Genomic DNA, 113,435 nt, shown 5'->3' with positions numbered 1-113,435 from the left:
TCTACACCATATTTACTGCACATTTTTGAGGACCGTTTAACCCAATTTGTTACTTTTCCTAGTCAAGTAATCAGACTACAATTTCTTTCAAAAAGTGTTACTTTGTAGAATGTACAGTGTCTACTTCCATACGTAGCTAATATCAAGATTTTTTTTTATTTGATCAAAAAATAAATATCAAGTGGATGTCGTCTAGAAATACTGCCTTTTAAATTTGTTTTATTTAAAATCTAGCATGTTTAGGTGAAATGATATTGACTTTTTAAAATAATATTTATTTTAAGTCAAAAAGGTTGTCTTTATTTCGTTTGAAAAAAAACTTTATTCTTAAATGTCACTGTTCCAAATACACTTCCAAATAAGTTGCAAAAACGGTCATTTTTATGCTAAGCAGGGTTGTCGGTATGTGCTAAATGTAAGTTGTACTAATCGACCTTACTTTTAAAACCAAGTCAGTGAAAGTGGAAGTGAACCTAAAAAAAATTCTTTACAAAAAGATGTTCTATGCAGGCCCACTAGTTGAAACACGGCATTCTGATTAATATTGCGTTTGAGTTAAGCAGCACCCGTTTTTAGCCACCTTGGGGGGCGGCCATTTTGTCACTTGCTGTCGACTGAAAATGACATTACAGTTGCTCAGGGTTCAGATAACGACCAATCATGGCTCAGCTTCAGAAAACACGTCAGCCGTGACTGGTTATTACCTCAGCCCTGAACAACTGTGATGTCATTTTCAGTCGACAGAAGTGACAAAATGGCCGCCCCCCAAGGTGGCTAAAAACGGGTGGATTTTGCTGCTTAACCCATATACCATTTACACAATCTCAATCAGAATGCAATGTTTAGACGAGTGAAGGCGGATAGAACATATTGCAAAGAATTTTTGGAGCATTCCAGCGTTCCGCATGCGGTACAGTTGCTATGTATAGAACAAGCAGGGGTATATACGTCACTACCTGGAAACTTGCCCGGGCATGTGATGCACCGTTAAAAAAATGCCCAACATTTTAAGATACAATTATATCTGCAGATTCTGTGAGCACTTAAGTCAGACACTCGCAAACACACAAAAAAATACAGAACTCACTATTTCAGCCCCATAAATTCCCTAAACAATGTCATAATCCATCAAAAATGGTTGTATTACATCAACAAGCGTCCAGTAAAAGTATTTCAGTAAAATAGTCCACACCAAGCCTTGCATCCATAACGCCACATTATTTGTTGCTGCAAATGTTAAAAAAAAATCCATCAGATATTTTCGTTTTTTTAATGTTTTTTATTTTTGTAGATTGAGTTAGCTTGAATGGATTAGCCATGCGAGCGTTTTAGGTAAAAAGACAGGAAGGATAGTTGAGTAACTAAGTTATTTTTTCAAGGTAATTGTGGAAGCAATGTTTGATGCAACTTATAACAAGTCCATCTGCGCCTAAAGTTCATCCATCCATCCATTATCCATACCGCTTATCCTCACAAGGGCCGCAGGGAGTGCTGGGGCTTATCCCCGCAGTCTTCGGACAGACACCCCGAATTGGGTGCCAGCCAATCGCAGGGCACACCTAAAATACGATATGTATACTAAAATACCTAAATAAATAAAATACAATATGCCACTCACCCTCTTGCACCTTCTACCAAATCCAGACTGTGCTCGCAGTTATTCCCATTGGCCTAGTGCACCCCAACCTCCCCGACTTGCACTTGTGTCAGGGGTCGCAAAGACACATGGTGACATCCAATAATTGGAAAAGCTGCACAGCAGGTCAGGCTCACTGTCCATGAGCTGTGGCTTACCTGCGGTCTGTTGCCATTAGGTACCATACTGTCTGTCATATGCACTGCACCATTAAAAAGTATTTGGACAGATTTTGCCTTTATGTACAACACAATGGATTTGAAAAGAATGAATAATCATGATCTGACTAGTGCAGAATTTCAGTTTTCATCCAAGAGGTTTCACCAGGCTATGGCATTTCTGATTTCATGACTGGTCATTTTATACGGAGTACCTCAGACAATTGACATCATTTTTGTAATAATTGGATAGAAATCTTTCATAGTCATGAAGGTTGCGACCCCACGGACCGTCGTGAAATTGCAATTTACTTTTACGTTACTGCAGCCGGCCGTCCAATAGCGGAAAGTCTCCGCTTCAATCACATCTTTATTGTTTTATTTTAAATCCACGTGGTGCTGTATGAAAGCAAAAGAAGGAAAAAAACGCCCTTTTTTTCTGGAAGATGTAGGGTATGGCTAGTAGCATTAGGGTATATGCTACCATCTAGATACATGTGCATGTGCATGACCTCTTGTTCAGGAAAAAATGTTTGGTTAAAATTAACTTAGAAGTAACTAAAATAGAACAAGGCAAATAAAATGTGAAAAAAACGCTGTTTATTCATGTAAGTCATTTGCATGACGAGCTCATTGGATCAACCTTTTTTTTCTTAAATTTCCAACATTGTTTTTGTTACCTTTTTCACAGACAGTCATTTTGACAGTTAAACTTAAACCAGAGTTTTGCAAAAATGCAAAACCAATTTCCATTCCATGAAATAGGTATTCAGATTTGTTGCGTGGGTTTGCATGATTTTTTTTTCTTTTTTTTTTTTTTTCTGTTGGAGTTGTAATGTGGTTTTCGGCCCTGTCATGGAATGCCGGACAAACTCTAAACACGCACACAGGCATGGGAGGGGGAATTCCACATGTGCTTTGTCCACATTTAAAAAAGGAATTCCTCGCAGTGTTTTGATGGGTATGGGATCCTTCTTTTGCGGTCCATTCAGTCCCTGTACAATGTGACGAGCCTCCTTGTCCCGACGGAACCTTGTACGTCTCTTGTCCATCCTTTTTGTCGAGGATGTTGAAGAGTCGGACATATCCACAATTGGAATTCTGATAACAGGTATTTTGCTGTTTGGACTTGGCAGTTTCCTGATTTATCGCCAAGTTCGGAAGACGCTGACGATTGGCAAAGATCTGACCGGGGGGGGGGCGTGTCGTGTTGCCAACACTCAAACAGGCAACGAGTGAACTCAGTCGCAGACTGGATGTAACGACTGATCTCCATCGCAAAATGGATGACAACTTGGAGAAGTCGAGAGCCTGCCTTGAAGAGATGACCACAAATTTGTCGAATTGATACCCATCAAGCGGTCCAGGGAGAGACTTTAAGGTTGACTGATACTCAAGCTAGCGTGAGCTAAAAGTTATTTCATAGAGCTTCAGGAAGGCCGTTGTCTCCTGGATGTTATGCAGACCAGAGGCTCGAGCCCCCATGTCTCCCTTACCCCTCCCTCCACTGCGAATCTTGCTGCTGGACCCAGATTCTCCAAGGACGTCTGCACGGCAACGAGATGTTGTGTTCCGGGTGCTCACACGCAACCCTCTTATGGGAACCCAACGCAATACACACTATCAAAGCCTCGCCTCTGTTGCAGCGTTGGCGTGCCGGGGAGGATGCGGTGCGCCTATTCAAGGCCGCTCGGAGCATCTGGGCTGTAATGTCCCCTGCCCGATACACCCCGAGCCTCCTTCCAAATATGCAAGTGTTTGAGTCAGGGGCAGAGCCATGGGTCTGTGCACACCCGGGCCCACCCTGATTGACAGACTGCCCACCCAATGAAATTCATGAAAAAACAGATATGCTTTTACATTTTTTGTGAGTTATGAAATTATTTTTGAATTTGTGTTTTTTATTTGATTGAATATTAAGAATGGCACAATTGTGGTTGTCTAAGGAAGATCTGAACTTCATATTATTCACTTGATCATTTTATTTTATTTGAATGTACAATGTGTCCGGATAGGAGGATTGTGCTCAGTGAGAGAAATATTCGGGCCCACCGTGGTTTTTCCAGGCCCACCACGTTCTGGCTCCGCCCCTGGTTTGAGTTCTTGTTTGTGCCTTCTATTCATGTGGCTGTTTGCTGAGTTTTTTTTCCAAACCCATACTGTGCCCCTCCCTTATAGGAGCATTGCCCCCCCCCCCCCATCCTTATGTTTTCATGTTTCATGTAAGAAAATCATCGCGCCATCTGGCAACCTGTCAGCCTTTCCGTTCTGTCTTCCTCTGCTGGTCAATTTTTTTTCTTTTTTTTTTTTATGTCTCTTGGACCGTTTGTGAAGTGAATTTCTTTGCTCTGAACTCGTGACGTGCAATGTCGGTGCCGTAAATGTCATTCCATTCCATTCCATTCCATGAATATCGGTGGGAGTGACCAAGACTCATTTCACCTTTTACCGGCACCAATTTTGAATCTTGGCGAGAAGACTGAATGCTTGTCGAGGAAAAGACGGAGATTGTGGCTTTCGTGAATCAGCAGAGATGATCTCATTCCAGTCAGATAACCATTCCATACATCTGCGTTTGTTCTGATGTCTTCGTCGAAGGTAAGCTTGAACACTTAGAAAGATTAGAAATTGCATGCAACATACTGTACATTTTCAATGTTTACGTTTTAGTAACACAGATTTGTAAAGCGTCTTCTGTTTTATTTCTCCTCATCTTTGCACACAGTTAGGCGGTGAGAGGTATTTGAATTGTGTAGGGATTGCACTTTGTCAACATGTTCTTTTTTCCACTGCATTGAAATTTCTCCATGCGGCGTCAGCTTTTTAGCCCTCCTCTTAGAACATCTAATGAGATTGGAACATTTGTAACATAGCTAATATGAACTGATTACAGGAAAAAAATCTTCTAGTCTTTCTGTTTTTTGTTGTTGTTTTTTTTTTTAATCTCATTCTCCAGATCGCCACCACCAACATGGCGGACAAACATGATGGGGAAACTATCCATAGTGGACTATACAGTTGAATAGGGAGTGATTTTGAACACAGTCATTGTGGCATTGCTAAAACGGCAAATTTTATGGTGGCCGAAGAGGATTTGTGCAATCCTCTTACAGTACTGTATATAGTTTTGCTCATTGTACGGTTTTATGTACGGTCCGCTTCAGTGTTGAAACGATGTCGGTGAAAGCATGCATTTCTTGTGCTTGATTAACATATAGAAAAAGTCCATTTAAAAATATACTAATCTCATACCAAAACAGGTCAATACAATATATAACTGATGCTAGTGGTTTTATTTTTCCACAGTCCACAGAAGGATTTTTTTATCATTAAATTTCAAATAAGCCTTTGTGTCTCTTCTTCCTTCTCCTTTTGAGCTGACTCACCCTTAATAAAAAGAGTAACCTTGAACGGAATGAGCTCAAGACTAGCATCACAACTGGTACAGAATGATACATGTTAGATGTGTATGCCAAGAAATACGCAGGTCATTATTAAAGTACTGTACCGTTAAAAAAAAAAAAGTATTCTATTTCATCCGTATTCATTCGCTTTCCAGCTTTCTCTTTTGCTAGAGCCAGGAGTTGTGTGACTTCAGTCACGTCATCAGAGGAACATGCTGGTCCTCTCCCGCTAGGCCCAACAGCTGAGTGCTCCGAACCACTCGGGATGGCTCCTTTCTATACGTTAGTTTCCAGACCGTTCATGTCAATGGAACAGTGGTCCTTGTCTCTGTGGCCTCTCTTGTGGTGAGCGGAGTGCGCGTGTTTCTTCTTCTCGATCGGTCGAATGCCCTCCTCGAGCTGGATCAGGCGGGCCACGTCCGGGGAAAGGTGGTCGTTCTTGTTGCCCCGTGGATGCGGTTGGTAGCAGCCGTTCTTCTGGTTCTGGTATGTCATCATCTGCTGGATGCTGATCATGGGCTTCGTCTCGCAGATCAAAGGTACCTGGTACGGAAGACGAGTGACTTTGAATGAAACGTGATGTAAGGCCAGAGTTGCATTTTTTTTTTTTTTTCCTTGCAAAATCATTTCACCTCATTTTTATATTGGCGATAGTGTCATTTTTCAATACGTTATGATATGTCGCCGTCAATAACGTTCCGCCTCCAAAATGCCTTGGCCACAACACTCAGTTTTAACTGAGGTCGTATGAAATGGAACGGCCAAATGTGAAATACTGTGATACAAACAATACTAATATTAGCAGATATCTTCGCGTTTCAAGTTTCAGCCTCTCACCTGTTCGCCTTCTTTAATAAAATCTTTTCGGCAGATGTGAGCCATGATACCTGTAGCCAGAGCGTCGCCCATCACATTGACCATGGTCCTGAATCGATCCCTGCATGACAAAAATCAAATGTCATTTACGTCTACGTACGGTTACTGCTTGGAGCGCTTTTAGGCATAAATAAATTGGCATTTTATTTGCTTGTTTACAAATAATTGGCTCTGGAGTCCCTGCCTAGCCATCAAGTACCCATGTCGTTATTTAGTCCAGAGCTAGTAGACCAAAATCCAAAGGCAGTGTGTCAAAAACTCAGCACACCCACCGATGATACGATCATGACTTTAATGATGACACTATGATGTTGTCGGTGGCTTGTGGCGGGATTTTTGACCCACTCTTCTTTACCACGTGGCTTCACGTCATTTGTTTACAGCCGTTGGGCTATGCACACAGCTTTTAAGGGCATCACGTTGAGGTTTGGACTTTTTGGATTTGTCTTTTTGAGTCATTCTCCTGTAGCTTTGCTGGAATAAGAATAAGCTCACAACTGGCTCATTTATTTTGCTACACCGTACATCTGTTGTTTTAATGAGCAGTTTGTGCTGGTTTTCTATGTCTGTGTTTTGCTAATTGTCACGCCACCATATTTCGTTGTTTTTTTTGTACTGTGATAAGCATTCACGGTACGTAGCTTTTGGGTTGATTTTAGATTCCTCTGAAGACATTTCTCCACATTACATCAATATTGTTTTGACTCCAAATGGTTTTGAAATTGCCCTGTTAGCACTACAAATTGTTCAGCAACGACAACGATTATGGACGCATGATGTCAGTGCGTAAAAATTCTCTTCAATACTCTACACACTGATGCTACATCACCAACCTGATATACTGTATTCAGTCAGGGAGGAGCTGTCCTCCATGTGAACGTACCGATGCTTTAAGGATGCAAATCACATCACTTAGGTGGCTGCAGAATGGATGATCTGTGACGTTTTATAGATGGAAAAGCACTTTTCCGCTTCCAACTAATTTGCAGTTGTTAGCGTGTTGCGCAGATCAAACTCCATTTTAGGTAACGCCGTGCGTCTGTGAGTCAGTTTTGTTGTAGTCGTGTAATTATTGCCGCATCGCTGTTCTAACCTGCTGGCATTCATGTTTATGATAGCGTGAGGTGCGTTGGGGCGCATTTTATAAATAAAAAAGAATGTGTTTCTTTATTTCTGTGTAGTATTATAAACCAGATTATTAGGGGAATTAACATTTGTCTTGGAATGCTTTAGTTAAATTGTAAATTGATTGATTCTGTTATTGTCATGTCCTAATGAGTTAGGCACTGTAATATTTCAATCTAAGATTTTCCATGTTTGAGTAAAGTTAGCATTTTTGAAGAATATTTGATTTGCATCACAATTGCAAGACATGATATGTATGTAAAGACATAAAAGTGAAAGGTGTGGTTTCCCTTTGATATGATTGCTGTTGTTCTGATTAAAATGGCAAAACAAAAAAAAATGTTAAACATAAAAGAAGACTCAAAGCTGTAAAGTTACTTTGTCACTCTTGAGCTACGTGCTACTCTCCAGTACTTACAAAGCCCAGTCAACAGCAATGATGAGACTGATATCATCAGTAGGCAGACCCACAGAGGTCAGCACGATCACCATGGTAACCAGTCCAGCTTGTGGGATTCCAGCTGCACCAATACTGGCTGCTGTGGCAGTAATGCTGGAAAAAAAAGGGTGCACTTTTGTTTTGCGTTAGCATTAACAAGTGTCCTTTAAATGTGGCTTCCGAGGTCCTCAAAGGTACATAAAGGTCCAAAAAGGTCCTAGAAGGCATTTAGTCCGGCCATGGTGAGGCTTCCATGGCACGGTGAGTCTTTCGTTTCAAATATCGCCCAGAGGGGGTGTGGGGTGTGTGGATGGGGGTTGTTGAAGTTGGTAGTCGGAAACGCTAACGGAAGCCCGTTTAATGTACATATACATTTATTTATATCGTTGCTGTCCTGTGAAAAATACATTTTCAATTTTGTCATTTTAAAAAATGTTCACATTAATGGAATGCCTGTAACGTGGAAACCCCATTAACGAAAACATTTTTTTTTTATAAAAGATGAAAAATAGACATACCGGTAACAGTTTTTCATGGGACAGAGACATTATGTACATATATACATATATATATATATATATATATATATGTATATGTATATGTATATGGAAAAGCACTTTGCAGGACTACTTATGCAAACATGAAGAATGTTGCAAACATGAACATGCAAATGTTGTGGGCAGTTGGGTGTTTCATTTAAGCAAAAAGGACCGCTGTGCACGGCAGGCCACAATTCTTTGCGTGAACCATGGTGCTGCATGAAGCTCTGTGGTCAGCAGCCAAACAGCACGGGAGCAGGGGGGACAAATTATTATAATTCTGGCGTGACAAGAGAGATGAGTCATACAGGTCATATGGGTTTTACTGCCAAGGGATTACGAGGGGATGGGCGCAGCCTGAAGCTATGGGCAGAAGTCTGCCTAATGTTATTACATGAGGACATGCCATTAAATCAGAGGGACATGCCCCCCCCCCCCCTCCCCCTCCAGGGCTCGTGTGGACTTTACCTGTTGCAAAGGTATAGAGCAACAGTGTGCTGGGAGACAGAATGCTGTACTACTTGTTGTGTAACCTTCTGTATCGCTGTGGCTTCCAGACTCATTTGGCAGAAATCAGATCAGACTAAGAAGCTCTCTGAGGCATAATCTGTGTGACATTTACATATATATGTAGTAAATGTGTATCTAGTAAATCCCATAATATTTTGAATCGTTTAGAAAACTCAATATGTGATCTGATTAATTCAAATGCTGCGTAGGAAAACACCACACGTACGCAATACATTTTTGCTCAATTAGTAAAGGAGGTAAATGACGGATCTTGTCCATTAGTCCAATTTTGAGTCCTTTTAAATGTTGATCCCATTGATCCCAAAAGTGATCCCAGAAAGTCAAACTGGCACACATATGACCAATTGTATCACATGTGTATGTACAGTGGTTCTCTGCATACTCACTGGATTGCACCGGCCAAATTTGCCCATTTGTGGATATTTTTCAATATTAAAAAAAATAACACCTTTTTTTTTATTTGGGGCAGGGAGCCAACGGCCCTTTTCAGTGGAAAACAGTTATTAGTTTTTCTCTCAAGAATTTGGGTTTTTAGGTGATCCCTCTCTCTCTTTCTCTCTCTCTCTATCTCTCTCATCACAAGCTGTGCTGGAATCCTATCAAATATTTGTGTGCCAATGTATCAAGAAATAATGGAATACTGCATAAAACTATTCATGTTTTTGATCAGAAGTCCCAAAAAAATGTTCTACTATGCACTTATCAATTCATGTCTGTCATTTTGAGTTGAGATATGGGGGAACACATTTAAAATCACATTATAAAATATTTGTACTCTACTTTACAAAAACGGGAGATAAGGATGATTCATCATGCTAAGTACTTTCGCCATACAAATCTATCATTTAAAATTCTGGGACCAAGTTCAATTTAAGATGTGTCATCATCCAACATCCAAATGATGTGTATGATCAGAGAGAGAATATAACTTTCAAGAGGGAGTTGTGATTTTAAACAGCCGTCTATCAGTTGAACCCCGAAAAGTATGAGCAACTCTGTTTGTGGTGTGAAATTGTGTAATACACTAGATGAGACTATAAAAATGTGCATTAGCTTAAAACAATTCAAAAAGAATTACAAACAAGCAGCTAATTTTATAATTCTATACATAACACTATATTCTATGTGTTGTTATTTTTGTGATTTTACTTAGTATGTTTATAATGAGAGTTGTAGAAAAGTTACCGGTAAATGCTTTAATCTATAATATATGGATTTGTGGATCGTGTATGTTTTTTTTCTCTATGATGTCATTATTATTCGTTTGCTTGTTTGAGACAAATAATAATCAAATCAAAAGTAAACCTTTGCAAAAATATTTTGCTTACCTAATGGTGATGATTTGCCCAAAGTCCAGTTCATAGTTATTCACTTGGGCTATAAAAATGGCCGCCACGGCCTCGTAGAGGGCGGTGCCATCCATGTTGATGGTGGCCCCCACAGGCAGCACGAAACGGATGATGCGTCTGTCAATGTGGTTGTTTTCGAGGAGGCACTTGAAGGTGATAGGCAGAGTGGCAGAGCTGGCAAAAAAAAAAAAGCAGAACAAATGTCACCTGTAATATAAAAATACAAACTTGTCATGCACTTGTTTTATTTTTTGGGATGGTACATTTGCTGAGTGGTTAGCGCTTCTGCCTCACAAATCAAATCATCTGTAGTTTGCATGTTCCCTAATTGAATTTTCAATAGCTGTGAACGTAAGCGCTCGTCTACGAAATACCAACACCGAGTCTAACCTGCCTCCAGAATTGTGTTCTGCCGTACTGTGAGCATACGCTTAGTTAATAGTTCTCTGAGGGTAAAATTATCTCCACCCCGCAATGTGAGATTTATTTTAAGCTTTGCTTACTGCCTCTGTGTAAGAAGCAAATACACACATGTACATCAAAAACAGCCACACATTTCACCATGCCATGCAATCAAATAGCTTTATAAATGTGTCTGGGCGTGCATACCTGGACGAAGTGGCCAAGGAAATAAGTAGGGCCTGTAGAATTCCTCTAATGTAAACAATGGGGCTCTTCTTGGTGATAAAGAAATACATGGCAGGCAAGATGAAAAGACCATGTAGCACCAAGCCCATTACTACTGTGATGGCATAAAATCCCAGTTTCTTCCCCATGGCTGACGGATCGTCCATCTCCAAGATTTTCCCGGCAACCAGGAAAACAATACCGAAGGGGAAATACCTAAAAAGGAAGGGACCAAAAAAAAAAACAAAAAAACATTGAAATATTCAGACTTTCTTAAGGCTTACATTGTGTTAGGGTATATTAAGTTTAGGTGCAGTATGCAAAGAGCAAGCAAACACACATGCATGCACAATGAAAACATCATGATGTAAGGCATGCATGGGTAACTGGATGCCTCTTGATTATTATCATTATTATTATTATTATTATTATTATTATTATTATTATTATTATTTATTTATTTATTTATTTATTTCTACAAACCCACAAAAAAAATTCAAAAAACACTTTCAGTATGTGTTCTATGTGTTCTATGAAAAACGGGGGGTAATAGGGAAAGCAATCTTGGATACACTTGGGAAATTCCCAAATATTAAAACATATTGAGAAAAAAAATCTGTGAATATGCCATTCCGCATGTGCTGAACTGTGAGCATGCAGTGGTGATCGACAATCATTTTAAATTGTGATATCACCAATCACCACTAGATGACGGACAGGTCTTAGTTGCACTTAAACTGGGTCTTATACTACAACATGAGGAGGCTTAAAAAAATTGTGGATTTGGAATTATATGCAGGACAAACAGCACTTCAATAATATTAAAATCTTGAATGTTTTTTTTTTTTTTAATGAGTTCTTGCACTTAATGTTGGTTTCTGTTCAGCAGTTCTGTGCCGTCCTTGAATTGTCATTTTTATGCCACTGAGCCCTTTGCACCGGAAAAAAAAAATTGCAATATGTTACTGTATTATTTTGTTGTTGCTTCAAACCCTTTGTTGTTGGATTAAGAAAGTATATCTTTTATACAGGCATTGAAAAATGTATGATCAAAAATGAAAAATATTAAGACCATGTATTTTTGTATTTTTCCACGTATTTTGTTTGTCCATATTTAAAAGGACATTTTTGTCATAAATCTGTTTAGGAAGTATGTTACGGGTCAAATGTGGCCTGATTTCGAGCATGTTTTAAGCGTTAAGGAAAACAATAAGAAGGTAGTTCTTACCAGATGACAATGGCAACAATCTTGAGAACCGCTTCATTCAAACTCTGACAAAAGTTGACCAAAGCACTCCCATTGGGCCCCATTCTCCCCAACATGATCCCTGGATAATTCACATACAGTCCAGCTCATGCGTGATTCATAACTCTTCCACGTGTGTGTCATGTATAACATGTATGTGCCAATAGCGTGCCAACAACTCACCCATGGTGGCGGAGAAAATGACAATGCCCAGCACGTTCATGCCCTCGCTCGTACCCGCCGACGTCTTCATGATGACGTCGGGCGGCGGCGTGAGATCCAGGGAAAAGTTCTGAACGTCGGTTCCATTGTCATCCTGAATGCCGTAGATGTAGACCCTGCGAGTGGTGGTCTCATCCAGCAGCTGAGCCACTGTTGGTTTAGGGATATATTCGGGGTCTCTTTGGGTTCGGTACTTGAAAAGCAAAATGGAGAAGAGGCACTTCAAACTTAATAGAGACAATATCATGATGAGATCAGTCAGAGCAGTCTATTTTCTGGTCACAATGTTTTCTGGTAAAAAGATTTTGCTGATTGTATGCATCACTTCATGCTACTTGGGTAGCATGCAGGGGCTATTTTCAATGTCGGTTGAACTTTGACGTAGGTAAGTGTTCAGTTTTGATTCCTCAATTTGAACACTGGAGACAATGCCAGTGCCTGTATGTTTTTATTTTTTTATGGGTACTCAGGTTTTCTCCCACATTCCCCCCAAAAAACTTGCACTCACCCCGCGACCCTCGTGAGGATAAGTGGTTTGGATAAAGGATCATAGGATGACTGGATAAACTTAGTTTTGATGCTGAAACAGATTTACATCCATTTCAATGGAGAAACATGACCTCCATTTTTCAAAACTTCATCATCGTCATATTTTTCATCGTCATAATCAGGGTCACGGAATGAATGAAATTCATTTCCATTTTGCTCTAAAGTGTTTTGGTGTAGAATGACATGCTGCATGCGCTTCAGCATTCAATTGTAGAAAGACTCCAACGTACCTGTTGAAATGTAGCTTGAACCAAATTTGCTGGAAACATGTTGCTGCAGAAGAGAGGTTGAAAATGTATTCAAACCCTTGAATCAAAGGACATACAGAACAACCCCGACCGTGCAATGTACTGTGAAATCTGAACTTTGTTAACATGTTATACCTTTGCTGCATGTTTTACCCTATACCAGGGGTCACCAACTCCGGTCCTCGAGGGCACCTGTCCTGCAGGTCTTCCATCTCTAGCCGCTGTAACTCACCTGTTAAAATGATCAGCTCATCAGCAAGCTCTTGAGAAGCCTGATAGCGATCCTGATCATTTTAACAGGTGTGTTACAGCAGGGAGAAATGGAAAACCTGTAGGACAGGTGCCCTCGAGGACCGGAGTTGGTGACCCCTGCCCTATACCTTTGCTGCTGTAACGCTGAAAATTTTCCCCACTGTGGGATCAATAAAGGCCTTCTTATCTTATCTTAATGGCATTTTCTCTAACAAGCGTCATTCCATATCTGCTTATTGAAATGATTATCATCACTTCAAGCATTCTTTTTTTTTTTTTTTTTTTTCAACACAACACTGTGAGTTAAAAGCAGCCTGAAGCACTCATCTCCTCATCTCCCAAGAACATCTTTTCACTTGAAACATGCCGTGCTCACTCTACCAAGGGCAGATACAGCAACACGCCAAGAATGGAAGCACATCCTCGTGGGTGGATAGATTGAAGTGGCGGGAGTGAGGGACACATTAATACAAAGAATCAAATGTATTGCAGAAGGGTATAAAAACAAGACAGCATTAATGACTAATCAACAAGACTGCGGCATGTGCCGAGGGAGAATTTGTTCAACAGTTTATTTTGTGTCCAAGATGATGCAAATGGAGCTAAGGTACTGTTTTCATCGCCTAGCTTAAGGATACCCATATTTATGAACACTTTGCTCATTATGCATACTTATCACACACACTGACATGCACGCTGGGCCATTTGTGAATGTACCAATATAGCACGGCGGCCTGATAGATGAAGCTTTAAAGAAGCTTTGCCAGATAAATCCAAAGTCCAGCTGTGCTCTTCTACAACACACACAAACTGAGAGCCTGCGAACGTCACACCACTTGTCATAATCAGATCAAAGTTGAATTGTGTAGACTTGACTTCATTCATTCATTCAAAGGCAATTTATTCCCGCCGTAACTTGATTTTGGCAATGGAAATAGGCCAAAATATTTCAAGGATTTGACTGCCAAGATCAAAAGGAAACCAAACGGCTTCTTCTTGACATGCTTTGTTTTGAACATTCATACAATTACTATTCAAAAACAACAAAGGTTACAGCGCATTGGTGGTGTTGCGCCCGTTGACCTACTGTCACACTGACACAGTGGCTCTCAGGGCCGCAACAAAGTTCTCCTCAAACACACCCTGCTGGCTTTGAGCAGCTCTTATTAGCTTAACGCGTCAACCCGCTGGCACACATTACTCAAGGATTTCCCCTCCTTGCTCAAGTACTCCCGTCCGTCACTTAACTCCACATGAGACTGCACGCAGTTTAGCAAAAACATTTTCATTGATAATTTGTAATCTGTAATGATTCGCTTTTAAGGGAAATTCTCAACGGATTCTGACAAAACACGTCTGTCATTGAAAGGAGACATGGAAAAGGCCAGCAATACCTTATCTGCTGATCAAACACTATCACAAGCAATGACCTAATTCTACAATTTCATTTTTTTTTTTAGTTGACATTGAATTAATTTATTCCCAGTAGTCTATTCTCCTCATTCCATAGTGTTTATCTTCACTGCACTGCTTCCAGTGCTGTATGAGGATGGTAGATTTTTTTTTTTGCCCAATCAGATTTCAACCTCTTTGTGTTGCTATGCCAATCTAATCTGCCTAGGCCGCACGATGGCTCTTGGTGATGTCATCATATTCCCTGCCTCTGGTTGGTTCGACTAGCCAAACACGTCTGGAGCAAAATGCGCCCAAGTTATATAATCCCTGTTGAGTAAAATGTGTCTTATTTACATTTTAAATGTTTTTTTTCCTCCATGTTATTAGATAATATTGATTCTGAACTGCTCAAAATGATGTACGCTTAACCTGGTTGTTAGCATTAGCTAATACAAATGTTACTGTAAAACAATGGTTAACCAATTGTTAATCTGGATGCAGTACAAGTACTGTTTGTTTGAGAAGACAGAAGACAATGTTCATTCCTACAATAATGCTGATTAAGCTAAGTAAGCGGTTACTGAACACGGAACGGCTTTGTGTCTCGCTCTCACCGAATAAGATCCAGCAGCGCATCGGCAGAGCTGGTCATGGGCTTCTTACTCTCCTCGGAGTCCTCCTTCTGAGCAGCTCCTCCAGGGTGGATGATGTACACCATGATGATGCCCACCACCACAGCAACAAAGGTGGTCCAGAGGTAGTAAGAGATGGTCATGATGCCCAGTCGACTGGAGCATTTGGCATCCAGGGCAGCCAGGCCTGACATCAAACTAATAATTTTTTTCCAAGAAGAACAGTAGACAGAAGAAAGGAATAGAAAAGCATTTAGTAGGAATTTCGATCTATCTATCTATCTATCTATCTATCTATCTATCTATCTATCTATCTATCTATCTATCTATCTATCTATCTATCTATCTATCTATCTATCTATCTATCTATCTATCTATCTATCAATATGTTAGGGCTCGGCCGATTAAAACATCGACCAAAATAATCATCCAAATGGCCGATGTTTGCCGATTGTTTGTATATTTGATGTTTATTTACAGCGGTCGTACGCAACACTGGTCTCATTATTTTTTTTTTACACATAAATGCATATTAGAACATTTAATCCTATAGATAAAGCGCTATACTGTATTAAAAAGCAGTCCATTTAGCATTAAACCTGAAATTTGTTGCAAAGGTCATTCTATGGACCTGTCATTCAAAACAAAGCAGATCTTAATTATTTTTTTTACAAGTAATGCTTAAGTGAGCACTTTAATTTGTGCAAGGATTTGAACTGGATATGTCACTATTTGACACACAACATAATGTCACAGTTTGTTTAAAAAAAATTATAAAATCAAATAAAGTAAAAAGACATCATAAATCATGTCGACCTGTTGACCACTGCATGTTCGCAACATAAATCAAACATCCATCCATCCATCCATTCTCCAAACCGCTTATCCTCACAAGAATCGTGGTGCTGGAGCCTATCCCAGCTGTCTTCGGGCAGTAGGAGAGGGACACAAAAGTGTTAAATATGACACACATTCAACTAGTGGTAACGTAAACACACATACAATAAGGATTCATGTTCTTGTCACTTAATCAATTAAATGCATGACGCCCCGCAATGCATTCTGGAAACCGAAAAGGAGACCAATTAAAAAAACAAAAACAAAACATATTTACGGTTGACTGTCGCCATTCGCAAGGAGTAGGGACCATTTCAGTTATACGCGGACTTTCACAGGGTTTTAGTTTTAGGGTAAACTCCAACTGTGGTGTCAGTAAACATCTTCAAGCTCGTATGAAGAACGTACAGTACGTCACTCGATTGCTGCAAACAACATGCGGCATTCAAGCGGCTTTCACAGCGCAAGAACTTGTAAAACATTAAGACACACGGCGCTTATGAGCTACTGTAAATGTCATGATTACAATTTCAATATTTCAATGCAAGATATTATTGCGCGTGTGTGAGTAACTTCAAGTTAAGGCTACACAAAGAGCTCGACCTCAGCTGCAAAGTGAGATCACAAGGCAAAAGTCAAACTGAGCTTGACTGACAGCTTTGACGCCCCCCCCCCCCCCCCCCCGCCCCCCAAAAAAGTGCACACAAAGGGTTTCAATTGCGTTGTTGCGTTCCAGATGTTTGTTTGATTGGATTGTCATGCACTACACTCGCCAAAGCCAAAACAAATGATGAAAACAATCCGCAGCTACAATTTTATGGGATTGAGATACAAAAATTGAGGTTTCTATAAGTTAAAGAACAAAACCAAAACAGCAATTGGAAAAAAAACATTTTTGTAAACAAAATAAAAACCAAAACCAAAATGCTTTAAAAAAAAAAAGAAAAGTGACTTAACCTACATCTTCTATAAAACTAAAACCAACCATAATTACTGCGAAAATGTGATCGTTTTCGTCTTTGTCAATTAATATCATCATGAGCTTTGGGGGTTCATTTTAAATGCATTTTTATTTTGGTACTGCTGTACATTCGTATACAGCTGGAGTCGTTTGAGAATTGTAGTTGACTTTTTTTTATTACACAATATGTCATGAGTTTAAAAAAAATTTTGCACTTGACAAACACTCTATATATTAAAACAACTAAACAAATTCTAAAACTACAATACATACACACACATACACAGTCTTCTTCTTTTCCTTTCGGCTTTTCCCTTCAGGGGTCGCCACACCTACTTACACCACTACCTTCATGTCCTCCCTCATTACACACACATATTGCAAACACACTTACACACACGTATACATACATATATATGTGTGTACGTATGTACATACAGTATGTATATATGTACTTATACATATGCATACGTGTATGTCTATATACAGCATGTGGGAGATGTATATACATATATATATATATATATATATATATATATATATATATATATATATATATATATATATATATATATATATATATATATATATATACATATATACATATATAAATATATATATATATATATATATATATATATATATATATATATATATATATATATATATATATATATACTGTATATATATACACACATATATATATAAGGGGCTGGGGCTGGGTGGGGCGGTGCTATTGAAGTTTTCAGTTGGAATCGCTGACGGGAATCAGAGGCGGACCGGCCTATAGGCGGGTACTACTTATTCCCCCATAAAAGGCGAATGACGGATGACGGGATGATGGAATGGTAACCACGCTGCAGACGGATGATGAATAACGGACGCTCAATTTTTAGTAAAATGTCCACATATACATATATATATATATATATATATATATATATATATATATATATATATATATATATAATATATATATATATATATATATATATATATATATATATATATATATATATATATATATATATATATATATATATATATATGTATATATATATATATAAATATATATATATATATATATATATATATATATATATATATATATATATATATATATATACAGACAGTGTATATGTACACACACACACACATACACACAAACCCACCCACGAAGTATATACTTGAAATGATACACACTTTTTAACACTCAGATCAAAAAACAAAATCCACCTATGAATTTCTATGTGAGGTTGGGAACTTTTTTTTACATTCAGATGAATTGGTGTTAGCGGGCCATTATTGTCAATCTTTGGCTGGCAAAAAATGAATCTCACTGCAACCTTCAAGTGGCAAATGACTCATCAACATGGAGCCCCATGTTGAGACGTACTATACAAAATGAATAAAAATGCAAAATTGCCTTAACTTTCAGCCCAATTATACGGCTGCAACAGCAAACGTGTTATGTAACTTTTGACACATGAATGGATTGAATCGTTTGTGTAGTGCCGACCAACGCAACTGCCGTAAGAGGAGAGCCCATTGATTCTGCATTACGCCTCCATGGGATAATCTGGTTTCCTCTTTGGCTGGCGCGCAGATGGTTGGGAGGAGAGAAAAAAAAATGGGGACAGACAGGCAATAGGGCTGGGGCAGATATTTCACCCCTCGATAAGCCGTGTCAACCAGCTGATCTGTGCATCACCAACCACATACCTTCTGCAGTATTCAGTTACAAAGAGACTACACTGAAAAAAATGCTGTTCATCATTTGCTCAATTTTATTTTGTCAAATGATTGCACAAAATAAAATCATCTGAATCCAGAATTTTTTTAAGCAGACTATACATCCACTTTAACAATGTATCTGGATCCAGATGATTTTATTTTGTGCAACTACTTGACAAAATAAAATTGACTAAATGAGACCGGCCCTTTTTTTCAGTGTACATTATATGTGCGGATGAACATGTACAGTACACTGAAAAAATGTGTTGAATTTACTCAATTTTATGTGGTCAAGTGGATGCATAAAATAAAATCATCTGTATCCAGATGCATTTAGATGTGTAGTCTACTTAACAAATGTATCTGGATCCACACTGAAAAAAATGGAATGTTGAATTTACTCCATTTTATTTCATCAGGTGGTTGCACAAAATCAAATCATCTGGATCCAGATAATTTTTTAAGGAGTTGTACAGCCTACTTAAGAAATCTGGATTCAGATGATTATATTTATATAATTATATAATTCAGATGATTATATTTATACATTTATATAATCCAGATAGATTTCTTAAGTAGACTGTACAACTCCTTAAAAAATGATTAGGGTCCAGATGATTTTATTTTGCGCAACCACCTGATGAAATAAAATGGAGTAAATTCAACATTCCATTTTTTCAGTGCAGTTGATTTTATTCCTTGCAACCAATTGACCAGATAAAATTGCGTAAATTCAACAAATGTTTTTTTTAGTGTCAGGACAAAAAAAAAAAAAAAACAAGAGCCACATGAAACCAAACATGTTCTATTACTCTTCCTTTGTAACATAAATAAAAGGAAGACAACAAAAGCACTGACAGAGCGAGACAGACCGTGGGAGGGAGGATAGATTAACTTCTCATCCAGACTTTACTGGTGCATATATTGTAAGTAGCTTATTGCACAAAGCGCTCTGCATGTTACCGGTGTGTTTGCATGATTTGTTTTTGGAGTTTTCATGCGTTCACTTCATGCAGTCAACTAAGCGCTTTGGACCTAAAATAATCACTGCAGAGAATCTGTTAGTCTATGTACAGAAAGTACATTAGATGACATCCAAAGGGATTCCTTCATAAACATGACCCTCCCCCCCCCACCCCCTTCACAAAGTTATAATGGAAAAACTAATTCCAATTTCAAGTGAGCACAGAAAGCGTCACATTTCACGTGACCTTTATATTGCAGTTTCCTTACATTCAATGTCAAAACAGGACCTTGTGCTATATGAAATGGTCACGGTCATGTTGAAAACAAGAAATGTCCTGTGAAGATTGCGTTTGTCAGAGTGTCAAAATAGGAAAATAGTGGTTTAACTATATCTTTGAGCACTATATCTTTGAGCTTACATAAAATAAAAAATAAAAAATACACACAAGATAGAATTTCAGAGCACAATGTGTGCATACCGAAGGTGTAAATTATATGAGGGGAATGAAAACTACAACAATACACGTACTGAAAAATGACAATTATTATCAGAGATGGGAACTGCACCTTACCCTATTTTGCGAGTCCGTCCGGCGTCCGCGTCCCTCGCTTCTTATTCATAAAAATAATCATCCTCCAACCCTGTCAATCCTCATCCTATTAAAGCATATCCGTCCTTACATTTCATAAGTCCGTTCCACCACAAAAAAAAAAAAAAAGTTCGTGCATGACACCGCGGGAGAGATGCTAACGGCAGAGGTTTTATAATTCATAAACATTAGTTAAAGTTCATTAGCTGGCTAATTTCCTATTCAGATCCACTTACCGGCTGGGAGTATCGTGAGTGGATTGAACTGTTTACAACTTTACAAGTGTCAACCAAGATAGCAATTAGCTACCAACACAACCCCCCCAACCACCACACATAAAAGAAGGCCGACCCACGGACGACCCACGGCCTTCGATGTATTCAAACTTCCCTAATTCAGTGCCGTTAGCACTTCAAAAGATTCTGACAGTTGAGGAGTAAATGGTTCAAGTACAGCACCAAATTTACTTTGGTGCACCTTTTGTTCAGGTAAAACTGCCAGGTGGAATTGCAAAGGGCTACAAGAATCCAATATAACACGTCAGTCGATACTTGACTTGGTTAGGGACGATTACAGGGATGGATGAAAACCCACTTCTGTCCTAGCTTAGTCTGTCGTTTTTAGAAAACTTCTTGTCCTCTGTCCTCTGTCCCCAAAATGGGCGTCCGTCTATGGAGATGGAATGCCCATCGCTGATTATTATTGTTCCAAGAATAGAGTGCCGGGAAATGTGAGTAGCTGCAATCCAGTGTTTAGCATTTGAAACCTATTTCATTTGTGTGTATTGTGTTGCTCTTACCTGGAAACGACAAGCGGCAAGATGAGCATTTTTAACATCCGCATTAGAAGTTCTCCAGGAAACTGAAAGTACTTTACCTCCTGTAAGAAAACCAAACAATTACGTGAACATACTGTATTTACACAGCACTTTAACGTCTCACATTCTTTGTACATTTGTTTTTTTATCATCTTTACATCACTTCTTTGGTTTGACTAAACATAAAAAGTAACCCAAATTGGGTGAAATCGCTAACGCGGTGTTGGGTCCAAAAGGAACCCAGCCAATATAGGGTTATTTATATCCAGTGCATTAGGTTGAGGATTGGACCCAGCATGTTGGGTCAAGATTTTGATCCAACAAGGGGTAAAAACTACCCATACTGATGGGTTAAAGCTACCAAGTAATGGGTTACCAGGTTATCAGTACAGCTGTGGTTAAAAATAAGCAGATTTTCTCCACAGCAAGTCATTGACATATGACCAGGATTTGTATCCCAATTCCTGTGTCCAAGATCAATAGTATAGCCCAATGACCATCCAGCGGCCACCAATGTTTTCTAAGAATGGTAAATTCAATTTACTTCAACTTCAGCAGACAACACCAAAATGGCAACCACCTTCAGCTCTTCAGAATACCCAAATCCAATCTTGAACCATATCTGCTGGTTCAACATAATTAACCCAACCTTGAGTAACCCAATCGCAAAATCCATGGCTACCCAGCAAGTGGGTTATGAAAACAACCCGGCATTTTGTTGAAGGTGTAAAGACTAATTGTCTTAAGTGAAAACAATCCAAGAAACCGAAAAATGAAAAAGGGATTCTGTCAATGTGTGTCTATGAAAAATGCAGCATTTCTCTTTCACAATTTTTTTTGTACATTCATACACTCATGGACTATAAACCTACAGACAAGGATTAGCAGAGCCGAGCGGTCAAAGCAAACATGGTGCTTCCACATTTAGCTGCATGCAAATGGAATAAGCTCCCAAGAAAATTGAAGTTAGTCCCAATTGTAAATGCTTTTAAATGCAAGTTAAAAACCTCCATACCCATGATTAACGTCTTTTATATAATCCGTTTTTGTCCAAAATCATGCGCAGTTGGTTCATTTCGTAATTTTAGTAAAGTACATTTTATTTCTGTACTTTGCTTTTCTTCCGTTTTTTGAATTTTGAATCGTCATATTTTGCTATTAAATAGCGGCACAGTGGGCGACTGGTTAGCACGTCCGCCTCACAGTTCGGAGGTCGTCGGTTCGATTCCGGCCCCGGCCTCCCTGTGTGAAGTTTGCATGTTCTCCCCGTGCCTGCGTGGGTTTTCTCCGGGTTCTCCGGTTTCCTCCCACATTCCAAAAACATGCATGGTAAGTTGATTGGACACTCTAAAGTGCCGCTAAGTGTGATTGTGAGCGTGTATGTTTGTCTCTGTGTGCCCTGCGATTGGCTGGCAACCAGTTCGGGGTGTCCCCCGCCTACTGCTCGAAGACAGCTGGGATAGGCTCCAGCACTCTCCGCGACCCTTGTGAGGATAAGCGGTATAGATAATGGATGGTTGGATGCTATTAAATATTGCCTTTAAATGTTTTGTGAAGCACATTTAGTTACCGTGTGTTCAAAATACGTATCAATAAATCTAAGACAAACATTCATTTTCTATACCGCTTGTAATTATTAGGGCCAAGGTGAGACACAGGGGTACACCCCGGACTGGTCACCAGTCATTTGCAGTGACTTGGATGAGTTATGAAAATATGATGGAGATAACCAATAGTCATACAGAGTCATATTTAATCCAATAGAAATCAGATTATGGATGCAAAGTGAAAGAAGGGCTACAATGTTTTATTTTTGTAAGTGATCAATTAATGTAATGATCAGAAGCTAAGTGTGAGAACTAGAATGCAGTTAGTAAGAAGAAATGGAGGGATCTGTGATCTTTGCAACAAAGGCTGAGCAGTAAAAGCTTTTGAGCTTTCAGGGCCAAAGGCTATATGTGTATGTGTGTGTGTTTGATTGTTTGTAGGAGGAAGATTTGTACTTTTTTTCCTTCCACTGTGACACAAACAGCGTGGAGTGTATTCGCTCGTGTGTGAGCATAGCATATTTGCTGGTAGGTGTAATCTTGTCATCGCCAGCGTGTTGCCATTGATACGGTAAGCAACAAACTGACCAAATTGGCGACAAGGTGAAATGAAGAATTTGTGATGTCATTTTCAGTCGACAGAAGTGACAAAATTGCCGCCCCAAAAGATAGATAACAGCGGGTGGATTTTGTTGCTTACTTAAAGTCAACCCAAACATATTTTTTTCAAGAATGTGTTCCCAGCAGGCCCACTAGTTGAAACACGGCATTCTGATTTATTTTGTGTTTGTGGAATACAAGTTAAGCAGTAAAATGCCCTCGTTTTTAGCCATCTCTGGGGGAAGGGCATTTTATCTTCTGTCGACTGAAAATGACATCACAACTGCTCACAATGACCAATCACGGCTGACCTGTTCTCTGAATCTGAGCCGTGATTGGTCGTTGTGAGAAGTTGTAATGTCATTTTCAGTCGACAGAAGACAAAATGGCCGCCCCCTGAGATGGCTAAAAACGAGTGCATTAACACTTACTCCACAAACGCAATATTTATCAGAATACCCTGTTTCAACTAGTGGGCTTGCATAGAACATATTCTTGAAAAAAATATGTTTGCGTTGACTTTAAGGCCTCTTCTCAGCTAGCATTAGCGGTTACCTTTTTAGATGGGCGTACATAGCTCTTGTGCTTTGATACGTTATATCGGAGGATATCCTTGCATGTTTTGCAAGTGACCACACTACTGCTCTCGTTTTTAGTCAAATATTATTGACACACACTTGAATCTGCTGCTAGTTTTGGTGCGCTAACCCACCACCCGTTGATCTCAACAAGGCGTCTGTGTGGTTGCCAAAACACGTCGCCGACCCTACAAATAAATGAATCGATGCTGAAGTGTTTTGAGTGAGTTAGGTTTCACCTGAATCCATAGAGGTATATTGTTAGCCCAAAATTTTGCTTACATTCCAAATTATAATGTTTTACTTTAGAGGTTCCACCCTATATATCCAGTCGGTGTTATCCAAAGCTCACATGGCTGTAGTTCTCAACGTTCATACCTTGGTCCTTTATTTGTCTCTGCCAACTGAGGAGTATTAGGGTCAAGGCATTTTGACATTGGACTCCACTGTAAAATCAAATTGTGTGCGAGTAAGGTCTCAATAGGCGCGCGTCTCATTGCGTGCGTCAGTTGTTACACTGACATGGTTAGCAGAGGACCTTATGGGTAAGTGTCATGATCTACAGGGCCATCTGTGCAATGCTGGACTACAAGAGACCTGTCTACGATATACCACAGCTAGAGTATTACTGTTACGGAAGAAGGGAAAACCGTTGACGTTAAGCATTGTTGAGTTGTTATTATTGATCGACAAGCTGATCTGTTTTACATCAAAGTGTTGGATGAAAAAGAAAAACACACTATTGAAAGTAAGTAGGCATTTTCTCCAATCGGCAATGTTCACGCAAAGGCCTTTTAATTCAAAAAACGTACTTTGAGTGCCTCAGTTTCCAGTTTTTTTGAAGTAACAAAAATGATTTAACATGTTCATCTCACATTCAGCTACACTAATGATGGGCTCTGAGCTTTTTCTCTCAACAGTGTCATTTTCAGATATCACATAATATAAATATTTTGCTCCATCCCTACAGTTTACCATCAGATTCAATTAGGCCGAAGTAAATATAACATGGAGAAGTGAACTAAGGTTTACAGAGATAAAACAAAATGGAGTATGTTGGCATGCAGCATATTGAACATATCCTATTATAAATTAAATAGGACTGTTGTTTCATTAATCTATTTATTATCTGTAATAGTCCGGCATGGCAGTATGCTTGACATTCTGAGTTCCAATCACATCCTCACAATTCTAAGAAGAAAACCACTGCAGCCTTGCAGAACTGCAAATGCGACTGGTGTTTCAATCCACAGCCCGGTCTGATTTATGTGAATTATATAAGTGAACATGATGGTCTGTTGTTGACCTGATGTCACTGTGAGTGATTGACTACTAATCTCTCCACCGGGAATCCCGATTCATCGATGTGTCCGGGCAATCTGAGAGGCTGATGGGAACAAGCAAAGGAAGCTTTGGCCATCAATCAGGAAAGAATCGGGAGCAATCTAACCCTCGGAAGAAATGTACCTTCCCGCTGCACAAAACAGAAAACAAAACCAAAAAAAATCTGTATGTTTTTGTAGACAAAATAATTGAGACTTTCACAAATATCATTAGGCCGCATTGGGGCTGAACGAGTCATTTTTCCATGAGTAGACGCCAACAACAGTACAGCTGTGCGATCGTGAAGTGTCTTTTCTGGTGGTGATATGTGAGAAGTGGCACAGGTGTTTTGGGGGGGTCACAAACAGGGGGCATTTCAACTGACTGACCTGTTCGGAGAGCTGCTTGCCTCTCAGGAAGAAGCCAAGCAGGCAGCCAATGACCACAGCCAGCACGGAAAGGATGAGGAGACCATTCTGCTTGCAGACGTTCTTGACCCGCCCCCACACTTCCTCCAGCGCCACTGCCATCCTCACCCCTTCCTCCTAAAGCCTCCTGACTGTAACTTTGTAAAGCCCCCCCACAGAGGAGAAAATATCCACCAAAGTAGATCCCCCCAACTGTCGATTATTCATCCATGTAGAGCCTGCAGCGCGCAGTCGACGGCCACCTGTGCAACGTACTTAGACCTACATGCACCACGGTCGGTCGAGGCAGATTAAGGACAGGCCTATGTAGAAGGGAGCGGGATAAGACAAAAGTCAGAAAAGAATAATCACAAGGGATTTGGGTAGTTGAGCATGGGGCGGTCAAGAAAAATCAACCCTCCACAAAATAAGCAGCAATTCCACCGTCCCGTAAGCGAGCTGTTTCCTGGGATATTCCTCATGCGACTGACTGACAGCATCATACAGGCAACCTCTTGGTCTCTCCGTCAATCACCTCTCCCTCGCCGTCTCACGGCCTCGCCCCCGCCCTTACACTCTTGCCGGTGGCCGACAGAGGGCCCTGCAACAGCTGGTGCTATTGTTAATACTACGATCCTATTAGGCTGTGCTGCACGACTCCCATCTAAGGCCGGATTACAGGGCTCTCTGAACAATTGGACAGCGGATTGGTGAAGACGGCAAAAATGAAATGCATAAAAAAGTTCACTGTGACATAAGTGGTTCGGTGAGCATAATAATACCTGAATGGCTGACTCTTTTCAAGTCAAATATTGCTCTAATATATGGACACAAGAGCTGCGTGGGTGTGCGTGGGTGCGTGTATGTTGAGTATATGTATATATGAGGATATAGGCCATTCTAGGAAGCTAGAAAGGATGAACGATTTAGGTAAATATACCATTAGTTTTATTACTTTTTGTTAAATTCTTAAAGTGGAGATTAACCCAAACATATTTTTTTCAAGGATATGTTCCCAGCAGGCCCACTAGCTGAAACACGGCATTCTGATTAATATTGCGTTTGTGGAATATGAGTTAAGCAGCAAAATCCACCCGTTTTTAGCCATCTCAGAGGGCGGCCATTTTGTCACTTCTGTCGACTGAAAATGACATCACAACTGCTCAGGGCTGTGGTCATGACCAATCAGGGCTCAATTTCAGAAAACAGGTCAGCTGTGATTGGGCGTTATCTGAGCCCTGAGCAGTTGTGATGTCATTTTCAGTCGACAGAAGTGACTAAATGACCGCCCCCAGGGATGGCTAAAAACGGGTGGATTAACTCTTATTCCACAAACGCGATATTTATCAGAATGCCGTGTTTCAGCTAGTGGGCCTGCTGGGAACATATATCCTTGAAAAAAATATGTTTGGGTTAACTTCCCTTTCATACGTACAACACCATTATATAAATTAAATCTTTCAGCTCATTAAAAGGTCATGTATATGTAATTCTGCATAAAGTTCATTGATTTATTTGAATCATTATTATATTCTCATAATTGTCTATTAAGTGACATATTGTTAGATTTGTTTTGCATTTATTCTCATGTACATGATCTCGCATTATTTCAGAGCGCCTCCTTTCTTTTTTGCTGTGTACTTGTGTACTTGGGTTTTTCGATGCAGACGTGAAGGACACCGTGCAGCTGGTTTGACCTTTAGGTCACTTCATTTTGCGTCGATTGTTCAAGAAACGAGACAAGGAGGACATTGAAGTTTACCTTGCAAGTTCGGAACCCTTCAATTCCCTCTTTTGTGGCAGCAGCCAATGAGTTTTTGTCATTTTGGATAGTGTTTTCACAATGTGAAGTTGTTAGCTACTTGTGTAGCCATGTGTTTTCTGTTGTTATTATATAGTGTCAATTGTATTATTATTATTACACAACCCTTTTACAGATGGTGAATAAATATTTGCAACTAAATAAAGGTATATTTTATTTCAATACTAATTAAGTTTTAGATTTTGGAATTTATAACTCCAATTACAGTAGCAATGTTGCAAATCAATGTTGATGTTTGAGTGTTTGCTCAAGAATACATGCAAGCTGAAGCTGTTTTATCTGTTATGATAATGATCAAGAGATAAAAAAACCCATTCAGAAATATGGTCTTTTCTGATGACAAGAGTAATAACGTTGGCCTGGTTCGAGTGATGCACTTCATTATGTTCTGAGCACATTGAAATGAACAAAAAAGAAAACTTACCGTAGGTCTACCAAATGGCCAGAGCAATCAGCTTGATAATTTCTGCTAGGTCATGCCATTCACATTTTTTTTTTTTTTGAAGACTAAAAAGGTTTTGTGAAACAGGGCTGTTTGGATGTTGACAGACACAACTTCATAGCAAAATTGGTACCATTAAAAATGTCTGTTATCAATTAAAAATGCCATTACTGATGTTATCATGATGTTATTGCGCAATTTACAAGACACACAGTTTCTGATCCAAACAGTCTTTCGAAATAGCTTCTCATCTTAATTTATATTGCCTGGTTTGTATTTGGGCCAAATTTAAAATGACATTGACGTGTATATTGGGAAAAGGCTTAGCCACTTGTTGGCGCAACACACGGACATTAGGTACAAAATAATGAAATGAGGATAAATGAGATCCACTGAAAGATAATTAGTAAGGAAAAAATGAGATGGAAGAACAGCTGTGTGATCTTGGCCTGCTCTGTTGATGGCAAATTGGGGAAATGGGTTGTGTTTGTGAAAACAAGGACAAGCAGAAATCAAGAAGACGTACACTACACTTCAAAAGTATTGGAACAGTGAGACCAGTGTATTATTGCTGTCAAAATATTTGGGTTTGTCTGAATGATTACAGTGATTATTAGATACGCATCGTGTATTTAAAGGGGAAGTAAACCCAACAATTTCTTTTCAAGAATATGTTCCCAGCAGGCCCACTAGTTGAAAAACGGCATTCTGATTAATATTGTGTTTGTGGAATATGAGTTAAGCAGGAAATTGTACCCATTTTTAGCCATCGCAGGGGGCGGCCATTTTGTCACTTCTGTCGACTGAAAATGACATCACAAATGCTCGGGCCTCAGGTAACGACCAATCACGGCTCAGCTTCAGAAAACAGGTCAGATTATATAGTCAGATTATATATTTTCAGTCGATAGAAGTGACAAAATGGCCACCCCCGGAGATGGATAAAAACGGATGGATTTTGCTCCTTAACTCATGTTTCATATTAATCATATTGCCTTGTTTCAACTATTGGACCTGCATAGAACACATTCTTGAAAAAATACGTTTGGGTTGACTTCCGCTTTAAAACAATGCCAGAATTTTGCCTTCCGCTAACGTAATGCTAATGCTACACAGGCTAGTTAATAGCATCGGTCGTCACAGTGTTACAGCTGTTCAAGCAATGGATATTTGACCACGAACGGTGCATCAACACAAGCAGAGAGACAACATAATACTAACATGCATATACAGTAATCGTCAATGACACATGACAGAAGGAAAACAGAAGGGAGAAAAAAAAACTGAATCCATGGAAGAGAAACGACAGTGATTACAACAAACACATTTACAAAGCAAACATCCCATTAAATTTCCATCCATAACAGCGTAACAGGCTTTCACATGATGGATGATATTACTCTAATTGTAATCGCAGATGTCACATCTGCATGTCCTGCTGGGTAATCTCTGCCTGGGATCGGAAATATGATGTCGTCTGCGGGCCGTGCGCATGAGGCCGCAATGCCTGCACGGCGCACTCAAGTCTGTGAAGGCGGTTGCCGAAGCAAAGACAGCCATTAACATTTATTCTGCTATTCTGATCAACTGTAGTGTCTGATAAACTGCAATATTGGAATTGCAGTCAAAAAAAAAAATGCAGGCGGAAACAAAAATATTGATCATTAAATTCGTGCATGCTGGCAATGGCCTTGCTCTAATTATTGAGTGCTCACAAGTGACACTTTCATCTGTCAGTGTTGAGGTGGATGCATGCTGCCATTGACCGTGTGGATTATGTTCTAATAAATTACAGTAATATGGGTGTGTCTGTATGTCTTGACCTGCATCTGAGGGGAACTTGTGTGAGTAATGTTTATGAACAAGCAGTGGTTCGTCACAACCCCCAACCGCGATCAAATAATCTCCTTTCTTCTGCCAATTTTTTCCCTGTTTCTGGATTGGACTCAGAGATAATCTGGGATTAGAGCGAGCTGTTCGGTGTTCTCCTCATTCATTTTGATGGCCAGACATGTTCAACACCCAAAGTTCATTCACTGTGAACCAAACAATATTCAATTGCATGCTATGGAACACTTTCAGATGAACAGAACTGTTTAAAAGTGTAAAACCTGGATTTGAACATAGTAAATGTAGAGGCAGGGCTATAGTTAAATCCACTTACATCCACTTACTTACAGTCCAAATCAAGTCTGACTCCAAAAAAAAAACTAAGTCAGGTCTGAGTCCACAAGGTCTGAGCCCAAATCTAGATGAGATCAAGAGTAAATCTTAAAGAAGTCAACCCAAACATATTTTTTCAAGAATAATTTAGATGCAGGCCCACAAATTGAAACAAGGCAATATGATTAATATGAAACATGAGTTAAACAGCAAAATCCACCCGTTTTTTAGCCATCTCAGGGGGCGGCCATTTTGTCATTTCTGCCGACTGAAAGTGACATCACACACCCTCGGGGGGGTGAATTTAGTGTAGTGGCCACCGTCGTAGTGTCTCGTAACCTGTCTGTAAGCGTCTTGGGGGCGTTTACGTATGTTGAATCGGCGTCGCCAGTCGTGACATTTGGTCACTCTGATTGGCTGTTAGCTAGCAAATCAGCGCTCGGAGCACCAACGGGATGTGACAAATGCGGAAAAACAGTGAGCGCGCCTCCGCTGCCTTAATCTTCTCGCAAGTACAAGAGCGAGGGTTGACAGCGCAAGTATCTCACAATACCGTGTCAAGAACGTGAGGGTTTACTTCGCGTGGGAGTTCATCGTGAGCGAAGAATATAGCCGAATGCATTGTTTACGTTTTTATAATCCGCCCCCGGCCAACAGCTTTCCGCTTGGATTTTTCTAACCATGAGAAATGGTGACCACCGCCGCCGATGGTATGGAAGGGTATTACATCTTATGCATGCGCAGAAGGTACTTTAATGGTCAGCGTCGCTGTCTTGTCGCTGCGGTGTGTTTTTCCAGCGTGACGTGCCGACAGCCGGCCGGACGCCATGGGGGGGTAAGCGTCTGTCACTGTTGGCCAGCGTCTTTTTGGTCTATCTAGGCCTTTAAGCAGAAAAAAAAACCCTACTACTATGCACCCTACCCCCGACCCCACCCCCCATACACATGAGGGAGAGAGAGAGAGAGAGAGAGAGAGAGAGAGAGAGGGAGAGAGAGAAAGCTTGGCTCCCATCCCTCCGTCATTCATCATGAACGGCGAGCAATTCATCATCTAATTCCCAGTCCACCTGTGGAGCGCGTAAGTGGCGCTTCATTTGGCGACTCAGGATGAGCGCCGAGTGCAGCAGTTACCTCAGCACGGAAGACGTATTGGTGGCCGCTTTCTCCTGCCCCAAAGCGGGAAATATGGCTGCACGTTTCTGTTGTGGATTTAATGACTTGAAGTACTGCTGTGACGATCCCAACAGCTTTTATCCACACGACTATGCTTACATGTGGTGGCTGAGGTAATTTGAAAAGTCTTTGTCTTTTTTGCACTTGCAAGTTTCCACTGATTTGAACTGACTTAATCTGTCTTTATGCCATTAGATTTCTCCTCCTGTAGATTTGTTATATTATAGATAACTAACACCTAGATCTTTTTTGTTACCCTCTTCAAATTCATAAAGTCATATACAGTATAAAGTCATATACTTGCAATGCGATGTAGAAAAATAACTCTTAATAGTAACATGATTCCGAATTTTCATGCTGTCCATTCCAATAAAAACACATTTCAATTACATAAGTAATTATCGGACAGTGGACCAGTGCACAGTGTACTTGCATTTTTCTTTCTATAACACATCCTTTCCTCTCCTCTCAGTATTTGGGCTCTTGTTGGCCTGTCTTTTGCAGCGGTGGTCCTTCTCGCTTTCCTCATAACAGTATGTGTCCTTTGCTACCTCTTTATCACCACCAAACCAAGTCGCCGTGACAACAACATACCCTTGCGAGCACCAGGTATGTGTCCAGTATTCTCATTCAATATTATGAAAGGCGCCTTTTTTTTTTTTTTTTTTATTTTGCTGCTGCACATTTCTTTGAACCTTTCAGCAGGTGACCCCCAGGAGGGATCCAGCCTGACCGGAGCGCCGTGCGCCGCTGGTCCGCAGGGGTTCCGAAAACACTTCGTGAGCAGGAAGTTACATTCCGATAACCAGCCCCAAGATCCTGAGCGTCTGTTCCAGAGGTGTTTCACAGCGGCTGTTACAGGCGTAAGAGTGGAAAGTCCCTCATAAAACCTTTTTGGGTGGGACGGTCTGACAAAAGGAAGGAGGACGATTTTGTTTCATATTGAGTATTACAGACAGTTCATTAGGTACCCCTTCACAGTCTTACGGGATCCAATTCAAGTGCTGCCAGGCCACCGCTGCAGAACTAAGTACACTTGCTCATACTTACATTCTTCAAATATTGTCTGCGCCTTTCCGTGGCTGCTCAAGCAACTCCAAATTCAGTTTCTCTCGGGGAAGTCAAGTCACAGGTTATCTCAAGTCAAGTCAGATCCTGCGATTAGTCAAATCACATGCAGTGTCTGGTCTTCATAAAGAGAGAAGATGGAAAGGGAAAATAACACTGGTCAAACAATTTTTGCATTTTTTATTTTTTTTTTTAAATGAGAGATGCAAGAAAATTTTTCAACGTGATTTTTTTTGCACTGATTCCAAACCTGCCTTCTGTGTTTCCTCCTGCACATCAAGTTTTCATAATAATAATAATCATCATCATCATTATACTGGGGTGTAGGCAGACCTTTTTCAGCGGGGTGGGCAAGGTGACACAACACCTCAATGGGGGGTGGCCAGCGTGTGTCCGTCATTCTTTGTGACAGTTACAATGACTTCTCGGCCATGTTTGCTCGCAATGGTGCGAAAGATATGATTTTGGTTGACGTTGACTGTAAGAATTTAACATTCTGTTACTTCTTCACTTAAAACAGATGATTGTAGAGTTTTCATTCTGATCAATTGTTTATGATTCATGAAATATACAATGAATATTAAAAAATAACCCGTGGCAGAGTATGAAGGGAATATTGCGGCCATGTGAAAATTGCAGGAAAATCGCAGATATCCAAATTTTCCACAAGGTGGGGGGGGGGTGTTCACAAAGGGACAAGAGGTGGCCATTGCCAACCCTGGCCACCCTGTCGCTCCGCTCGTGATTATAGAATATAATAGAACAGAATTTGTAAAATGTATGGATTAAGGGTTAGCCTCTGCACCAGGTGGAATTTGTTTTCTGAAACGTCATAAACAACACACGGTAAAAGCTTTTATTGGTTAAACTAAAAAACAAAAAATGAAAACATCTCAAAAACCTGATGCGCTGCAAAAAATGTTTGAAATAAGCATCAAAAATATGTTTATGTCATTCTAATTAATTGTATTATGGGTTAATTTTTGCGTAACATCTCGAGCCTTTTAACGCCCAAGTCCGAGACAGATCGCGAAAGTTTTCGTTTTTGTCACGTCACAAGTCATCGAATTAGTGACGCGAGTCAACTCAAATCAAATGGCAGTTTTGCCCACGTTTTTTTGTGTCTGCTTCATGTAAAGCAATTTTCGGATTGACTGGCAGAGACCAACAAACGATTCAAAATATGCACTGAATATTGTTGTTGTAATTAGTAGAAGCCCGATGCTCGTCTGTTTCTCTTCTCTTCAACAAGCTGGCCCCATCTTGGATTCACGGGCGATAACGACGCCAGCGGCTTTCTTATGTCCAGTCTACTCCGTAATTGTGTTTTGGTCGTCCTTAAGTTGTAGCCAGTCAATATTGTCTCTGTTGGAAAAACGCAAATGTCTTTTCTGGTGGATGTATTGTACATGCTGTGCCAGCACCATTGGCAATTTGCGGATGTCCGAAGGAATACAATGTTTCCAGTTATCTTTGTAAAGGATATTTATTTATTTAAATTCTGTTTGTGAATTGGATCCTATTAGATTGTAGTGATGTCATGAAAAACAGCGGCGCTGATCGAGCAGCGGCGAACAGACACACAAGGAAACGAATGCCTCGCCTTGCTCTTGCACTCCTCTCTCTGCCGAGCGTCATTACTAAGGAATTCTGCACAAGAATTTCACCAAGCCAAAGACTCTTTGCTACTCACCGTTTCAAATGACGCATGTGTATGAGACGATGCTTTTGTAATTTGTTTGTTCCGGACGTATTTGGACAGTCGTTGCTATATTTCCATCCATGCACCGCCATAATGTATTTGAAATGAAGCAACTACGGCGATACACGTCCTCCATGCCACACATCACAATGTTTGACACGTGATGGGTAATGGGTAATGTCCATTCCTCCCATCACTCTTGTGCGCGTTGCCCCTGTTCTCATCTGATTGTAGAACAGTTTGCACCTTTGTATTTACATTCACGAAGGCGTTGCTTGATTGCAACTTTTGATCATACGCCTTGTATTGTTTCTCATTTCACAAGCATCCACTTGAGTTGTCAAGAAAAAGCAGTTGAAAAACATGAAGGCCAAGAAATCAATTTTCCAGTGGTCAATATTTCTTTAGAGCAAAAAAAAAAAAACTTACGTGAAAGGGTCCTCTATTATGGATTGGGATTTGTATCAGAAATTTGTATCTCCTTGAGAAGTTGCTCCCTGTAGAAGTAATAGGCTACTACTTCTGTTATTCAAAATGTGACTTTCATGTACATAATACATAATTTTTTTCATCCATGCAATTGTGTTGTTGTTCATATTTTGGTTCATAGAAAATAAAAACACGTTTTGTGGGTGACTGACATTCCAGACAAATAACTGTTTCAGGTGGGCATTTATTGTTTTATTATTGTTTAGCCATGATTACAAATAGGAAATCTACAATGGCTTTTTAGGATAAGCTATGAAGTTCTAAAAAAAAAAGCTACAGAGCTAATAAGGAAGTCCTGCGTTTCACTGGGGTCACAGAGATGGGAAATTCAGGTCCAGAAAGTAAAAACTATACCACAATTTGCCTTGCGCCACAGGTGCAACTCAACCGGCAGGTAAACGAGCTCAGTTGATTAGAAGCACCTGTGGCTAAAGGCAAACTGTGGCAAGTTTTTTACTTTCTGGACCTGGATTTCCCATCTCCGGTTCAGGCTAACATAAGAACAAAGCAGCACCCGTGTCAGATGATTTTTTACTTTCTTCTTGACATTTATTGTTCTTGAAAGAATGTACAGTGGAACCTCCGGCCCCAAAACATCCCTCAAAACTAAAAAACAAACAAACAAACAAACAAACAAACAAACAGACAGACAAACAGGCAAGTGAATCAGAAGTTTTAAAACCATGATGCATGTATCAGGTAAACTAATATATATTTTTGAAACATATAATCCAGTCAAAAAAAACGTTATACTATATAAATTGTGTCTGAATTCATATTTCTCAAAAATAATAATGATTTTTTTGGGTGAGACAAACCTTACGAAAAATCTTCTTTTCTGCCAACATTTTTTTAGTCTTCCCACAATATGCACAATAATCCCCACCTCCAATAGAAGGTTCCCAATTTGTTCAAACTCATGTTTATTTTGGGTGTATTGCCCCTTGTCGACTACTACATGGCGGCACACAATTTAATTTGACACTAAATTTGAAAATGAAGACATGAAGCATTTCAGATCAACCTTATTTTTGCTATTAAATGTGATGTAATCCTGCTTTTTACGCCAACAGAAAGTGACGGTTGATTTTATTATGTCCATCGCTGGCCATGATTGTTGTTACACATTATGAGATGATAAGTTAAGTTTGTCAGGTACAAAAACATGCCTGGGGAGTGTTTAAATAGTGGTGCTTTAGAACATAACCCCTAAATCAACCTAAAAAAGTAGGGGAAAAAATACGTATTATACACAAGATTTTACGGTAATTCTTTCTTGGTCCGTGAACCACTCCTTTACCAAGTTTGAAGAAAATTGAATTGCCTTTTGGAAAAATACTGCACATCCATAGGTGCTGAGTGACATAGATATACACAAATACAGACAGTCATATTTACTTGGGTGCTTCTGCAACTGTGAAAAGTGATTTAAAAAAAAAAAAAGAGCGATAACCCCGCCACGGTACTTATCTATAGTATCTCATCCTATTGTGAACTGCAGATCGTCATCACTGTCCTCGATTCCGTACTCCACCTCTCCCTCGTCTCCTTCTCTCTCTGCCCGTTCTTTCTCGCTGGTTTGGATGTAGTTATCTTCAATGAAGCCGTCGTCATCATCCTCCAGTGCGCCGACGGTCCCTCTCACCGCTCCGACTCGACCTGACACGCTGCTCGGAAAGGGCACGTCCTCTTGGCCGAACTGGCTGACTCCATCGGACTCCAGCAGCAAGGAGTGTCTATAGCTGGCCAGGAAGCGATGCAAGACACGGAACTTGACCGCCATCACAATGACAAGCGAGACAGCAATGGCCGTGCCCAGTCCGGCGGCCAGGTACCAATGCGGCGACTTTGGCGTGTCGTCTTCATTGGCGAGTCCTGAGAAGGCGGTAGGAGAAAAATGCGTGGTATGAAACAATAAACGCATGATGGATTGCACAAGTGTTGTAAACGGGATTCTTGTAAATGTGATGCTTGAGCTCAAAGTTCTGAAACACGTCTTGTAAAATGTGTGTTGACTTACCTCGAGTGTCGGTGGCGTTACTGTTGGCGAGGTCGCCGCCCTCCGTCAGAAGGCGTCTTTGAGAGAGACCCTCAGGTTTATACGCAGTTGCACAATATGCATTTCTGATCAACGTTTCCCAACAGGAGAGGAACACAATGACGCCGCAGAGCCGCCGGAACATCTCTCCAGCCTGTGAGGAAACCTAATCAGACGAAACAACATTTTTGAGTGAGGATAACACAAGTGCCTTTCCTCTTTCATGTCGGCTCTTTCCATGATTAGGAAATGCTATCCAGTGAAACTTCAAAACAGCTCTGACAGCCATGAATTGGCAAGATGAATTTCAGACACAGATGCTGCTACACCGGAGGAAGGGGGGGGGGGGGGGGGGGGGGCGCTATATCCCCATCAGAAATTTGTGTAACCCCAGTTCAGCCCCGCCAGCATTTTATTTAATGTCATAAATTATACTTAGTAATTAGTTTCTCAGCCATCCATGTGTCCACTCATGCCCCTCTTTAGCCTCAGGAGAGACAAAATCCTGGAGCTGTCCCTGATTTCAGATTTTCAATGTCAATATCACATTTTAACGGGGTAAGTTATCATGTGGCTACGTGATACGTTTGGCTTCCGCATTCTTCTGCTTTGTTGGTGTTTAACGGCAGTTGGCTTTGCATTACCGTCATTCCTCCTGTGCCCTTTATTACATTTTCGACCTACACTTTTGTAATGATCACACTTTGGACACAAGCCCAGTCCAATCTAAATATATATAATATATATATTATATCCAGAAAGGGATTGGAAATTGCCGGCCCACAACCACACTATGAGTAGCCCACTTGATTAATTTTCAACATTTTTTTTTTTTTAAACAATTCCAAATAATTCCTCAGAAAACACTGATAAACATTCAACATATGTTTTCCACAAAAAAATGCAGTAAATGACGGGAAATTTGCTTGAAAAATTCCAAACTATGAAAAAGTAAAGGAAAAAAAATCCACAAATATGCGTATCCATGTGTGCTAAACTGCAAATACGCAGGGGTCAACTGTAGTTTCAAATTGTAATATCACCATTTACCACTAGATGGTAGACAGGTCTTAGTTGTGCTTACAGTGAGTCTTATACTGCCCTATAGCTACTGCAACGTTTTTGCGGATTAGGAATGAGAAAGGGGAAGCATAACACTTCAACAATATTAACCTTTTGATGGAGTTGAAAAAAGTACAGAATAATTTCTGTCAATTGGCAATGGTTTATTGTTCAAAAGTTTGTGCCGTTCTTGAATGGTCATTTTTATGCAACAGAGCACTTTGCACTGAGAAAAAAAAAAAATGACAGTATGTGGTTATTTTGTCGTGTGATTCAAACCCTTTGTTGTTGCGTTAGTATAGTGGATCTTTTATACATGCATTGAAAAATGAAATAATTTAGAGCACGTATTTTGCACCACCATGTATGTTGTAAATATTTTTGTCACGTTCTGAGAACGTGGACCTATGTAAGCAACCAGTTGCAATGATGAAAAATTCTGGCGCCCTCCAGCCTTAAAGTTGCCTGTCCTTGTATTATTGTGTCTCATTCCACTTTGTTTATCCCACACTCTGCTCTTCACAGTTTCTCCTTTAATTCCTGAGCAAAAAAAAAAATGCAGCAATTTTTTTCGGTTCAGGCCATTGCTGGCCGAGCCCTATGAGTATCTTCTTTTTAAATCAATTTTAATCACTTGTCCTTATTTATTTATTTATTTTATTTACAGTATAATAGAAGAGTTGCGTAGCTAGTAACTTTGATTCATAAGACACAAAAAGTACTCCAACAGCGACTTGAAATTGAAAGAATTGCTTTTGTTTTTTTGTTTCTGAATGCAAACCTTTTAGAAAACTACCGTAAACAGGAATCGGGAAGAAAGAAGCTGGAGGTTATTTCCTTAATATAAATGAAAGTCCTTTACTTTTTTTTTTGCCAAATTGATCTAATTTCAATGTGAAAAATATCTTTTTTTGGTGGTGACATCTCATTTTTACATTAAAACATACATAACACATGTTAAAACATGAACTTAATAGGTTAAAGTTAAAGTAAAGGTTAAATGTAACAAAGGTAAAAGGTGTCTGAAGGTAAATGATAAACATCTCGCTGACCCAAATCAGCCACGTTACAAATACTAACTTGTTGTCGTAACTGACACACACACACACACACACACCCCCACACACACACACACACACACACACGCCCACGCACACACAAACACGCAAACACACTAACAAACAATGACTTACCGAGTGGAGACTTTTTGGGTGTATATTCAAAGTTCCTAGTTTCAGTTTTTAAAAGTGTTGTTTCCCTTCCTCTCCTCTTTTCACCTTCTGGAAGAACGACTCTGGGCAAAGGTTGCCTTAACGTCAACCTTTCTGAGCCGTGCCCATAAGGCAGAAGTGTTAATGAATAACGTTATTTGCTTTTGCTATTTGTTAACACCCCTTTGCTTTTTCACTGTTTCAAGCAAAACCAACATAGAATCAACGGGCTCTATTCTTGCAGATAGGCACAGGTGTGAAAACAAGCACATCTTAATTTTTGGGCCTGGGCAAGTCTAATTTACCCCGTTGTGCGTTTTCTTTACAAGATCCCAGCACACCTGACAATTTGGTGACTGAAAGTAGACTAGACTATAGACTAGGTGAAAGCAGGTCTAAGTTGTGGCGCGAGTGGTATAACGTGATTTTGGTGGATTTGATTATGGTGCAGGCAAACTGATTTAGTGTGGTGGATGTCAGCGTATTTCATTTATAAATATAACAACACTGTGAATTTAACCCTCTGAATTATTGTTCAATTCAGTGAATGCATCACTACTATTATTGTTATTATTATTATTGTTATTGTTAATATGCTTTTTATTTTTATGTGTATGTGTGTTGTGGGGGGGTGATGTTGTCACACAGATGCACGGTTGAGTTTGGAAGGAGGTCTCCAAGTGCACCCTTTACAGTGGACAACTTCACATCACCCGCAAGTGGAGATCTTATAGTTCCGGGTGCGGATCTCCAGCAAGGACTCTGTTATGCTAACGCCATGTCGACCGCGTGGCTCACCTACACTGAATTTAAAGGTACTGAGATGAGCCGCTTCAATTGGCCAGGAATCAAGTCAGCTGTGTTCACTCCCACAACGGCGCAAAGGGCCGTAACTGTCTACTAACTGTAAACGTCTACAAAAATACCAAAAGAAATAAAACTCCACCCATGTGCACAGTTAGACTGCACCTTTACGCTTGACTTGCGGTGGGCACAAAAATGTCATAATAATCCAGTGTTGACTGAATTGATCTGTTCCTTCAGTCCAGAAAGTGGAGGTGTTATTACACATTAGCCATGTGATGGTGCATGACCTTCACATTGATTGGCTGAAATTGTCTCTTGGTGACCTTTTCGCTCTCAGTACATCTCCTCTTAATAGTGTTATTGAAAGAAAGCAAAGCAGAGTGGCATCCGCCCATCCATTATCTTATCCTCACGAGGGTCACGGGCGTGCTGGAGCCTATCCCAGCTGACTTCGGGCAGTAGGCGGGGTTCATCCAGAACTGATTGCCAGCCAATCGCAGGGCACGCATAGACAAATAACCATTTGAGCTCACAGTCACCCCTAGGGCCAATATAGAGAGTAGCAGAGTGACATGATTCCTATAAATATAATGTCTCCGTTTTTTCAGTGCACTTTACTCTGCACCTCCCAGTTTCTATCAGGTGATCATGTGTGTTCAATAAACGGCAAAAGTGTATCTGGAATTCTGACACATGAATCGCTTTGGAGATCATTAGATGGTATGCATCTTTGAAGGATATCATCCCTGACACACAAGTATTAAGAGAAGAATAACTGTATAAAAGCCTAAATAATAACATAGTAAAAATACTTACCTGTGGAAGGCACCTGATAGCGGCTTAATGGAGAGGGAATAGGAAGGCTTTTGCAGCTCGATACTATCACTTTGTGGTGCTTAATAGGTAATGCTGGATTTAATAAGCGCATCTGTCGGCAGGCATGTAAAGATTCAATAATAACACTTACATTCAGAGCTGGGCATTTGACAAAAAATTCCCAGTCCATTTATCGCCTTCCGTCTGCAGCGTGGTCGGTCCGACTATCATTTTAAATGGGCTTCCGTTAGCGTTTCCGTCGACACATTTTTGTGGTGCGTGTTAGAGTTTTTCTGGTGAGTGTGAGATGCTTTTTGGTGAATAGGAGAGATCTTTGAGTGGGAGTGGATTTTCTTGTGTCTGTGTGAGAGGTGTTAGTTTGGGCCTATACGGCACCTCAAATCAAGAATTATTGTCCATTATGCCTTCAGTTTCATTTATTGGCTTGTTGCATGTCCTCAGATTTCCGCTTTGCCATCACAGGTTCCCTACAGTGGTGGTGTCAGAAAATCACACAAAAAAGCCAATATTGAGAAGAAGAAAAAAAAAACCCTCAATTTTAATTTGGGTGCAATTCCACTGTTGACCACTAGATGACGGCACATTTAGTTGGAAAAGGTGTACATTTAAAATGAAGACAAATGAAACCAGGAAGTACTTTCAGCTTGGTTTTTACTGAAGATAATTAAATGTCGAGCCTCCTCAATCCTGCTTTTCATGCCTACAAAAAGTAATGGCTCAATGATTATGAATGTATATTGCGAGATTTGTTAGTTTGGAAAAACGGCATTTGCTTACTGTAAGCACACACACAGTACAATATTTTAGTGTTAAATTGCTCTTGCTCGCTCTCAGTATTATTATGTTTAAATGTGTTTATATTATTTTTAAAGTGTATTAAAAAAAACAAGTCCCGTAAATGTTAGGGAGTATTTGAATAGGGTATTTTTACCTTATATTGGGGGGGGTTGTTACTGTGCTGCCTTTGTTTTTCATGGGGAATTTTTTTTTCAAAGTCAGAACCAGCTGAAGGCCAAACAACAGGCTTTCAATACATAGTACATAGTACACAGTACATAGTTGCCTTGACCATCTCAGATCAGGCTGGTTCTGCTGGAGGCAGCCTCTCGCCTTGCCTGGTTCATCTGTCCTCCTGAGACACAGAGGACACGGACAGACCCGCCTCCCAGCCTCCTCGCACCAAGAGCTCTTCTCCTCCTGGTGTGCTCCCTTCTTCTCTTCAGGTAAACCAGCACACTGTATCCAACTACTGCCAGAGTCATGCCAAGTCCGGCGGCGATCAGCACCAGGCCGGACGCCGACATGTCGCTGCTGTCATCGCCTCCGCTGCTGATTGTGCTCACACATAATAAAACTGTCCCACACAGCATCACTGCCAGACCCACCAGCAGGATCAGCGCCGGGTCAGCTCGTCCGCCGCTCTTCAGCTGCTCGATTCGGCGTCGGCTGTGCACGCAGTTCATGTCCTGGATGGCGGAACTGAGAAGCTGCTTGAGCAGAACCGCCAGGGAGAGGAGGCACAGGGTGGTGCCCACCCCGAGACGCCATTCGCCGGACATGCCGGAGTTGCCGCTGGAGAGGAAGCCGACGCCACCCAGGCCCAAAATTAATATGAGAGCAACCGAAGCGCAGTAACACGCGAGTGACTGACGTGGCTCTCGGGACCACCACAGCTCAATCTGGTCTTCCAGGGACCGCTGTTGGAGTAGGTCCAGGTAAAGGCTTGGAGGCTGATGAAAAGCGCGATGAGGCTGGTAGAAGACCTGCATTTCGGGCATGGTGCTGGTGCCTGACACACCTCCAGAGCAAAGTGTTCACGTAGTTGAAGGAATCGAAAGCAGTTGAACAACTCTGCACGCCATCCGGCAACACTGTCGAGAGGTTTGTCTGGTCCCGATCGTAAATGATCTCCCTGCGATCGTACGGCTCATTCAACATCAAGGAATCGTTTCGCTTCAGATGACTTCTCCAACTGGTTGGCAGATGAAACTCAAAATAGGTGTTTGATGAATTTTGAGTTCTTGCGGCACTTAATCCAAAGCAGGTCGAGAAACGGTCTGACAGACCCCAATAGGTTGCAAAACTGCACAAATGTGGTTGAAGGAATCAAAAATACAACGACAAATGTGATCCATAACATCACCATCTCACAGAGAGGGTTACCTCGATTTAGTGAGGCACTCACAAAGATGATCCGTCCATCCATCTGCAATCCATTCCACAATATTTGGTCAGAGGCTTGTTTGGTCTTATCTGGAAAAGAGCAATCATTTGAGTTGCTGTGACAACATCTTCAGTAAAGTGTTCCAGCTGGCCGGCCAATGAAATCAAAATAGCTGCTGGATGAATTTTCAGTTCTCTCAGCAACCATACCAAAGCAAGTAGAGAAACGGTTACAGTGACACAGTGGCAAGAGTCTCCGCCCTCACAGTTAGAGGCTGATGCGCGACCCTCTCGTCACGTTCTCCATCCCAGTGCCAGGCAGACAACGTCCAAGGAAAAAGACAGGTCACAGATATAGCGTTAGATCATAGTTTGAAGATTTGCAGCACAATGACTCCACACAAGAGCAGGACGCTGACTGATGAGCACAATGACTGTGTTGCCCAAGGTGGCTCGTGGCGTGTGTGTGTGTGTGTGTGTGTGTGAGGGTTGAGTGATGTCAGCGGGTCACAATAATGCCGTTTCTGTGATCTGTGAAGGATGGCGTCACACTCACACAGCTGGACTGCATGGATTGGATCTAGTGAATGCTACTTCTCATCAGGATAGTGCTCGCATAATCTTATTCTCAACTCATGTCAAGTAAACGGTATGAACAAAAGGACATGAGGAGTTGGTCTCCTCTTTGCAGGTATAACAGGTTGCACTCTGCTGGACCGACTTTGGAGTGTGTTTGTATTTACTTCATGTTTCGTATACTAAATGGAATTGTTGATTTTATTTTGGTAGAAAATCTGTATCAGCTTCAAAAATCTTTCATTTGAACAGCTATTACAAGCACTTTTTTTTACGGAGGCCCTTCTGATTTCAAATTCAATTTGTTGTTAAAAATATACTTTACATAAAAACTATCAAATTCTGGGTCAAATGTTTATATGTAGAGAACGATTGTACAATGAAAAAATGTGCTGAATTTACTCCATTTAATTTCGTCAAGTAGGTGCACGAAATAAAATCATCTGAATCAGATATATTTTTAAAGTTAACTATATCTACTTAAAAATGTATCTGGATAGTGGATACAGATGAATTTATTATGTGCAACCACTTGACAAAATAAAATTTTCCAGAAAAAAAACGGTCTTCACCCACAAAGTTTGTAAGCAATCGTCCAAAATGTTTTGGTCAGACCGAGAATTCAGGTACAACCTGTGATTGAATAATTATTCAAAAATTTTGGTTTGTCACAGTCCCATTTTCCATAGAGTGACGCTGACGTAGAAACCAATCAATCAGACCTAGAACCTAAAAAAAAGGGGTTACCTATTTAGACAATGGTGAAATTAATCTTGATAGTTTCGCTCTGATGGCTCACTGGTGCGGCCAATTACTGTATCTTTCTCAAGAATAGTTTGAAGGATCTAAACCTATATGAATAGCTTTATATTAGCCGACAGGTCAACCAAAAACCAATATGGCACTTACAAATTTACGGACATCGCATCATCAGTTGAAAGCGTGCCCCGATCTGATCATGGGACCAGCTGGAGAGGATCAGCCCTACAGACAGGGCCAGCCAGGGAGGAGACTATCCCACATTATGTTTAAATTTTGAAGACAGTATTAATGTGAGGGCTCCATGTTAGACCGTGTCCCTTTTCTGCCCTCGCCCGTCTTGGGTGAGCGCATTCGCGAGGATGGAAAAGCTGCCCAGATCTGATCATTGTATGATTGCTGAACTTCAGAGATGGAAAAGAAAACAGACGAGCAAATTCAATCGACTTGTGTGAGATTTTATTTACATTGGAAACCTTCTTGAAAGGTAAAATGAACACGCTTTAAGTAGTTGTTTTGGAAATTGCTAATTGGCTTATGCCCTAGAGACCTGCAAAACATTCGAACGGGTAGTTAATAAGGATCAAGGGGCAAAGGACTTAACGTGGCAACCTTCCAAATGTTAGTCAACCACCCTTGCGCCGAAATAAGCCACTCAATTCACAGTTGTAGCCCATTTTAAAATGCATCAGTTCAAGCTGTCTCATCTTCTTACAGTATCTATCACTATCATCACACAGTATTATTTTATTATAATAATCATATAGTAATTATATTTTCATTCGGATAATGACATTAATCATAGCAAATCACCCCTGGGGTGAAACGTGATCATGCCCTGGAGGGCTACAAAAATAGGTGACTCTGAGGAACATATTTCGTTTTACAGATCAAACATCTCAATTTTAAATCAATGAATACACAATGCGGCAAAAGAGAAAAAAAAATCCTGTCAGTCTGGTACAAGTAGCAATTACTGATAGGTGGGCATGACCGAACATAGCTGCTAACAGTCAGCCAGCAACTGCTGAAGGTAAATTAAAAATGGCCTGGTGATCGTAGAGTTCATTGTAGAAAGGCCAGGCCATTAGGAGTTGATGGAAGCTTAATGTCATATGTGCTGTGTGAAGGCCCATTATGTTCTGCCTTGTACCCAACACACTTTAAACTCCACCTGAACTGAGCGTATGTTCAACAACAACAACAACAACACCAAAAACAACAACCATTTTTCAACACTCACTGGCCACTAGAGAAGGAGCGAGCATTATGAGTCAATTTTTGCTGCAATACAGCGACTGTACAGTTTATTTCTATATACCGGGTAGGCTTATGCGGACCAAAGCTTGAAGTAATGGTTCCAGTAAAGAATTGCAGCAAAACGTACAGGAAGTAGAAAATCTGCCACATTCTCAAGTTTGTCAAATGAATACAGCTTCGAGGTTAGCGTAAAATTGCGTCAAGGATGTCAGATTTGGTGGTGCGCATTGTTGAAGACGCCTTATAAAAGAAATGTTTTTCCACAGCTTTATTATCATCACATGATACACCGTAGGTAAAATGTAACACTGCCTCCTAAAGTGGTATTTTACAGGTGCCCGTTGGCACAAAATGTACAATCCATTTTTACGGCATATCACGTGTGCTCAGTGCTTTGCTCCATTACATCAGTACACGATACATTTGTGAATAATATAATACAATAGTGTACAGTACAGTGCCATTAGATACGTTTGTCTTTATGTCACAAATACTCAAGAGCGTAATGTATTTTATCTGAGACACATCCTATTTGGATATCAACGAAATTTGATAGACGGTACTCGAATTACACATTTTTTGGTTGAAGGTTAGGCTATAATAGCTTGTGAAAGTAAAATGTGGCAGAGTGTAATTTGCAATTGCAGCCAGCAGAGAGAAGCAGAGTAACACGCAGAAGCCCCGTTTGGTACTTCTGCACATTACTACCGGTACATACGGATGTAGCAGGGTCCAACTAACGGAAAGAGGTGACGAATGCACAGTTCAATTAAGGCAGTGACAAACAAATCCTTCATTTAATTTCATTCTAATCGAGCATTCTTTCGCATAGTGTACAGTATTGAAGGATTTTGGTGTCAAACTCTATGAAAAAAAAAAAAAAAAAAAAAAAAAAAAACACAAGGTGTCATAATGATGCATGTGGTTAACTTTGAGCAGGGATTTGCACCTCCTTGAATAAATATCACTTGGGCCCTACCGCTTCAATGCCCCAAATTGTTAAAAAAAAAAAAAAAAAAAAAAAAATTCCTAGAGTCCGTGAACGACAGTGGAACTAGTACTTGAAAATTCAACATTGAATTGGTCGTCATCACCCCCTGGATATTTCGCCAAGGACTTTTCAATCAGTTTTCACATTTTACATTTAAAATGAGAAAATGGAAGGTGCCAACTTTCTCTTTTGGCCCAATCTCATATTTTTGACTTCAACTTGATTTTTGTAAAAGACTTTATAAAGACTACCTGATACTAGATGGCTGCTGTTCCTGCAGCAATGCAATATATGTTGTTTGACACTTCTCCACTCAGGGGTGTAGCCAGAAAAAAAACTTTAGTGGGGTGGCCAGGGTAACACAACATCTCACTGAGAGGTAGCCATCGGCATGTGCACATTCAGTACGTGCACACGCGCACACATACATTGACCTGCTCCCAATCCCCTCTGGAACTGAGAAGTCATTGTTTACCATATCAAATTAAAAACACACATTTCCAGAACTTTGCTCAACACATCCATAATACAAGATGGAACAAGTACAGGTATAAGTAAAGCAACATTTTGCCGAGCTGAATTTATTTGATGAAGCCATTTGATTTTCTGTTACTGTGCTTTTGTTTACTATCTCATAGTCTACTTCGATCTCATGCACTGACTTGATTATCTAAAAAGCCCAATGGCGTAAAATGTTGGGAAGCTCTGCTAGCCCAAGCAGCGAAGGAGCAGTGCAGTCATGCTCGGCTTGTCCATGCACACCTGCTGAGCTGGCCGAATTCAATTTCAAAGCATAGCAGACCAGAGTGAGCAGATAAGAGAGGATCAGAAGGTCAAGCAATTTTGTATCCCTGTGGTGCTTTTGTGCTTGGGTTTGGGGAGAATTTGTAAAAGCACGATGAAAGTTCCTCGAGGACCGCTGGGGGATATGATGGATTTGCACAAAGAAAGAAAAAGAAAGAAAAAGCCCTGCTTTACTTGTGTGACTATTCAGCTCATGAATCCTGTGCGATACTTCACCCTGTTCAACAACTCTTTTATTAATACATACCCTCAGCAATAATGTGATGTTTCTCATTTGCATGCAAATGATGTGAAGGTGAAGCACAGGGAATATGGTTCCTAGCAGTAGGGGAAACTGGAAAAGGACCCTTGTTCCTCTTCCATTAACTAAACTGCAGCCTTGTTGCTCTTTCTTTGTACAATGAGGTAATAACGCGTGCAGATAAAAGTGCGCGCCAGCGTATTTACAAGGTCCAGTGGCTTCCCGCTTGAGCCAACATGTCTTTCAAATGTAGGCCACAGCATAATCACTTATTTTAATGGAGAAAAGCTCAACGGCAACTAATCCCCATGTCAACCGCAACATGTATAGCCACATGTGTGTGTTTGCACAAACAACTGCATTTACAGCCAATAAAGTTCGGGCATTGAAGAGAGGATCACAAGTGGTCGGGGGGCTGTTGTCAAGGTTGCGTAGCGTTCAACCAATTGGAATTAGGGGGCTGGAACAGACATCATCACATCACATCATGTTGGTTATAGTGACACATTAAATTCAAGTAGACATCATGTCTCTATTTCATGAACAAAATGTTCAAGTTGTGTCATGAAGGATGGTTTATATTCACCTCCAAATATTACAAGTTGCTGGTACAAGCCCTTGTTAAAATGTTTTGCTGCAGTTTTCTGATCTCACCATCCTCTGTCCTCTTAAGGAACTATAGGAACTACTTTGCGTTAACATCGCTCAAGTTAGTTGAGCCAGTTTCAAAATATTTCTTACAATTTGAAAACAGCTGACACAGCAATAATCCTTGAGGATAAAGAGATGAGATTTCTGCTTTCAGACAGACCGAGACCGACCATGTCTGACCGCTGAAGTGGAATAACGGTGAAATTGATTTTAAATGCTTGAAAGACCTTAATCAGATGTGTGTGGCGAAAAAGGTTTTAAAGAGTTTTTAACCTGATTTAATTACATCAAATTTTATCTTTCTAAAATTTTTAATGTAAAAACTTTTTTTTTTTTTTTACTTTTAATGCTGCAGGAATTAAATCTACCTTTACCTCTACCTCTACCGCTTTTTGTAAATTACACAACTATCTGTACTTGAGTACATTACACAATGTGAATACATTTGCTGCCTCTCCAACCATAGATTTTTTTTTTTTGGGGTGAATTTATTTAATTTTATTTCGTCAAGTGGTTGCGAAATAAAATCAGCTGGATCCAGATACATTTAAGTAGATCTACTTTAGTCTACTTAAAAAGAATATCTGGATCAATATGATTTTATTTCATGCAACCCCTTGACGAAATAAAATGTAAAATTTAAAATTCTATTCTATTCTATTCTATTTTGTATTTTGTATTAGTGACCCCCCCCGTGGTGTCGTCATGCAGTGCGCAGCCAATGAGTTTGTGGGTGACGATGTGAGGGGGCGTCATGGAGGGAGGGGTCGGCGTGGATGCTGGAAGTGGTGATTGTGGTGGCGTTGATTTTTTTTTTTTTTTTTACAACGGCGGAGACATCCTCGCTACGAGCATAGCATTTTTTTTTTCTTAACGGGCTTTGTCTAGCGGACGTGAATGAGCCGCATCGCCTCCTCTGGAAATGTGGACGGACGTGAGGATATTGTTACTTTTTTACATGGCAGTGCCGAGGCTTCTCACGTCAGAAGGTCAGTGTGTGGGACATTAAAGAAGAAGATGTGAAACGGTGGCTTGTGTGGGTGCTGAATGAACCTGCACACGAGGATGCTAGTGCGCGTCATGTGTCTGCTGGCTCCCATGCCAAAGGAATCTTTGTTCTGGCTCATTCATTATGTTGTAATCCTAATTTGTTTACGCACTACTCTGAACTCCTGCACGTAGAAAAATCAATTTTATGACAAAATGCACTCCAGCGCTCGCCTCAGCTAATTGACCTTAATGCGTGCTGCATATTAATTAGGCATTCATTTGCAAACGACAGTTGGATCAGCAGACATATTCGTTTGTTATTCATCCATCTGGATGCTGATTCCCCTCTTGTTGTGCCCCCCGACCCCCCAGTGACGGAGGAGTGTGAGGATGGACAGTTTCAGTGTGACAACAAAAGGTGTATACCCACTCTGTGGAGGTGTGATGATGACGACGATTGCTCGGACAACAGTGACGAAGAAAATTGTCGTAAGTAGCCATATCAGATCGTGTTACAGTCTTGTTGAAATGGAGCAAAATGTGAAATGAACGATAACATGAAACACTGCATGGAAACACAACAACTTGAACTAGGCTCTCCTGTCAGAACATTAGGTACACATGCACACAATTCAAGAACTGTTTTTTAAAAAATCTGCTTTCTCGGAGTTAACTCGTAGTTATCGGTAATCTATAGATGACCATAGGCAGCTAGAATTCAATGTGAACTATAAAGTCAATGCTTTATACGATTTGGGTAAACATGTTGTTGTACACAAAAATCAAAGATGTACACACAAAAAAGAAGGATGCCATTGTATCTTGAGTTGTACACTTGACTTCCACATCATAAGACCTATATTTTTTTAGCTGTGGAACATGTGCAAACTGTTACATTGGAAAACATTAATTAGCCTCAGGTGGTACATTAGTTTAAATTGTACACTATTAGAGGAACATAATTAGACTGCTAATGCCCCCCTATTTCATTCAGTGCAAAAGGCGTGTCAGAAAAGTTGGACTGGTGTCACAACAGATATATTTCAAAAGTTTTTCCCCTTCGACGTGCTAGACACGATCAATCTGCACATCTACATTGAGATCCTGTGGTGTTTGCTTTCGTTCAGTGCGTGAGTAGAGGTGAGAGTTGTGGTACGACAACTTGTGGCTGCTTAACCATGACAATGCGGAAGCTCGAAATAACCTGAGCATCTGACAGTTCCTGGCCGAGGAGAATATTGCCGTGCTGGGGCAACCTACTCCCCAGACATGGCTTTGTCTGTTTTTTTTCATTTTTCTTTTCTTTACCAAGCGCAAAGATGTCATCAAGGTGACCCTTTTTGAAGACGTGACGAGTTGCTGAGTGTTCCTGAAGAATCCTTTTAGAGGTGCATGAAGGCATGGCAGAAAAGGTTGGAAAGTGTGCTAGACTCCAGAGGGATTATTTCGAACGGGATAGTTTGTCATTTGAATTTGATGATTTTCTTTTGTGATGCCAGTCCTGGAACTTTTCTGACATACTTTGTCTGTCTTTGAAAGGTGATTTCACTTTTGCACAAAGAAGCTTAAATAACAGAGTGAAATGGTCGACTGATTGTGTGGTATACACGATACAGCCATTTGCCAATCATCTCCATGAACAAAACGGAATTTCAGATTCCTTTCTGACGTCAAGCCCGTGGCCTATATTTCTGAAGAACCAATGAAGTAGTGCCAAAGCTGAATCCAAGCTGCGCCTTGCATGTTTTCCATACAGCTCTGTTCTTTTGTGTCTGGGTTAATTATGGCTCAGGAGGAAATCTTGCACCTCCTCACATGCAAACATGCGCACTATTTCTACCCATGTTCCTTTTTGCCTTAGAGCTCCACACACAAACCCCGCTGCCTGGCCTGATCTGGATGCCCATGTTGGTCTCTTTTACGTGGCATTTTCGCCATAACAAGTACTCGCAGAGTTAACGCGCTTTGCTTGCTTGCACCAAATAAACAGCATGTTATTTGACATCGGTTTTCCTGTTGATGTGTAGCGTAACATCCAACACAGGGACAGAGAAAACTCCATTGAGCTGCCTCTCTAGGCCAACTGTGTGCCCACAAACATCTTTTTCATTCAGTTACTAGCTCCGTGAGTGGTTTCTGCTTGGGAAATTCCATATCCAGACAGCTTATACAGAATGTAATGCGTGACATCTGGCATGGCACCTCCATCATAGATACTACTTGTCAAACTTAAGAGGACAACACTGACCCAACACCCGACACTGACTCAAAAGCAGCAAAGACAAGAATGTTTGTTTGAATCCATTTTAAGCACAGATTCAGAAATCCAATTTGAATTCTTTGAACATTTTTAGGTGATCTCAGGTTTTGTTAACAGTACCTATGTCATCACCATTAATGCTCCTCGTCACATTGATGAGATCTCTACATTTGATCAAGCCCTCAAGTCTAATGAAAAAATATTCCAAGCCAGGGATGGGCAACTTAAATGTTGGACGGGGCCTATGATTTTTCTGAAGCAGATGTAGGACAAAAATGCTATTTTACATATGGACAAATCATGTGCATACGTACAAAATATAGTACGTGCTTTTCATATATTTCATTTTTGAAAATACATTTTTCAATGCAGGTTTAAAATATCCACTATCCTAACCTAAAAATGAAGGGTTTGAAGCAAACAATAAGATAACCATATATACTATATTATAATTTTTTTTCAGGGCAAGGGGCTCCCTTGCATAAAAATGAACATTCAAGAACAGCGCAAAACGGTAAAACAACATTAAGTTTTTTTTTTTCCACAAAAATCCACTCACTCAAAACTGTAATATGATTGAGGTACTCTTGTTGTCTTGCATGTCATTCCAAATGCACAAAAATATTAGGCCTACTGACGTTGTGGCATTGAGCAGTATAAGACCCAGTGTAAGCGCAACTAAGACATGTCTGCCATCTAGTGGTGATTGGTGATATTACTTAATACTACAGTCGACTCTTGCATATTCACAGTTCGGCACCCGCAAATTTGCTGATGTTTTTTCCCCCAATGTTTTTAATATTTTTGATTTTTCCATTTTTTTCTTGGATTTTCTCCCCATTTACCCACCGTTTTTCATGGAAAATTGTATTGAATGTTAATCAGTGTTTTTTGAAGTATTGTTTGGGTTTGTTAAAGAAAAAATGAAAATGAATCAAGGGGCCACTCAGAGTGCGGTCGGTCGCTGGCCACCAGTTGCCCATCCATGTTCTAGGCTCTGTTAAAATCTTCCTTTGAAGAACTCTGACTAAAAGCCGTTTGACTCCTGCCAACAACATTTCGATTTTTTTTTTAAAATGTGACTGACACCTCCTCATAATACAATAGCACTAAGAAACAAACTAGTTCTAAGTTTGTGGGAACAGAGGTCCTTGTTGTCTTACGGCCAATCTTTTCAAACTGAAAAACAATCCTGTTTTTACCAAAGTGTTATGTAAACAACTTGTAGGCTTTCCTTTCTGCACATCCTCATCATGGCTCCACATGAGGACCCAGATAAGACAACTGGTCCTGGGTGGACTCACAGCTGTCTGCCGCAGCGTCCTCATGATGCCCCTGGCGGAGGCTGTTTGCTTATCTGACAGGTTTGACAACTCGGTAAATGTGTCGATATTACGCGATGGCATTCTCAGGTGGTTGCTGTCGTGTGTCCATTCTGGTTGTATGTGGAGGTAAGCGCAGTGAGGTGTGAATCTGTGCAACATATTCTGTGCAGGGCAAAGGTTTGTGCTTAGGGAGTTTGGCTTGTAAACAGAGAGGAAATGCAAAGTTGGTTTGGCTATGGAGTGATTTTGACTTTAGGTTTATGAAAAGCAAAGCTTATTGTTACAGTTTGGTCCAGATTTGGACATTGACCACCACAATGCATTTGAAATGTGAGTGAATATGTATGAATGTATGAATGTCTTCACTAGGGCTTAAAGCAGCACTGGGCAATAATTAAATCTGAATAATTTTAATAATAATAATAACTCTTTTGATGAAACATTGACTTACAAGTAGTTGAATGGGACTTTTGTCATGCCCTGAAGAGCAACTTTGAGGAGGATGGGAGCAACCCTGGCACACAAAAAAAAAATACAAATGTCCTGAATTGCTTTACGGGATACTCTCTTCCTCCTTTCGCTATAAGGATGGAAGTCGATTTGAACGTCTACGCGCTATTACTGGTGTCATGGCAGAAGCCCCGAAACAAACCAAAAAAGAAATGTATTGTTTAAACAAAATTGGATTACCTCATCGCTATTCATCTTTCACACAGGCACTGGAAATAGAAATGTAATTCAATCCAATTTGCAGGCCAGCGAGAGCTTAGGATTTCACGACACTACGCGCTGGCGCGCATGGGAAATGTGGTTGACGTTTGTCAAAACGCTACCGCTTTTGTCCACATGGCGCCGCAATAACGAACAAAAACTGACATACAACAAAGTGTCACTTAAACGAATCCTCGAGTGATTTGGGTACCTGGATTCGACAAAATGCTTGGGGCATTTTTATCAACTCGAGAACCCGCTTATTTACGTGTACACTGCCACGAAGAAGTCATGCTTACCGTAATAACAATTGTTTTTGCTATGCATGACTGTAACACGCCGCCAACGCGGTAAGAAGGCCAACTTAATAAACCTAAACCTTCCTACTGATTTGAACAACACAACGACATCCTGAAATAACGTTTAATCACTAGTTAATGGCGCAAAAACAACAACTCTATTATGCAGACACTGTATTGTATGGTGCCTGTTGTCATCGTTTAGCGGCGCCTCAAGCGCTAGGAGCGCTAACAGCTCTGAAGTGCTTCACTTGTATAGGCTGGCGAGAGCTGTCTGATTACTTTTCAAAGGCAGTGGACCTAAATGACTCCGCAGACTTTGATTCTGACACCCACTTTTTAACAAATTAGGCTTACTCAAGTGTGTTGCATTTGCTGGCAAATTTGCTTCTGTGCTTCTGACATCACTTCGTCTCATAGACCAAAAACTATGGGGAGACATTTGTCTAAAATCTCACTAATGTCCTAGAAAGGGAAATAGTGTGCCGCTATGCACAGTTTAAATGTAAGTATAAAATGTTTAATGTCTAAAAATGAAAACCAGTTGGTTGTTCATTATTAAGTGGATTTTTTTTTTGTCTTCAGTACTTATAACTGAGAATTAAATTTTTCAAATTTTTGTTTTTATCCGAATACCCGATTATTCAATAGCATTTTCACGAGGACATCCGAGTACCAAAATATTCGATCGCTTCAGCCCTAGCCTTCACAAAAATAACTCTTTTAATGCTCTTCCCAATATCCTGTCCTTATGCATCAAGTGCATCCGCCAGCATGTTTTCATTTCCCCATGCCCCACTAAACCACCCCCAGCTGCACTCATAGCTCTCCATTCACCGCACCATCCCCCATCATTCCCACTGAAATTCCCCACTGACCTTCCAGTCTCTGCATGCACCCATACATTCATAATCACACTCACAATTGTGCAAGTACACCATTAAGGACCAGTTGCATGCATAGAAAAACCGAACTGGTGTAACAATGGCCGTCAGTGCACTGCCAAATTACGCTCAACGTTACAAAGCAGAATCGACGTAATCCCAAATGTACATTTGTCAGTATAATTCGCTAAAGGATTCGACGTCAAAGATGAGTCGTCTTTTGACTTTGTTTGGCGTCGATGGCAACGTAGGCGTCAAAACAAAATTCTGCCTCAAGTTTATGAAGTCCTATTTGCACCATTTCTTACACGGCGCTTGAGTTTAATTCCCGGCCTGATGTATTTCAGCGGGTGCCTCTTTTTGCGCATCTACTCTGTGCTTTTCCTCTCATCCTTAGATGTGATAACCATCTGCTTCATTGGTCGTCATGAATTTAACATCTGCAACTGCAGGGGGGCAGAGTCAGCAATAATCTCCCAATCGCCTTCTTTCTTTCGTGTTTTGCACATCCGCATTTGAGCCAAAGCCATGTTTGAAACGGCAATCTTTCCTCCTCCTGCCTGTGTTTGTCTTCATTCCGATGTATATAGCCGTACGATAATGTTTTCAACGTCGGCCTCAATGTCAGGAAATTTGGCGTTCAAATCTTTGTTGTAATATTCCCGGTGTGGACTTTACATGTTCTTGCCTGTGCTTGTGTGGGTTTCCTCCCATGTCATGTGCATGGTTGGTTGTTTATGTCCAAGGTTAGAATAATTTGGGAATTTTCATTGTGTTTAGTTGTTCTTTTGTTTTGAGTTTTGTTTTTTAATTTTGTTCGTTTTAATGAGTTTTCAGAGCGGGTTTGTTGGTTTTTCTTAGTTTTAGTTTTTTCAAAAATGCTTCAGTTTTTATTACTATCAGTTTAAGTAATTTTTTTTCTTTAGTGTATTTTTTGTGTGCGGTATTAAAAAAAAGAACATAATGGTATTTATTGTGGAGTAAAAACTCACAAAAATATTATTTTAAAACATTTTAAAAACAACCATCCACAAATCAAACACAGGCACTGTATAACAGTCTACAGACTTTTACAAGGTGCCTTTTCATTCCCTCAACCACTTTACTGTATCTACCGATTGACTAATTGGATTTTTTCTTTAAATTACTTTGCAGTACTACAAACTCAGTGGATTTAATTTAGAAATCGGACAATATCCTTATTTTAAAATCCTTCAGGTGCCTCACTGTGTACACTTTGGGAAATTATCATCATTAATTATTATTATTATTGATTACGATTTTTTTTTCACATTCTTATCTAAAGGTTTGCCTGGAAAAGTTTTCCAACCCCCTAATATGCACAAACTAAATCAAATAAGCACAATACACATTTTTGTCACTATGGAAAAGAGATTACAAATCTGTTTTGACTTAAATATACCCTTATTTATTGAACAACGAAAGTCGATGTGTTTATGTAGACTAGCAAGCATGGCGCCGATATTTTCACCAACACGAAGAGTCTAACATTTAGCAAACTTACAGCAGCAATACTCTGACACTTATCTCGGCGTGGCTGCCTGGCGGTATGCTACTTGTGTTCGGTGCAGCTAAACGCGGACATCCTTCCGAGGACGCTGTTGCTTCTGTAAAGAGCATTTACTGGCATCACTCCATTTCCTCTGTCGTTAGTCCAACGTCAACAAGTGAAGTGGAGACAGTTGTGTTTGTTTGTTTACTTGGTGAGCCCCCGCAGGCCCACTTGCGCTGGATGAAATGGGGGGATGGGGGGGCGCCTCCGTGCGGCATGCCCAAAGTGATCATTAGGAAGTCTGCAACTGCGATGGAGCTATTAACTGAGATTAGCGCGTGTCGTTTTAGCAAAGATGCCGAGTGAGGGAGAGAAGGAGAAGGGTGGAATTAATGGGTGGGTGTCAAACATCACTCAGCCTCAACCTTTTGCCTTCACTCCCCTCTTTAATGCATTTATCCTCATTAATGCCCCCAAAAGGGGGCATTCTTGCTTCATTACTTCTCCCAAATTGCGTGTTTTCCAAGGGACACTGTCCGCATGCTTTGTATTGAGTTTTCCGCCTAATATGCATTAAAAAAAAAAGAATTTCATTTCACAGTAAATATTTTTTTTTTTAATTTGTGGAATAAAAATGTACTGTATTAACAGTATTGTAGAGCATTATATTTAGTGATGCGAGCCCATCACAGTCCATCAGCTATAGTTTGGCTTTACTTTCTAATGCGATGCCGGAATCAATGCTCATTTTAATGTACATATATAAAAAAAAAAAAAAGATGAACTTGTACTGTGACTATGTACCTGTCACAGTGGGAGTTCTGTTTTATTCACTAATCCTGTCTTTACACAGCAAGCACACCCACTCGGCAACTTTGACTGCACCGTGTTATAAATACAACTGGCAGCAATAATAAACTGCGCAGGTCCCATCAGCCACAGGAGGAGATACAATAGAAGTCGGCGTGAGAGTTAAACCAAATGTGAACCAAACACATCCGTCAGCTGATATGAATCATCCTTCCATACATTTTCTTTACAGCTTGTCCTCATTTGGGTCACGGGTGAATTGGAGTCTGTCCCAGCTCAATCCCGGCGAGGGGCGGGGTCCAACCTCGTTTGGTTGCCAGCCAATCGCGTGGCACATAGACAAACGAGCGTTGGCACTAGGGCTGTCGCTATTGAATATTTATTGAATCGATTATTCTATCGATGAACCGAATAATCGGATAGTTTGTTACAAAAGCATTTCCCCATTTACTGTTTATTAACCAATGGTTGTTGTTTATTTACGGGCACATAAAGCCAGTCCAATGAAGATGTCACATTAAAAAAGGGAAGCTTAAAGCTTTAAACCCACGCATACGTCGAATCCGAAGGGCATTCCTTCATCCTGACAGTGCGCCTTGATGCCAAAGTCAGGGCTCAGAAGTTTAGTAGATTTTTTTTCCCTCCCGCCGCAGATTTGGTCGAAAATGTGCTGATATCAAGTTATGGTAAACGTTAGGGGGCAAATGAGTTTCTCCTGACCTCTCACGCTTTGAGGAGGTACATTATGATCAAAGTTCAGTTTCTAAGCTCAGCCTGGAGAAGAATATGCTGGAACTGGTTCGCTGCTGCCCAAACCCATGCACACGCATGGTCAGGCTTAAACGGGCTGCAGACTAAAAACACATTCATTGAACCACTTGATGTCTTTGGACAAGCGGAACTGAATGAGCGCATTTTGATTGGTCTACAGAAAATGCCGAAGCCCCTTTGCAAATTATTCCCGCAGAAGAAGCAGAAAAAAAGAAAAGAAAGCGCTTCTAAAGATGTTGGGGGTCAGGATGGGAGCGGGGGGGAGGGGTACTGCAGCGTTACTGATTTCAGAGAGTTTTCTGGCTGTTTAATTTTTGTGATGCTGAGTAGACAGACATTTAATAATTACAACAAAAAAAAAAACAGCGATGTCCAAAAGGTCAACTTTATTGATGGGTCCTAATCCGCCACGAGCTGCTAGGTGTTATTGCGTACGTAGAGAGCAGAACAGCGAAGAAGATAGCTCATGATCTGCAGAGATTTTGTCAGAACAATCACAATGGTGCAAAGGTCACAGTCTGAGTGTGAAAACTTGACTAAGGAAATCAGAAATTAAACAGCTGCCATAGATGACAACACGCTTGATTAAGTTCACTTTTTTTTTTTTTTTTTTAAATATGAATGCTAACAGCAAACTCAAACCCAAAAATAAAACAATGAAATGATGTGATTGCTGCTGATTTAGAATTATGCGGCTCGACTGTAGTGTGCAAAATGTATCGCATCCAGCAAAATTCAAGATCGAAGTGCGAAATTTTGAACACACCAGTTAGAACAGCAGCAGCCCCAGAAAATCAGTCACGGATTTGGATCAAGTTGTGTGTCAACTAAACATCCCCTATTGTAAAGAATTCCTTTATATCTTGACATTAATGTGCCAGCCTGCTAGTGCGATTCAAAGGAAGGCAGCCAGGCCCCGTTGCCACAAATTCAAGTAGTGAAAAAGATTTATACGTACCTTCAAAAGAACCTCCAACATCCTAAACCACAGAAATGATACCGTCAGGGGAGGCTCATGCCGTCGCTCACTTTGTGAAGTATATCTTGTTTGTGTTGCAGCCATATTCACAAAAGCAGGCGAATGTGGCTGAAATATTGCTCGGCCCAACGAGGTCGAAAGTGGCTTAAAAAAAAACAAACAAACGAATCATTACTTTACTTTATCTCCCTTGGGATGAAACGAGGCCAACCGAAACGTTACATCAAATGTACCGTGCTTTAGGTGGAGCCAACTGAGACGAGCATGCATGGAAGAAATGGCAGAAAAGTTTCTTTTTTGTCATTTTCAGCATTTTGGAGCTGCAGTTTATTAAAAAATAACTCTTGTGCTTTTGGGCTAGCATTCTGTAGTTCATACCCTAATTTTGGGTGAATGCTTCAAAAGCATTTTTTTCTCTGTATTTGTGTATAATACGGTCCCCTGTTTTGCTGTTATTCTTTACTATTTAAAGGTGAAATCAACCCAAACATTTTTTTTCAAGAATATGTTCCCAGCAGGCCCACTAGTTGAAAAACGGCATTCTGATTAATATTTCATCTGAGGAATATGAGTTAAGCAGTAAAATCCACCCCTTTTTAGCCTTCTCAGAGGGCAGCCATTTTGTCATTTCTGTCGACTGAAATCACCCTGCACGACCAATCACAGCTCGCCTGTTTTCTAAAGATGAGCCGTGATTGGTCGTTACCTGAGCCCCGGGTAGTTGTGATGTCATTTTCAGTTGACAGAAGTGACAAAATGGCCGCCCCCAGATATGGCTGAAAACGAATTAATTAACTCTTATTCCACAAACGCAATATTTATTAGAATGCCTTGTTTCAACTAGTGGGCTTGCACAGCACGTATTCTTGAAAAAAAAAATGTTTGGGTTGATTTCCACTTTAAGTATTGTTTGTTATGGTGGGTAGTTGCTTCTGTCATTGGTCCATTTTCAGAACACTCAACATGAAGTACATTAGGCTTCTCATTGCCCATTTGTGCCACTTGATCACTTTTTTCCTCATCCTTTCTGACTCCAGTATGTGTGTCGTGTTTGTAAATGAAAGAGAAAAAAATAAAAGACAAAATTTACAGTTTAAAGTGTGGAGAAGTAGAATGAGTCTTGTCGCAAGCTCGCAGGAGTGCGCGTGTGAGGCGTGTTTGGGTTTTGTTCAAAGACAGAGTAAGTCTTGATTATGCCGCCTTGTTGCCATAAGCAGATTTACTCGAGCAAGTTATTTGACCTCGGGCAGTATTACAGTTATGCAAATTTTTATCTGCAGAGGAAAATGTATAATCCTTATTTTAGCGCCTGGTCACGGCAATTTGAAGGCCTCAGTCTTGAGGCCAGTGAGGGTCCTTCGGTAAATTCATTCTGTAGCTGATATTGAGCTCCATATTATTGGAGGGAGGTCTTTGCAAGACCGATATGAAGGCAGGTAGAAAAGAAAGGAAAAATAGAGATGTGTCTCATTGTCAGCTCTGGCTAAAAGGCTAATCTCCTAATTCCCATTGGAGTTCATACCCTCGGAAAATAGGTTCTATTATCCAGTATGGCACAGATTTCTTTACACAAGGGTAACCGTGCTGTGGGCCGCCTCGCCGTGTTTTCAGCCTTTGAAAACCAGGGCTCATGTGAAGTGAGAAACAATGCTCTAAGTGCTCTCATTGACTGAAATGTTTATGTCTGGCGTTACCGGAAAAATACTACTCTGCTTTAGTTCTCTTTTCAACTTTGCTAAAATAATAATCCCACAACAGTTGACATGTTTATACAGTAACAAATGTGACTGCTTCTGCCTTGTTTTTTTTTTTTTCTCCCTCATGTCATTTAATGTTCTCCTACATTTGTATAGAAAGAAAACGAGGACACCAACATCTCTTGTGATTGTTTTAATACTGTTGTACTTATATTTCATATACTGGAAATGGGATAACAATTCCATTCTCTCTATCTGTGCATTGTAAATATTTCACCTTTTAGGCTTTGTAGTGTTGTCTTTAAACCAGAATTTCTTTTGCAACTCCACATCAGTTGAACGGTTTCAAGCCCTACGTTCATTCTCGGCCCCCAGCCTCAAGAGCCTAAATATTTGAACGAAAAGCTTACAGTTTTACAAAGACAACCTTAATTCAACCATTGAAGCGACAGAAAATAATATTGCACTTGTTTGATTTCCCTCTCTGCATATATTAGAAGTGACATAGTAATACATGTAGATGCCGATGAATCGTCTTTGTTGACAGGCTTACTGGTTTGAAATTCCAACAGAACCCATCTACAAATATACACCAACAACCAGATAACGGAGCTAATCCACTGATATAGGAGATGGAAATTCTCTTCACCCTCTCATAAGCCTGTTTACAAGTGAAACGTGTTTGAACCTGTTATTTATAAACGGCTACATAGCGTTAGTTGAAGGCTTAAACCAGTGTGTAATCAATACATATGTGGTCAGCCTAATGTGTCTGAGATGTGTGTGTGTGTGTGTGTGTGTGTGGGTGTGTGTGGGTGTGTGTGTGTGTGTGTGGTGGGGGGGGGGACAAGACCCGCCGGACAAAACGACATGCAGAGTAACAGAAAGCAGGGGGTGCAGCCTCGGCAGAATGCGTCAGGGAGGTCCTCCAGAATCTTGGTTACGCTTGATGTTTGAGGCCGAGAGAAAGGAGCATCTGGCTACTGTTCTCATTTGGTGCCGTTTCGACTAAGGCGTATAAGAGAGACTCCAATGGGAGGTGCATCAGCGAAGATGTCAGTTGTCTTACTACCAAACAGCGTGCCCTCAAACTGCGTATTTTCTAGATCAGGGTGGGCTTTATTAGTGAAATAAGGATGGCGACAGCACCCACCAACCACCTCGTGTGATTTCATTTGGATCACACGTCAGTCTGACGGTTTCACGCTCCAAACCTGTGTTTTATCCTGAATGCTTTTATTTTCTTTGGTTAAAAAGCCTTTGATAGTGTTTGAGGAAGTGGCGCTTTATCTTAATGAGCTCTCCTCGTTGAGAAGCACCCCCATCTGCCAAGCAGGATTAGTTTCATCAGGAAGTTTACAGTGTTGCTGCTCATTTCCGATAAAAGTGGGATTTGGGGGAGCTTGACATCTGCATGACCCTTGTTATGGATTTTAGCGAAAAGAGCTGCAGGAAGAGGCTGTGTTGTGAAACTCTCATCTGGTTTTGCTAGAGTTGGCTAAACTAAGTGGGCAAACTAGACAGTTAAGGAGAGATGTCCCAATACATTGTTGCTGTACCGAAGTAGATTTTATTAATTGTCTGTACTTTGCTTGAGTGTTTTGACAACTTTTCACTTTTACCCCTTACAAATAAAAACAAATCTACTCTTTACTTTGTCAAAATAGTTGTTTTCAACTCCTGTGGATGATGACACAGCAGAAAAAAAATGTAACGCACCTTCAAGATTTGCTTGTTTTCTCAACTGAATCCTTTTCAGACTTTTGTAACAGAGCTCATATAGAATGTAAATTGTGTAACAGTAAATGAGCACGTGTTCAGTATGCGGCAGTATGACGGTAAATTGGCGTTACAGCTTGGTTGTGCTGTGTTTCTGCATATGCAATTCAACAGTGAACCTCTTCAGTTGGGAATATTTCATCGTGTTCCCCTGACCTACAATCGTTTGGGCTTAATGATAATAAATCCTGACTGTGAACAAAGGAAATGCGTGAGTTACATCACTCTGCTCCAAGAGTGCATGTGTAGTGAAATACTATAGCTGGCAGTCATAGTGGAATTAATCATGAGTGTGTAATGTCTTCAAATGTAGGTCATGCCATTATGACAATACAAGCCACAAAATCAGCACCAACAGCATGAAGCAATCGCCGCTCCATCCAACTGTATTTTATAGCTTTGAATTCCTGTTGGAATGCTAACAAATAGTTCTTTCAGATTGCATGGGGTGGACATGCACAAGGTTCAACAAGGTCCATTCATTTTCTTCTTCATAGACCTGTTTGGCTAGGGTGGTACTGCCAGGGCCAGAAAGCCTCTGACAACTTAGCCCATTCGATCATTAGGACACAAATAAATACAATTTATGTCATAAAATGAATTGTCTTGTGTTTTTACATTTCCTGTTTCCAGTGCGGTCGTAGAAGACCAGCTAAATAAAAGCTTAATTGCCTTAGAACTCCTTATAACTTACCTCATTGACGTTCATCTAAGCATGGTGGTGGATCAGTTAGCCACATTAGCCCGTTAGCATTGGCTATAGCGTTCACGCCTCTTATTATATGCACATAAGAGCATGCTGTTAGTTATTTGGATATTGTAGAGTCACCCATTGTGGTATTGATTATTTCTCCTTGCTGAGTAATGTAGGAGGTATGGGAAAAGCATTGTTTTAAACCAGGATTTAAAAGCATTTACCCCTTATTAGTGCAAAGTATGTTTGGTATCTTTATTCATTCATATTATTCAATCTGATAATAAAGGATACCGGCAAATCGAAGGACTGTATTATACGCAAGTACGGAGAAAAAAAAAAGTTTTTTTAAGGGTGATTTGGGGTGTGTGTATTGCAATGCTTCTTGTTAGTCTGCAGGTGTGCTTTGACCTTGATGATTCTGAGGAAAAAGGAAGTGGACTGTTGCAAATTTTTGTAGTACTATTTGCATCAACGCTTGAGTTCCATCTTAATGAATCAAGATTTTATTGAAACATCGATGCTGCTCAGTAGTGATCATAGGCCTGTCAGAGTTCAGGCATCAAGGTAGGTAAATCTCTCGCTGTTTATCCAAGCTGAACTAAACCACCTTCATTATAAATCACTCTCAGGCTCGCCTGGAGGGACTGAGGAGCTCTGCTGGCAGAGACTGTCCAAACTCTGCACTGCTCATTTGCGCCAGTTGGAGCTATAATTAACACACACACACACACACGCACCCCCCCCACACACACACCCACATGCACACACACTTTGAACATGCAAAATGCAAAGACTGTACTCCAAGCAGCCACCCGTTACCTCTGTCATGCCTACTTTTGTTACACATGTTCACAATGTTGAATTATGACCTTGCAACTAGTGATGGCAACATTAATCAATAAATGATCATTGAGAGTTCAACAGATTTGTTGTGATTAATCGGGCCAGAGATACGTACCCTAATATGGACCCGGCTACGAAACTGAAATATATGTATAATACTATTAATTTCCCTTGCAGTGTCTGTGTTACCTTATGCATATAAACACAACTATTGGACCCAAATTGATGTGCTCAATGTAGCAGAGATGACATTTTTATGATGATACTGCCTAAATGTGGACAAAATCCAAATAGTACATGTACCGTATGAGAAATATAAGTAAAACATCAAAATAAGTTTAAATTGAAAAAAAAAAGTTAGCCTCTTTGTGTCTTGTTAAGAGGTAAAAATGTATTAAAGCATCATTTTACCCCATTTGTTATGTGTTTTTGCTGTCATGACAAAAACTCACATAGACACTTGCACTCTGCCTTAGACCACGTGTGACACATATATTTACGACATGTCACAGGGATCAGTTTCCTGTAAGTGCTGTCCCTGCCTTTGACACTTATATTGCCATTTTTTATTCAGTTTTACACTTTGCATTTGGTCTCCATAAAACATTTTAACAATGTGACACAGTCCAGCTCTGCAATAATAACCCCCGCCCCCTTTTTTTTTTTTCCCCCATCAAATCTCTTGCTTCTTCTCAGTCCTCTGTAACATTATCCTTTAGCCTGCCCCCCCAACTAGCATCCCCTATGAGCCTTATGTTTTCAAATCTGTACTAATTAAAACAGAAAGTCACTCCAAGCAGATGGCATGTCATAGCCTGGGTAATTATTGCCAAGTCAACCGCAGCCCCTGTAGACCTTGACTCGAATCAGTAGCTGGCTCAGTTGGACTGGATAAGACGGAAACATGATGACGATGATGTGGAGACCTGCAGAGAGCACATATCAAGTCAATCTCAGAATGATGAGATTTTCATCATATGCTGTACAGTGATATGCGTGAAAAGCGTTCTGCTGCAACTTCTCATTTCGCGCATTTTTCATTTGACAATTTCGGTGTTTCTAATCTACTTTTGCGTTCAACTGCCATCATACACAGAAAACACAAATTCAGAATGAAAATTATGCATAATTACATTGTGTGCATGAATAGTATTACAGTATGTATGGATGTATGTTTGTATTTTAGATTACTTTTGGATGGATAACACTGGTCAAGAGCAAATTTTAATCAGAGATGGCTTTATGTGTTCCTGGACCTAAAAAAGCTTGCGCAATACCGAATTTATCAAGCGTTGTAATTCATAGCTATGACGTTTCAGAAAAAAAATTCAGAACCATCCATTTAATAGCTCATTTCTTCTGGTAGTTACTGTTAGTGTAGCGACCATTAAAGCTAAAGAACCAGTGAAAGTCTGTAAGAACTTCTCAGGACTCAAATCTAGAAATAATACATTATGTCTCCATCAAAGACAACAAGCTTGTTAATGTCGATTAATTCTAATGGCAGACAAATACAAATGTCACAGAAAAAAAAAAGCTTTTAGTGGAGACGGTTAAGATACGCATTAAATATTATGCCTTCTATGGAACTTCTGCGTTTAGAAATGTGTCATTTTCACAACGGGTAGTTCAGCTCAGAACCTTTATTTATTTATTTTTTTTTTTTTTTACAGTTTTACAGCAATCGGGGAATATGTCCTATATGCTTGTGTTGTCCTCATATAGGCTACTTCAGTTGGGTGTGAGCACTTTGTAATGAACACAATGGCGAGATAAGAGGTTTAACCTCCCTGATCTTACACTGTTTAGTGTCCCGCCATTAAGAAGCTAAATATCAATGCTCGACACTTAGTTTATATGCCAAGAAAGTGGGAAGGATAATTCATGAGCGACAGCTTGATGACGCCTGATGGCCAGCATTTAGATAATGGCACCGGTTTTAGGACACAGATTAGGCCTAAAAGAAGAATGACCTGAGCATCCTTTTGAAGTCTTTCCTCTCTTCATCTTCTCTCTCTCTCTCTGTGCAGCCCGGAAAACATGTGCCCCTGCAGAGTTTGCCTGCCTGAATGGACAGTGTGTGCCAGGGCGATGGCGCTGCGACGGGGAACCGGAATGTCCCGACGGGTCTGACGAGGCCGAGGAGACTTGCAGTAAGTGAAAGCACACAAGGGCGCATGTAAAGGATAGTTCCACTTCATTGGAAAGGTTTATGTGTGGCTCACTAGCAGGGGTTGTGAGATCTTTGCCTATTCTGTTTTGTGTGCGTGTGTGTGTGTGTGTGCGCTTAACTCCTAACACAAAGGACACTCAATTATATAGTTGGAATTTTCAAGACTTTAGACTGTTATTGGAATATATCTGAGACCAAAAAAAACAATTGTTCTCACAGGAAATAAAGAATCCATTCCAAGGTCAAATTGTCACCATCATAGGATTCTTTATTGTAGTAACACAGTATTGTCGAAAGTCTGCTTATTTGACATAACATTTATTTAAAACTTTTCTGTTCAAGAATATGTTCTATGCAGCTCCTCTAGTCAAAACACGGCTTTTTGATTAATATTGTGTTTGTGCAATATGAGTTAAGCAGTAAAATCCAGCCGTTTTTAGCCATCTCTGGGGGCGGCCATTTTGTCACTTCTGTCGACTGAAAATGACATCACAGTTGCTCGGGGCTCAGATAACGATCAATCATGGCTCAGCTTCAGAAAACAGATGAGCTCAAAATGAGTGGATTAACTCATATTCAACAAACGCAATATTAATCAGAATGCAACGTTTAAACTAGTGAAGGTGCATCGAACATATTATTGCAAATAATTCTTTTGGGTTGACTTCCTTTAATGTAGCGTGTGTACCGTATATTTATCTTCCCCTTTCTTCTTCTGTTAACATTGCTCGCTGAGACTGGTCTTATAATTTTGGAAGTCAAAGAAAAAGCAAAGCAGACATATAGTTAATTCTTTCATGCTCGCTGAACAGACTTTGGAGACATTTTTTTCACAGAGTTTGGTCTTTACTATAGATGCTCCAATGTGAAAATCTAAATAAATAATAAAACATTTCCCTGAAGTTAACTCAGTTTTAAATTGATCACTTCTTGGTTTTCTGATTTTTTGGGGGGCCAAAAAGCAGACGTCGATATTCATCAAAATGCCGAATATCTGCACCGCTAATTGGCCCGGCCGGTAATCAGTCCATCCCTAGATCTATTGCTTCGTAGTGAGATGTTTAGATCCAATGGAACGATTTTAGTAAACTAATATACTTCTGTTTGCTTTAAAAGCTACAGCTTGAATACAGTGCCATACAAGCAAACTGTCTCCTTTGCAATTCAGCGATGAATGAATCAGAATTGTCATTTATTTCCTTAAAATTAGTTTGTTTTTTAAACTGAGCTGAAGCATTTGACAGCTTTGCAGTAAAAGTAGATTTGGCAAATTATTTTGACATTTCAGGTGTTACCATCTTCAACTGCTGTCAGGTATTCAACACATGTAGAAAAGATTTCATTTAACTCTCCCCGCGAGAGCCTCGCTAATTTCCCTTGTCATCTCGGCTCTTGTGGCAGTTCAGCCGCCTTGCCAGCTTCCACTCGCCCACACACTTGAACACACACTCCTGTGGCGGGTGCAAGAAAGGCGGTGATTACCTGTAGCACTGAGTGCGGCAGATTTATGGCTGCCCACACACAAACACTGGCAGGGGTTCGATGGGTCCAGTAGCGGCTCGAGTCACTTTTTTGTTGTTTCATTTGTGTTAACCATGCTCACATCTTGGCTAAAAGTACCGGTACAGTTTAAGCCTTGATTGGATCAAAGGTCCACTGGCACAAAGAAAAAAATACCTAGATTAAAAATAAAAAAGTAAAAAAAAAAAAAGAAAATAATATGTAGGAAATTAATTCAGTGCCAAATTCAGTGCCAGTAGCATTTTAACAGATTCTGACAGTTGAGGAGAAAAATTCAAAGTGTTATCTTCAAAAAGAGACCTAAACTATGCTGCTACTCCAAATGGTTCAAGTACAGCTTCAAATTTACGTTGGGTGCACCTTTTTAAGCATTCAGGTAAAAATGCCAGGTGGAATTGCAACGGGTTTTAAATTAAATTAATTACTGAAAATCATTTTAGATTAAACACATGCCCAAAGAGTCATTGTTATGAACTAGCATAATGATATAAAGGAAAGATGGATGAATATTAAAAGCCTTTTTGTGACATAAAATGTAGAGTCTTGTGTAATTTTGCCTCCTTTTTGGCACCGCTTTGTTTGTGTGTTGCTCGGTTGGATGAATAATGTACGAAGCGGTCTCCCTCAGAAAGTTGAGAGCGAGTAGGATGGCATAGAGACCTCTGATAGAGAATGTGTTTGTTTTCGGAATCCAATTGAAGATAAACAAAGGAGTGATTCCGATCGCATGATTGCACAATAAGGACACAGAAATCTGGGCTGACAAAAAAAAAGCCATTAATATGTAAATCACTTACAGTATGCAATATATTCACATGATGTAGCACATTACAATGTCAGATTTTCACAACTCAAAGAAGTCAAGACATTTTTTTAAGGGTCCTGCACCCCAGTTGCCCTGTATGGCATAGAGATATGGAGGTTGCAGTGAAGGATTAAAGTAAAAACAAAACAAGACTGTAAACTCAGAATAATTGACGGCCAACCAGACTTTCTCTGCTGGGCTAAACTCTATCATAAGCACTGACCTACATTTACAACCTAACATTCTAATGTTTGTTCCATTCTAAATTGTTCCATGAAATTGTATTTATTCCCAAGAGTCTTCAAGAGCTCTTTATTTCATCGTGTTTCTCTTAGCTGCACTACTTTCTAGTGTGTATGTGTGAATATGAGTTTTTGTCCAATCAGATTTCAGCCTGTATTTGATGCTAAATCAATCTAATCTGCCCTGTGCCTTCAGAATCAGTAGTGCTGGCTGATGTAACTGTTTTTAACGAATAAGATTTTAAATTTACTTCACAAGGGTAGGTATGTAGCTAGCTAGCTAGCTAGCCAATAACGTGAACATTTTACTGTCCTCTGATTGGTTGGTCAGAGCAACACTGTAAAAGCCGACTAAGATTAGCAAAACATGTCTGTAGCGATCACATTAATATCAACATCAGAATCTCAAGTTAGTTTGATATATGTTTTTGAGATGTTTTATAATTTTGGCCTGTTATTTGATAAACATTGATTGACCAAGAGTTCATATAAAAAGGAAGGGAAAAAAGACTCCAAGTTGGGCGTTTTGCGGCTAGATGCGCAAGCAGCATTTTAAGCGATGGCAATTGCACTCAAATGGCCTGTCTACCCCATTAACTTCATTTCACTGCTAAATTAGCCACCAGTCTCTGTCACAGGACAAGCTTCAAAAACAGCGACACAACTGAATGTGTCTTTGAGCCTACTGTCACGTTGGTTTTAAGAGCTGCAAGCAACAACGTAGTGAATTCAAGATTGGTTGGATGGTGCACTGGCTTGTAATAAAGATGAATAATTAAAATAATTAATAATTAAGACTGGACCACCTGCCATAGTAGTTTATAATAGTGGGACCCCTCATGCTGTGTTAGCAATACAACAATGTGTGTGCTAGCAATACTGTACAGCGCTTTGTGCAGATTTACACCAGAAACCTATACCAATATGTGGAATTTTTTTATGTGTTGTGTTTGGTGTGTATGTTTAGTACACTGTATTTATTGGATTTAAGAGGAAGTTTCATTTAACAACTTTGAAAGAGAAGGGGCCAAATACAAGGGGATCCAAAAAACGGGAATTTTGGAACGCATTCATACAGGAGGATGTAATTATATAAAAATGAAAATTCCATCATTGTTTCTTAAATAGCATTTTTTAAGGTTTTAATTACTATGAAAAAAAATATTGTTCTTCCATCACTTTTGGTTTTATTGGATCGTTGAAAAGTTCCCTTTTTTTGTTGTTGTGTCACCATGTATTTAGTTCTTTCTTGTGAAGAACATTAACTGCAAATGGAAATCAGGCATGAATCTCTTGGATATTTCGGATTAGTTCTTGCTCTTAAGCCACCCCCCAAAAATATATATATTTCTTGCTAAATATTAATCGGTCCTCTGAAAATAATTTGGTTGCGCAAAGTGACATATCACAACTCGGACGACGATGATTTGCTCTCAAAAAAAAAAAAGCTCTACTCTACCTCACATTATTCAATTAAAAGCTGCTAAAGCAGAGCTTGTCAGGCTTTATTACAGTACATAAGAAGGAATGCTAGACTTTCACGCTGACTGCATCCAGTCTTTAATAGTTAGCTAGAAACATGTATGCCATTATGCAAAGAAGACAGACCCGTGACTGGATAGTGTTTAGCATGGGCTAATTACACCAAAGTCTGCATACCTTTAAAACATTAAGCTGTAGTTTGATTTAAGCTTTAAAGCTAAATATAAACCAGCTCTGGAATAGTCATGCTGTTATTTAGTTTGCCCCTAAATTCTCATGTTCTGTCAGTTTCACTTGTGCTCGACCGCACAGTGCATACGTGCGCTGCCGACGAGGCAAGACATCTGTGCCATCATCATTCTGGCTCACTGAGTGGATCCCCAATTACACGCTGGAGTAGCGTTACACTGCCATATTAAAATATCCTGAGTGAGTTACTCGCGATCCATGAAAAATGAATGAGAAACATGGGAAGAGCCATCATTTTTTGGATGAAATTAATGTGTAATCAAGGGGGAAGTGGAAGTGGGCCACTGTAGCCAGCTGTGCGTCCTCTTCATGCATCCTTCTTAGCAAAGTTGTGACAGTTACCGGTACGTGCTATCACTTATCGTTTGTATCTCAAAAAATATGTACAATATTGGTGAAACACACTTCCCAGCAAAAGCAAAACTCACAGTATCATGTTTAGTTGCATTGTGAGGTTCATCGTGTCTGTCAGCACGATCCATTTTTCACTGAGAAAAACTGCTGTGTAAAGTCTTCAGCAGCACATCTCAAAGGGTCCCAGCGGGATTAAGGTCTGGACTCTGGTAGCCAATTCATGTATAAACATGATGTCTGTCCCAACAAGGAAAATGGAAAATCCTGCTGGAAAAAAACAACAGCTGACATTTTTTTGTGACCTGTCCAGATCATAACACTGCCCCACAATAGCGCCAGCCTTGCATTTACTACGACATATCGAAACTCATTCACTCAGTGCTGTCTCCTATTGCTTGCGTATTTGAACATTTGGCTGTTTTTATCATTTATGCTAAACTTTATTGTTTTTTTTAGTCGTTATGATCAGAGGTGGGCATTTGAATACACTATGTTAGTCCATTTATCGCCATCCGTCTGCACCCTGGGTACTCTTCCGGTGTCAGTTTATCCGCCTTTTTGCCAAGCCGGATCAAATATCGGTCGGTCAGTCTATCATTTTAAACGTGCTTCTGTTAGCGCTTCTGTCGACCAACTTAATGTTTACTGCCCAAAATCCATCCAATCTGGTAGTTTTAGTAGTGAAAATCTAAATCATATTTTGATCAGGCTGTGCATTCATTAGGTCCTCAAGACTTTCGAACAACTTCAACTACCAGAGTTCAACTCAGAGACTCTGTGCGGCGCTTTTAAATTGATTGGACTTGACATGCATGAGGAGTGTATCCACTTTCATTAAATGAGGACGTAACCCTGGAATAAGTGTCTTTAGGGAAATGTGCAATTCTCAATCACAGGGAACTTTTCCTTCTATTTTTAGCCGCCGTACACTGAGCCATGTAAGAATACAACCCCAGTGCGCAGATTCGGTTACCCCAACAATCAAAGCGATATTTGCCCTGCAAACATTCACAGCTGAATTTCCTTTGAGAAAGGTAGCCTACCTAACTCTGTCGACGACACAGTTTTTGCTCAAGGACAGCCTATTGCCTCAGTTTCTGTTTGTAGTTTATGCTTGGTTTGTAAAACCAGAACATTTCCTAAAATGCACATGTGCGATTTGAGGCGCTTCATTAAGTTAGTGTCTTTCTTTCTTCATATTACATTTGACCTCCTACATGCATAACTAGATGTAACTTGATAGAATACCTTTTTCTTTGAAGGATATGTTGATAGTTGTCTAACAACCGAGTCTTGCTGTTTTACTTAATTATTTTCGTTTTTTAAATGCTCACTTTCACTTACAGTTTGCTGCTTTGTGTTATTTATATTTTATATTCTCACATATGTGAATTTGTGTCATGACAAGTGTCTTTGCTGTAATTTTTATACAGTACAACTGCTGTAAAGGAAAAGCAGACATACGTTCCAGTGCTCCGGTCATAACCCACTAGTGCACTTTGCAAATGGGAAAACAAGATGATCCGATCTTGTCGTTTCTTATAACATGTCTGTTCCTTTCTGTAGCATTTATAATGCAGGAAGAAGAACCCAGACGCTCCAAGTCAGTTTAATGGAACTGTGACGTCTGACTCATGTTATCAGTGCTTTTGCCTTTTCATACTCTCAGGCTGAAAGACATGTCGATTTTGTTCAATTGTGTCCCGGTTTCCCTTTAATTGCTTCACACTGGAAGTGTGTTGAGAAAAGAAATGAGAGAATCAGACCGCCTTTGCTCTGAATGTGGGGCAGCTTGATCAGTTGTCAGTTTGTAGAAATCACTCTCCAGTGCTGTTTTGGAAGAGTCGAAATAAACCCTGGCTGGTTTTTGTTTGAACCATTTGATCCATTCATCCATTCATCCTTCTTGATTTGCATCTCATTGAACTGTGCAGGTGTACCTAATGCAGTGTTCATTTTGACAAGATATTTTGATTTAGTTTTAGTTATAGTCTTTTGACTAAAATGAATGAACCTTTTAGTCATAAATGAGTCATCTGATTGTATTTTAGTTTTAGTCCAATTTTAGTTTTCTGAAAATAAAGCGCAATTTTAGTCAACTAAATTAATAGTTTTTTTTTCCTTCAGCATACATTTCAACTTTTATACAAAAAGTACACCACAGCTGTTTATAACTGTAGTTTCACACATTTGACACACATCCAACACAAACTGTGTCATTATGAAACTTTCTTTCAATGGAAAATGTTGAAATGACAATATTATGCCATCTTAAAAATTGGCATAATTTGGGGGGGAGGGGCCATGGGACGCTAGGATCGTCAACAGATCCAGTGCTAATGGTGTCAAACTGCTATAATTTACCACAGCATAATATGCACACTTTTTTTTTTCAGTTCTCCATAGTTTAATGTAGTCATCACCTCAGTGAATGACTTCAATTTTAGTTTTTGTTTGGTTTCCATCTGAATAAAAATATTTGCGAGAAAATAAATAACAAAACAATTTTGATTGTCAAGTCAATGTAGTCATCGTCTCACTGAATGACTTCTATTTTAGTTTTCGTTTCATTTCCGTCTGAATACAAATATTTGTGACAAAATGAATGACAAAAAAATTTTAGTCAACGAAATGAACACTGACCTAATGAAGTGTCTACTTTGTGTATATTTTGAAAATGTAGTCTAGTCAGACTTGCAGCGGCCCAAACTTGGAGGACCAAGTCTAAGGTTGGAGCATTGTGTGTGGACATGCCCGCTGGTTATAGTGATGGATCTCAAAGAGAACAACTCTCTGCGGTGGAGATGAATCCTCGTTTATCACAGTATAGCCTGTTTGTCTCTTGAGTAATTTTCTTTTATTATATGGCCTCCTTCCCAAGAAAAAAAACCATTAGGTATGTCTTTATAACATCACTAAATCAATATCTGTCTCCTGGAGCACTGAGGTCCCACTTTTTTTTTTTTGTCATAGTGAGGTTGGGCTAGTGTTTTTGAGAAGAAGCATGCTCACACTTTATTAAAGAGTCATCAGTTAAAGGACAAGGCAGGTCGGACACTTTGGCGGCTCGATGAATTCAAATTCTGTTCCACGCTCTGTCTGCTAGCTCTTCCGCCTCCGTTTCTTTCTATTTGCGAGGGGTGCCTCTGATTTTGCTAGAAGATAAGATTCAGGAAAGGTCAAGGAGCATCTTTTTTTTTTTTTCTTTTATGAATTCCCTTTTACTGAAAAGCTTCTCTCGGTCCTCTCGCCTGCTGCGTGCCCTTCCCTTACCTCGTTTTATTGTTTTCTGTCAGGCCATGTTTGGTTGAACATCAGTTGGATTCATCTCGACAGCAAGTCATTACTCAAAGACTCAGACTCTGTGTAGCTCATCAGAAATAGCCCCCCGTCCCCCACACACACCGCCTGCCTGTCTTTCTTTGCAGACATTGCTCCTTATAATCAGTCACTTTGATTGCTTGGTCATTCCTGTCTTTTGGCTTGTGTCTCGATTGCTCACTTCTTATTCAGCAGTAGACGCATTGGACAATACTGTAGTCAACTTTATTCAAGTTCAATTTTAATGGTTAGTTTTAAGGAGCATCAACAAATAGGTTTAAGAAAACAACTCGCAGTGGGGAATGGAATTTATATACTGTATGATACAAAATAGTTCTTGCTCATGACATACAGCACTCACATGATTTATTTTTTGCCTAAACATCCATCTGAAGATTTTTTTTTTTGTATTGATTATCCTGTTTAGGGTCCCTGGGAAACAGCTGACGTGTCCAATCACAGACTTATAAATAATGGACTAACATGAAGCCAGAGGGCAGCCATCTTACGTTGCCACCGTTGCTGACGCCTTCAGTTTGGTTTTCGCTGAAAACTGTTATCAGTGCGTGTTTTACGTGAGGATCCCCGTATGAAGTAATGAAAGACTCCCAGAGAACGAACTCCAATGGTTAGATCGATCATTCAGAGTATATTATTTCAGGATTGCGAATCATACTTACAGAGGTCAAGCCGCTATCCCACTTAGCGGCAAACAATTACGAGTGTTTTCGAAGGCAGCGAATGTTGCGTTCACGTCAGAGTTTGTCAGGGTTCTTTCAATGACGCAAATGTTCACAAAACCTTCGGCAGATGTTTTGTGATGAGTAACAAGCAAAAATATGTGATTTCATCGTGTTCATTTATGGAATTTGTCTGTAAAGTACCAAACTGGCCTAAGGCAAGCACGCCATCGTTAATCTGGAACTCTGAGAGCTATTTAGAAGCACTGCAGTGACCAGTGTTTTTTTTTGTTTTTTTTTCTTGCGGTGTCAAGGCTTGGCTGCGTCAGCCATTCTCACCACTTGCTACTTGCTCTCCCTAGGCACCAGCTGCTTCTCTGGCCGGCCAAGCCCATCTCACTGCTGTCACCTCTTGGGCCTATAGCGTTGCAAATACTTAAAATGTGCACTTCTAATTTAGCTTGTTCAGTTCCATTTCATGTTCACATGAAGAACATTTGGATTTCAATTCAAGTTCTTCTTTTTCCCGCAAATAGAATTATTCATCACGAGTAGTCTATTTGACAAGGCAATCCTGAAACATATTGGAAAATGAAGAATGAAATGAACTCGTCATTCCACACGAGAGAAAACAGCTTTTTTTTTTGTTATACTTTGAACTCTCACTGAATGCTAAGACCTACATATGAAACGCTAGCAAGAACACCTTGATAAACAACTTTAAAAAATATGATGTGAAATGATCATAGATCCATGGGCTGAACATTTGATTTCGTTGTGGGCATCTGAAGGCTGCACTGTTAGCAAAGATCTATCATTAACAACACGCTTCATAATAAACACTGTAATCTGGATCAAACCCACCCGCTGCCAACTAGAACAGATTGGCATGGAAAGGAGGAGGGCGCCGAGTTGTCCTTTTGATTCGCGGCCAATTGTGCGCTTCCTCCTCCAAAACATTCACTTTTGGTTGCATTGTAGTTTTAGCTACATCAGGAAGGCCATTCCGGACGTTTACTGTCCTGTGATGTTTTATATATTGTCTTTGTATCCATGGTGCTAAAAGAAAAAAAAGAAAGAAAAGAAAAACACTAAGTAATTGTCTTATCGCTTTCATCTCTTGCCCACAGGCAAGCAGACTTGCCCGCCAGAGAAATTCGACTGTGGGGGATCCAATAAGTGTGTCTCATTGTCGTGGAGATGTGACGGCGAGAGGGATTGTGAGAACGGGGCGGATGAGGAGGACTGCGCATCTGGTGAGTTAATCACTTTTTAAAGATTGAATTAGTTAAGTCATTTTCTTATCATGCACAAACCATATGTATCCTGTTTTTTTTTTGTAAGTATAAATTCTTGCTACTCTTGTTGTGGCATTGTCAGATTTGCTGAATTTCACAAGCCCTGCCTCTTCATCTAGGGTAGGGCTGAACAATTAATCAGTTTCAAATCGACATTGCAATGTCGTAAATTGCAATTTTCAAATTGCAAAGGCTGCAATTTGGGAAAAAAAACAACTTCTCTTCAGACACTTACTGACACTGACTTATGTTTACGCCACACTTGTTTGGTAGAATTTTTAAACTGTGAAGTGGTCAAAGTGAATGCTTAAAAGTCTGCAAGTCAAAGTGTTTAGTAAGTCAACAAGAACTGGACATTTTAAAGCGGGAGTCAACCCAAACATATTTTTTTCACGAATATGTTCCCAGCAGGCCCACTTGTTGAAACATGGCTTTCTGATTAATTTTGCGTTTGTGGAATATAAGTTAAGCAGCAAAATGCACTCGTTTTTAGCCATCTCTGGGGGCGGCCATTTTGTCTTCTGTCGACTGAAAATGACATCACAACTGGTCACAACGACCAATCACGGCTGACCTGTTTTCTGAATCTGAGCCGTGATTGGTCGTTGTGATGTCATTTTCAGTCGACAGAAGACAAAATGGCCGCCCCCAGAGATGGCTAAAAACAAGTGGATTAACACTTATTCCACAAACACAATATTTATCAGAATGCCCTGTTTTAACTAGTGGGCTTGCATAGAACATACTCTTGAAAAAAAGTTGACTTCCGCTTTAATAAAAATTGTGCGTCCGTTATTCATCATCCGTCTGCACCGTGGGTACCCGTCCATCGTCCATCATTCGCCTTTTTTTCCGGGGGCGAAAAAATAGCACCCGTCTATAGGCCGATCCGCCTCTAATGTTAAACCGCCGTCCGGCGGTGAGTCTGGCTAACTCAAATTGACGTATATAAAATTTCTTTCATATAAATTCATAGTTCATCTGCCTTTCATTTTCCATGATCTTAACCTATAAGACCAAAGCATTTATGTATAATATATCTGATATCTTTATGGTAATTCAGATTAAATTATTGCTTGTGTTTGTTAAAAACACACGAGAGGGTGGTCATTTGTGATGGGTACCTGTAGGCTGTGGGCTTTCTGTTCAGTTTGAGGGCTTGTGTCAGTGTTATTGCAATTCAAACCAGGAGTCTTGTGCGGGGGCCATCGGAGCCGTGATTCATGACATCGCCGACTAACCAGCCAATGAGACGATTCCGTCATTAGCCTGCTCCACCCCCCTCGCGTCCCTGCAGGGACCTTCCTTGGCCTACTTCTAAGGCACCGTGAAGAATCAACCTCTCCCGCATGCCTCTTCACGTCAAGAGAACGAGATTGAGGCTGTTGGGGGTGTGGTGTTGAGACTTTGAAGATCCTGCAAAATGGCATCATGTGGCAGGAAAATACACATTGGGAGTAAAACACGGGGGAAAAAAACATATTATCCTACATGATGTAGGTATTTGCTTTCTAAGTGGAATGTTTGTGCTTGTGTGGGTGTTCATATCGAGCAATTTGTGTCTGGAGTACAATATATATTTTTTAGAAATTGAGCTTATCAACGAGACCTAAAAAAAACCCCACTAATTGTACAAGAGTATCTTACTGAATTCTCATTCTTATTACGCTAACATCAGACTCAGAGCCTGAATGTTATACCACACACACACACACACACACACACACACACACACACACACACACTCACACACCAGAGGAAGAAATAATTGACTTTAGCGCTAATTCCTTCTTAGCTTGATGGCTTTTGCTGCATTTTCCATTGAGAATGCTTCTGTGTAAATCATTTTTTCCTCTTCTGACATCACTCTTAATGTTACAGCTTCAGCTTCACTTCACATTGCTGTCACTCACTCAATCGCAACAACAACCTTACTTGGACTGAAGATTTCAATCATTCCAATGGCCTATTTGGGGAGTTGTCCAAAATGTTTCCATGTACTGTATTATAATTGCTGCTGATTGAGGGTGTCAGATGATTCACATTTACAGTCTTGAAGTGAGGTGAGGCAGGAGTCCTGAAATGACCAACTGGTCTGGGTTTGTGTGTCATTTGGCTTATTTCAACTCTGGACGATTCACAGTTTGTGTTTGAGTTTCCAATGAGAAGAGAAGATGAATTGATATTCGTTTTTAAAATCATACAACTACATGTGACCACTTGTTACACTGCTTGAAACTGAAACGGAAGATTTTCGGCTCAGTTTGACAAGTTTCATTTTCCATCCATCCCGTCATTTTCTGTAGCACTTATTCGGGTCACAAAAAACTGCAGCCTATCCCGAGTTGACTTTAGCCAAGACACCCTGGACTGGTTGCCGGTTACTTGCAGGGCACATGTATGAGAAATCTGGAGTATAAATGGGAGTTCCCTGACATACTAAACTCACTATTCCATGTCATCTTTCTAATTGCCTTTCATCAAATTATCTTGCATGGATGTCATAAGGATTTATTTTTGTCACGATCACCAGAACCGTACCTTATACATCCAGTACTCTCACTAAGGATTTTGAATCAGTGTGTCCTCCATCACACCCTTCTGCTGTTGGCCAAGTTTGAATAACTGTCAGTGCCTGAATAAGAGAGGGGGAAAAAACAGCCTGTAGCCAATCCACCCTAATTTAATTTCATGAATTTACATGACAACTCACTCGAGTTAAGTTTATTCTTAGTGCTTTTTTCATGTGTACTTGGCCTTAATCCTTCTAGCTGTGAGCAAAGTATTCCACTCTTTTTTTTTTTTTTTTTTCTCAAGTACTTTTTTTGCTTGTGTTTAGCCAAAGTTCTTGTGTATACAGATTACACAGCCAACTTGAGCGAGCCCCGGCACTCTTGAAAAGAACTTTACTAATACCATTGCCTGTTGTAGATTTAAAAGAATGAATTGCATGAAAGCATTCCGCTAATTGAGTCATCCACGTGCTGAATTATGCATCAGCTAAAATCGAGCCATTCTATGTAGCAAGTTTCCGTGATCAACATTTTGTTAGCGAGCAGCAGCTCTGCAAGAATGTCTTGTCTGCCAGAATCTAGTTAATCAGAATAATCTGGAAGTTTTGCTACATTCATATAGACCGCCGTTACGGCATTATTCTGCTCAATACGACACTGACACGGAAACAGGAGATTCAAAAAGGGACATTCAAAGAAAGATTCCAAAATGTGTACACCACTACACACTACAACCAATTATCAACCTAGTGTATGATGTTCTTTCATCAAGTCTAATCCACTTGACAGCCTCCATTAATCCCACAAGAGAATTGATCAAATAAAGGATTTTCACAACACAACACTTTGAAAGGATTATAGAAGTCACTTTGACTTCTGTCATGCCCGTGTTGGACAGGTTTTCTCTGCACAGGTGTGTGAGGCCTCACATCAAAGGTCACCTACTTAGTTGTTTCCCAGGAGATGTGCTGTGACCCGGCTGAACCAACAGAAAATGTTTTCTTGATGGTCCAGAATGTGGGACAATAGATGTTCACACAATTATAAACTACCGATTATAATCAATGTAGACTAAGGTGATCTAGTGAGCAGTAACGGGTCAAAATGTACGAATAAAGTTTGTTATTGAAGCACTGGTATAATCCAAAGGGAAGATTGATACTATTTTCAATGCCGTGTGCGTGGCCTGGCTTGGCATGGCTGTGGCCGGAATGAATCTTTGCTTTCAGACCATAGTGAACAGTCCAAATTGTTGCCTCGGTCCAGGGTGTTATGGACGTTCAGATAAAAAAAATCTGTTCTTCTCAGAAATGGTGGTGCGCCCCAGGCTGCGGATGGTGACCCATATTGATAGTCAATTTTTTTTCCCTATAAAATCAATCACCAGATTCGACCTGTTTTCAATATTGCACATATAATGCAGTCGGCCAATTTTTGTGGTCGACTCAGCCGATGTAGCCGATTTTTAGCTTACTATATTTTGTTGTTTATATCCTCACCCCCAAAATCATTTCATAGTTCTGTCTACATATCCAATTCCTGTGCTAAATATGAAGATGATTCACACAATGACGCGCGGTGACGCTAATGACTGGTGAGGCTCTCACTCCTCTGCAGTCAGATATAAAAATTTGAACCCAAAATAGAAGATTGGCCTATATTTACATTTTTATCTTGATTAAAACATTTGTTTTCAAAGCTGTTAATTATGCTTCAAATTATTCCCATGCTGATTTGATAGCAAGAAAAGCAAATCAACATATGGTTAAATTATTATTATTTTTATTTTTCAAATTCAGCTGTTCCATTATGAAATCATTGACATTATTGAATTGAAAAAAGAAAAACAATCATTTTTATTTTGGGGGGATTTTTTACTCTTCTCAAACAGGGGAGGGGACAGGACGGCGCTGGCTGCCCTGACCGCACGTCCCTGGATTCACATTTTGAAGGCCAAATAAGCACAATGATTTCATATCTAATGGTCGTGTTCAGATCTGATATTATACAAGTTCCAGTTTCATGCTGATTTGGTCAAAATAACAACGCTGAGTGTTGTAGTGGTGACCATGTTCCTGTCTAAACTGAAGTGGATGGCAAAACACTATTGTCCTAAATGGGACCTAATTATGTAGAAAATTGCATCCACCTTTCGTACTATTCTATGATGATTCTCAGGCCAAGTGTTTCTATGAGATGCCGTGTATGTCAAAAATAACATTTACCCTTATGCACTTCATATCTGTCTGCAGCCTCACAAAAATATCAATTGTTGATCAAGGGAGACCAAACCCGCTTCTTGACTGAATTTTTTTTTTTTTTAATGTTCTGTTTTTGTTCTTTCTGTTGACCCACCAGATGCCAAAGCCTGCCCCGCTGGCGAGTTCATGTGTGCCAACCGTAAGTGCTTGGCTGTTGTCCACGTGTGCGACGGTGACGATGACTGCGGCGACGGTAGCGATGAGCTCAAGTGTACTTCACCTCTCACCTGCGGGCCCAACCATCTCCGCTGCAACAATTCGGAGTGTGTGCCGATAATGTGGAGCTGCGACGGCGATCCCGACTGCGCAGATAGCTCGGACGAGGGGCCTGAGCGCTGCGGCAGCGACGGCGTTCATCTGGCTAACCACAGGGCCAACTGCACCGGCGAGGAGTTCCATTGTGCCAATGGGGAGTGTGTGCGGCTAAGCTGGAAATGTGATGGCCATCCTGACTGCAAGGACAAGTCGGACGAGTTTGACTGCCGTGAGTTTCTCTTTTCAGTATTTAATACTCACTGTCTGCCATGTTGTCAAAGTGGCCCTCTCGCCACTTCCTGCTCATACTCAATGTCCACTTATGGTAATTAGGTAATTAGCTACATCGGATGCAGAAGTGGCAAAAGTATTCAATCACTTAATGTAAGTAGGAGTGTAGATACTTCTCGGATAAATTCTCTGGTAAAAGTACTGATTCAGCTCCTGTACTTAAGTAAAAGTCAAGTATAAAAGTAAAATGTAAATGAGTTTTTACTTTCACATAGGGGTGGGCGATATGACGATATTAGATCGTTAAGCGGTTTAACGTGTTCACGATCTCATAAAGCCGAAATATCGTTTGATCGTCTACATGGCACATTCTATACAGTTTAGCTCTATGGTGGCGCAAAGCCGCTGACGCGTACACCCGACCAATCACAGCACGCACACTGCACCGTACGTGACACTCCCCGCCTCCCTGTTTGTTTGTATAGCGGGAAGCTATAGCGGAAAGTCACCACGAAGCAGAGTTGGTCACGAAAAGAAACTCCACATCCACAGTGTCGATTTGGTTTGGCTTTTCCTCGGAGGAGAATGCGCAAACCAGTTATTTGCAAAGTTACTCGGTTCAGACGTCAGCGCCGACAGCCAAATCAAACGGAGACCAGACACATGGTAGCCAGAGGCAGCCGCTAGCTCCAAGCTAAGGCAACCCACGGTAACACAGTCATTTAACAAGAGCGCTCCATATGAAAAAACAAGCAAGCAGTTTAAAGAAGTAACTGAGGCAGTGACTTATTACCTTGCTGAAGACATGATTGCCATTAAAACAGTGGAAAACGAGGGCTTAAAATACTCTTCAAAGTACTAGACCTGCGTTACGAGCTGTCTTTTTATGTTTACATTATGTTACCTTTTATGTTTACATTCACTGCACATCTTGATAAAAATTGTCACTATTCAAATTAAAACCTGTTCAGAAAGCTTAGCTGGCTTAAAATGTCCTTTTTTTTTCTTTTAGAGTTTTATATACATTTTAAATATGTTTTATGTTTAACATGAGGAAAATGGTCAGAAATGTGCAAATTAGTCTTAAAGGAAAGATGTAAAAAAAGAATCATGATAAAATTATGATCGTGATTTTATTCTTTAAAAAATCGTGATATGATCTTTTTGCCATATCGCCCACTCCTACTTTCACATTTTGATAATTTGAAAAAAAAAACTGAATACAAAATAATTTGTTACTTGTTACTATGACATGTTACTTGTCACATTGTTGAAGAGCTAGCTTCCATTAGCCCAAATTTTATGCTGTCAAAATAACGTTTCCACAGCAGTGCCAATGTTTTTAACTGAATCACAAAACATGCTCAATTAGTTAATGATAACAACTGAAAAAATACACCTTGTATGTGTTGTGTTTAGATGGAGAATTTTTGAATACCAGAAGCTAGTCGTTTTTAGGCTGGCACAAGACAAAGCATTCGCCACGAATCATTCGTTTAGCTGATATCAATCGATTTTCTTAAAGTAAGGCCACGGATGGGTGATATGTGTCTTGCTTGTCCGAATCTTGCTGTCATGGGTCAGCCCCCCTGGTTCATTTTCCTTTATGTTGCTGTTGTTTCTGTTTTTTTCTGTCCCCAAGACCTCAATCAGTCAAAAATCAATCAATCAAGATCTCAACCGTGGCTGACTTTACCTTCTGTATTTATGTCTTTTTTTTGTCGCGTTGTCATCTGCAGAGGGTGAGCCTATTTTGGCAAAGTAAAAGGTTTAAAGGGTTACCCAACCATTTCAAATGTGGGGAGTAAAACTAAAAAGTCAATACAGCTCAATGCTAATAAAGTGAAGTATGTACAGATACTTAAAAAATTAACACAGTGTTTTAGTTGTTTCTTCCTACCACTGACATTATATAATCCAATGAATAATGGGGAATGAAAATGAACTTCTAATGCAATCTAATGAGCACCATCATCATGACAAAATGCTCAGTTTTGATTTCTACTGTTAACATTGTGCTAATTATTATTACTTATTTTCGTTGGTGTAGACCTATACCACATCTTCTTTTGCTTGCGGCTTAACCCGATTCAAGGGTCGCCACGGCCAATCCTAATCTTTTACATCCCTCGCCGTTCTCTGCATCGTCTGCTCTAACTCCGGCTACTGTATTTGCAAGTCAGATTTACACTGCACAATGCTAATGTGATATTACATAATATGGGTGGCTCATGTATTTTGGTTCTCCTACTGAGCATGAAAATCATGAAAGAAGAAACACATCTGAGTATGATGCGGATTACACACTGGAAGCTACAACCACACAAACAAACATATTGTTCAATGAATACCCCCATTATACATTGTCATTGTTTTATTTGGATCATATTTTACATTTTTATGTGTTTGTAACAGTACCCCCTAACATAATGCAAATTACCCTTAAAAAACATTTTTTTCCCTCTCTGTATTTGTGTATAATATGGTTCCATAACAATGCCCCAAAACTCAAAGAAACGACAATGTAATAATGACAACATCTTGTGGCCATAAAAAGAAAAAATACGCTTAGTGACGTACATGGAAAGCCGACAAATATTTTAACATAAATGCCACACCCTCCCACTTTACTTCGCAAAGAGAAACAATCGTCTCTACAATATGCAAATAGCTAACAACATGCCCTTATGTGCGCATAATAAGTGCCAATGCTAGCGGGCTAATGTGGCTAACCGATCCACGACCATCTGGACCATTATAACTGCAGGATACAAGCACAGATCATGCAATTACTTTTCATCATTAGCTCAGTGCTGAGAACATCAATGAGATAAGTAATAATCAGTTATAGGACAACTAAGCTCTTATTTGGCTGCCCTGGAAACAGGAAATGTCACAACATGAGACAACCACTTCTTTTATTATATCAATTTTACATTATATAAATTTCTATCATTAGACATTAAATATCATGTTGGAATGAAAGTATGCTGGTCCCTTGTACAACACTCTTTTTGATCTGCTATATTTTTTTAAAAATATATTCTTACATTAGTATATTATTAACGGATATTTACGGTAGTTATTTAGTTATTATTATTAGTTGGTGACATGGAAGCTAAACCTTGTGTCCATTAACAATTGCATTGGCACATTTTGGGCAAAAATGCTGTCATAATAGTAAAGCCATGAAGACTAATGTTTTGATGAGGAGGAGGTTTTTTGTTCTTGTGGTAAAATACGGTGGGTCATCGTTCTCATTACAAAAAATGTTATTTTTTGTATAAGCTGCTTAGCATCAGTTCTTTCTCCGCGTCACTGTTTCCTGTGCAACATCCCAATTAGATTTGCGTCCTTCAGTTTTTAAGTGTACCGTGTTGATAAAGAAGCTTCGTTTTTTCAAACTGAGGTAGACATTATGGTATTTTCTTGTGATTATTTATTTATATTATCGTGTTATTTCACTTCATTCGGGTCAAAGTCTAAAAGTCTTTTCTCAGTAACGTGTTTTCCCCTACCATCTGAGGTGTTATTTAGTCATTTAGCACATTTTCTCCTCCTCGGGCAACTAGCTGTGTCCAATAAAGGATGTGTCTGTCTAAATAAATCCAGTGTGAAGATGGGGACATTGTGATAAAGCTGATTTTCTTAATATCTGGCCTAGGTCGAGGGGAGGCCTGAAGCTCTTGTTGCACTGTGGTTGGGTGTGAAGCTGAGATAGTCTCGCATGTCATTAGGGTGATGTGTGACACGCACATCTAGTCTACTAGTTTGGTGTCATGTGAGCGGTGTGTAGAAGAGGTCTGGGGAATTGCTTTTCTCTAGAGGTCACTCGTGAATTTCTTATTTTCGCTACCTGTCCAATCTTCCTTCAGAAGGATGATAATGCATTCAAATAAATTTTTTCAGTTTGCACCGCCCGATCGGCGGAAGAAAGTTGACCTGCTTTGATTCCTAATGGCCAATTATTTTTACTGCCAGGTGACTGGTGATTTTGGAGTCTGTAATAGTCAACATTCAGACACGAAAAACCCCACATTGGTCTGAATCTGTGCAGAGACAGGTTAGACCTTGTGTACGTATTTTCATAAATGTGCGTAAACAGGCACAATCTAGTGGATTGAAAAAGGGCATTTTGCGCCATTGTGGGCATGAATTTAGCCATCTTGTTTCAGTGCCAATCGAAGCAGCTCCTCTCATTCTCTTTAAATGCAGGAATGCGAGAGGTGCAATAGTCCTTGACATGGCAGGGCAAAGAGCTGATGATGAATAATGAATCTGTCTGCCTGTGCCCCGATTAAATTCACCCAAATCGTGTTAGGCTACCTGAACCAAAACTCTTTCCTGTTTCCAGCAGGTGTAAATTTTAGACAAATCTCTGCCGCCAAAATGTCAGATGCGCTGCGCGCATGTCATAGGACAGACCCAACAAACTTTACTTCATGTTTTGAAATCTCTTTTTTGTGGTAATAAAGAAGAAAATGGTTTCGCTTTGAATTCGACCCCTTGATGTTTTGTCCCTCTTGAAAGGTTCAACTGCTGTGTGTGTTTTTTTCTGCGCACAGCCCTGCTGACTTGCCGTCCCGATGAGTTCCAGTGCGGTGATGGTTCTTGCATCCACGGCACCAAGCAGTGTAATAAGGTCAACGACTGCCCCGATCACAGCGATGAATCCGGCTGCGTCAACGGTGGGTTCTCTTTTATTTTCTCTCTATGTCTCCGTCTGTTTGCAGTCGTTTATATGCAGGGCCCGTTTTGAATGCACCTGGCTATTTGTTCGCTATTACCCCTGAGTGCTTTGGCGGTTTTTCAAGTCCGGTGCGAGCGAATTCTCACACAATGTTTGCCTTCTGTTTTGCTTCTATGCTGCAGCCACAAAATGCGAGGGCCCCCTGAAGTTCTTGTGCAAGAACGGCGAGTGCATTGATAGTTCCAAAGTGTGTGACTCTGTCAAGGACTGCAAGGACAGATCAGATGAGCCCAAGAAAGAGTGTGGTAAGAGGAGGCTTTCTTCCAGCTTTCTATTTTGTAGTTGCTGCTACATACACATTCAATTAACGTTCCAGCATCCCCATTTTAACAGTCAGAGTATGTGATGATTATTTGTCAGTTGGCTTTGAGTCTTTGAGTCCATCAGTTTCTCTATGACTGTTCAAATTTATGAAAAGGTGGCGGTGGCCTGTCGTGACACTCTAAGCCTTAACTTATTCACTGCCAGACATTTTCAGACCCTCTTTTACCCTAATGTTTGAAAACCAAAAAATTGAAAAAAAACAAACAAATTCCTGGGATTGAATGGCTGGACTGTGAAAAAAACAGAGGTGGGTAATCCAGGTCCAGAAAGTAAAAACCCTGCCACAGTTAGGTTTTAGCCACAGGTGCGTCTACTCAACCGGCAGGTAAACGAGCTCAGTTGATTAGAAGCACCTGTGGCTAAAGTCAAACTGTGGCAGGGTTTTTACTTTCTGGACCTGGATTACCCACCCCTGGAGAAGACAAATAAATATGTCTATGGCAGTGAATGAGTTAAGCAAATTTAGATACTGAAAACTATTTATCCACGTGGGGAAATTAAGGGAAACGTTCTAATCAGCAAGTAAGTACATAATGAACAACAACGGAGCATAGTCAGCATTTGGTGGTCTTTCTTCCTTAGCATAAAACGGATTAACCTTACAGTTTGTTCCAATAGAAAGTGTGCCATGGAACCAGCATTATAATAGTTTTAGAATTTTTGTTACGGTTAGTTTTTGTTTCATTTTGAGTCTTTTAAAAATTGTTTTCAATATATATATATATATATATATATATATATATATATATATATGATGGTTCTATATACCGGTATGTATATTTCATTCGACCGTGCTGTAATGCCGAAATAAATAGATTTGAAATCAACCCCAAAGGCTAATGTATTTAATGAATTGACAAAGACAAAAAACACAGGACATTTTTGCTTTCGTTTTTTTCATTTAATTTTTGTTTTTTGAATTTTTTTATTTCGTGAGTGAATTTTTTTTTTTTTTTTTCAATTTTATTTTTATCTATTTCATTCGTTTTCGTTCACTAAAATAACCTTGAATGGAACAGATGCTCAAGTTTTCCCCAAAAATTGACACAAGCAAATCTGAACTGTGAACTTATGCAACCAATTTGTTCATGTCTGTGAGCAAAATTTTATCAGCCTTGTACATTCTCAAAGAGCATTTACACATTTATTGTAAACAAATTCAAGCAGGTTATGTAGAATCGTCTGTTTCAACTGACTACAGCTACATCCCTCCTGTTACCTCAAAGACTTCAGAGGCACACTCCAATTAGAAGACGCCTCGCTGATCTGCTTGAGTCTGCTTGTTCTAATTACTTTCAACGTGAACGCAAAAGTCTTGTGTGTTGTGTGATAATCCCCCGTGTCCTACATCCTGTTTGCTGTCTCTACTTGACATGATCTCTTCATCACGACCAGTCAGTAGACAAAAGTCATATTTTTACCTCATCTCTTTCACCCCAAATTTGAACCCGCCATTATTCTATGGAATAAAATCACATTGGGGAAGGAATGCTAAAGTGCGCCCGGGAAGCTAATTATCAATTACCGTCTCTCTTCCTTGTCTTCCTGTGACCTTGTATTTCCCTCCCATTGTCCTTCATCAACGTTTTGTTCACGGCTTGTTAAAAAGCGTCGACACACTCGCGCACACGGTTCTCTTATTGCTGTGTCCTCTCAACCATTCATTTCCAAGATGCTCTTCCAACCGCGCACAGAAACACTCAGACGCTACAATACCGCACTGAAACACTTGTGACAAAAGTGTGTCTGCTTTTACAGCGTCCAACTTCCATCAGGGAGAATGGATGCCAGGCTTTGCTCTCTGCATCCCAGCATGTAGTTTCCCAGCTCATTAGAAATAATGGCGTATAGTAGTGCAGACTCATTATTAGCACGCCGGTCGACTGTTAACGCTGCACTCTCAATTCATGCTTTTGCTGGGAGAAACTCTTAAAAATGTCCACTTGGTAATGGGTTGTCATGGCGAAAAAGAGCTGGCGGCGTCGTCGGGAGAATGCAGAGGATGTTGGCGCAGGGCAATGGAAAAGTCACCTGTAAATCACGGCTGTGCTTGATGGAATTTCTTGGAAAAAATATATTGCCCGCTCCGTTGCACTCTGCAACTCTTTAAGTAACTCAGGCCAGGAGCAAGAAAGAGCAATTGCCGATCACTGAAAATGCTGTCAATGAGCTCTTTTTGTCTTTCTCTTCATTCTGAAGTGTCGTGAAGGAGACCCTGAGTGCTGTCACTCATCCAACTGAAAAAGGCTGGCTGGGAATTTAATGCCGATTGCTGATCTGCTCTATGTCTCCTAGCAGTGCATAAGTAGAGTACTCGTAGATTGATTTTCTCAGAGTGCTTTCATTCCATTTTTTTTTTGTACCAACTGGCTACATGGACAGGATTTTTCTCAAATAAAGCAGATTAGGTTAGGATGGGGTGCTTTGTTTATATGTTGTTTTATGTTGGCTTGTTTTAATGCTTAATGTTGGCTACTAAGAGATTTTCAAATGTGGATTCAAGACAAGATGGGTACGAAAGCAAAATACACATCTGTGCTCTGGGGAAAATGGTCATTTGGTGTGTGCTTTAAGGGAAATCAACATTATGGTTCCGAAATATGCAGGGCCAATACATTTATTACATCAATACCTAATGTGAAATTCAGGCCACTTCATCGGTAATTAATTACTGAAATGTTTGTTTAATTTTTCTGTCATGGTAGACATAATAGTATGCATAGGCTATGCATGCTGAATTGATATTTTAATGCTGAAAGATGGTACCGGGAACTTATTGTAATGCATGAATTTTAAAAATTTGGGGGATAAACTATAACATTATATAGCAGTATATATGACACCTTTTGGAGTTTTGATTGACACTGATATCTGATAGCTATCAATCAAAGATGTTTAAATTTGATATCAAATGTGTTTGTCAGTGGTATGTACACAACTCCACTACATCAGACTGAATCTACTTCCCGTTTGGTTTCCTTATTTTTGACAAGATGGATTTGTCGATCTTGTTTTGGATCTCATTCGATCGCACCGGCGTACCTAATGTAGTGTCTACTAATTGATTGAAATAAACATACAGGTGAAGCTCAGAATATATTGCGGACCTTGCAACAGAAGCTTGATTCTCAGTGCTGCTCTTTGCAGCAAAATGGATCCAAAGGTGCTTGTAAATTCATTAAAGTGTAACTGAGTTGGACAAAGTTACTCTGTATATAGACTCTGTGTTGAATGAAGCCCTGCTTTCGATGGCAGCCTGAGTAGGTAACAAATAAAGAGCACCGGCAAATGTATTAAATAAGGGTGGTGTGGGCAGTGTTAAATATTCATGGTCTCATTTTTGGGAGTGTTGTTTCTTCAGTAGATGAATCCATTTTCTCTTTAGCACCCCTGCGCAGTTGTCAGTCGTTCATTTTGCAGGCGTGCACATTTGTTTGCGAAAAGCCTGACTCCGCTTCGGAGGGATTTTTACGAGTAGCTTTTTCATCTGGTCTGCTTTCGTTGCTTTCTTGTCTTGATCCAACTATTTACTGATCGCTTAAAGATAAACTGTGGTTTTGAAAGGATTGGATTCACTTCAATCAAATAGTAAAAAGAAATATATAGTGAAAGAATGGTGTGTAATTTTGTTACAATTGGCTGTTAATGACTGCTGTGAGAAATGTAATTCATCAGCAAAAATAGTGGTGGCCTAAGACTTCTGTACAGTATTGTAATCCAGTGAAAGTTGGTCGAGGTTTGTAGACGGAAACGCAAATGGAAGCCGGTTTAAAATGATAGGCGGAGCGGTCTATAGGCGATTACTATTTGTTCAAAAAGGCGGATAAATGGACGGCGGAAGGGTACCCCGGCTGCAGGCAGATTACGAAAAACGGACCGGAAAATGTTAGTAAAATGCCCAGCTCTGGTTAAAGTAAATAACACAGAATCCTATGAGTTAGTAACAGGACATCAATTCCGTCAGATCCCACTTCCCATCTTTGCTTCTTCAATTTCATGAGACTGAATTCAAGCAGCACATCAGGTCTCCAGCTCTGTCTCGCTCCCTAACTGGCATCTCAGTATCCCTGCTCACAGCCCTCGTCGTCAGTGCAGGAACCGATCAGTGATAATGAGTCTCTTTGATTCGCTGAGAGAATCTGATGTGGATGTGGGGGGGAAAAAAAAAAGGATAGAATTGGAGCCGGCAGTACAAGACCGGATAACATGACATTGTGTGAAGATGAGATTCCATCTGTTCGTACATCTTTACCCAACATAGATGTCTCTTTTTGCTGCACCAATTGATACTCCTTTTATCTGAATCCATTGCCTGTATCTCCCTATCTTGTTTCTGATTGTCCGCGTTCTTTGTTTTGCAAGGTCTTAACGAATGTATGATCAACAACGGCGGCTGCTCTCACGTCTGCATGGACCGACCCATTGGCTTTGAGTGTCAGTGCCCCGCCGGCTACCAGCTACTGGACAAGAAGACTTGTGGAGGTATTCTGACACAGTCTGGGGGACTAACCGAGCAGCTCTTTGTCTGTTGTTTGTCCATCATGTCATTCTCATACACTTTAGCCCCGCCCTCCAAACACTGACGTTTGAACGAGTAGATTAGAGTAGTTGAGATAGAACACCGAGGATGTCTTCTTTCCATCAGTTATAACACCAGATCATCACCCGATATAGCTCTTGTCTTTCGGAAATGTATTACTTGACTTCGACTTGAGTCATGCACTCATCTGGTGCCGTTCCTGAGGGTGAATCAATCACTTGCTCTCTCTACCTGACTGTCCTGCAGTTGATTGATAACATGTCGTTCCTCTCCTCCACGCAGACATTGATGAATGCGAGAACCCGGACGCCTGTAGCCAAATCTGCATCAACTACAAGGGGGATTTTAAGTGCGAGTGCTATGAAGGGTACGAGATGGATCCCGTCACAAAGACCTGCAAGGCAGAGGGTGAGTGCTCAATCGAAAAAGAGCGGGTGCTGTCACATGATGGGGTTTATTTACTTGAGGGCTTTTATCGATGAGGCTCATTTCTAACATGACACACCACATGGTTTCTTTCACAAATCCACATGAGGAAGAGCTAAAACTAGCGATTGATCGTTTCTGTTTGTATTGTCGGTAAAAATGCCCAGGCTCAGATATCCAAATTCAAGCGTAAACTAGCACTAGTTTTATAAACAACCCATGTCTATGTGTGCTTTGCTCATTCAGGGTTTAAACAATACAAAACAATACAATACGATACAATTGTGGAATAAGAGTTAATCCACCTGTTTTTAGCCATCTCTGGGGGCGGCCATTTTGTCACTTCTGTCGACTGAAAATGGCTGACATGTTTTCTGAAGCTGAGCCGTGATTGGTCATTACCTTAGCCCTGAGCAGTTGTGATGTCATTTTCATCGATTAAGGTAACGACTAATCATGGCTGACATGTTTTCTGAAGCTGAGCCGTGATTGGTCGTTACCTGAGCCCTGTTGTTCCACAGTGTCAAACATAACAGCAACCAGTCATATGAGGTTTGTGTAATTGCTATGCGCACCGCGTAGGATAAAGTTGCCGTTGGAGCCAGGTCTCAAATTTAAAAAGAAGTAAACAGGTCCACCAGTGACACATTCAGTCATGCTTACTTCGGATTCAGCGTAACAGCACTGTCGGGAAACCTTGCTTAGCCATGCTGAGTGTGAATCACATTTAAGATGTCCTCCAGGGAATTATGCATTTTTGCTGAACTAAGTGGTCTGATGAAAGGCCAATTAATGTGTTTGACCTCCAACTCTGAGCAATATTTAGTAGGGATTATAGATTCCAGATTATGTTTACATATTCCTCCTAAATTGTTTCTTAATTGGCTGGATGTAGTCAAACGCAATGCTGTCACTTACAGTAAGCCCTGCGGCTCTCAAGCTTTTCCTTTCCTCCAATTAAGCTGAACTGATTTTCTTTTTTTCTTTCGTCCAATACAGTATATCGCAGCACCGTGTTCTTATGAGTGTGTAGATTGTGTCTACCTCAATGTACCGCGCATGTGTGTGTTGTCTCTGTGTGACTTCCGGTGCGTTTGCTAACACTTTCTGATGCTGCGGGACAAGTGAATGTCTCGTTGTGTGTCAAGAGCAACAGATGCAGCGGCTCCAAGCTGTTTCCAGTGAAGAGGGACTGCTGTGGTAGTCCTTCAAACCAGCAGGGGATCATTTACTTGTCATTGAAATGGACACTTTTTCAGAACTCCCGTTGAACAGCGGTAGCGAGCAGGAGAATAAAGGAAACATTCTTTAGCGTGATACAACACATCCCTGACACAGTCTGTCTGGAGGAAAACAGTGGCAAGTGAGTCATTAAGGGAAGAATCTCATGTCTGCCTCTGGAGAAAAATGCCGTTCAGTTGCCATCCTATTAACACACAGTGATAAAAGAACGGGTCAGTGAGAAGGTTGCATCCAGTTGCTAGAAAACATTCTGTTCGGACAAGCCGTTTGGCTTTTTCCCGGCTGGCTGGAATGAAAAAAAAAAACAAACAAAAAAAAACACATTGTAAATATGCTGCAAGATCCTGTTCAATTGAGGGTCTAATTAAAATGCAAGCTGGGCGACCTCATCATAAACAGCTGCACTGAAAATAGGCTAGACGCCCGAATTGCGACAAGGACACACTTGGGTGGAGACAATTGTTGCTAATGGCTATGTGCGCTAATGACATAACAAAGCTTCTGCATACAAAGCCTCAATTATATGCAGTGACCACGTGACACCAAAGTACTTTACTTTTTCTCTAAAACACCAAAATACTTTACTTTTTCCCCAAACTGATATGTTCCTTCTTTCTAATACCGATTTTAAGGCATAAAATCATTTATTTCATGCGGCATATCTCAATTTTCGAATTAATTGTAGTTTCCTATTTTGACTTTCTGATTGATTAAACCAATTCATTTGAGATAAGAATAGCTCCACAGTTCTTCTGTAATACCTACCCAGAGGAATTTTTGGAAGACAGAGAAAATATTATCAACGTTTGGCCTAACGGAATGCAGTAAGGTGGAAAAAAAATAAAACAAGTGTGAATGTTTAAAGGTGTTGTGATTTTCTGGGCCACAAAACACCAATGGAGCTTCAAGGCTCCAGCCATCACTGGTTTGGTTATCGCACTTGAAAGACTGTTTTTTGAATTTGGAAGGATCACAGTTTGAGTAGAAACCATTGTTGTTGTTGATAAGATTCACAATGCAGAAACAAGAAACTGTGGGGGGGGGAAAGATACTGTATAATTGTGCCTTTGAAACTAAAACACAAATATCAGTTCCAGCTATAGTACATGTTTTATTCATCGTGTGGATATTTCTGCGCACGCTTACATTGTTTGCCTTTTCTTCCCTTGCTGCAGCAAACAAATCATTCACAATACAAACATTGGCTTTAGGAGAGGTTGTAGTTGTTTATAATAATGACATTGTGGTTTAGGTTATCTTTCTTCCATTTTCAATGAGTCAGGGGCAGTGGGGCATCCTCTCAGCTGCCAACCCCCAGTGCAGATTTGTTTGAAGTCGGCTGTGATTATTCCCACAGTGGCACAGCCCTCCCTATCACCTGCGTTTTTCTGCAAAATTACAAACATCAGGTCTAATCTGCCTCCGCGCAGGATCACGCCTCGCAGGATTTGCGCCAGTTACGAAGATATAGCCGTGCATGTCTACTGAAAAAAAAAATCGGGGAACTCATTCACCTTTTTATAATCCGTTGAGGATATATTACCAAAACTGTGACTTCTTCCATTTGACAGTAACAGCCTTAATTCACCTTAACATTACCTGAGAATGATAACCTATGATGACAAATAATGTCACAAGGATACATTGCATTTAAAAAAAAGGATTATTTCTGTCCAAAAACTGTGAATTATACCACTTTCGTCTTAAGAGTTTGCATTTCAAAAGTAGAACGGTCAAAATGTTTCTTCCTTTGTGTGCAGGAAAAAGCCCTTATCTACTGTTCACGAACCGACATGAGATCCGACGTATTGACCTCGTCAAGCGGGACTACAGCCAGGTGGTTTCAACTCAGAAGAACACTGTGGCTCTAGACCTCGACGTGGCCAATAACCGGGTCTTCTGGTGTGACCGTTTTCATCGGAGAATTTACAGGTATGACGATAACACAGTGTTGACTCAGTGAGGTGGTAGCTAGCGATATTCGATACCAGTACTTTCTGAGGCAGATCACGATTTACCGATGAGTCAAACTGCCACAGTACAGCGCCAACTACTGGCGAGGAGGACGTACTCAATGTCCGAATTTTTTTTTTTTGCCTAAAGTAGCGGTGGCTGCTATCGGCAGCCTCCACGGGCACACAGTACCTTTTTCTGGTATCAGTACTCATTCATCCCTAGTGTTAGCGTTTAATCGGCAATCTCAATTTCTGACATTTCATTGGGTAAATCTTGGCTGCGGTCTCCTACATTTGACCCCTTGTTGTTGTTGCTATCCCAAATTCATTTCCTCCCTGTAGTGAATTCTAATTGGAACAGCATGTTCTTTTTATATATCAAATGGAGATCTCTGGGGATAATCAAAGGGAAATTGCTGCATGGCAACATGTGTGCCCGGCCCTCACCTCACACCTCTGTCGGGATGACATAATTTGCGACAGGGACCGGCCCTGAGCGAGGCCTTGTCTATTCTGATAAGTGGTCCATCCGAGAAGGACTCTAACCCCTGCATGAACCGGCTCAGTGCTTAGCTCAAGGCTTCAGCATCACTCTTCACACAGTGTAAAATAGGACGCACCATAAATAAACCATTTACTATTCATTTAACCGGTAATAAATTCATTTGCTTCCATTGCAGTCTAATAGTGCTTGAAGGCCTCGTATGTAGCTTCATAACCAAACCAAAAATGTAAGAGACCCCTCTCTGTGATAATGTTGTACATTTCCTACAATCAGTGTTGCCACAGTTACCTTGAAAAAGTTTACTGATTACTGTACTTGATTTTTAAAGTAAGTTAGATTTCAAGTAGGGCTGCACAATATATTGAAAAAATATCTATCGCAATAATGGCCTAGGCAACATGCATATCACAAAGGCATTTGTTATGGAATTGTATGCTTTTATCTGAATTTAATGAGTCGGATGCCAACTCAAATGCATCACCACCCAATACTTGGCCTTTTCCTAGGGGAATTACAATGAATTTATTTTGTACTAGTTATTTTCAGCACATGCCAGGCAACCCCGCTTAACATAAAAATGACAACTGATTGTGCCAATACTTTGGAAGTATAATTTTAACAATAATGTTTAAGAAAAAAGTTGTTTTTTTTAAATGACAGCCTTTTTGACTTATATAGATATAAAAAAAAGTCTTACTAGACTTCACTTAACATCAATTGTTTTGTATATACTGTATTATATAAAATGTAGGCAGTCTTTTAACCTCACATTTAACGATTAGCGCTTTAATGGTAAAACTTAAAATTTATAATGTACATTGTTTATAAATATAACAAAATACAAATCTGGGACTTCCTACATTAGTTGCAGCTCTAATTCACATAACTTGTTGGGACTTTATGAGCTTGAATGTACTGTGCTGCGACTCCAAACGTTTCAAATGTCTTTTTTTTTTCTTAAAGCTAGATAACACTTTGTTGACAGTCTAGAGCCAACCTTAATATTCTCATCTTTCTGAAAATAAGTTTTCTACAATTGTGCATTTTGCAAACGTTGTTTTGTAACAAAGTAACACATTAGATCATTGAATAGTAACTTGAATAAGACTACTATTTAAGTTATAGTGACGCGTTAGATTACTAGTTACTTGAAACAGTTACAGTATAATAAATACATTATTGAGCAACATGTTTCTGGCATCATTAATACAATACACATATTTTTAAATTAATACTTCTATTCCTGAAAATTAATTATACTCATTGGAAACTCATTGGATTGCTTTTGATGTACCTAATGGCGAACCCGCTCCTGCAGCGCCTTCATCCACGAGGCCAGTGACCCATCTCAGCAGGTGCAACTGGTGGATACGTCGCTGCAAACCCCAGCCGGTCTTGCTCTGGACTGGCTTCAACACAACCTGTACTGGACCGACTCTGGCGACAAATCCATCTCTGTGGCCTCAGTGGACGGAACCAAAAGACGCATCCTCATCAACACTGATCTGAGTGAGCCTAGAGCCATAGCGCTGGATCCTCATCATGGGTGAGATGTTGTCTGTGTGCAGTCTGTACGGAATGCGTGCAGGAACACACGTCATTCATCCCATGACATTCAATATAAAATCGAATACTTCCGACATAAATTACTAGGTTTAGATTGTCATCGTGGGGATGTATTTACTTGGTGATTTTCGTACTCTATTTGTATCATGTCAACAAAGTTACAAGCCAATGAAACATTTGGCATTTCAAAAAACAACTTTGAAATTCTTGGTGTCCTGTGGTGATTCGAGTTCAGATGACAATAAATGAATAGATTCATATTCCAAGGGTTTGCTGCTCAGGCTGAGTGCTAATACTATTCAGACATTTCAAACACACAGCTAATAATTCATACTCGGGGGAAGAATGCGGGGCACACAGAATACTGAATGTGTCACCAAATGGCAGCTTGTATTGGCAGAAAAATGCATTGGTGTCGGAAAATTGACATTTTTATGGCTGTATGTTGCTGCAGTGGATTGTTGATTGATATCGACATTATTCTTAAGTAAACCAGAATAGACTGGCAAAGCAAAAATAACACTCGGATGGAGATCATATACTGTGATACGTCGAATGACAGAACCAGCTGGAAGTAACACACCAAAAGAAACTTAAAACTCACAGCAAATCAAAAACAAATAAAACAGTAAAAAAAAAAAAAAAAAAATCTGCATTTGCACACCATGCCAAGCACAAACCATTCTTTGTTCTATCCAGTTTTATGTACTGGTCCGACTGGGGCACAAGAGCCAAGATCGAGAAGGCCGGGATGAATGGAGTGGACCGGCAGGTGCTGGTGGCTGATAACATTGAGTGGCCCAACGGCATCACTCTAGGTGAGAGCGAAACAGCTGTTTATCGAGCCATGCAGTGCTGTCACATATGATTGATACTGACCACTGAAGTAAGACGATGCTTTGAAATGTAATTAGGCATTGCACATGGATGACACAGATAGAACCTGTGATCATCTCATCCAGATAATCTTCAATTCTTTAACATAATCAATGAGGGGATTTGTTGATCTGAGTGCAAGCGTGCCTTGTGGGCAAACAATGTGTGTACTCAGATGTAGCTAACCGCCGTCTATACTGGGTGGACTCCAAACTACACCACATCGCCAGCGTGGACCTGAACGGAGCTCACCGCAGAACGCACATGACATCCGCAGAGAGGCTCGGCCACCCCTACGCTCTGGCTGTGTTTGAGGTTTGTGTCACTTTATAGATTTATAGTATTGTCACCTCAACATTAGGGCCCAAGGCTATACGGGGTCATCATTCTTTTGCTTGCTCTTATTAGAATTGCAGGCGGTAATGGGAAATGTAAAGTACTTTTTTAACAGGTCAGGTTTGTGTCCTTGCGTGTCTGATCCACAGCAGCACATGTACTTACTATCAAGTCCATGAGCCCGTTACAACCTAATAGGGAATGGCTGTGTGCCAAATTGTGGGTGACGGACGCTTTATTTGTCCTCTTCAATATACAGTAAAGCCCTTTCCATTGCAAGAGGGTTACGTTCCAGACTACCACCGCAATAAGTGAAACCCGTGATTTAGGAGAACCTTTTTAAATTATCCAGAGGCATGTTTTTATAACATTTACAGCACTTCATGATTTTAGTGTAGATTTTTATATTCAGAGAGAGCAAGAGGGTAACACAAAAATCCATTTTTTTCCCCAAACTTATCATCCCACAATATACATAATGCCCAAAGATGTCCATTAAATGAAAATGAACCTATCGCCATCGCTTTCTGTTGGCACAAAAGGCAGGATTACAGAGAATTTGACTTTTAATCTTCAGCAAAAACTAGGCTGAGCTAAATATTTCCTGTTTTCATTGATCTTTTAAAAAAATACTAGAATCCTCCCCCATCGCGGGGGTTTCGTAGCAGACCAGTGCGATATACAGTCCCCTCTAAAAGTATTGGAACAGAAAAGTCAATTCCTTTGATTTTGTTGTGTACTGAAGACATTTGAGTTTCAGATCAAATGATGAATATCAGACAAAATCTCAGAATTCCAGCTTTTGTTTCATGGTATTTATATCTAGATGTGTTCAACAACTCAGACCAGAGTACCTTTTGTTTGAAGCCACCCACTTTTCAAGTGAACAAAAGTATTGGAATGGCCATTACTAAATTAACTTAAAGTGAATAACATTGAATATTTGATGGCATAACCCTTGATTGCAATAACTGCATCAAGCCTGCGACCCATTGACTTCACCAGACTGTTGCTTTTCCAGGCCTTTACTGCAGCCTCTTTCAGTTCTTCTTTGTTTGTGGGGGTCCCTCCCTCAGTCAATAATTTTTCACCGATTAGGAATCTGTATGCGTTACCGCAGCATTTCTGTGTAAATATTCGTTATTTGAAGGTAAATCCCTCCCATAACATCGAATGCTAATTTTTGCTAGCCCGGCAATGGGGTTTTCCATTGACTGTTAGCAATAAGATGGTGACGTTTCTAAAACGAAGTGTCTGTTTATTTGCATTTATAATATATGCAGTTCTTTTTGTTGTGTATTTAGTTTTCCAATAAACTCCAACTGGGCTGTGAATAAAAAAAATCTTAACGCACGCTCAGAGAGGGCAGAGGCCACACACTTGCTGCAAGTGACACAGACGCATTCAGGCTTTCACAACGCAGGATCTTGCATACACATTCGATTATAATGATCTTGTGATTGTGAGAAGCCAAAATCGAAGTCACCGTTAACCTAAAATGTCCGGTTTCTCTTCTCTGAATATTCTTTCTGCAGGATCGTATCTACTGGACAGACCGAGACAAGGCGTCGGTCTTCATGGCCAACAGACTGACGGGTCAAGACATTCAGACTCTTGCTGACAACCTCAACGATCCCCACGACATTGTGGTCTTCCACCAGCTGCGCCAGCCACAAGGTGCGTGTGTGACTTTGTCGGTGCATTTGCGCACGTTGTCACGGGCGACCATCACACCCTCTGACACCGACATTGGGTGTGAGATCAACCGCATCTACGTGGCCACTCTGTGGGATTGTGTCAACCCGCACACATAAATAAATGATGAGGTGAGTTTTGGGAATGCGGCGCACTCATCAAGGCACTAAAGCAGCCACCGAAGTGGCTCCAAATCTGCTGACGCTCAAATTTCCCTCACAGAATGGAGTCGAATTGATTAATAACAACATTGATTGCTTTGCTTTTTTTTTTTATTTTGTGTATTGAATTTGATTTAGCCGTACTTTGCATGTGCATAATTGTATGCTAATCTTTTCAATTCAATCTCAGTCTTCCACTTTAACGTACGATTCCAGAAAACAAAAATAGGCCACACGTGTTTCTTTCGTGTTTGTTCATTTCTAATGCCTGGTACAACTAAGTCACATTTGTTTGGACAAAAAAATAATGATGACAGCAAAAATAGCTCATATTAATTTCATTGAAGCGCTGCTATCAAGCAATTCTCCATGATTTTCTTAATTGTGGCCAAAATCACGACAATTACGCTTAAGCATGACAAATGATGGAATCAGCTATACTTTATGTTCACTGTATTCTTCAGGTATGTAATATACCATTAGTGGCACCAGGCATTACAATGAACAAGAAATTGAAGCAACAACGTGGTCTAATCATTTTTTCGTGACTGGATATGCAGTCTATAGTCAGGCCATGAATTTGGTTCCTGGGCCTTCAGTGGGGATTTATGCGACTTAATCCAATTCTTAATAGCACCACTATCACATCGCAATTATAGAAAAATCAATACTACACTAAAACGCAATATAGCAGCATACAACTGTGCCACGTACATCATCTGGAGTAGTTCGCAATCAATATTTATCTACCAATATGACAAAAACCTTGACAAAAATAATAAAATACATCCTACTTAAAATTATTAAATTAGAGGATGATAAATATACCGTAGTTTCATTGCCAAGAAGCACTACGGATTCTGAAGGCAGGGGGTACATTAGATTGACATGGCAGGATACTGAGGTTCAAATCTGATTGAAAACAAAGCAAAAAAAATCCACAATGGAAGCCGTGCGGCTGAGAAACGCTACAAAATGAGGAAAATAGTCTGCTGGGTGTAATTTAATAATTTGATGAACCAAATTTTAGAATTACAATGTATATTATTAGTCTGACTCATCATGTGTCCCTAAATTCAATATGTGATTATCTGAATTGCAACATTGTCCCTTTCCTGGACTCTCATATTCTCCTCTGCTCCCGTCTGCAGGTCCAGACAGTTGCAATCTGGGCAATGTGGCCAATGGAGGCTGTGAGTATTTATGTCTTAAGGCGCCACAGATTACCGAGCACTCTCCTAAATACACCTGCGCCTGCCCCGATGGACAGGACCTTGGCCCCGATATGAGGGCTTGTGTGCCAGGTGAGACTTTGGAGTGGAGGAAATGGAAAATAATAAGGCCTTAAAGGTGAAGTCAACCCAAACACATATATTTTTTTAAGTATATGTTCTATGGAGACACACTAGTTGAAACCAGACATTCTGATAAATATTGTGTTTGTGGAATAAGAGTTAATCAACCAATTTTTAGCCATTTCCGGGGGCGGCCATTTTGTCATTTCTGTTGACTGAAAATGACATCACAGTTGCTCAGGGCTCAGGTAACGACCAATCGCGGCTGACCTGTTTTCTGAAGCTGAGCCGTGATTGGTCGTTACATGAGCCTTTGTGACGTCGTTTTCAGTCGACAGAAGTGAGAAAATGGCCGCCCCCTGAGATGGCTAAAAACGGGTGGATTTTGCTGCTTAACTCATATTCCACAAACGCAATATTAATCAGAATGCCGTATTTCAACTAGTGGGCCTGCTGGGAACATATTCTTGAAAAAAAAAATGTTTGGGTTGATTTCACTTTAAAGGGATTCATGGAGCACATCACAACTATATTATATCCCAACGCAAGGATTGTACACTATCCACAATGTACAATCTAAACAGATCCACTACAAAAGCCGTGTCACAAAATTGGCATTTACAAAAGAGAGCAATTCACATTTTTGATTGATTTACTGTTTTCATCAGCAAATAGATTTACGTTTTGAAGGTGTCAATTAGAATTAATTGCAATCGATTAAAAATATCAAATCCGAGTCCGTGTCTTAAAGCTCTGGCCATGAGTTTCAGTTGAGAATCCTAAAAGTCAAAAGTGTTTTCCGCTTTACGTGCAGCGCCGAGAAACGACATGCCACCCTCTCGTGCACTTACACCTGCTCCCACGGCAACCGAAGACTATCTGCCACCTTCAGAGGGAGTATCGCGGGCAGACGCCAGCCCGCATTTGACCACATCACACCTTCCTGCTCTGGAGCCGCACACACCCCTCAGCACGCTCAAGGCGGTGGAGTCCAAGGCGCTTGGATCGCACTCAACTGCCACCGTCACTGTTGAGTCGACCACGCCTGCGGGGGACAGCAGTGTGTCACAACACTGTAAGCAACCTATGGATTTATTGATGCATTCATGTAATGTCTTAGATATATTATATATTAATCGCCATTCAAACATTTTATTGGCTGACAACCCTAATGCACTGCCCTCCTTGTTACGATGTGTTCGTTAGATTATAATGAATGCGGTTTTTGTCTCAATATCATAGGCCCAACATTTTTGTTTTTTTTAAAAGAGGAAAATCCAATCTTTATTTCAAGTGCATTTATTCAGTGGGGGGAAGAAATCCCATAATGTATATATGATGGTTATCTACATACATAATGTATACACATATTTATATATATCCATGCACACGCACACACATATCAGGGGTGGGCAATTCTGGTCCTCAAGGGCCGGTATCCTGCATGTTTGACATGTCACTCTGCTGCAACCCACCTGAAACTTTTAGTTGACTTCCCTTTAAATCAATATAACCTAAAACGATTTTCACTTGTTATTGTCTTACATAGGAAGTCAATCCAACCATATTTTTTTAAGTATATGTTCTGTGCAGGCCCACCAGTTGAAACACAGCGTCCTGATTAATATTTTGTTTGTGGAATATGAGTTAAGCAGGAAAATTTACCTGTCTTTAGCCATCTCAAGGGACGGCCATTTTGTCACTTCTGTCGACTGAAAATGACCATAGCTCAGCTTCAGAAAACAGGTGAGCCGTGATTGGTCGTTATCTGAGCCCTGAGCAGTTGTGATGTCATTTTCAGTTGACAGAAGTGCCAAAATGGCCGTCCCTTGAGATGGCTAAAAACGGGTGGATTTTGCTGCTTAACTCATATTTCATATTAATCATTTTGCCTTGTTTCAACTAGTGGGCCTGCTTAGAACTTATGCTTGAAAAAATATGTTTGGGTTGACTTCCCTTTTAAATGCAAACGTTAAGTACAGTAGACATTTTGTGCAGTTTTGCAACAATTCTCAGGCATAAGTTGTGTTCAAGAGTGCCACTGTATTTGTTCTCGAGCTATATTTTCACCGCTTGAAATTTGTTAATATTGCGTAAAAATAACAGACAAAGGGGGGGCCGGGCCATTAATGTCAATATGTGAAAAACAATTTGACCGTATTTGAAATAGCGCCGATATATATAAAATGGATGTATGATTCCCCTCATTGGCTTTCTTGCCATACATTCAGCTCCCTTGCAAAATGTCACGGCTTCCACATTCGCCTGGGCTTGCGTTCATTAGCGTAAGTGTGCCAAGCGTGTTGTATGAACTCATTCACTGCCAGACATTTACCGTAACGTTTGAAGAAATTTGAATGAAATATAAATAAATTCCTGGGATTAAATGGCTGGACTGTGAAAAGACAAATACATGTGTCGATGGCAGTGAATGTGCGGAAAGAAGAGAAGGCATAACAGTGGAGCTTAATGGAGCCTAGATGGATGAACGCAAAATGGCAAAACAAAATCCCAATGGCCACTTCAGGGTCGCACGTGTGGCTCTCAATTCTTATTGTAGATTTATTCTACCTCTTTACCTAGTTGTTGAATACAGCTCGGAAGCAACTGCTGCCGGTTTGTTTTATCACCTCTCCTCTTCCAGCTGCCCTCCCCTCCTGTCTCCTCCTTATCGCTCATTGTTGCTCACACAATTTTATACCTTAATTATCCTTCCTCCTCTTTATTTACACTCTGTCGCTCTCCCATCCTGCATTCTTCTAATGGTTCTTGTCGTCCTCCAGCTGGAAGTGAACATTTCCTCCTTGGAGAGAACCTGACAGTGGCTGTTTTAGGAGTGGTCATCCCCATCGGTAAGTCACATTAAAGCGTCCCCCTCTGTGTTGGTCTGCTGCTGTCTCTCTGCACAATGACCTACTGTGGCGCCAGAAGAGAAGCTTGGCCCAAAGGTCCTCTTCTTTGACGTTCCTCAGGAGTCACAGTCTGTGTGTCTGACATTGCTGCATTATTCACTCCACACGGTGTTGTGTTGGGCTTTGCTGTAGCTGGTCCTCTGCAAACACTGTTTGGTTGGACAGTTTACTTAAGAAAGCATTTGACATATTAGCGTGCCCACATAGTCACGTTCAGCAGAGAGGTATTGATTTAAAAATATAAGCAGCCAAATTGGTTTACAGAAATAGTAGAGATACCTCCCAGTGCAGTGCAGATTTACATCACTGCAAAGTATTAGCACCGTCATTCACGTAATGTTTAATTACTGTAATTTCCCGTGGATAATACACAATTTTTTTGCAACCCCCCCCCAAAAAAGATCCAAAAATCTGAGTGAGTATTGCACATGGGTCCAGCAAAAATAAACATCACATTGTACAGAGGTTTACCAGTACTTAGGGGTTGTAAAATAAAGGCGTGCTTGCATTATCTCTTACAAAGTCTTACAAATGTATGGAATATAAAATTTGTATTATAAAAGAAGACTTTCCCAGTGCATTCGCCGCACACCAGCTAAATAAGAGCTTAGTTGCCTTATAACTCATTACTTGATTGTTTGATGTTCTTCTCGGCACTGACCTAATGACGACAAGTAAATACATCTGTGCTCGTATCCTGCAGTAAAATAGTCCGTGCGGTTGTGGAGTTAGCCACGTTGTAATGATTGTTTCTCCTTTCCATGTACGTTACTAAGTGTAATTATTCTTACGGCCACTACATGGTGTCATTGCACTGTCTGTTGAGTTTTTGGGCAGCAAATACTTAACACGCAGCATACACAAGGTCATTAAATGTGCTTCATAATTAAAAGTACAACATTTAGAAGCGGTTAAGTACAGAAGAGTTCAGGACAATTGGATGGATGGTCAAATCATCCATGGATTGCAATCCTGCTACAGATTTTCTGACAAATTATAAACATGAAATCGCTTTGGTGGGCTGGGCATTGAGTTTGACACCTCTCCCTTTGAGTGAGTTCAAAATATGAACCAACCTTGACTTGCCACACCGTGGCTGAGCCACCCACACAACCACTCGATCACGTTCATGTTCCTCCGCTCTGTTTCCCGCATGCCACTCGCGCGTACTCCCAACCCCCACACCCCGTGTGTCATTTCACGCCATGGGCTCGTTATGCCTCATTAACGCTCCCCCCCCCCCTCCCCCTGCGGCTGTGTGTTAAACGCATGCAGTTCCTATCGTTGCCACAGTGGTGTTCGGCTTGGTCTGCGCCGGCGTCTACCTGGTGTGGCGGAACTGGAGGCGCAACTCCACCAAAAGCATGAACTTCGACAATCCCGTCTACCGCAAGACCACCGGCGAAGGCGAAGAGGATGAGATCCACATCGGTCGGACTGACGCTATGGGGCACCACGCCCACCACCACCCGTACCCGCAGGGCGTCGGCATGGGGGTGGTGACGTCAGGAGGCGGTGCCTGCCCGCAGTTCATCACCTTACCACTCGGGGGCAGCATGCCTGATCCAGGGACCCATTGGTACACGGAGCAGCCTATGCTCTCCACTGCATGAGCCAGGAGGAGGGGCTTCAGGGGAAAAGATGGCGGCTGTGGCACACAGGGAGGTCAAAGGTGACTGGTGGAGTGCATATCATGAAATGCCATCCACAGCCATGTTCTATGCCAGTTTTCCTAATTCTACAGATTTAGACAGCTTCATACCTTCTCGTTGCTGGAGCTGGATCTATTTTTCTCTGATGAAGTCATGTTTTGCATTGATGGAGTGTGTGTTGTGTGTCATCTATTTTGTAACCAAGACGCTTAGTGTTTTGTCCTTGACGTGTTTATTTGGGGTTCATATTGGACTGGGAACCTACAATAAGGATAAGCTCTGAAATTGTGGATGTGCGTTGATGGGACAATCTGTACAGTTTCATTATAGAATCAGTCATCATGTCAAAAAGAACTGTGTTGCTGGAGCTTCACTGGTTTTATTTGAAAAGTGAATTTTTTTGCTGCTTTCTCACCAGTCCAGGCATGGTAAGGACGAGTTATTTGTTCTCTCCGAGTGCCATTACGCACTGATGAACGGAGAGACTTTATTTTTATTTGACCTTCAACAATCTACAAAGCGAAAGCATCTTAGACTGTATGGAGGGGGGAAGGTGCATCGGGAGCAGGAATAACGACAGAGTGGTTTGCTTTTTTTCACTGTGATGTTTTAATGTTGGAAGGTTTGAGAGGAGTAATATATCACAACTTGTAGTCTGGAGAGAATATTGTTTATATTTTTGCCTGCTATATACATATATAGACACTTCATTAAATGCTGGAGAAGACCACAATTTTTCATTAGTGCTACTGGGTGGCCACATAGCACTTCCAAACCACATGTGTGACAAAAAAAATCAGTTAAAAATATGTGCTTAATATATTTCGTATTTCATAATGCATTGCATATGTAAAAAAAAATCAACAACAAAAGCTTTGAAACATACAACAAAATAACCATATACTGTGATTTTTTTTTTCTAGCGCAAAAGGCTCTCGCACAAAAAATCCCATTCAAGGATGGCGCAAAACTGCGGAACAGCAAATGTTAAGTAGATTTCCCCCCCCCCCCCCCCACAAAAATCAACTCACAAAATTGTAATATTATTGAGGGCTAATGCTTGTCCAGCATGTCATTCCAAATCCGCAAAAAATAATTAGGCCTACTCACATTGTAGTATAGTTCAGTAAGCCATGTTTGTCATCTAGCGGTAAATGGTGATATTACAATTTAAAACTATACAGTGGAATCCCGCTATTCGCGGAGAATAGGGACCAGGCTGACCCCCAAATAGTGAAAATCTATATAAAAAAAAAAAGCATATAGTTGACGGGCACTGAAATGCATTGGACGGAAAAATTATTAGAAACCCCAAATATTCTACAAAACAATTCTGATAAATCAGCAATATACTTTTTCCTTGAAGAGAGGGATCCCCCCCCCTTCCCAAAAAAGAAATCGGCAATACAAGAAAAAAAAACTGAACAAATGTTAAAAATTATTGGAAAATAAATCCTCGACTGGTGCTTGGTACACTGTAGAATAGGGAAAATGTTTATAACCACCCCCCACCCCCTCCCCCAAAAAAGATTTAGATATTAAATCTAAAAATATTATAAATATGAATTCATCAAGGTGTCAGACAGAGTGCTGCCAGTTGCCCATTCCTGCAATAGAGGATGCGATGTGCACTTGCATAGTACAACTCACCCACCCATTATTACAGGCAGGACACACACACTTGCATGCACACACACGCACAAACACACAATGTGTATCCTGCAACCATGTCTCATTTATTATTATTATTATTATTATTATATCTGAACGAGATGGCCAAGCAGGTGACACAGACCAATAATGCACATTTTCTTTTCTCCCTAATTTTGACACATTGTTCATGAAGCTGTAAACATTCTGGTTGTGTTTGTGTGAGTGTGTGTTGACCGAAAAGCATGTGAGTGCTACTGTTCATCCCACGGCCATATTTGAACCATTTTTTACGCTCTCTGTTGCACAACCCTCTTTGAATGCCTTCCGTCTCGCATGAAAGTTTGTGAAGCTGTACACAATGTGTCGATGAATGGTTGCGTAATTGTGCGTGTGTGACAGTGACGAGGGTGCTTTTGGACTCATTGATATGTAAATATCTTTTCATAAAGGTTTTTGATAATGTATAATACACTACAATGATGTAAAAGAGAAGATGTACATAAGATTTTAGATAAAGTGTTGACAGGTATAATAATTTATTTGTACAGAGAGAGCACTGCATTCCCTGCTTGTGAGAAATCCAAATTATTCACCAAAGTTGTCAGTGTTGTTTTTTTTATTGTGCGTTTTTTTTTGTTTTTTTGTTAATGAGCCAGCCTTTTCTGTGTTAGTCCATGTAAAATACTGTGGACCCTCTGGACGTTGCTTTATTCTCACAATTTACATAACATTACACGGGTCAGTGTTGCAATTACTGTAAATCTGTTTGTTTGTGCCTTTTTTGTTTTTCTTACTGTTTTCATGAAAACACTGGACAATTGCAAAGACACATTTTATTAAAACCAAGCTGGTTCCACTTGTTGATTTTGGGTATCACTTTTGAATATCTCTCTCTATATATATATCCATCCATCCATCATCTTTACCGCTTATCCTCACGAGGGTCGCGGGCGTGCCGGAGCCCGTCCCAGCTGTCTTCGGGCAGTAGGCGGGGGACACCCTGAATTGGTTGCCAGCCAATCGCAGGGCACACAGAGACAAACAAACATCCGCACTCACAATCACACCTAGGGGCAATTTAGAGAGTCCAATCAACTTACCATGCGGTGGATAGGGATTTTGTTTCGTTAACTAACTGTTAACATTTAGTACATACCTTATCCCTTTGCATGTGAAGTATGTCCTTGTCTGGGACATCTCTAGAACGTAAAAATGTCTCCAAACTCTCCATTCATGCTCATGCTAGTGAAGCTACGACCCAGAAGTGGAAGTCTTTCGTGTCCTCCTAAAATAACATTGTGTCATTTTGCAAGAATGACTTTTATTGTGGCTCCATAGTCTGCTGATCGACGGTGGTTGTGTTGGCAGCTAATTGCTATCTTTGTTGATACTTAAACAGTTAGAAACAATTCAATCCACTCCCAGCCGGTAAGTGATATGAATAGGAAATTAGCCAGCTAATGAGCTTTAAGTAATGTCTATGAATTATGAAACCTCTGCTGTTAGCCTTTCTCCCACGGCATCATGCACAGACACTTTTTTTTGGGGTGGGGGGCTCAGACTGCCGAAATGTAAGGACGTAAAAGCTTTAAAAAGACGAGGACGGACGGGACGGAGAAGGATTATTTTTATGAATAAGGACAGAAGGACGATGACGGAAGGGTGCCCAGGACACGGACAAAGGACAGACCATCTAAATAGGGTAAAGTGCCCATCTCTGGATTTCATAAATGCAACACATTTACCATACATACAGGTTTCTGCGTCATAGATCTTTGAGTATTTGAGGTTGCTGACCCACGGACTAAGAGCAACATTTGTCATCCTTATTCTGAAGACAAAGCGTGGCTGTCAATTGCAGTCTCCTTTCAAAACACCATTTGGGTATTAGATGTCTTGAAGTAGTTTAAAAAGGTGTTGAACTTCAAATTCATGCTAATTTAGAGAGAAGTGGCCACTCAAAGGCCTTGTCTACACGTAGCCGGGTTTTTTTAACAACCGTATATACCGAGGAGATATCCGGATATATCCGCAAATCGCCACTGCGGCCGGAGTTTTGCGTTTTCACTGAAAAAACTCCGGGGACGTGTGGGATGATAGGGCTAACCGCAGGCTTATATCCGGCGTTTTCAAAAACCCCGGCTACGGGTAGACAGGGCCAAATATGTCCTCCCGAGTGAGTCATTCTGCAGGCAAATCTCAGAGTGTGTGCTCTCCTCCAGTGGCACGTTAACAATTTGTCGGGTGTCACGTTTCTGATGAGTCACACTTGAATGAGATTACATCAAATCCCTTTTACGTGTGTAGTTTAGATTCCATATGGTACTGTATACCTATTTTAACCCATTAAGGCCTAAAACGCCTTTGTCAACAGCTCCCAAAACCTAAGGTTGCCTTTGGAATTACCCTTGAAAACCTGAAGTTCTCCCAGAAATTCAACACTTACAAAATGATTATAATATCTCAGCCCCTGTAGCAAACAGAATCATAATTCCAAAAGAATTAAAGAGCTTAGACACGTGGCTTTCACACAGGCAGAATTTATTATTATTTATACTGTTTCAATCGAAGATGTGAAAATAACGTGTCAGTGCAAGAGAAGCACTATTTTGATATGAAAAAAAATTAAGTAATTACCATCCTCTATTCTGTTACAAAGACGTCAATATCGTAATTGTTTACAAACCATGTGATATCACGTTCGACTGGTTCCACTGGTCGTGCACGTGGTCTATATATCACTGCCGTTACTTACTTTAATCAGAGCTCCCGGCGATCGACGGCGTCCGCCATTAGCCTACCTACGGCTCGAAAAAATTCCACGACATCCTCCGCGATCTAGCGACACCGTCACGTGTATATTCTGATGCATTAAATTGGCTAAGAGACGGAGAATTGGATCAAAAAAGGACAGTGATGTATCCGCTCTCCCGGTTTGAAAGGTAGAAAGATGCAACAGCGCTCTAGTGGTAGAAACGCGGTTATGCGCTCCCGGGCTTAATGGGTTAATTTCAATGTTTTACTATTGTAATCTTGAAATGGCTTTCTGGGCGTGTCATACATGAGCAAATATAAAGATTAGGGATGTTCAATGCCATTTTTTTCCAGGCCAATACCAGTATTAATATTCAATCTTAATTACGCAGCGATACCACTAGTACTTTTGATACATAATATTTCGATAAACACAATGACAGATGTAATTGTAAACAAATACCTTTCTTCCTGACGCACGTGATGCATAAATGAGTCATGTGTCAAACCACCTCATTGTAGCGCGCCAACTACTGGCAAGGAGGACTTATTCAGCGTCACATTATTTTTATCTCAAGTATCAGTATCAAGTATCTGCAGCCTTCGGGAGTACCCAATAACTTGAAATATGGCCGATTGGTCCAATGCTGATACCTGGTATTGGTATCCATTGATAACCATTTGACATCTTAATCAACAAATAATAATGTGTATTAATATTTTTGAGTATTTTTTATGACAAAATGGAAAATTCATTGACAGTAATAAAAATAGTATCTTATAATGAAAAATGTCATTTTGGTTAAAGAGCTTTTGAATATTGTCACATTAACCGTTAATTATTATTATTTAGAATTGGTGGAGGAGGTGACGGTTGCGTGGCTCCTGTGATCAAATTGAGATGGAGGACATGCGCCATCTGCTGGACAGCTTTGTCCGTACAGCAATAAGGCTGATGAATGAGCTCACTTTAGATTCTGACAGCTTAACTGCCGCATTGATGTAAATGTTTGAGTACGTCAGATTTGTGTGACTTCAACTCCAAGCTTATCCATCAGAACTACATGTACGGGGAATGCCTGCGCAGATATGGAGGGCCAAAACTGCCAATATTAAAAATAAATAAAAGTGAAAATAAAACCATCCATCCATCTATTATCTATACCGCTTAATGCTCACGAGGGTCGCGGGAGTGCTGGAGCCTATCCCAGCAGTCTTCGGGCAACAGGCGGGGTATAAAAGTGAACAAAATATAATTGAAAAAAAAAATGGAAATAAGAGCAACAAATACAAACATAAAAGTAAAAATATATAAATACAGTTCAATATCAATTTACTGTATACCTATTTTATTTGAGTTATTTCAATTAGAATTTTTTATATTTGTTTTCACTTTTATCTATTTTTGATTTTGGCAGTTTTGGTCCTCCATACACAGATGCATGCAATGATATTTACTATTTAAGCTCAGTATTTCATAAGAGCTTTATTTAAAAATTTTCAGCGTTTGAAAAAAAACTATTGTACATATCGTTTAAAAAGCACACAGATGCGCTTATGTGGGGGAAATCAAGAAAAAAAAATCCCAGTAAAGGGACACAAGGCTGTGCAAAGAACTTAGCAACAACAACAAAAAATAATGTCATCAGTAATCACAATACAACACTCATGTAACACACTGATCATGTGGAGTCTTTTAAGAAGATATAGTTGACCAAATGCTCCCTGGCATCAACCCGAAAGTCTGCAATTTTCTCATGAAACAAGGTCAACCTGAAATACATTGTCTTGGTTACACAGGTGCGAAGTCTCTCAGACATCACGACAGAGCTCGAGCCTTTGCGTGGGCTTGCAGAAGAGTGGCCGTGTCGCTGTGGGAGCCGAGCATGGCGATGGAGAGTGCAGTACGGCCACTCTAAAAACAACAACAAGAAAAGTAATGACAGGGAATTAGTATCATATTTCAAGTCTGAGAAAAACTAGCGTGACACACCTCTTCCCAATCCGGTGTTATGCCAAAATGTCCTACCCGTGCTACTACTTACAAAATCCGCTTTAACCAGCTAGCCAACATCACCCTTGTCTATCTCTCATTACAAAAGGCAGCAATCTGATTGATTTGCGGTATTACCTGATCAGTCAGGGTCAGATCGCACTGGGTCCTCTCCAGCAGCAGTCTTGCGATGTGCGTGTAGCCCCTCTCAGATGCAAACATGAGAGCCGTGGTTCCCTGAGCGTCCTGGATGTTAGCATCTGCGCCATAGCTCAGCAGCAGGCGAACCATCACCACTCGCCCGTGCCTCACAGCCAAGTGCAAAGCCGTCTGGCCTGTCTGTGTGACAAGATGTGTCGAGTTTGGAAAGTGTTTCTCCAAATTTTGCCTCATTATATCAATTTTACAACTCCTCACACACAATTCTGCACAAGTTTTCTTTTATTTGAAAATATGTTCCAAACTAACATTATTGTCGCAGTTCAATAAACCTGTGATATCTGAGAATGTGTGATGCCATTCAGAAACCAACATGAAAATAAAATCCTGCCTAAATGACTGCTTGAATGTAAAAAATATTTTTATATACCGTACATATTTGCTTTTTACTGCCTTTTAATCCATTTTTATGAGAGACTGTACACTAAAGTTTATTAAAGCGGAAGTCACCCCAAACATATCAGCAGGCCCACTTGTTGAAAGATGGCATTCTAATTAATTTTGAGTTTGTGGAGTATAAGTTAAGAAGCAAAATGCACTCGTTTTTAGCCATCTCCGGGGGCGGCCATTTTGTCTTCTGTCGGCTGCAAATGACATCACAACTGCTAAAAACGACCAATCACGGCTGACCTGTTTTCTGAATCTGAGCCGTGATTGGTCGTTGTGAGCAGTTGTGATGTCATTTTCAGGCGACAGAAGACAAAATGGCCGCCCCCGGAGATGGCTAAAAACGAGTGCATTTTGCTGCTTAACTTATATTCCACAAACTCAAAATTAATCAGAATGCCGTGTTTCACCTATAGTGGGCCTGCTGGGAACATATTCTTGAAAAAATATGTTTGCGTTGACTTCCGCGTTAAAGCTTTAAAAACCCATAAAAATGGTTGTTATAAACTGCATGTAGCCATTACAATCGGACATCATTTGCAATGGTGATTAACCTGGCTTGAGTGGATGTTAATGTTGCCCAGCTCCATCAGCCTGCGGACCACTTCCATGTCGCCGGGGTTGTCAGGTGCTGTGAGTGAGGCCAGCATCACTGCTGTGTAACCTGCTTCATTCTGGAAGTTAACGTCACTTACTCCTGTATGGCAGGCAGAGAGCATTTTTCACTGTCCAGATTTGTATTTCTTACTCTTAATTTCAAGGATATGTTGTACCTGTGTCCAGCAGCAGACTGACAATACTGTACTTGCAGTGGGAAACACTGTAATGGAGGACTGTGTTGCCGTTATCGTCAGCCAGGTTGATGAGGAAGGCCAAAAGTGAAGGCGTTGCCTTTTTTACCTCCCTCAAGTACATAGCTACTTTACTGGCCACTGAATTCTCCTCTGCTGCCGTAGTGAACCAGTCCTGGAAAAGCACAACAAGGGCCCTCCTCTGCAACCAAGAGATTTTAAGATTACAGGCAGGTTAAGCGGAATGTGAGCGTGGAAGAAATAAATACAATTTGTACGCACTGTGTCATTGGTAGGATTCTTAATGTTGTCCATGTGCTCGTTGAGGAAGCGACAAGCTGACATAAAGTCGGCATTTACTGTCTCACTTGGTACAAAGGACAGAACGAGAGATATTAGGGCAAAACTTTGAAAAGAAGAAACAGCTTGTGAGTTCTGGCCCTCTCACCTGCCTTGAGTGGATGTCTTGGAACCAGAGTCCACCTCCATCTGTTTTTCCGGGGGCTGAGATTTCACGTTGACCGTTTCGGCTGCGGCCTCAGCTTCAACAGATGCCACCCCTCCATCTGTCCATCCCGATCCAGTTCCATGGGATATCACTTTCCTCTTTTCC

The 113,435-nt window shown here is 40.4% G+C and overlaps 6 protein-coding genes and 2 long non-coding RNA genes across 11 annotated transcripts in view; 3 read left to right on the top strand and 5 right to left on the bottom strand.

Annotated features, from left to right (window-relative positions):
* Positions 1 to 5,068: 5,068 nt before the first annotated feature.
* On the bottom strand, positions 5,069 to 26,112 carry slc1a7a (solute carrier family 1 member 7a). The gene is made up of 11 exons (XM_086042866.1): positions 25,571 to 26,112; positions 21,116 to 21,195; positions 15,211 to 15,426; positions 12,932 to 12,974; positions 12,114 to 12,345; positions 11,913 to 12,012; positions 10,667 to 10,900; positions 10,037 to 10,231; positions 7,618 to 7,752; positions 6,036 to 6,135; positions 5,069 to 5,741 (listed from the first exon to the last, which is right to left on the bottom strand). Exons 1-11 carry the CDS (start codon positions 25,709 to 25,711, stop codon positions 5,475 to 5,477), a joined length of 1,743 nt encoding a protein of 580 aa, XP_085898992.1. The 5' UTR covers positions 25,712 to 26,112; the 3' UTR covers positions 5,069 to 5,474.
* Positions 26,113 to 30,490: 4,378 nt separating this feature from the next.
* Positions 30,491 to 34,600, top strand: LOC147141019 (protein shisa-like-2A). Of its 2 annotated transcripts, none has more exons than XM_086042868.1 (3): positions 30,491 to 31,301; positions 31,661 to 31,797; positions 31,894 to 34,600. In XM_086042868.1, the coding sequence occupies exons 1-3, from the start codon at positions 31,123 to 31,125 to the stop codon at positions 32,073 to 32,075; spliced, it is 498 nt and encodes a 165-aa protein (XP_085898994.1). In that variant the 5' UTR covers positions 30,491 to 31,122; the 3' UTR covers positions 32,076 to 34,600. The 2 variants fall into 2 exon arrangements, with proteins under 2 accessions (XP_085898994.1, XP_085898993.1); XM_086042867.1 differs by having other exon boundaries at positions 31,891 to 34,600.
* A 404-nt stretch (positions 34,601 to 35,004) lies between these two features.
* Positions 35,005 to 38,863, bottom strand: LOC147141018 (uncharacterized). Of its 2 annotated transcripts, XM_086042757.1 has the most exons (3): positions 38,741 to 38,863; positions 36,468 to 36,651; positions 35,005 to 36,322 (listed from the first exon to the last, which is right to left on the bottom strand). In XM_086042757.1, the coding sequence occupies exons 2-3, from the start codon at positions 36,628 to 36,630 to the stop codon at positions 35,928 to 35,930; spliced, it is 558 nt and encodes a 185-aa protein (XP_085898883.1). In that variant the 5' UTR covers positions 36,631 to 36,651; positions 38,741 to 38,863; the 3' UTR covers positions 35,005 to 35,927. The 2 variants fall into 2 exon arrangements, with proteins under 2 accessions (XP_085898883.1, XP_085898882.1); XM_086042756.1 differs by lacking the exon at positions 38,741 to 38,863 and having other exon boundaries at positions 36,468 to 36,776.
* Positions 35,973 to 40,712, top strand: LOC147141017 (uncharacterized). The gene is made up of 3 exons (XR_015088327.1): positions 35,973 to 36,351; positions 36,593 to 36,677; positions 39,407 to 40,712. It is a non-coding gene; the product is annotated as an uncharacterized LOC147141017 (long non-coding RNA).
* Positions 40,713 to 40,891: 179 nt separating this feature from the next.
* LOC147141016 (transmembrane protein 125-like) lies at positions 40,892 to 42,966 on the bottom strand. Its single transcript, XM_086042755.1, has one exon. The coding sequence runs from the start codon at positions 42,178 to 42,180 to the stop codon at positions 41,476 to 41,478; it is 705 nt and encodes a 234-aa protein (XP_085898881.1). The 5' UTR covers positions 42,181 to 42,966; the 3' UTR covers positions 40,892 to 41,475.
* Positions 42,967 to 48,641: 5,675 nt separating this feature from the next.
* On the top strand, positions 48,642 to 107,542 carry LOC147141014 (low-density lipoprotein receptor-related protein 8-like). 2 transcript variants are annotated; one of them, XM_086042754.1, is made up of 18 exons: positions 48,642 to 48,836; positions 49,210 to 49,326; positions 65,436 to 65,558; positions 75,363 to 75,488; positions 80,402 to 80,788; positions 85,356 to 85,478; positions 85,663 to 85,785; positions 90,227 to 90,346; positions 90,687 to 90,812; positions 93,833 to 94,004; positions 95,851 to 96,078; positions 96,798 to 96,916; positions 97,150 to 97,289; positions 98,846 to 98,987; positions 100,318 to 100,470; positions 101,276 to 101,536; positions 103,245 to 103,313; positions 104,667 to 107,542. In XM_086042754.1, exons 1-18 carry the CDS (start codon positions 48,770 to 48,772, stop codon positions 104,984 to 104,986), a joined length of 2,916 nt encoding a protein of 971 aa, XP_085898880.1. In that variant the 5' UTR covers positions 48,642 to 48,769; the 3' UTR covers positions 104,987 to 107,542. The 2 variants fall into 2 exon arrangements, with proteins under 2 accessions (XP_085898880.1, XP_085898879.1); XM_086042753.1 differs by having other exon boundaries at positions 104,649 to 107,542.
* Positions 100,953 to 104,902, bottom strand: LOC147141015 (uncharacterized). Its single transcript, XR_015088326.1, has 3 exons — positions 104,699 to 104,902; positions 103,163 to 103,522; positions 100,953 to 101,506 (listed from the first exon to the last, which is right to left on the bottom strand). It is a non-coding gene; the product is annotated as an uncharacterized LOC147141015 (long non-coding RNA).
* A 3,357-nt stretch (positions 107,543 to 110,899) lies between the features above and the next one.
* The window catches only part of LOC147141013 (KN motif and ankyrin repeat domain-containing protein 4-like), a 12,082-nt gene continuing 9,546 nt past the window's right edge, over positions 110,900 to 113,435 (bottom strand). Inside the window, exons 5-10 of the mRNA XM_086043427.1 lie at positions 113,271 to 113,435; positions 113,105 to 113,189; positions 112,805 to 113,024; positions 112,586 to 112,728; positions 111,564 to 111,764; positions 110,900 to 111,347 (exon numbers count right to left, since the gene is read on the bottom strand). The exon at positions 113,271 to 113,435 is cut by the window's right edge and continues 147 nt beyond it. Coding sequence (XP_085899553.1) covers positions 111,252 to 111,347; positions 111,564 to 111,764; positions 112,586 to 112,728; positions 112,805 to 113,024; positions 113,105 to 113,189; positions 113,271 to 113,435 — 910 coding nt within the window. The 3' untranslated portion in view covers positions 110,900 to 111,251. The remainder of the gene's footprint in view (positions 111,348 to 111,563; positions 111,765 to 112,585; positions 112,729 to 112,804; positions 113,025 to 113,104; positions 113,190 to 113,270) is intronic.

This window comes from Filicampus tigris, chromosome 10, assembly GCF_054856515.1.
Source record: "Filicampus tigris isolate MCC_2025a chromosome 10, RoL_Ftig_1.0, whole genome shotgun sequence".
NCBI lineage: Eukaryota > Metazoa > Chordata > Actinopteri > Syngnathiformes > Syngnathidae > Filicampus > Filicampus tigris.
The sequence above is the reverse complement of the archived record's forward strand: the minus strand, read 5'-3'. Positions and strand labels throughout refer to the sequence as shown.

Coding starts and splice junctions, on each gene's coding strand:
- LOC147141014 (XM_086042753.1), top strand. CDS start 48,770: ATGTGGACGGACGTGAGGATATTGTTACTTTTTTACATGGCAGTGCCG. Junction 98,988..100,317: donor CCAGCTGCGCCAGCCACAAG/GTGCGTGTGTGA, acceptor TCCCGTCTGCAG/GTCCAGACAGTTGCAATCTG. Junction 100,471..101,275: donor TATGAGGGCTTGTGTGCCAG/GTGAGACTTTGG, acceptor CTTTACGTGCAG/CGCCGAGAAACGACATGCCA.
- LOC147141018 (XM_086042757.1), bottom strand. CDS start 36,630: ATGTTCCGGCGGCTCTGCGGCGTCATTGTGTTCCTCTCCTGTTGGGAA. Junction 36,323..36,467: donor TAACGCCACCGACACTCGAG/GTAAGTCAACAC, acceptor CCGCCTTCTCAG/GACTCGCCAATGAAGACGAC.
- slc1a7a (XM_086042866.1), bottom strand. CDS start 25,711: ATGGCAGTGGCGCTGGAGGAAGTGTGGGGGCGGGTCAAGAACGTCTGC. Junction 15,427..21,115: donor TTGCCGCTTGTCGTTTCCAG/GTAAGAGCAACA, acceptor AAAAATTATTAG/TTTGATGTCAGGCCTGGCTG. Junction 10,232..10,666: donor TCCTTGGCCACTTCGTCCAG/GTATGCACGCCC, acceptor TTTTTTTGCCAG/CTCTGCCACTCTGCCTATCA.
- LOC147141016 (XM_086042755.1), bottom strand. CDS start 42,180: ATGCCCGAAATGCAGGTCTTCTACCAGCCTCATCGCGCTTTTCATCAG.
- LOC147141019 (XM_086042867.1), top strand. CDS start 31,123: ATGAGCGCCGAGTGCAGCAGTTACCTCAGCACGGAAGACGTATTGGTG. Junction 31,302..31,660: donor GCTTACATGTGGTGGCTGAG/GTAATTTGAAAA, acceptor CTCTCCTCTCAG/TATTTGGGCTCTTGTTGGCC. Junction 31,798..31,890: donor CATACCCTTGCGAGCACCAG/GTATGTGTCCAG, acceptor TGAACCTTTCAG/CAGGTGACCCCCAGGAGGGA.